The following is a 124,930-nucleotide window of genomic DNA, read 5'->3' on the forward strand; positions in this document are numbered from 1 at the left end:
GTTGTCCTTACTTACCCTTTTATTTGCCTATGACTAAGGCCAGTACCACATAGGAACACCATCAGGGTACACACACAGACAGCCTGCCATTTTGGTGCAATTTAAATCAAAGTTAGTACTGCACTCAAACTATGTGAATGCCTGTAGCACGAGATACTACATTTCTGTTATCTTTGTTCAGCGAGAGGAGCATCTTTGACTACTGAGAACACAGAGCAGCAGGTTTTCCTGATACATTCACATTCAATTCGTTTGTAGGTCACTAATATCTTTCCATTTCATTAGTTACATGAGGCTCATTAAAAACCCAGAACCATACTGTTCACTTCAGAAAGTGTTTATTTAAAAGCTTCATAGCACCATCTTGTTTTTAAAACATCCAAATAAAATGCAGCAATTAAAATGTTGGGGTTGTTTTTCTGTTGAGCATGACACTAACTCCACCTGTGAACATACATATGGTTGTTCTTGCTAATGTAACTGAAAAATAGCGCTCCTGTGCACACAGACACAGCACTGGGCCTTGACATGCGTTATCCAGTCCTAGCTCAGTAACAGAAGAATAAGAACAAGTGAAACTGGAAACCTGAAGGAAACAGTTTTTCCCTCCCCAATTCTGCTGGAAGAGAAAATTTCCTACAGGTAATTTTTAGCAGTTTCAATTCTTACGTCCCCTCCAAAACTTCAGCAAAACTAAAAATGTAAATATATAAAATATTTTGGGCATTCTTTTATGGTACAAGTCAGAGCATGGATAGTTCATTTATAAGTATCAAGGTATTTGTTCTAACAATCATGTAGCTGTTAAATTCTAAAGGGCCTTTTACGGCCCTCTTCTAGGGAAAACACTGCTCAAAGTAATTCTACAGAGTTACTATGCTGATTTTTATTAAAAATTTAAGGTAAAATCCAACTGCCATTGACAGTACTTGTAATACATTTTCATTATGAGTTTTTTTTCCTTCTCCCTTTTTAGTTTTGCGGAGTACCCTGTCTGAGAGCTTTATTCAGCCAAGTCAGTAAAGCGCTATTTCCCAAAGATCCTTAACTTACATTTCAAGAATACGACCACGCTGAGTGCTTGGTCTCATTATCATTTGGCTATGGCTTCCAACCACTGGAATTCTCTATTGCGTCTACTTCTGGTTGACCGTTAAGAGGCAAATATTCTGTAATTCACTTGGCTAAAGCCCCCATAGGGTCCCAAGCTGGCAAAACAATTGGTTCCTGCTGCATCACTGCCAAGATGTCTTCTGGTACATGCTTCTTATCCACCACAACTTCGTACACGTACTCAGAAAACCAGTCATCAGTCATGATCAGGTAACCTGGAGATGAAAATAGTTCATTACAACAGAGAACCATTACCAATACAGTGCAGCAGTCACATATACAGGTTTCACCCATGAACGACGCATTACAAACAGGACCTAGTCATACTCTCTATCTCTCAAGAAAAAAAAAATTACAAATAAGTTAACATGTAGGCTAACTGGATGTTCTTCACATGCACTGAAACACCAAGCAAGAAGCCTGCCAGGAAAAACAAGATCCAGAATATTCATCATTTATGCTTCCTCTTAAAACAGGCATTGAGAATACTCAGGTGAATTACAATGCCTTAAAAACCTTAGTATTTAAGGCAGAACGTAAAATTATCCGAGTCTCTGGCTTTAGAAGTTTTCAGGGTTTTGTTAAGAAAAGGGAAATTTTCCAGGTAAATATCCAAATCTTTTTGGCTGAATAAGAATTTGCTCTTTCAGTTCTTGTAGTAAGAAAAGGAGGCCATCTGCTTTCCTCAAATGTAAAACCACCTAAGAATCACACTTTGGCTGAACCAAATCTTAATTTTCTCCCTTATTGTAATTCTTACCGAGAATTTCAGTGAACAGCCTTTGAACTGTGGGAGTCACATTTAGAGTATCACGGCTTTTAGCAGAAAGCTACCATTGCAAACAAACTATTCAAGGTGAACTGAAAATAAGAGCGGCTGGGAGAAAAAGGATTTTGAAGACAGATGGGAAGGCTTTATGTAATAAAGTTCCTCATGTCCTTACACAGTATCATCACACAATCAAATGAAACAAGAAAACGTCCAAAGAATATGGACAATAAATGCATCTATCTACACCATCTTGTTTCTAAAGCAAGAGATCAGATAATTCCCATAAATTAAAAACCCTATCAACTGTAATCCGAGCTAGAAGCCATTTTGGAAACACTGCCAAAGGGAGCTGCTGTGATTATTCTCTTCAGGATATGAGTTCTTGGGACACACAAAAACCTCTCACTCCCAAGAGCCAACAAGTAATTGCACCCTGAGAGGATAATGAACTCTGCTTCTGACATCCTGTATCTCAGAGCTTGACAGTGCCGATTAGGATCGCAGTGTCTGAACAAGAAGGAAACGTCAAGCAGAACTTCAGAACATGCAAATAAGTAAGGTCGCTCTTTGAGGAGGCCTGTGCCCAGTGTCACAATGAAAGCCATTATCAATTTCTTCATTAAAAGGAGACATACACTGTATAGGCAGCAAGACATATGCTCAGAGCCTGCCTACGGAAACCCTGAGCTCTGCACTCCATCCAAGTAACAAGCAGAAGTGAAAAAAACAGAAAAGTTTATTGCATTTCTGGGCAGGACACACAAAGGAGTTTTACCTCAGGCAATTAATCCACTGCTTCGACGCACACCATTGGTATGTTAAGGCCAGCATACGGACAAGAACTTGGAACAGCATCACCGTGGTGTAACAGAACACAGCACCTGACTACAAAAGCACAGTCCTGCCTCTGTGTGAGGCTGCTCCACATTTCTTCAACTGACCCAAAGAAAAACCTGAACACGCAGCATTTTAAAACTGACAAGCTGCTGGCCAGGGAGAGGTCAGTCGAGGATGGCTGGTCTGGAAGCTATTGCACAACCTCGGATTCGGGCACCTGAAAATAAGGCCCTGGAAAGCTCCCGAAGGACACAGTACAAGCCACTTGGTGCTTGTGCCGTAACTCCTCCACAGGGAGAGCAAATTAACAGAGCCTTGCTGTCACAGTGTGGTTATGGGACAACATACACACACATCTATGAATACAGACATTAAGTGTCTGCACTTAAATCCTTAAAATGTCTTCAGACAGAAGAGTAAGTATGCAACAGTCAGTACAAGAGATTAGAAAAGTCAAAAGGGAGCTGACTTCTAGCTGGAGATGTACCACCAGAAAGTTCTTTTTGCGCCAAAACAAGCAGATGGACCCCTATCAAATGGATGTGATAACGTGATTTAGTGTTCCCCTCTTGCTTGCTTTTAAGAAAAGATACCCCATGGGATAAGCCGGGTTCAAAGTTAGGTAATAATGTACTGTGTTCTCCAGAACAAAAGAGTAATCAGAATAATTAAACTTGCCTGTATGGCTGACAAAGTGCCAGTAAAACACAGAAAGGAAATATTTGACTGGGAAGTGACTTTACCTCAAAAAACAAGCAATGTTTGTCAGCAGCTGTGTTCGCTCCTTGAGGAAAAATAGACAGGATTCCAAGAAACACTTTTACAACAGATACAAATGTAATTACTAAACATTTAGGAGAGGCAATGCTAGGCTGTTCCCAGGGCTTCCCTTTCCCTGGGACAAGCACCACCACAAGAATTCAGTTCTGCCCACTCCGCGGAGTGTATAAGTAACTTCATACCATGGTACCCAAACCAGGAGTCACAGTCCTTCCAGTCCTGCCCCACGCCAGTCTGGGGAAGCAGGCGTTACCTGGCACCTTCGACCGTACGCAGAGCAAAGCAAGAGGGACCCCATGCAAAAAACCCCTTCCATTTCCTACCAACAATGTAATTTGTTTATCTGGGTTTTAATGACTCAAAATTTAGTCTCTGGTGTTTTGTTGCAGGCTGTACCTTTTATCATCCTGTCCAAGAAATAATGGAGTTGGGGCTTACTTGTATCCCCCACACCCCACTGAGCCTCAACTGGGATGTGCCAAGTTTAACATCATTCTTGGCTGCCTCTTCACCGATGTGGATTCTGGTTCTCTGCACTGGACTTATCCAAGCACAGCTTCCCAGTTCCTTAACAAGGCAGATAAGATAAAAAAAAGTCACTGCCAGACAGACTGAGCAGCACAGCAAGAGAGCTAGGACAGACCACAAATCCTCACCCTCCTATACCAGCGAGTACTGGACAATGAAGACTGAAAAAGCAGGGCAGGAGGCAGGGGAGGAGACCCTGCCAAGTTACCTCTTCTAGTGTTTGAGAGAGCACTCTGAAGGCTGTTCCAGCTGCCTTCAGCTCAACAGTGGGTTGTCTGGTCATGCCTAAGAAAAGAGTAGCCTGAAATAAAAAGTCAAGCTTTGTAGTTCTGATGGGATTTTCTGTCAAGGCACTTTTTCAGACAACTCCCTAACCAAAACAAAATATAGACAGTGAAGCAAGACTTTCCAGAGACTGTGGGCTCTACCAGTACAAAACAGATGACAGTGACTCACTCAGAGAAGTTCACATAGATGGCATGCATACAATACAGGCATATAAGGTACGGGCAGGGTTTATTCAAGTCACTCTGGGGTCCTGTTGTATTTCAAAAGAACAACTAGCTTCTCTTAAATGGCTCTAGAAGAACTTATTCTTGAAGAGTGAATCCATATTTGGAAAAGAGATAATGTTAAAGGATAGTAAACTGTTACTGCAAACCATGTAGCAAGTTAGGCTTACAAAGCTGGCAAACAAGTTCACGTAATATTCAAACACAACCAGGTAACAGGGTTAAGTTAGTGTTATTCCTATGTAAAGCCTGAGGCACTACACTTTAATTTCTAGTTGCTGCAGTTATTTTTTGATTTTGGGTTACATGCTCAAAATGAAGAACGCCAAACACACACACAGCTCTCCACACACATCATCACAGCCTCCGCAGCTCCATCAGAGCATTCCCTGACGCTCCAGCCCAGTAACACCAGCACAGAACTGCCGCTGCTCAGTCACAGCTCAACAGGTACAACTTCTACTAGTGGTGTCAGGCTTCAGTCTGCTGCCCTGCGGTTTCAGAGTAATAGCCAATATCCTGAAACTGAGCCCAATCTAACAAAGAACAACTCTGAACCTTGGCCAAGGAGCCTATATGGTTACCACAAAGTTGCTGACAGACACCTATTAACTTCAGAATGTTTGGAGCACGAACCAAAGTCCACGCTGAACAGGCTGAGTAAGGCTCTGCCTTCCTGGAAGCATTCCTCTAACTCTAGTAGCATCTAACATCACAAACCAAGCATCTGGAGTGTCTCAAAACGACATGTTCTGACAATAAGAGCAAAACTAAGCAGGTATTTTTATGTTTTATATTCTCTATTACTCAGAAATGCTTAACAAAATAGTTATTAGTTTGTATCTGGAGACAAGAAAAGTTTTGATGTTATTTTTTTAGTATTGATTTGGCTTCTTTAGTTAACCTACCTTTCCAACACACATTTAACTATTGTCACACTGATGAGTCTTGAAGGCTGAACATCAACATAGTTTCATTTGTGTTGTCAAGACGAAGTATTTTTATTGGAATACTTCGTTGTGAGTGTATACAGCTAAATCAGAACAGGCACTACTGCAAGACCAAGAACATAAATTAAGAAACTGTTCCAAGAATATTCTATGTTTCAGTTAGCTGTTCATGCATAAGATATCAAAAGCTTATTCATAAAGACCACATCCTAAACCGGAGCTTTCCAGAAACAGTCTATTCCCAGAAGAAACCCCCAAACATCCTGGGAAATTTCAGCCATACCAGATCTTGTGAGCACAACATTTGGGATTAATCTGCCACAGAAAAATGTGGTCAGCAATGACTACTGTGTTATGCCCTGGGACACACGGAAGCCTGGGTTGGCACGCTCAGCAGGGAGTTTGTGCCATGGCTGAGCCCGCATCCGGCCCATCCCAGACTGGAACATGACAAGTCATGGAGATCTTGCTCCACTCCACACCTTCAGGAAACCCTGACTGACTGCTGGCCTCAGCAGAGCAAAGCAGAAATGCTCTCAACACCATCAGCCCCGCTCACCTAGGGCCAGGGCAGGTCAGAGCTGGATCCCAGACCAGGCAGAGAAGCCCCCTCCAGTCATTCCCAGGCTGAGCAGGGAAGGCACTAGAAGCAATTTCTGAAGCCACTGCTCAGCTGTGACTCACCACTGTCCACACTGCCATGCCAGGCTGTCACATCCACCCCACTACAGCCCGACAGCGCTTACAAATCCTTTTTCAAGGAACAACAGTGCAGGCTGAGACAGTCATCAACAGGAAAGCAAGTTTATGCAAGAAAACCTGGCATGAGCAGAACTGCATGTTAACAGTGGATTTTGTTGTTGCTAGTGCTTGTCATGCCAGAGGGGAACACTGCAAGGATGCTGCAGGTCATGTTTTTATCATGGCTTCAGAAAGCAACCAGAATTCTCTTTTTTGTTTTTTACATACAGGTGTTGGTACTAGAATAGTTTACATCGCAGCTGTTCACAGTACAAGCTGGAATCAGCCATACCCTCATTTACAAAAATCAGTAAGTAAAAGCTTACAGTGACTGATAAACAGTGCTTTAAAGAGGATATAAACCACTTAGGTTTCACGTATGACTCAGTAAGATTGTTTAAGTAATATCAGCCACAGCCAGCATGAGGTCCCAAAGATGAGACAGCTGAAGTATACAGATTTAAGCTTAGTTCTGTTACCAAAAACTTCAGTACACTTAAAATATCACAGTGAAGTCTATTTCTGCTTTCACACTAGAAGAAAGCACTTCTGTAGCACTTCTTGGAAGCGATCCTATCCTATCCTGCAAAGCACTTCCTATCCATTGTCCCTTTATTAAAGGAGTGGTTTACACGCCTGCTGGAATGCTTGAAGTTTCAGAAGAGAAGTTCTACCATATTTTCAGACTAATACGACCAGATTTCAGACTTGTGCTCTGCAGAAGATTATAAGCAACAAAACAGCAGAGATTCTGCTCTCTCCCTACCACACTTGCCAAACTCCTACAGCTGCTGGGTTTTTTGACACAGACAATAGTTGGCAATTTACTTGTGATCAACATCAAATGGGTATACAATGCTTAGGAAAATAAGCAGCTTTACAGCAATAAACTAATCAAACTTTAAAAAGTTATTTTAAAGTTTATTACTTTAAATACTTCATTACATGAACTGTAGATGCATTTTCTAGAACTCCTTTGATAATCCCTACTATTCCCAACAGGCCCTGCACTCTGTGGTACACTCTACAAATGCTTAGTGTGACCTGACAAGACGCCGCTCAGAGCGGAAGAGAGAAGGTAACCATTATTAGCCAGATTACTTAGAAGTTAGACAGCCTGAATCCATCTGATCTGGTGACAGAAGTCTACTGGTATCTTCCCACTACCTTGCGTACACTAAATAAGCAGTGTGGTTATTAGATTGTGAAAAGCTGTAGTGTAAAGACAATATACCCCCCATAGCATTAAACTATATTCAGAGTTCCGGTTCCAGCCTCCACAGGGGCTTCTGTCAACTGTGTCCTCCTGCCTTTGGGACAAAGATGCCCTGCTTGTCAAGAAGCAGTGTCAGTCACTTATGGCCATCTCCCAAAAAACACAATTGCCTCCACAGTTGAACCTGCAACCACAGTGTCAAGTTTATCCAGTGACATTTCCTGCTTCTCCATTCAATGTTTACATTCAATTTACTCAGATGTAAATCACATTCCAGTGAAGAATGTTTATCTTCCAGGAACACAGTGCCATAACTCGGGGACCCACATGCTGTTTGTGCAGGTCCTGGTGAAGGACACACAGCACATCCCCTCTCCCACTTCCACCTCTTTATTTCCAAACACAAAGTTCAGCTTTCTGTTCCCTCAACTATAAATTACTTTACCTTTATTACCACGATCTTCACCCCAGGAGTTCTCCACTCTCCATTTTTCAAATGCCTCTTCTTGCCCATCCTGTGATAAAACAAGTTGATGGCGATTCAGTAGTGAAGGACCACATGAGTTTACAGCAGCCAACCTGTCCACATCTAAATCCAGCACCAAACCTCAGAGCTCCACTCCCAAAAGTCTACAGGCATTGGCGAGTTTCAGGCAATGTTATCTTGCTAATGGCTGCAGAAATGTAATTTTCTAAAATACTTGTCTACCCGCTTACATAAAATATGAGGAAATGTGGTCAAGAAGAGAGCCTGCAATACATACTTATTTTAACCAGAAAACTTATTAACTGAATTCAAATTTGGACTTAATTGACAGAATTTAAACAGCTTTCCTATCACCTATCAGTGCACAGCGGCCTTCTGAAATGCAGAATGCTCAGCTTGCTTGAGCTAGGAATCAGAGGAAAGGAACAATGACAATGAAGCAACTGTAATAATCTAGAACGGTCTTAGAGCAAGTGCAAACTCTTGAAGAATGTAGCTGCAGGATACAGCTCCAAGTCTGGTGCTTGGAAAGGTACACAAGGCTTCTAACGAGCACGCAGAACATTTCATTTACAGTACTCCAGCGTGCATTGTGGGAAGTCTGGTTCAAATCTACAGAGTACATAGAAGTATTGATAACAGCTTCACAGGCATGCTGTGCCACAGTGAGCTGCTGCTTCCTTCAAGCAGCCTCTCCTGACGAAACAGCAGGTCCCTCGAGGAACCAAAGAATAGTTATTCTTTCACTGCTAGATTTGTTTTTAACTACAAAAAGCTAACCTGCAAAACACACCATAAATCAATTTTTATTATTCAGTGGAATATGTTGCTGTTGTATTGCTTCTATCCTCACTTTAAAAAATATAGGACCTAATATAGTCCTTAAAATGAGACACTCAAGAGCCACCAGACTAAGGATAAGTCAACTCTTGATGTGATCAGACAGAAACTAGGATAAACATGTTTATCTACATTAAGTTTTTAACCAAAAGGTGCATTTAATCCCCATCAATTTTTTTATGTTGTAAATTGTAATAGGATTTTTTTAAATCTTTAAAGCCTTTTTATAAAGTAGGTAAATCTGAAGTATTACGTTTTACAACTCAGTTTATCAAAGCTCCTTTAGATTAAGATAAGGTTTAATATAAGACAACATGTTCAAACAAAAAGTAGAAACAGTCCATTTTAAATGTGGAAAAGCCTCTAAATGCTGAACTTGTTTTCAGATAGTGTCTTTTAAATGATCTTTTGATTTTAGAGATACCATCTATCTTACATCCTTTTCTTTAAAAAAATCAGGTCACATTTGATTACATTTTATGCAACTACACATTTAGGCATGCAAAAGAATGAATTTACAGATGCAGACCATAGACTAGATGCAGACCATAGACTAGAGCTGTCAGTTAAGTGCAGCCAGGAACTGGTTATGAGTACAAACACACACACTTCAGTCACGAATAGATGAAACACCAGAAAAGTATAATTTTAAATATCTAACTGAAAAACAATGAAAATTCTTCAATAGACATTCATGCAATCTGACACACAAAATAAGTGTTATGAGCTCAGAATGCAACAGGAAATTTTATACTGAGTTGTAAAAAGTAACTAAAAAATTCTTGTGACTCAGCAGTCCCATCTCAAGTCCTCAGACTCCAGAGCTCAAGCAAACTTTCAGTCACATGCAAGCTGTTGTTTCTCAAGCCAAGGTCATGTTGGACAGGAAGGGATCACTTCAAAGAAACTTCAATAGTGACAACTTCTGGAAATAAATGGAAAACACCAACACTGCAGATAACCCCAAGTTGTAAATTTTCACATGGTTCTTTTTACTTAATATGCGCTTTGTTTTACTGCCAGGAGCAGATGTAGTTGTGGATTCATCTCAGCCTACTGTCTGCCACAGAGCTATTTTGGACACCATTTTCCTTCCCTAATCATGTGCAGGTCAGAGGGGTCACATGCCAGTGAGCTGCAGAAGCTGAAGACTGTTGCCAAGTGTCTCCTACTGGCATTTTAACAGAAGCAGCTTCATGCTGTAAAATGCAGATTGGACTAACCCACACCGCAGGAGACGGTAGGAAATACTTGCTGTCATACTAGATTTCTTGCTCAGCAAGATACATCAGAATCTGTGTTTAAAAATTAGTTAACGTAGGTTTTCTGGTATCTTAAAAGAGAAGCTGACTTTCTTTCCCCTTTCTCCAATAAAGCTTTGTGGGTAGAAAGAAAAGTCTTTGACTTGTCTAAAACTCTTCACTCCTTGTTAAATATATATAGTTCTGAACACTCAGACACAAACAACACCGGGAGAACAGACAACCAGGCCTGGTGCACCAGGGTGTTGTGGCACACACGCTGAACTCCAGCAGGACAGCTTACACACTGCGAACGAGCCCAGCACACAAACAAGCCACCAGAATACTCAAACACATCCATGCAAGCATCAGAACTTCAGGAGGGAGACTACCTTCTCAGTGACAGCTGTCAGGACCATGGCATGGGTCATCATTGATTCTCCAAACATTAATCGTTCTGCTTTGTTCATGTTCTTGATGGAGACACCGAACACCAGCTCATGATTAAATCTGTTCGAAAGCCAGATCAGCGATATGAACAAGGATGTAGGGAGAATTCTCACAAGTGACCCAGGGAATCAGCAGACTGCGCTGCCCCAGAGCCAGCGCACAGGCATGCAAGTTCAACTATTTTTAGTTTCAGAATAAAAGCAAAAACTGATCCCTTCAGCAATTTCTCTCACCAGATGCTAGACAATTCAAATGAGTAAAAATATTTTAACAACCACTTGTAGTGCATCATTAAAGGATTCAGATCTCAGCTAACAAGTGAAAAAAAAAGTGTGCTGCTGCTGAATTACTTAAATATACTTTTTTGGGGTATATAATCCAAAGTATGTACAAATTAGTTTCTTAAGCAGTTAAGGCATGTTTATGTGCTAGCCAAGCATCCCAAAGGGTATTCTGTTTTGATTTTCTACTTACATATTCATGTCATTAATTCCCAGCTTGCCACAGAAGTGCTTTGCAACATCGCAGCCAAACCACACAGCCTACAAACAGAAGGGAGAGTCACGTCCAGGCCATACCTCAGCAAGTTTTACATTACAACAGCTGCACCATGCCATCCATGCAAAGAAACCAAACAAACCTCGCCATCCTTAATAGAGGCTGCCGCTAATTTTTTCAAGACATCAACAGGCTGGTTGTTATAGAGCGTTTTCCTCCCTCCTACCATGTTGCCCAAGTACTCCACTGTGTACAGCCTATTGTACGGGTTCTGAGGTCGAGGATCGTTCACTAGACAAATCTGCCAAAAACAAAGATGTCCAAGGTAAGGTGCAACTTAACTGAAGTCTGAGAAGTGAATCTAGATGGATTTCAGAGAATTGCTTTTGTCCCAACTAGCTGTCTGTCCCCTTAGCAAACAAGCCACTTGGCTGAAATACAACATTTAAGGTTTTGTTTGTTTTTTGTTTTGTAAGTCCCCCTCATAACTGTGGCATAGCAGCTTTGCATGTTATTCCTGCTCTCTGCTGGCCGTCTTACAGAATTTTATGACTGATTACATCATTACATATTCTATCATTGCAAAATCATCATGGAAGTGCAATGCAAGATCACAACTAATTGCAGGGTAGAGCACAAACAGGAGAATGGGCGCAATAAACACAGGGCCATCTTTGACTTCTGGGAGTGGTACCCATCCCCTCTGGCACGGTTCCAGGGGTGGACAGTGCATGCGCAACAGTGGAAAATAAGTGGCTTAGCAGCTAAACAAAAGGTCTTGGGAAGCTACTGCCTTTCAGCATCCCCAACCTTGTCCTCCATGTTGAAGTAAGGCTTCACGTGCTCATTGTAGAACTGGACTGGTGTCACAGGGCCATGTTTGTGGTAGTTCTTCTCCTTATCCCGGAACTCCCAGCAGAAGGTCTCCGGAGGGCTGCCCAGGCACGTACTCACTATTCTGAATACCTGCCCAGAGAAGGAAATGGCTGTGAACTTGCTGAAACATGCAGGTCTGCCTCTCCTACCACAGCAATGCCACTGATGAATGGATTTCTCCACGAGAACCACCTGGAGAAATGAGATCTTAACGGCCACCTCAGAAGAACATGAATGAACATACACACATGAATTATTTGCATTCAGCTCCAGAAATCTACCTGTTTCAACAGCTCAAAACCAACCTGAAAGGCTGCAGAAAAATCAACAGAATCTCTCCATTCTTACACTCTACCTTCTCAGGCAAACCATCAGGCAAAACAGAAGCTTAAGGTTGAACACGTAAATTCCAAGTTATCCTAGGAATTCAGCAGCCAAAAGCAAAAGCCAACACGCTGCCCAGTCCCATTCCAGTATTTCACAACTAATTCCAAAGCTCCTCCAACAAGATACTTCCCCAGTGCTAGAGCAACTTTATCAAACTGATTCTAGAAAGGCTTAAGCATTCAGCATCACCCGTTCCACCAGGTGGTTTGCCCCATGCAGATCAGAATCAGCCCTCCTAACATGCACACAGCAAAGCATTCTATTCCAGTGTTTCCCCTGTGCTAATCCCTTTTTTTTCCTGTAATGTTCATTTGGATTTCAAAGATGAGCCTTTGCTTCTTTTCAAAAGCCTAGAATAATCTTCTGGTCTGTTTTAATAGATTTAACAATGTCTCAGTTCAGGGTTGAGCTGACAGGCTGTGCAATTTGAGATCCTTGCCTGCTGACTGTGACATCCTTTGCAGCTGACAGCTTTCTATTGATTTTTAGCACAAAAAGCTGACCAGATTTCAAGGCAGCCCAGCTATAAATCAGAATATGAAACCGCACTTAAGAATCACTACGGTACTTTCTCGCAGGACTTATCATAAGATGTGCTAACTCCCAGGCAGTGTAACCAGATAACTGTCTTTAGGGATATTTTGCTGGACCCGACACAGGTACTCTGGGGACAGAGAATTCAATCATACATAAACAGGTTTGAATCTGTTTTACTTCAGGTGACTGGTCTACTGCAGCTCTGGCCATGTCTTGAGCAGGGGACAAGCGTATTCCTTGCAAGGAACCAACAGGTTATTTTGAATAAGAGCAGGGGGAGTCAAATCTCACCTGCGCCTTCTGCACTAGGATCTAACACCTGTGGCTGGTGCCAACTTCCCTAGGCTGTCAGTCTTCACACGTTCCTCTCACTGACTTGCACAGGAGAGGAGACAGAATACCTTTCCCAGAGCAGACTTACTCCTTCTGGAGCCAGTTGAGCTGATTTATATGTATCCCAAGGCTCCGTAAGAACTAGCTTTGTGCTAGTAAGCACTTTGTGCTGATGGCAAGAGGAATGCAATGTTCATGCTAAGTAACACTATTTGGCTGTGCACAAAATACAAATGAAGGTGTTCTTGCTCCAAGCAATTTAAGAAAACAAGTGAAGAGATTAATCATGGGTTGAAACAAGGGTGTGTGTTTAATGTTTTTACTGGAGGAACTCATTTATTTCTCAAATATGTTAAAGAGCAAATGTAAATCCCTAAACTACTATAAATATTTAACTTTGCACAGACTGCACAAAAGGTAGCATTTGCTGTGGATACACCCACATTACCTCAGATAACCCAAAGTGGTGAGAGATGAGGCTATAAAAACAAAATAAGCCAGAAAAACGCCTAGGAGAGCAACAAGCAAGTGGGCTCCAGCCAGAGGAAGGAAAATGGAGACAGAAGTCTCAAGTTAACAGAGGCAGTGGGGCCTGGGAATGGCCTTCCCTGATTGTTTTGCCACCACACCCACCACAGGCCATCTCTATCTCACAAGCTTCCTCTTTCAATAAAGAAAATAAGACAACATATTTAAACTAAAAGGGGACTTATATCACTCTAGCAACAACCAGAACCAAGGTAAGTCAAAGATTCAGCGGCTTCTGCTAAAAAACAATACAAATGAGGAGGTGAAAAGAAGGACACTCCTGGTAAGGAAGAGTCTACAAAGGAGAACAGTAACAGAAAAAAAATTTCAATCACATGCACTGCACTGATTTCAGCTTCTGACCTGCTGTACACTGGTTTGATAAGAAGAATGTTTATACAGTTCTTGAGTGAATATTTAATCTTGTGTTCCAGTACCACCACCCCATTTTAGCTAGAGCACTGCCTCCCAGCATGAGCAAACCAAGATTTGCTATGCAAATAGAACTTCACAGAACAAAACCAAGTTCTGCTTTGCCACGTACAAAAATACTCATAAACACATGAAACAAAAGTGGTCTCAAACCTTTAAAACTGAGTGGTTTTGAAGTATACAAGACTGTGTCATTGCACATTTCAACTACAATGTTTATTGAAAGTAAATCAACTTAAATTGGAAACCACTATTACCACTGCAAGAGGAAATAGCATGTTAACTTCAGAGAATTAAGCACAACCTTTTTACAGAAAAAACTGCAATCAGTTAATGAGCCTTTAATGCTGGTGCCAGGATCCCTTATCAGAGGGCAAGAGGCTCTAAACAAAGATGTTTTGCAGTGAACTGTATGTCATTGCCCTAAAAATAAACATCTCTAGGAAGTCATTGGTGTCTACTGCAAAATCCTCCAAGGGCTTTTGAACACACACACTGGAGGTAAGTTATATTAATCCACTTTTGAACTAAGTGCTTATTGGCAGCATACTGGGATAGGCTCACAGTGCAGAATTACTGTTGATCTTAAGGCGTGTATTACATGAAAGTTTTAGTTTCAATAATATAACTCAAGTAACACAACTCAGGTTTTGGGTTTTTTTTAATCTAACCTTAAAATCAGATAAAAAGAGTGACATGCATCACTCATATTCAGTGTGAACAGATGGAGGACCAGCCACTATGCACGCTGCATACTACAGATGTGGCAATTGATTTGATTGAGTTAATTCACACTGCCAGAAACAGATACTTGCTTCCTTCCTCTGCTGCCCCCCGGTATCGGGCCACAGCTGGATTCAGCCTTGTGTTCAGCTCCCATCTTTTCCAGAACACACAGAACTCCCTTTTGTTGTCCTTTTCTGCTCTCTTGTGGGGAATTTCTGCAATAACACTTGTGCTGTAAGATTTTACATTTAAAGCCATTGCAACGCAATTTTCACCTTGCCTCTTTCCCACTATTTATAAAAGCCTGATCAGCCACTATTTTGATCTCTCTTGAGATATAAAATGCTGCTTTCCTACAGAAAGGGGCAAATGTGTCTATAAAATGTCATAGCTCTGGAACCTATAAACTCCAGACATTTGCCTGGAAGTATTTGAAAAAACTCAGAATGTGATAAGCAACAATCTACTTGAAAAAAATCCACTTGAATACCTCCAAGTGCGCTGCCATACAAAACATTCCTAGTTAGGCAAAAGGCATTTGTTTTGCCTGATCGTGAGAGCTACAGAACAAGAGTAAGAAACCTCATCCATTCTAGCCTCGTGTTCCAAGAAGATTCGTTGTCACACAAGTATGTTTACCTCTTCTATCATAGTGTCCATTGCAGCACAAAGTTCTCCTTTAATTGTTCCACTTTCCACCATATTTCTTAGCCGCAAACAGTATTCTCTCATCTGTTTAAAGAGAAAGTCATTTTATTATAAGAGTATGAAAGGTGCCATCTCATTAGGTTTTAGGACTTTATCTGGTTGTTTCAAGCACCTTTTTACTCTTCGTAAACTGTTTCAAAATGAAAAGAAAATCCCTTTGAGAAGGGTTTATTAGATATTTATTCTTTAAAAAACCAAGATATTGGAATCATTTAAAAGATCCAAAAAAAACCCAGAAATTAACAAATAGCTGCAACTCATTTACTATTTTCCAACCACTGATTTGAAGCTTACAGCCATTAGCTGTTCTTAAGGCCTCTTTTCTCTAGTCCATAACTCAGGCTGCAACATCCACACGCATTGCCACCTCTGTGAGTCACAGAGAACAGACTGTCTCCATGCTGTAAAATGTATTTTGCAATTCTAATGCATAATTGATCTCCTGGCTGATGAAAAGAGCGGAGCACTTCCCCGCTGCGTGCAGAATTGCAGTAAGAAGAGCACGTGCTTCCCATTACTGTCACCATCCATAAAGCCAGGAACAGTGAGTGTGGCTCCCTCAAGACCAGCTGGTTTGCAATGTTCGAGACTGGAATAACATTAACACCATTCATTATGTCTAAGCTCATTTCAACACATATTTTACATTTTTTGTGTGGATTTCCACAGGCAAATTTCCCTGAGCATGTACCATATGAACTGGAAAAAACAAAATCAAAGCCCTCAAAAAATGCTTTGATTGCCTTTTTCTCTAGCTACTTACACTAGCATCTTCCCAGATTAATTCATTTTTGTAGTTCAGGAAGTGAGCTTACACCTTCCCTTAGACAAAGCTGCACACTTCTATACTGCAACCTGATTTTTAAGATTCAGTGTTTTGAAGATACCTTTTTAAAAAACCTCTTCAATCACATTTGGCAGTAATCTCTAGCAACTTTGGCATACTGGTAGATGAAATATCGAGGGGACAGAAAAAAGTCACCTAGACACCAAACGCTAGTTTGCAGAAACAGATTCCATCAGCCACACATCAAGAATTAACTCTTGGGAAATCTGGCAATCAAGAACAATTGCTACCAAAACCACGTAGGGTACTTTCAAGCCACTGAAGTCTGGCAACAGCCAGCTTCTATAAATGCACTTTCCTGCTCTGTGTTTCAAGCTTAACACAAGACTTTGCCAGGACTTTAGGCTGCTTTTTGAATAAAAGCAAGTTAAGTTGCTGAGATGCACTTAGTACTTTGGTCAGTAAAAAGAAATGAAAGTAGGAACACTTGGAGCAGGGGCATTCCCATCCCCTCTCCTTAATTGTATCATCTAAGTCAATTTTACCTTATGATTCAAGATCTCATTCATCCTTCTAGTAGCCTCTGTGGTATGAGACTCTGGGAAGTATTTCTTGGGGACAACACCATACTTCTCTAAAAGAAAGTAAAGCCATAGGTTAACAATTGGTTTCTCCACACAGCAGACACTTATTGCTTCCACCTATACCCACGTAAAAGCTAAATATAGTTGGGGTTTGTGCAGAGATTATAAGAGAAAGTCTCTTATTTAAAGGTTACAAGGATTCAAAGTTTACATCTTAATTTGTGACTGAATCTTGAACTCTGATCTACATTCCACAGGAGTGCCAAAAGGTAGAATCCCTGAACTGCTCAGTACCATTTAATTCAACACTTAAAAGTTCTAAACTAATTAGTGCTTTTTAAGAAGTTCTTTTCACTAGAAAAAAGAAATGATCACCTGAAAATTCAGCTCCTGAAGTATCTTCTAAAGAACCAGGCCTCTTATGAATTATTCCATGTATTTTCTCAAAGGTTAAGTGACTAACTTCCCAGTCTCCTTTCCTCCTTAACATTTATAAAACACCAGCAACTGCTCAGTTGCTTCCTACGTTATGGTACCAATCAAAACACACCACACCAGTCTCTGGATGTAACAGCAGCATCCAAAACCTCCTCTGTCCTGATTAATTAATAATTGGATGGGGAAAAAAGTAACCTCCAGGCTTCAAAGAAACAAATTCCTTTTGTGATTCTAACAACATTATGGGATTGTTGATTTACAAAGGTGTCACGTTGTTTCAAAACACAAATGAAAACAAATGCTAGTGTAATTTAGACATGGAGAAGTATCTCCTTAATCAGTGTAAGGAGGATCCCAGTTAAACTGGGTCTTCACAAGACCAGCATTGCCACATTCCACATCACTTCCCTCTCACTGATCTTCATACCATCTTTCTTCAGGCTGCAACTCCAAGTGGCTTTGCTTCTGCCCTGTAGACACACCCTAGCCTAGCAGTGTTTTTTCCTTACCACGTGCCCTAGAAATTATATACATGGATATAAACAATGTTGAGTTGATGACTGTCGTAAAAGGGAACTGAACCTTTTACTAAATGGAAAGTCTGGGATATCCAATTACTTCTGTTGATCTCCTGAGCTTCTGTCACGAGCAGCAATATGCAAGAGTGAAGATCCTAGACAAGGCTTAAGTGTAATATTTACAATTTGGCATGAAAAAGGTCTTTGATGAAAAAAGGTAGTGACTAATGGTATCATGTTCCTTAGCAAACTTCCAGAACTCAAACTTAATTTCTTCTTCTATTTCATTCCTCATCTCTCAAAACAGCATGCAATCTCATGAAGGGTTCCTAGCGACCAGTTCTCTTACCAATAATGTTAACCAACATATCCCACTGTCCACCATCATTCGTGGGGTTGGAGAGCAGGAATTGTATCAGTCTTCCTTCCACAGGCTCCTTCTTCTGAGCTGTTTCCACAAAGGCGTTTAAAAAGTAGTAACAACGTTCAACCTGGAACAGAAAGACAGGAAAAATAGGTAATGTAAGTGTGACGTTGTGCACTAATTCATTCCTGAGTTTTCAGTTCTTTGGAAATCCTAACTCGATGAAGCTACCTTCTGCTCATCCACTGAAGCCCTTATTTTCCCTCTAACATTCCATGACTTCATCTATAAACTTCTTTCTGTCACAGACCCAATATTTAGGAGCAAGTTCACACAGAGCTTGAGAGTAGGGGAACAGGAAATGTGAAACAGAAGTTATGCAATGAAGCCTGGCCCAAACTAGTACTAGTTTTTCTTGATTTCCCTTAGTGGGGGGAAAAAAGCAGGCAGGCAGCTGGCAGATCAGGAGGTCACAAGCACGACTGAAAGCTGAACAGAAAGTTACGGTCACATTTCCCCTGAGCCTCCTACAACTCCTGAAATACATGTGACACTTGAAAAAAGAATTTTACTATTCCAAAACATTAACATCTTGACAGCTTTCTTCGAGCTGAAAGCACCACTTTGCTCAACCTGCATTTAAAATACATATTTAAAGAACTTCTGAAGTTTCTTCTAATGTACGTTTTCCACCTGCATTGTTATGATGGTCCAGCCTAAAAAAAATTCTGTCCCAATACTAACACCCAATTGCATAAGCCATCCTAGCACAACCCATGACCTGTACCTTATCCCAGAAAAATAGATACGACTGGCTGAATTCAAACTCTTCGATGTTGTATTTCTTCATGAAAGGAAGACGCATCGCATTGAGACAGGAAAAGATCCAACATCTCCCTGGGAGATCAAAGGGACAAGAATTAAACAGGAAAACAGGGAAATGCTGCATGTTTAAAGACTGTTAACTCGAGAGGATGCTGCAGGGATTCAATTGAATCCCTGCAGCATCCTCTCGAGTTAACAGACATAGCAGCCATCATCACATCACCCATTCCCCAAACACCAGAGCCACCGAGGGAGCCCACCCCTCCCCACCAGCACCCGGGGAACCCCTTACCGGAATTTTTCTGGTTGGTGACGGGTTTACCCTCGGCAGGCACGGCATGCTGGAAGACCTGAACCGTGTCCTGCACCACCTGACGCTGCAAGCAAACCTCCAGCGGGTCGTTACACGTCGCCACGTTCTGGGCCAGCAGGAACTGGGGCTCGGACCGCAGCCGGCGGGTGAAGGCTACGGCCTTCTCCGTGCTCAGCCCTGGGGGGGGGGGGGGGGGGGAGGGACGGACGGACGACACGAGGGGCAGCCGTTAGCCCCGCTCCCCCGCTCGGTAACCCCCCCCTCAGCACCCGTTACACCGGTAACCACCCCCCCACTGCTAAGGTAACGGGGTGTTCCCCGACCTATTCCTGAGGTAACGGGGTGTTTCCCGCTCCCCCCCCGGCCCGCCCCAAGGCCCCGTTGCCACGGTAACCGCCCCCCTCCCAACGCACAAGGCCCCTCATGGAAAGCCTCCCCCCAACCCGTTGTCCCGGTAACGACCAGGCCCAGCCCCGCCCCTCACCCCGGGCGTTCATGGCACCGGCGGCGCGAACTCCCGGAACGGAAAAACGCCGCTCGATGGCCGGGCCCAGGCGGAAGCGCCTCTTATAGCCCCGGCACCGGAAGCAGGAAGCGGGGGGCCCCCACACGCAGCGGCCGGGGAGGGAGGGGAGGGGGCTCGGCGCGGGCGGGAGGCGGACGGCGCGCCGCGAGGGACAAGCTTGCGCCGGTTGCGGCCGCGCGGGGGCGCCGCGGGCGGGGGGGTCCGTGCTCCATCCCCTCACGCCCCCGCGGTTCGAGAACGTTCGGCGGCGCCGCCTGAGGCAGCGTGCGGTGGGCGCGGCCTCCCGGCCCTGAGGAGCTGCCGGGCCGCCGCCTTCCCTCAAGGTCCGGTCGGAGCATCCCCCCCGCGGTGTCCCCCACCCCCCAGCTCTGCACTGCACGGGTCTCCCATGCCCAGGAGCGTGAGCTGGCACCAGCAGGGCACGACGGGTGGGCATCAGTCAAGGCTGCGCTGCGGCGGCGTGCCCTCGAGCCACGGCCCCGCTCCTCCCAGCAGAGCCTGTCCGCGTCACGGGCTGGGGTTGATCTACAGCGCGCAGTGTTCGGCGGCGGCGTTGGTAACGTGCCGTCCCGTGGCACCACGAGGCCTGCAGGGCTCGCCGTGACCCCGAGCACGTTGCTGCAGTGGCGCATCGGTGGGGCGGGATGGAGCGGTTTTCCCGCCGTCGCGGTGCTGGAGCGTTCGCGCGGAAACTTCCGCTGCGTGTTACCGAGCGCGGGGGGCTGCCCCGAGCCCTGAGGTCTGCTCTCGGCCAAGGCAGACGGGCGCTGCGACAGCGGCGCGAAGCCTTCCCCTGGCCAGCAGAAGCCGAGACGCCCATAGGATTACTGGGAAGGGGCAGCAAGCTGGGTGGCCACCCCCCCACCACCACCCTGTGGAATGGCGCTGGGGGACAGGGCCAAGAAAGCCGCTGCCAGCTCAACACCTCGCTTTATTTGTACATCAACACCACGACCTGTGGCAACCTGCTATCAATTCCTCCGTGGACTGATAACAACCCACGCGCCCGACGGCACGTGCGCCTTTTAGCAGTAAGCACAGAGGGCAAGATCTGGCTGTTGCTCAGGCAGCCCACCCCCCGCGACGGTGCGCTGCGCAGTAGGTCAGAATGAACAGACGCAAAGAACCACTTCTATTTTGAAAACACCGTATAAACTTGACCCAAAAAAACTTGTTTCAGTGCTTTATCTCATCATCTCCCACAAGGGAACACAGTTCCACCAGTAGAAATGAGGTTTTCTGGGTGTGCACAGGAACCTTGTGGTCTTTACCTGCAGCAAAATGAAAAGAAGAAATGAAAAATCACCTACTAGGGGAAAAAAAACAAGCGAGTTGAGTTCACCCAGGCTGCATTCAGCTCCAGAAAGCTTTTGGCAGGCTGGGGCTACGCCGTTCTGTTTTTTCCCCGCTGCCTCCCCACAGGCGTAGCCAGGACCCTGGGATGGCCAGGCCGAGGGCAGGAGCCGGGCCGTGGCCTGCGTGTGTCCTGCCGTGTTCCCGTGCTCCCCTCTCCGCCAGGGAGGTGGTGTGGGCTCGTGTCAGCCAGCCGGAGCAAGAGCTCAGTAACTCAGCGTGGCTGGGTTTAGCGTGCTGAGCGCTCCTTTGTTTCCCAGGTTCTGCCAAGGCTTAAAGAGGGGGGTTCCTAGGGAAGCTGCATGAATAAGTGATCAAATACTTACAGAGCTGTTTCGCTTGATTTTTTGAAGCACTGAAAATAAAGAAACAATTCTGTTATCTTTTGTATTTCCTGGCTATAGGGATATTTTTCCTAATAGCTTATAAGTGCATAATACCTTCCACCTTAAAATATCTTATATTTTATCTACTGGCAGTTCTAAAGCAAGAGGTTCTCTAACAGGGGAAAGCAACACTACAAATTAGCATAGAAAAGGTTAAAAAAACCCAGGGCATTGCAGCAAAACAGTACTAATTTTTTCCTAAGAAACTAGAGCTTTCCATACCTTAAAAATTATATCTCTTCGAGCCACAATTCCAAAAATTATCGTGACTGCAACCACCACGGCAGCAGCAATAACGGCCTCCTTGGGGAAAACAGGTTCTTTATCTGTCGAGAGAGAGAGAGAGGAGGTTGAATATGTGATAGATTAGTGCAGTCATATAAAACAGAACATTTCACAGAACTGCGGAGAGACGTATTTCTTTTCCCATGGCTGTCACTGCTGATTTGAACTGTTGCTCTCTCTGCTCCCTGCAGACTGTGTGCGTTATTTCCCTGGAAAGAAGGGAGCCAAGCTGTATGTTAGCGAACTGAAGGAAGAACTGAAACGTCCGTCTCTGAAGAAGAAGATCCCCAGGGCACTCCTACGTGTGGAAATAAGGGTGTGCGGCCGTATCGCTGACACAGCGAACGCTGCTTCCCTCCCTGTTCCGAGAGTGCAGAAAGGAAAGGAGCCCGGACAGCGGGTGGGCAATGGGTGCCTGGCGGGTCACCCCACCTAGCGTCACCTGTCTGAGACCCGAGCATCCAGCCCCTGCAACACGTCCCCCTCCCTGCCGTCCACAGGGCTAGAGGCACTTCTGGAGGACAACTTCTCTTGCCTTAAGCAGCTCTTTCGGCATGACAGAATACTATGGTCGGAGCAAGATGCTTCAAGTAAGACCTTTAAGTGCTTTAAACCTCACTTGAATGTCCCCTGTCAGTGTGGGAAGTGGGACAGTGGGATGAGCCTGCCTCGGGTCGCGCTTGCCGAATGCCTTTGCATAGCAGGTGGAGCAGGACAGGCCCTTCCTGGTGCTGCGGTCCCCGGCACGGGTGCAGGGAGAGCTCCTTGCTGTTGCTCTGCCCTCGGAAGTCAACGCGGGGAATTTGCCATGTTCACCTTACACTGCTTAATAGAAATGGGTTGCTATCATTGTAAAAGAGAATGGAGAGTTATTTGTAAAGCTTATTGTTTAGCAGCAGCCTCGTTACCTTCAACTGTCAGGTGGAAATCCTTTCTCCCTTCTCCCGAATCAGATTTCACCACGCAGGTGTAGATCCCGTTGTCAGACTTCTGTACTTTTGTGATAGAGAGCTGAAAGACCTCACTAGTCTGGTACAGGTGGTGCCGATCTTGCTGCAGGGTCAAGGTGTCGTTGTCCTTATACCAAGCTGTTTGGGCTTGAGGGTTGGATTTGGCATTGCAGGACAGAGTGACATCTTTCTCTTGTGCGATTTGGAGGGACTCTTCTCCAGTCAGCTGGGGAGCAACTGTTCACAGTAATGCAGTTCAACAGGTCATTAATCATGCTGCTTGCCACTGCACACAAAATAAGTTCCCTTTACGGATCCCTTGTGTGCCTTGTGCAATGGTGTAACCCCTCACAGTTGTGCAGCCTTTCACGATCCCGGGAATCAGCAGGGCAGTCAACGGCAGAGACGGTCACTCCCGTGACTCCTCTGCCCTGACTTGTATCCTAGGTGGAGGCAGGGGCATATCCAAAACATCTTACTTAAGGGCCCACCCATTCCCTATAAAAGAGGCATTAGATCAGGCCATAAGCATCACCATGGAAAGGGAGTGCCTTATCACATGAGTTATCTCCTTCTAAATGCATTTTTTCTTGGTGAAGACAGCGTACAAGGGTGCAAAACACCCCGCCTTCATCCAGGGCACAGACACCAAGGTGCTCAGGCCACGACTTCATCCCACCCCAGCCATTCTGCACAGATATCCACCACTGCAACTCACACAGGACATCCAGGATCACAGACACCTGGACAGACTCGTTCCGTGCCAGCTTGCACGTGAAGGTGACTCCGTTGTCGGACTCGGTGACTGGGGATATGCAGATGTTACTGACGTTCACGTTGTTCCCATCTTTCAGATCCACTTGCCCATCTTCTCGATACCAGAGCAGCTCCTCAGCCTGGCTGCTGTCCTGTACTAGGCAGGAGAGGGAGACGGAAGGGCCAGACCATGTGCGCAGGGAGAAGTCAGCAGTGTGGTTATTTACAGACAGTTCCAAACCTGCAAAAGGAGGACAATGAGGATACCAAGCATCCCAAGCTGTACCCTTCCCACAAAAGCTGCCCTGCTAGCTTCTCCAAGCCCTCGACCATGGAGGAGGGACTGAGTTTCAGGCTTCAGTCTGACAGCTGTTTTCAGGTGGGACTTTAGTTTTTGAGACAAGAAGCCTCTTCATCACAAAGCTCCCTTCACGGTTCTATAAAATAAGTCAGGTTTTTGCAACTGACTGCAAGAACACCAAAGCCTGACCTGCAATAAGAAAAGGTCTGAAAACCAGCAGTGACCGTGTAACACACGCAGCCGAAGATCATCCACATCCCGCCAGTCTTGCTCACCCTCTTACTGCGAATCACCCTTGCAGCATACCTGTGCCCTCGGGCTTTGTGCCCACGGTTTGATACCCTGGTTTTTGGCTGGAGCTGAATGCACTTGGCAGCGTAAAGCAGTTAATCAGCCCCTCGGCCGTACCCTGAGCAGTCTGAGTCCGGCTGTTGGAGAGTTGCTATTTGTCTGACGTACAAAGGCTGTTGGAGAGTTGCATTTTGTCTAATGTACAAACCTCAGGACATATTAAACGAAGAATCAGTATGGGAAATAAACTTTTGTAACAGGCTGAAACTTGCTACTGTAGCCTGTGTCATAGATTAATGAACTAAAAATACAGCTCAGAATATAAAGGCACTATAGACCTGTGAATTTAAAGAAGTCTGAAGCTCCGTCTCCTCCCTGGTGTTCTCAGGTGGCCTTCACAGCTATCACACTTTTCACTGCTTGGAGCAGGTTTGAAAACGGTGGCCTCATCATCCCTGTGCAGCTGCTGCAATAACGTTGAGAAATGCTGAATCTTCCTTATTCCCTTCTCTGCTACTCTCGGAATCAGAGGCCAGTTTTCAGACAGTCCTCTGGGGATGACCTCCAGAACTTCTGAAAGCTGGGATGCTGGCTGGCACATCACCCCGGGCCAGACAGTTTCGCGTGTCAGCATGATGGGGCTCAGACAAAGCCATGAGGGATTTTCTCCATGGCTTACCTGTGGCTATGCATGCCAAAAAGCAAACGGCAAGGACAGGCACTTCGCAGGGGACTGCCAGGCTGCTTCTCTGCGCCATCTCGGAGGAGCCCAGCTGGCGCCTGTTGGAGAGAGGGTCACAATGTGGCTGCCTCTGCTCGGGGCTCACAGGGGGTTAATTGTCTGCTGCCATCAGACACCCTGGGGAGAGCCTTTACACACAGGGGCAGGGTCGCCAGGGAATAAACTAAGTCGATTTGTCGCAGGAGCTTTTCCAGTGCAGAGCAGAACCAAGCAGGTTTACGTCTCTAATCTCTGTTGCATGAGTTTGGTGTCGCCAACCAGCTGTCAGGGGGACCCGTCGCTGGGACATGTAGCACCGAACTTACCTCGGGAAGAGTCTCCGGGAAGGCTTCTTCTGCTAAGAAATGCACAGCTCTTTCCCCACCTTATTTATGAGGTCTGAATTTTAATATTTTATGGTAGCTCAGTAAGAAGTGAGTCCATAAAATGGGTTCAAGGCCTCGTTCAATTCCTGGATTTCTAAGCTCCCAGAATACTGAAGAAAAGTATTTGCTGGACTCTGCTGTCTGTTTTATGAGTCTTGACGAGGCAATGAGTAACTAATGAGAGAGTTCCTGCATCGTCTCTAAAGATCTTCAGCCAAAAATAATACCTTTTCCCTCTCAGGTTTCTGGTGATCACGACACTATTCCAAGCCAAAGGAAATTTATCCGAGATTATCCTAGAGCAGGAGTAGACTCCGGTTTGCCCCTTCCTGCCCAAAACTCTGTCGCCGCGTCCTCCTTTGACTGGAAAATGAGAAAATGTGCTGATACAGACTTTGAACTGTGTGTTGTCGGAGCAGAGAGCAGAGACACTGTCCTGCTCACCAGTGTGTACCCCCAGGGTGCTCCTGTGGTTAGCGCAGCCCTGGGCACCCCCCCGACGTGGAGCGAGGGTCCCCCCACTGCTGGGACAGCTGTGTGCACTGGCTGCCTCTCTGCTGAGGGCACGACTGAAGTGCTTGGCTACAGGGAAAAAATTTCCGTGTCTGAAATTGCCTGCTTACACTTCAGCAGGGTGAAGGAGACGTGGTTGCAAACAATGGGCTCCTTGCAGCCTCCAGAACGTGTTCTCCCCGCTGTCAGTGTCCCCGCAGGCACAGGGCACGTCACTCATCAGAGACTGTCTCTGCACAGCCATAAAGTGCATTTCATGAGCAGGAGGAGCCTGGGACACGTCCTTGGCATTTTCTTCGCCTGTAGACGCAGTGGCCCAGCTCACCGGCGCAGAGGTGGGCAGCGAGGGCTGGCTGTATGCAGAGAGCGCCCGAGCATACAGCACTCCTTATTTGCGGGGCTGCTGCAAGCACGGGTCACCTCTGAGTGTTTCTTAATATAACTTCTTTTGTGTTCATTGGTTAAAACTAACAGGGAATCATTTTCCATCAAAAAAAAAAATGTAGAAAAGTCTCTTAAAAAGACAGCACTCAGCCTGCCTTCTAGAAAACTGCTGTTTTAGAAATTAGCGCCCAGCCTTTAACTCCCTTTTTACCTTCAAACTCAATTTAAGAAATCTTAAGAAATAAATTTAGCTTCTTCTACCATTCTTAGGAAGTTATATGTCCTGTCCTTGTAGAATTCGGCTAAATCTGGGCTTATGGTCCAGTACAAACCTCAATCAAAATGCTCTTCCTAAGACTAAAGTGATCTTTGTGGTTTGGTATTAAGCTGAGTTGAAATAGAGAAGGCAGCAAAGGAGCGGGCTGGGAAACGGCTCGTGTGCTGCTGCCAAGACGGGAGCCAGAGGCAGGGGAGTGCGGGGGGTCTGCGCTCCCTCTGGTCACGGCGTTGCGGTGATAATCCAGGAGAAGAAGGAACAATTTAGAGTGAGTGAGGATGTAAAGAATGAAAGTATGGAGTTTTGGGGTATTTTTTTAGTCTAGAAATGAGAGTAAGGGAAGAGATTGTGAGACAACAGCTGTTCTGTGGTGAGTTTGTCATGATGCAAGGCACAGCATCAAGTGAGAACTGGGAAAAATTGTGTCCCAGGTTTGCGGCAGGTCCATGTGACGGGCAGCAAGGGGAGCTCTGGTTCGTCGGGGTTACTGGTTTTGAATTGAAGCGATGGCAGCGTCCTGTTTTGCAATGGGCTTGGAGATCTGCTGAAGGAAGAGAGACTAGAAAAGCAAGGTGTTACTTGGCCAGAGGCACTGAAAGGCAGCGTTTTTAAAGTGATAAGAATTTCTTTCGCAATGACTTTTTACACTTTTCTTTTTATACAGGGTGTAATTATCTTGTGGGTTTCTAATTACTGAGGTCTAGAGTTTTGTGGGTTGCGTTATCTACCTTTCCATTACGTTTCAGAGGGATGTAAACCGCATGTTCCAGAATGTAAAGCAGTCACTAATGACTCAGACTGGGAGGAACCCCTTCAGTGAGGCAGATAGTCCCTAACTCTCCACGGCAAAGGATCCAGCCCTCTTGTCTGAGGTGTTTGGATCGGGCACTGTCACGGCGGGGTTAGCAGACCCTGGGCTGGAGCCAGAGTTATCCACCGCACCGGTTCCTGCTTGTCACCCTTACGGCAACACTGGACCGACAAACCCGGAATAAGACTGCTGTTAAACACAACGCTGAACGGCCCCAGAGGGAATTAATTAATAAACACTAGTCTATTCCTGGGTGTAATCCAAGCCTTAGAAACCTGAGAAGAGAAGATTTAGAACATGATAGAGATTGGGCAAAAGTTTTGTTTCCACTGGGTTTCTTAACCGCTGCCTCCAAACCACAGCAGTTTGGGTTCCGCTTCCTGCGGTGCCTGTAGGGGCAGGGGACACGACCCGTAATCTCCTGCATCTTCCCTGCCAGATGAGAACTCAGTTGATGTTCAGCAGCGTTGTGAGGACTGAAGGTTGCTCTTGGAGTCCCAGGCGTAGCAGGATCTGCACACACGTGTGGAAACTGGGGATCGTATCTGTGGGCTGGTTTGTCAGGCAAACAATGCGTGGAACGTGGCTGTAACCCTGCTCCAGAAAACATGCTTCTGCAACGGTGCCTGAGGCTCTGCTCAAAGGCTGCTCCTGTCTTCCTGCTCACTGTGGTTCCTCGCTCCTGATCCCTTTTTAATATGCGGTGCTACATATTTTGCAAAACTTCCATTGTTGGAGAATGACTGTAACACCCAAACCCACTGCCCCCGCTTGCCAGGTATCTGGGCTGGAAAGGGAGGCTGTCAGAGAATGCTGCTCCAACTTACTCAGCACTCCTGTTCCCTCCCACAAAACCTTGCTTTTGCCAAGTATGAAGATTATGGAAATGCCACATGCCCTGATTTCTCAGACTCCCAGCCCATACCCCACAAATTTTCCACAGCTGAGATGGACAGATCTCAAGTATTTTTATCATAATTTTGTTAATAATTCTATTTGTTGGTGGTCCTTACATAAAAGGTCCCACACTATACCATTGAACACAGAGGAATGATAAGTGATTTTTATTCTTGGGAAGGAATAAGAATAGCAAAAAGAGCACTAAACCAATGAATATTTTGAAATAAAAAAAAAATGCTTAGAGAGAGTTAAGCATTCAAATGAAAAGTAGGCGTTAATGAAGAAACAGACCCTGAGATAAATAAAGCAGAAGAGAAGCCTTCAGGAAGGTGAAGCTCCAGCACAAGTGTTAGACACGGATGCCATCTGCTGGATACCCACCCATGGGAGCTGGCAGCCCTGTGTCCGGGAGGGAGGAAAGTCACCTCCTGGGAGCCCTGGAAGCAGGATGAGATCCCTGCCATCACCATGGCAGAAGCTCAAAGACAGTAAACCCTGCAGAAGGATAAAGCAATGCCACGCTCACGGACAGGGCTGCCAACAGCTCTGGGCTCAGAGGAAGAGGAGGACGCCTTTCTGAGATGGTAATTCCCCTCATGCTTTTCATCTCCACTGTGGGACGTCCGCTGCGGAGTCTGTGCTCCCAGTGATGCAACAGGGAAACATATCCTGGGCTTTTACTGATATTGCTATACTCATATTTCTCTTTCAGAAGTGTGAGTAAATTAGGCTTAGAGAACTTCAGTCACTGCTTTTAACAATTGCTCCTGGATCTTCTAAACTCTGCCGCTTTGAAGTGAGTGCAAGAAATGGAACCACGTTCCAGGAAGGCAAGTCTAACCTTCAGTCAAGAGCATCAAGGCACTTGCCAGTGTTTCCTGTGCGGTGAAGAAAGTATTCAGTGACTGTAGAAACTCTGTGCATGAAAGCCCCCCAAAACGGCTGCAGTGCAGCAGGCACAGCTCTCAGTTACCAGCAGTCAGCACTGGTGCCCCTCTTCCCTACCCACTCTGGGTCACATCCAGCACTGGTGGGTCACCAATCTTGGTTTAGAAGACTAAAGATAGTACACTAGTGTGGCTGTTGCTATCCTACTCTGAGAAATATGGTCCCAAATAAAGGGAAATGTGAAAGGAACTTGGCATCAGATTAGCAATACAGGTCCCCTGCAGGAGAGAAAAGTGACTTATCTGTGTTCAATTCCTCTTAAATGTTGGCGCTTGTAGTTTCCCATCTGGGGAGCCCTAGTTAGCAGCTTTCACACCTAGCAGCGCTCAGGGAAATTAATACTATTGGTCTTTGCTTTGCGTCATCCACTCATGAAACTCCATTTTCTACCTGATGGAACCAATTTGCAAGGCAATCTCCTGCCTCAGCCAGGGGCTGAGACCGATACCACCGTAGCAGTGATTACCTGCCAGGTTCCCATGACTTTGTTCTTTTTCTAGACAGAAAATGTGCCTCTGCCACTGATGGGCTGGACTTCAAGGGCGTTTTGTTTCCTCTGGGAAACAAGAATGACTGAGGAGGATGCTAAGGTGGGTGCCTGTTTCTTGCCCGGTTTAGGTGCTCTCTGATGGTCGGTACAGGACATTCCTTAGCAGTATGCCCAGATCTGTCTCTCTCTCAAGGCTGTATCCTGCTGTGGCTGCTCTACAACCTGAACCTCGGATATTTTTGTCTACCTAGGAACTTTCATCACCAGTGGGATTTCTTGGAAGTGCTCTGCTGGAAAACCAAGTGCTGATTTGATCTTGTGAAGTGCTGCCAAACAATATTAGCAGCTTTAACTTCCCTGCTGTGGCGTCATCCGTCATTCCTTCTGCGAGGAACCTGCAAATACTGAACTGCTCCATCTTTCCAGTTCATGGGGAACCATTTGCTGCCAGTCTTTGGGAGGAAACCACACTCCTTCTCTGTGGCTAGAACCACTGCTGAGAGTGTCATAAGGCAAAAGCCACAGCCCCTGAGTAACCACCTTCTCGAGTGCCAGGGCTGCAGCTCTCAGCAAGCACGAACACAGGGCAGAGCTGAGGAGGAGGAGGAGGCTTCTTGAAGGTCGGTCCCTAATCTGCGGACTTGGTCACCCAGGGATCAGGAAGGCGGAGCTCTCTTAGGCTGGCCCAAGGAAATGAGAAAGTTTTGTTGTTACTGGCTGCTGAGAAAATGAGTGGATGACTCATCAGCCTTCTGCCCCACGCTGCTTTTACAATTGGTTTGTTGAAATTCCAGACAACCGGGCTTTTATCAGCTAAAAAGGGAAATGAGCTCAGTTACTCTGTGTAAATCCAGAGCAATTTAATTGTAGACTGAGGACTTAAACCTATGTAAAGGTGATCACTTTTGAGACAGCAGAATTCCCTCTTGACATTCCTTCTCCCTTTCGGTTTAAGAACGTCCTGATGACCCAGGCCTTTTGGCTTTTCCAGTTTAATTAGATCTGGGGCATCTTTTTGATGGATAACCCCTGTTCCCTGCTTGTCCCTCTCCTAATGACAGCACAGCGCAGATGAGCCCCAAGAAAGAGAAGCCAATTTAGTCTCCTTTTCCTTGGGGCCCTTTTGGTGCTGTACCACGCTTGGCTTACACAGAAGTTTGCATCATCTGATCTCTCACGCAAAGGATCACGCAGTGAGATGAGAGAGTCGTACCGCTGACGGTTCCCCTGAAAATCAGCTTTGTGTGCTGGACTCGGAGCTTGTGTCTCCGACAGGAAATGCCAGAGCTGGTGAGCAGATGTGTACGTGAGATACTGCTGAAAAGTTAAACAGGAATCGACAGGAATCTGCTGTCGGAGACGGCCACTTTCAACATTTTGTGGACTGCAACGCATTTTTTGCAGAGTAAGCTATTCTGCTTGTTATTCCTTACCATCTCGCCTGCCTCAAAAAAGGAATTAGCAAGGATCTGAATGGAGGAAACCCCGAAGGACTATCCACAGATCTTCTTGGGCACACAGTTCTGCAGTAGCTCACCGTACAGCAACGCGCAATACGAAACAACAAACGGTGTTAAAACGTCTTTAATCCCCGGACGTGTGGTCTGCGCCGGTAGCGCGGTCAGGGCAGGCCGCATGCGCTTCCCTCCAGGCGGACAGGCACCAGCGGCGGCACTTTGGCCCCTGTGAACCACAGCTTGTCACCGTGCCAAGGCAAAAGGCCACCCCGCTCCTTCCACCTCCAGCCATGTTTGTCTTCAGGTTTCATCTTTTGGAGAGGGTTCTGCTGCAACAGCGCGTCGCGACACCCCTCCGAGGCATGGGGAGGATCGCCGTGTGCTGGTATTTGCCCCCCTGCATGCAGTAACTCGGTCCGGGATTATTATTCATATCTGCTGCACCGGTGAGCGCCGTGGACAGGCTCCGTGGGCCCCTGCCCTGCTCCTGCGGGGGCTTTCGGAGGGGAAATACTGAGCGTGGAAAGCCGACGGCCGCCTGAACGTGGAAAGCCGACGGCTGCTTTCTCCCGAGGGAGGAAGAAGGATCAGCTCTTCGGGGAGTGCAAGTCGGTTCCCACCGCCTCCTCACGCTCCGGGCTCAGCCCCCGCGCCGTGCGCGTCCCTCGGGGGACCGGGGCCGGGCCCGGCCGGGCCGCCGGCAGCGCCGAGGGCACCGCTGGCCCCAGCAGCTGCGCGGCCCGCAGGGGGCGCCGCAGTGCTCCCCGAGGCCCCACCCCATCATGACGCAGCTCTCCCTACCGCCTCTCATTGGTCCCTCGCCGCCTCTCCCTCGCGGATCCCCCCCCCCAGCCGTCGCTCATTGGCAGGAGGCGGAAGGAGCGCCCGCCCGTGGGCGGGGCGGACGCCACCGCCTCCTCCGGTTGCCCGGCGGCTCGGCGGAGCGGCTCGGCCGGGCGTGCGGCGGGGCCATGGCGAGCGCGGCGCGGGGGCCGGGCCGGCGGCGGGGGCTGCTGCTCCCGCTTCTCTGCGCGTTGTTGCTGCTGCTGGGCCCGGGCCGCGCCGCCCACATCAAGAAGGCAGAGGCGGCGGCGGCGGCGCCCGGTGAGGCGCTGCGGTACCTGCACTCGGCCGAGCTGGGCGAGGCGCTGCGGGCGCTGGCAGCCGCGGCCCCCCCGGGCCTGGCGCGGCTCTTCAGCATCGGCGAGTCGGTGGAGGGGCGGCCGCTGTGGGTGCTGCGCCTGACGGCGGGGCTGGGGCCGGAGGAGCGGGCCGGCGAGGGGCCCGGCGGCGCGGCCCTGCCCGGCCGGCCGCAAGTGAAGCTGGTGGGCAACATGCACGGGGACGAGCCGCTGGCGCGGCCGCTGCTGCTCCGCCTGGCCCAGGAGCTGGTGCGGGGCTGGGCGGGCGGCGAGGCGCGCATCGGCCGCCTCCTCAACACCACCGACCTCTACCTGCTGCCCAGCCTCAACCCCGACGGCTTCGAGCGCGCCCGGGAGGGCGACTGCGGCGGCGGGGCGGAGGGCGGCCGGGAGAACAGCCGGGGCCGCGACCTCAACCGCAGCTTCCCCGACCAGTTCGGGGCCGCCGAGCCCGACCTGGAGCCCGTGCCCGAGGTGCGAGCCCTCATCGCCTGGATGCGCCGCAACAAGTGAGTGCGGCCCGGCCCGGCCCCCCCCCCCTCCCGCCGGCTTCCCCTCTCTCCTCGGTGGACCCTCGGCTCCGCTCCCCGGCGGCTTCAGCTCGCTTTCGGCCTTTCCCAGCGCTTCCCAGCAGGGCTGGGGTGGGCGAGGGGGAAGCCATTTCCCACCAGTTTCTCCCCAGCCTGCCTCCTGCGCTGGGCCGGCCCGTTTGGCAGCCGGGGACGGCCCTGCCCCCGGTCACCGGGCCGGCCTTCGTGCTGGCGGCGGGTGCGGGAGAGCGGTTCGGTGGGCGCAGCTTGCCGAGGAGCCGCCGGGCACCCCCGGCCTCTGCGCCCGTCTGCGTGTGTCCCTGCTCTGGAGCCTGCAGCTGGCAACTTCTCTGCTTGCCTGTGGGTCTTGCTCTTGGGACCGATTGATGCTTCACCACGAGCTGTGGGATGCTTGAAATATTTGGGGTTAAGTGTGTAGCTGGTCTGTGTGCAGGCACGCTAACGGAGAGTTGTGTTGAAGAGGGCTTCCCCCCATCTTCGTGTTTCATGGAAAATTCCCTGGATGTAGCAATAATGCTCTGTGCAGCAGCGTTTCCGCCTACAGACCCTGCTCCTGTGGCCCTCTTCCCCATCTGTCCTACCGTCAAGGCACGCAGGACTGAACCTGAAGCGCCCGCGCTGTCCCGTTAGGCGCTCGCCTTCCAAGGGGGTGAATGGTGGCGAGCTGCGGTGCCTGGGGTGGGGCAGCCTGGGAGGAGAGAAGCCCAGCTCCATTCTGGGGCCCTGCGCGGCCCCAGAAAGCGCAGTGGCCAGGCTGGGCACTGTCTCTTCATTTGCTGTGTGTTCTCCTTCAGAGAACAGTGGAAGGTCCAAACCACTAAGGTCAGCGCAACCGACCGTGAGAAGTTGCGTGGAGAATGCCAGGATGCAAAGTCCGGTCAGATACCAGCAACGCACTGAAACAAACTGTGGCCCTCTTCCAAGATGGGGATGGAAAGAGAAATGGAGAGGAGGTGGCTGATGGCCACGGTGCGCTGTAGGGCTGGTGATTGGATCCAGCCATACAGCGAGCGTTCAGCATCGTGCGTTTGCTCAGTTTGAAGGAACAAAATTTGCTTGGACAGCCTTTATTAAAACTTGGTGGTTGGTGGTGGCCATAGGGGTTATTGCTCTAGAGGAATCTCGTGAACCGCACCAAGAATTACTTGTCCTAAGGATCCTTTAGGACAGCTCTGATGCAACAGTTTGCGCCAAAATCCCTCCAGACTTGGTTCAACTCAGAATTAGTTATTACGGGAAATCGTGCACGTCCCTAATATAATTTTGAAAATACCTTGTGCTTTTTATGTTCATGTTTTCAAGTGTTAGAGGTGGGATTTGCATGTAAGCCAAGGTGAAACAGGAAGAACGCGGGGCTTTGTGCATTGCCCTGCCTGGCAGCACCAGTTAATGCTGGTGCAATTGTTAGACTAACGTAACCACTGATAGAAAAATGAATGGGTAAACACAGAGCTGTTTGATTAAAAAAAAAAAAAAGAGATAGTGGGTGTAATGCAATTCGTGTGCACTATTTTAAGCAAGGCAAAGGTGTTGGTTATGTTACCTGTGCTCAGAAACAAAATCTCATTTGTCCAGATGAGAAGGAGAGCTCTTTTTTCCCCTCAATGCTGCGTTTGGTGGGGAGAGGAAGAGCAGAGACAATTACCTCTGGGATTCAATGAGATGCTTATGCTGCCTGTGATCAAATGAAAGTGGGATATAGGGCATGCTGTGCTATATTTTCTGTCTTGGGATTTTAACAGCTCTCTCGCACATCCAGACTTTGCTGATGCAAGTCAGTTGTGTTGTACATCCCAAGCATTGCTCAGACCTTGACGAAGAGCCATGTACATCGCTTTATGCACAGGGCACTGCTTGTCTGTCTCCGAGTTTGAGGACTCTGTCTTAGACTGAAGCAAGAAACTTGTTTCATCTCCAGTAATGCAAGATGTCAGTTTGAGGAGTGAATAAACCATTCCTGAGAGTCGGTTTATTGCAAAAATCTGCTGACTTCCCCACCGCGCTCCCACTTGGACGCTGTGCAGACCTTCTGACAACCCCACTCGCTGTGTGGGAGGCTGGTGTTAATATGAGGGGATACCTCTCCCCGGACAGCCTTGTGTTTTTGTCCAATGGTAGCTGACTCGGTGTCGGACGAGTGCGTTTCTGTTACCGTAGCCTTGGTGTGGCTGCAGCTCCGCAGGTGTTCTCCCTGCCCAGGGCTGATGGAGCAGGGTCTGATCGCTTCCCCTGCCAAAGTAGCGTTGCAGCTGGGCTGCTCGTCCAGTGGGCACGTTTTGCCTCGTTGATCCCAAATAGAATTTGGTGGCCTCTGAGAAGGCGGTTTGGGTGGGAAGGCAGCAGAATATCTGGTAGGGTGGCTGTAGCTGGCTTCCTGTTGAAGTTGTTCCAGTATGACTCTTTCTTCTTTTTCTTCTTCCCAACCCCAGGTTTCTGCTCTCTGGCAATCTTCATGGTGGCTCTGTGGTTGCAAGCTATCCCTACGATGACTCTCCCATGCATAAGCCCACAGGAGTCTACAGTAAATCAGCTGATGACGAAGTGTTCAAATATTTGGCGAAAGCATACGCGTCGCATCACCCCATAATGCGAACTGGCAAGCCCAGTTGCCCTGGTGAGGAGGGAGAGACCTTCCAAGACGGTATCACAAACGGTGCCCAGTGGTACGATGTAGAAGGTAAGCTCTGCTGGTGGATCGCTCCAACTCTGCTATCTCGCCTAACAGAGTGGCTTACAGAAATAGTTTCTTGTTCCCATTGAGAACTGACATCCAAACCAGTGGTGATTATCACAGAGGAAGGGATGGTGGGTGAAGTGATATTTTTAGCTTTGAATGTGTTCTAGCAGCTTGAAATGAAGGGAAGTGGCATCACAGGCACACCAGTAAGTGCTTGGTGAATCACCGCTTGGGAGATGTTCGCAGGGAAGAGATCACAGCAAACTGGAGCGTTCTTCCTGACCCTGTTAGATGCTGGAGAGTTATCCTGCATGTGGGAGGCTTCGTTTGCTAAATGAACTGTCGTTAGGTCTCCACACGGTCACTAAATTTTGATACAGAAAAGAGGAAACTATTGTTAAAGGTATTAAACCAATGCTAGTATTCTGTGAGGTTTTTTTAAGCTCCAAACTTGTAACTTTGTAAATGATTCTAGAATAGCCTGCTGTAAAACTGTGTAAAATGGTTTAAATGCGTGGTCTGAGCTAACCTAGCTGCTCCCGCTGGAAGTGGGGTAGGGAGCTTTTCGATGAACTGCTCTGCTGTTAGACCTGCGCAGATGGCAACAACCAGCACGGCCTGTTCTCATCCACCAGTGCGCTGGAGTCGAGAAGGGACCCAAAATTCAGTCTGCTGGGGCTTCTAGGAGAGCTCCTGTTCCCTCCATTAGGCAGCTGCTTTGGAGGTGATCTGAATATAAGCAAATTACCTCCCGAGTGGGTGCCAGCACTCTGCTTGTGGGGAGGTGGCTGGCCTGGCTCAGACACGGTGGGCTGCTCTGCGTGTGTCGGTTTTGCTGAAAATGGAATTTAAGCAACAGTTTATGTGAGGAGATGGTGTCGTGGAAAAGGCTCTGTGGGCTGGCAGAAAGAGAAATCTTGGCCATGTCATTAGAAGCTACACCACTGCCGTGGCCCCTCGGCACATGTTGTACAACCACAGCCTCGCCAGACAGTGCAGCAACTTCTGTGGTGAGGACGCAACAAAAACCTTGCATAAATGATCCAAAGATGCTTTGCTGCGCCCGGCCTGCTTTGCTTTCCCTCCTGCTAGGGCTAAGGGATGATGACAGGAGTGCTGAGCAAGCAGTGAAACTGGGCATTGTTTATCCTTCAGAGCTCACAGCTTCACAAATTCTAAGACGACAATGTCTTTCCAAAACGTGAGAAGCTGAGTCCTGTCTTAACCCTGCATCCGCCTCGCCTGGGAAGAAGGGAGAGGGCTCCAGTATGGGGCCTGAACACGTCACCTGTGTGCTGGAAGAGGAAGTCTTGATTTCAGCGGTGGCTGATTTCACTGGTCAAATAAGATGTCGTGTTCAAATACGATGGGGTTTTATCTCTTTCTCTAGCAGCTGTCTCCTTCCCTCCGCCCTGCTGAGCACACCAGCCCTGGTGTTTGCTGGCTCAAGGTTCACTCGCTCCGCTGCTGTGAGAAGTCCAGCAGGAGGAAGGTTTGTGTAATCTGGCGAGTTTGCTTACGAGGGAACAGGATATCCTGGATGATCTCGTTCTGCCTTGTTCTGGTGGCAGTTGTTATCGGCAGAGATCTCAGTGGGGAGGTTTGTTAGCTGCAGCTCGGAGGCTTTCTGCCCTTGTAATGGAGCGGGTGGGTGTGCTCTGAAGGGAGGGTGGCTCCAGAGCTTTGCGCCTGTGCTCCCCTGCCCGCAGCGAGCAGCGTTATTCACTGCAGCGTTGGGATGGGAGACACCTGGCCAGCGCTGGGCTCGCTAGTGGCTGCGGCACTGGTGTGCCCGAGCCTTTCGGGCTGCCTTTGCCTTGTCAGCGAGCAGAGCAGAGGTTTCACCTACTTTCCTTTCACAGGAAATGACAAGATGTGAACCAAAGACCCGTTTGCTCTGTGCTGCCATTGCTGTGGTTTATGTTATGTCTGATAGCCTCCAGCTTCCAGCCTCTGCAGAAACAAACCCTGTTTCTGTGACAAGCCCCAATGTCAGGCTCGGTGCTGATGGCTGTAAGCGATTCGCAGGCAGAGATTACGGGGAGGGTGCACCGACACTGGGCTCTCTGAATGGAGCTTGGCAGACCTGTGGGGTTGCTCCCTGAAGTGGTAATTCCCGTCTTGTTGCTGTTGAAGGTGCACACGTGGAGGGTGATGGCAGCCCTTGGAGCACCTCCCAGGCAGAGGAGTTCCTGTAAAGCGTAACCCACAGGAGGTGAGGTCCGGGGAAGCGCATGGATGAACTGGCAGGCACCACAGAGGCCAGTACAGGTCTGTTTTGAGGTGGCGTGAAGTTACTGTGTCCCTGTGGCGTTTTAGGTGTTAACATTTATTTTTAGTGATGGATGAAGAGCAGGCAAAGGGGAGTCAGTTGTATGTAGCGTGTGACAGAAGCAGCAAAACCACCACAGTGGCTATGTTGAGTCATCTGACTCGCTCAGCTCTGTGCCAAGGACTGCTAAGGCTCGTGCGTGGACCAGGAGGCCTTTCCCAGTGATTGCAGAATTTAAATGTGCAGTAAAATGAGGCTGGGGAAATCCCAGTACCAGGCAGGAGGTCCCCGGGCTGGGCTGAGCTCTTGAGATAACCGGAGCACACGGTTCTGTGAGCGGAGCGGGGCACACGCTGGTGGCCTGTGGATCAGGGAGAGGCTGCGGGCTCCAAGTGAACTAAAGCCAGGAAAAATAAAGAAATGAGAACGTAATGTCTCAACAGGTGGAAATTTTCCTGCCACGTTTTATCAAGTGGAATCAAACACACTGGAAAGCCAACCACTGTGGGATTCATTGTCCCGGAGTTACCAGTTCAGGTTTATGCTGGTGCCAGACCTCATTAACTTTCATTAGAGTTTGCAAACAACCTCTTCGGCGTGTCAAACCGAGGTGGCAAGTACAAACCATTGGAGTAATCGTTAAGGTCAAGTGTGCACAAAGATGGCTCTCCGCCAGACGGCTGAATTTGGCTTCTGCATTCCAGCTGCTATAGATAAGCACATCTGTGCCTGGGACGCTTTTTAGAGGCTATCTCTGTCCTACACGCTTTTACTCTTCCTTCTTTTTTAACCTCTTGGGGATTTAACTACTGAGTGGCTGATTCAGATCAAGAAAATAGATACAAATCTGGGCTGCTGTCTGGTCCAAGTGGTGTTTGGAAAGTGGTTATGAAACTATTTAAGTCTTATCTGTGGGAAGAACACGCTTGCCTTTATTTTGTAAAGAGCCAAATTCAGAAGTTGAGTTGAACATGATGTTCAGTAGGGTATTTTGTGGGCAGCCTTGGGAGGTCGTCTTGTTATTTGTTGTCCCTTCCTAGAAGCTGTTTGCCTTGCTGGGTTGGCTCTCTGGTATCCAAATGTTTGAGGCGTTTCTGGTGTCTACTGGAAGGCATTCCGCAGGTTGAAAGCGGATTGAGGTTAATGTCTGCTTTCTGGGTTGTTTTGGCTGTGGTTACTAGCCGCACTGAACTGCCAAACAGCTTTTAGTGCCATCAAACTCAGAGCAATTGAAATGAGTGCTGCCAACAGTGGGTGCTCGTGGCATCACTGTGGTGGCCTCTGTTTCCCAGGCACGGCAGAAGGCAGCTGCACAGCGTGAGCTCTGGGAGAAGTTTTCAGCCATGTCTTTCTGGGATATGCACAGTGAGCTGCCCTTAGGTGAGTGTTTTCATAAAATTCTTACTGCAAATTTTTTTTTCTTTTTGAGAAAAGTGTTGGCTTGGCGATTCAAGGGTCTGATGCCTCTTTTCATATCTAACATGAGCTGCTGGGCAGCGCAGTTGTGGTGCAGCTCTTGGGAAGACTCTGCCCTCCTCTTTGAGAGAGCCCTGGGAAGGCTGGGGGCTGTGCTGCTCTGGGCTGTGCGGTGCAGCTGCCGGAGCCTCAAACCTCACCTCCTCTGAGTTTTAACGACTGCGGACTAATGGACCGAAACGTTCCTCTGCCTGTTTGGTGCTGCTGCTGGTGCTCACCCTACGAGCCAGGCAGTTCTGTCCACAGAGTAAGCAACGTGTGCCACGTATTTAATCATGTCTCTAGCTCGCTTTGTGCCATCTGCTCTCTCTGCAAAGCAGACACGACTGTTTCTCTGCTTTAACTTAGCTGCAGGTTTCTTATCTCTTCATGTCTGCTCCAGCAAGGGTTGGAATTAGGGAGATTTCTGCATAGTGCTGTTTGAAAATAGAGTCCTTCCTGGCTGGCCTGAAAGGCTTGTCCTGGCACGTGGTGTATTTATGGTATCTGGATCCCCGGGCTTGACTCTAGAGAGCTGCATTCTCCTGCCTGCCTGGCGTGGAGCTTGGCAGGGAGCAGAGACATGCTGGTCAGAGGGAGCTCTGCAGCACCTGTGCTGCGAGAGGTCTGGGATCCTTGCCTGAAGGGCAGTCCTGGTGCTCAGGGACTGGGACAGAGCAGGAGAGAGGTTTCTTATGAACATTTGTGTGACCTACGGTTTCCTCGCTGGTAAAATAGGTATGATGCTTCACTGGGAGGCTGAAGCTTTATGTAGAGTCAAAAAGACACCCTGTGATTAACTTGCTGGATCTATTCCAGCATTTTTTATCCCAGGTATTACCCAAAGTGGTACATAGAGAAGAAGCACTATAGTCTGACAGTCCTCTGCCTTGGATTCGGTTTTTCTGCTCTGCTCCTTGAAGGTAGCACTCTGCTAATGGTAGGCTGTGTATAAGTCTCATTTTACACCTCCAGATCTTTTGCTTAGCCAGGAGAGGCTGTGCAGATGGTATATGGAAAAATACATAATTCCATATGCTGCAAAAATAACTGTCCTGCTCTGCAACGGGGCCACGTGAAGGCCAAATATGTGCAGCGGATATAATCCAAATTTTCAAGCGTGCAGTGGACTACTTTCTTGAAGAGACAGCTTTACTGAAATTGATGTAGCAAGCTCTAATTTAGTCTGTTACTCCTCTATTATGGGTGAGCATCTCTCCTAAATTTGCTTGAATGGCAGATGAAGCACTAAATACGCTTCAGAATGGCTCTGGTTTATGTCTAGATGTTTTCAAATGCAGTAGCGTCCTGCTATGGACAGATGGTTATAGGCTGGCAAATCGTTTCGCTCCGCATGGAGGTTACTGGCGAGAGAGCAGCCCGCTGTGGGTTACTTTTCTGAGCCTGGTGACAGGAGCTGAATAGAACTGAGTATGGATCAGATTCGCAGGCCATGTTCCTCTAACCTCTTGAACGGAGTTTGAGAGTTTTAAAGTCCTCCAACACTTTTTGGCCCCTTGTGCTGGACAGAAACTTTTCTGGTTTGATCTCAGCCTGTGCACAAGCTGCCTTGCTCTCCTGGCTGCAAGCGACATTTGATTTGTTACAGTAAAAGCTTCATGTTCCCTTAGCAGCAGGCTCCCAGAAGAATTGAGAGGAACTGGGACGCCTTTGATGTGGTACCGTCCCGCAGATCTTCCCAGGGGCCTGCTCTGCTAAATCCTGCTGGATGCTGTCAGTCCGTCTCTGCATTACCCGAGGGTGGTAGGGCTATTGAATTCAGAGCAGTGGTCCTTGACCTTTTGGGACAGTAAATGCTCACCGCCACCACATTTATTATAAGACTCCTCTGCTTGGTAAAGTGCTACTGATAGCTGTTCCTGGCTGTTCCACAGCCTCTGCAAATGCCAGGTAGTGCATTTGCATCATGGTATTGATCCGTTCTGGCAGGTTAATTGGCCAGCACCATGGAGGGCCCCTCGCCTGTGGAGGAGCTTGTGAATGATTAGGAAACTGCACAGACAAAGCAAGTGAGGTTTATTAGCATAGCACTAATGTAGCACTTTGGTGGGCGAAGCAGAGGATGGGAGTATGAAGTATGTGTTTCTTGCAGATTTGCCTGCTGGGGTCCTGCCGGCTGGTGCCGTGCCATGTGCCACAGGCTGTCTTCTGCTTTCCTTCCTCCTGAAGTCTGCATCTGCCTCCTGCGGGCGAATGTGCGGCAGTTGCGTGGCAGACGGGCTTCTGAGAGCTGCTTTGACTTCCTTGGCTGATGAGGAAGGGGCCCAGTGCCTGTGCCCCTGAGCCCAGCCGGCACTGCTGGGAGCCGCTTGGCCAGTGCTTGGAGGTCTCTGGGCTGAGTGGTCCCAGGCGCTGCTGTGTGGGTTGGGACGGAGCTGTCTGGGCAGCGGTGGCCAGGGCCGTGGCGTGCCAGTCTGTCTGGATTGTGACTGTAATGTTGTGTAACCCAGAAGATGTCATCGGTGTGCACAGAACTTAGCGTGGTGGTTTTCCATACTGGCACAACTGCTGGTGGTGGTGGGAATGATCCTCTCATGTGGCCGTGACATCTGGCTGCAGTCAAGCGATGGGGTTCATCAGGGTGACTCTGAAACCTGTTTCACAGACTTGTGGTGCTTTTGGAATGTCCTGTTTGCCATTGAAGACTCCCGTGACTGTTTAAAGGGCTGAATATTTGCAGTCTTCAGCAGTGTGCTGAAGTCTGAGCTCCAGATCGTGAGTGTTGATACCTGCGGACCTCAGGTCCTGCTGGTACGTGATTCATTCCAGTTTGAGGAACAGGTTTGCTTGCTGCGGGTTGAACGCAAGCTGCAGCAAATGGGGTCAGGACACTTGCTGGAACAAGGTGACCTTTTTGTTTCATAGCAGTACCTGTGGTTTCTCTGAAGGGTGAGAATAGCAAGATGAGCTGAATACTGGGAAACAGCTCTGTGCACTCCAGTTTTCTGGTGCTCGTGGAGGTTTAGCTGGTTTAACACCAAGCTAGCAAGCTGTCCCCAGGTGCTGCAAGATCCATGAATTAATTGAGACTGCTGCCTGGAAGAGGAAATGTGGGAAGAGGCTGGTGACTTGGCTGCAGGGCTTAGGGAAAAGACTGAGTTTCCCAGGTGGACAAATCTGTGTGCCGTTCTCCTCTTGCAGGACCCAACTGCTGTGGGGTCGCAGGAGTCCTCAGCGGTGAGGGAGGTGTCACTGCCCTCCCTGATCAAGAGGAGAGTTTCCTGAAGGTGACTTGCCACAGTTCACTGTGTGCTGTCACCGTATCAGACCTTATCAGAATTTCTGCTAGGGCTGCTCTAAATATCAAGTAAATGGAGGCCTTCAGATAAGGGGTTGGAGGAGAAGAACAGCCTGAGGAAGCAGAGAAAGGGAAGCATTGCTCTCATCTTGTCTAGAGCTTTGCTAAGATTTTTTTGGGAGAGCAGCTGTGTGGTCCTTAAAATTTCCGACATGCAGATTTGAGCTGCAGCCTCCCAGGTTGATAGTCTGATGTGTTCTTTTGTATTGGAGACCTGCAGCTGATTTTGGGTAGGGTAACGTCTCTTGCAGGAAGAACTTCTCAAATCTAAAGGTGGCTTGGAGTGCCTAGCGAAGGACTTGGGAGCAATAATGCTCAAACTCTGGTGTGCCTGCCCTGGCATCCGGGATTTGTAGTGTCTGGAGAATGTCTGCCCAGTGAAACAAACCCGTATGATTTCCAGGTGCTGTGCTGCTGAGTTCAGCTGACAGAGCAGTAAGACCGAAGGGACTGTCACCTTGGAACAGTCTGCGGCTGATTGGACTGTCCCAGTGTGCCCGTCACTGGGAGAAACAGAGCTTGGTCTGCCCCAGCCCAGGCTCTCACCGTGATCTGATCTGACGCTTCTCCTTAGGTTGTTCACTCTGGAGCTAGGGTGGCATCGTGGTGAGACGCCGTGGGGGGCTGACAGATGGGAAAAACTCCGCATCCTGTGGGGAGGTGTCTGTGCATTGCGCTTAGGACATGTCTCTGCCTCATTTTCTCAGGTGGGATGCAGGATTACAACTACGTGTGGGCCAACTGCTTTGAGATCACGTTGGAGCTGTCCTGCTGCAAATACCCGCCGACCTCTGAGCTTCAGCAGGAGTGGGAGAACAACCGGGATGCTCTCCTTACTTTCATTGAGAAGGTAGTGCGGGCTGGGATGGGGCATGGGGCAGCAGCTGTGAAACCTGCGCGTCTGTGGTGGGCTGAGAGCACCGTGTTCAGTTACTCTTGTGGTTTTGTTTGCTGCTTGTGGTAACACAGCTGCTGCAGTTTCTGTGCAGATGTTGGTGGCTGCAAAGCTGCTGTGTGTATCTGTGGTTCTGCCACAGTTCCCACATCCTCCGTGATAGCAGAGCTCCGCTCAGAGGGGCCTTGTGGGGTACAGTGTTAAACTGAGGGACTGATCAGTGCAGTTCTTACTGAATAATGCAGAGTGCCTGCACAGCCTCAGTGCCATGGACCTCCAGGGGTGTTCAAAAGCACCAACACTGCTGAGACCTTGGCTTTCGGAGTCCTCTGCCAGGCTGTCTCCAGATGCCTGTGTATGAGTTGGGTAGGTGACAGTTTAAGGCTGGGAAGGGAGGCAGATGCCTTTTGTCCCTCAGTATGGCTTGTAACCCTGCTACATTTGTATTGTTGTGTGTCCATGTCGATGAATTAGAGGATTTGTTAAGGGAGGACCAGTTCTGAGATCTTGCTGCCTTCTCAGTGCATGCTGAAATTCCCGTCCTTGCCGTGTGGCCAACCACTGTCTGAATCGTGGGGCTTTGGGTGTCTTTGCCTGGCAGCCGTTCTGCTCTGCTGTGTTTGGGGAAGGGCAGGGGGGCATTGCTGGGCGAGAACATGGTTCCCCTGATGTTGCCTGTCTTCAGCCAGGCTCTTGCATTGTTTTCCTCAGGTCCACATTGGAGTGAAAGGCTTTGTCAGGGATGCAGTCACTGGAGCTGGCCTGGAGAACGCGACCATTGTTGTTGCCGGTATTGCTCATAACATCACAGCGGGCAAATTTGGTGATTACCACCGACTACTTGTGCCTGGGACCTACAACGTGACCGCAGTTGTGATGGGGTAATGACTATGTGGCAGCCTGTGTCCACACTGCCAACTTCTCGTGTTGCTTCGCTTATTTTCTTCCCCCAAAGCACATTGTGTATTTAAAGGGCTTGGCTGGAAGCTGCAACAGTAAAGAACTCCAGCTTAGAGCTGCAGCTGTGTTTGTTCACTCCGTGCCCCACTGCAGCGGGGTGCTGTTGGGGGCACAGCATTTCTGTCACCTTTGTTTGATTGCTTGTGTCAATCTGCATCTTACCTTTTGGGCAAATGGAGAAAGTGGAGTAAGGTCACCCAGTAAGAGTTTGTGTTGTCTCTGGCTGGGGGGGAACGCGTAGCTCGCCCCTGGGCTCGCGCTGTGATAGCCTGTGGCTTCTTCCCTGGCGAGTCTGTACACAGGAACTCGTGCCTCTGTGGCACAGCAAGGGCAGCAGCGTGGTTGGGTCTGGTGGCCGGGGGATGAGTCCCTTCAGCTTGGTCATTGGTGAATCTCTCACATAGTCGTTAACGTCGCAGCGCGTTTGGGCTGGGAGGAGTCATCTGGAGTGGTGGAGAGGCTGCGGGTGGTTTTGGCCTCTTCTGAAGAGCCTCCTTGCTGAAGCCAGCTGTTTTTCTCACAGCTACGCACCAGTGACCAGAGAGAACATCGAGGTGAAGGAGGGAGCTGCAACAGAAGTGGATTTCTCCTTGCAGCCAACTGTAATGCCACCAGCTCTTAACGTCACACAGCTCACAGCAACGCCTGCTCCTGTCTCTACCATCACGCCCACCCCCGTGCAGGCAGAGGCCCCAAGCCCAACTTCTCTCCATCAGCCTGTCCAGCCTGTGGACTTCCGCCACCATCACTTCTCAGACATGGAGATCTTTCTGCGGCGGTACGCCAACGAGTACCCCAACATAACGCGACTCTACTCCGTGGGCAAGTCGGTGGAGCTGCGGGAGCTCTACGTAATGGAGATCTCTGACAACCCTGGCGTCCATGAAGCAGGTAAAGTGGGAAATCAATTTAGTGAGGCACTAGTGACAGACCCTTTGCTTTGGGAGACTCTGTGGGCAGAGCAAAAAGGAGCATAGAGCTGGCACCTGTCTGAAGAGAGACTGAGCTGCAGTGTCCTTTCTAAGAAGTCCAGGTGCCGCGGGTGGCACTACCGTGGGTTAAAGATGCGTTGCTGGGGGCATCTACACTGCTCGTGGAGCTCTGGGGACAGAAGGACCAAGGGCCTTCCCTGAAACAATGTTTGTTGGTTTTGGTGTTGTGGAAGCAGAAGGGTAAATTTTAGGTAAATGCCCTCCAGCCCTGCAGAAAGGCCTGAGGGAGCAATGCTTGGGGTGGTGAGATGTCTCCGAGCTTTAATGTAAGTGGGTGTAATTGTTTCTTTGGTGTGGCCATGTGTCTGCAGGTGAGCCGGAGTTCAAGTACATCGGTAACATGCATGGGAATGAAGTTGTGGGGCGAGAGCTTCTCCTCAACCTCATCGAGTACCTCTGCAAGAACTTTGACACAGATCCAGAAGTGACTAACCTGGTCCGGAGCACGCGGATCCACATCATGCCATCCATGAACCCTGATGGCTATGAGAAGTCCCAGGAAGGTATTGCTGTCTGCGTTGAAACACCTATGGGGTTTCTACTTCTGAGAACAAGCCTTTGGGTTCATGGTACCTCTCTGAAAAATCTGGAAGCCTCGCTGGAGCAGAAGTGCTCTCCACACAGGGAGGCTGGGAAGGGGCTTGGTGTGTTCTGTGGGGTGAGTTGGTGGACCCTGCACTGCAGGATATGAGAGGTCGACTGATGGAAGCTGTTGGAGGGAGCTCTTAGCTTCAGCAGTGCTGCATGCTGCCCCTGTTCGGGTCCCCTTATGGTTTGTGGCTATCCCAAGACTTATTTTAAAAAAAGACATTCCTTTGACACAGCTCATACTTGCTGTGCTTGGGTCCATGCTCTTAGTAACGTGTGATGTGGAAGCCAGGCCGTCTGCAGAGCACTTGTCCAAGGATAATACAGACTTTTCTCGTGACGTTGAAATTGGCAAAAACATCCTTCAGGGAAGTCCTTAAAACTGCATGGCTCTTGCAGATTGGCAGAGCAAAGTCTGTCCAGAAGGATTTTCTGGAAGCACAGCTCTGCCTGGGTTTAACAAAGAACTTGTCCGGCTGGTTTGAGAAGGTGAGCTCTGAGGTTTCTGCGGTCGTGGCGTCCGCCTGCTGGGATTGTTCATGGTTCACTGCCTTGCTGCTAGCTGTGGTCTGCCTGGCACTGAGAGCCTGTGCAAACACCTGCAGAAGGGGCCCCCGGACACCTCTGTGCGCAGAGCAGGCCTCTTGCTGGAGGAGAGCCTGTGGGGGTCCTGTCGCTCTGCGGTGTAGGGAGGCAGCACTGTTGTCCTCTCTGCTGTTATCCATTGATAGTTGTAAGCTCTGTAGTAAGAGGATGAAGCCTCTGCACCAAAGTGGGAACTTGCATAGGGTGCAGGCTTGAACATGTGTTTAATTTTCAGGAGACAGAGGAGGTACTGTTGGCAGAAACAACAGCAACAACTACGACCTGAACCGGAACTTCCCAGATCAGTTCTTCCAAGTGGCAGACCCTCCGCAGCCCGAAACTCTCGCTGTCATGACCTGGTTAAAGAATTACCCATTCGTGCTCTCGGCAAACCTGCACGGAGGTATGGCAGCCAAACTGAGCTCCTTCCTCTGCGCTGAGGTTCCAGGGATGGGAGTTTGCAGGGGTATCTGCACAGCATTTTAGGTGTGAACTGAGGAGCTCTTGTAGAGAGCTCTCTGCCCTTGGCATTGCCGTGAAATGATGTGAGCGAAGGCAGCCACGTTCCTGCAACAGGGGTAAGGCTGTTCGCAAGGGGCCTACACAAAGAGTAAATCAACCCTTTTGTTCGTGCTGCTGGAAGATGGATCAGAAGCTGGAAGCAGAGGGTGGCAACCATGTCCCCGAGCACTTTTGCAGGGAGTTGAAGAGGCTACTGGGAGGATCCCAACCACTTCCCTGAGGAGAGCCCGTGGGGAGTACCTAGCACACTGCCCGCGGGGAGCTGGGGGTGGACTCTCTTGTCAGCCGTTGCTCAGCGGCTGGGTCTGGGAACACGGTGTAGTGCTGCGGCTGCTAAAGGCTTCATAGTATTTATAAAGTGAAGGGGACAAGATGTAATCCTGAGGGTTCCCTGCCTTGAGTCACAGCAGCTTTCATAGTTCCGCCAGGCAATTTAATTATCTTTTTGGAGTGATCTAGATGAAGTCTCTGTGTTACAGTTTATTCCCTAGACAGTTTGTCCGCTGGCTTGTAGCTGCGGTAGCTCGCAGGTGGTTGCTTTGTGCTAGCGTGTTTAATTTTGTAGTGGAGAAGTACGGTGTGTGGGTACGAGGGAGCCGGCAGTGCTCCAGCAGCGGTGGTGTCTGGGGTTCCACAGTGCTATTAGTGCAGCCTGCTTAGGGAAAGCTTCAGTAAGCCAAAGATTTTATAATTTGACAGTGCTTGCAATAAACTCCAAAAGGGTGAAAAACTACAGTAGTCAGGCCAAGGGCACCCTGCATGATCTAGGAAATTCCTCCCTTTACTTTCTCTCCTCTGTGAAAGTGATTATTATGAGGTTGTGCTCATCCCTCCTGCATGTAAGAGTCAAACCTTTGATGTGTCGAGGCTTGGGTTCACCTTCCCAGCTGGGTGTGGTCTTATCTCTCCCTATGCTTTTGTTGCCTCTTCTATCCCCTGGGCTTAATGCTTTGTTTAATGCCAAGTCTTGAGAAACAGAAGACTTGGCACTCTTTGGAGAAAAAGAAAAACGTCCCCTATTGGGCTGAGGGATCGTTTGGAAACGTGCAAGTACGAGTCAAAGCTTGTTTCCCCTGCAGGTTCTCTGGTGGTTAATTACCCCTTTGATGACGATGAGCAAGGAATAGCCATATACAGTAAATCCCCAGACGATGCTGTGTTTCAGCAGCTGGCGCTTTCCTACTCCAAGGTAAAGCTCTAACAGGAAAACAGGCGCGTCCTGCTGACTTCACTCCCGATGCTGCCGGGAGCCTCGCGGGCGGCTGGTGGGCGAGGACGCAGGTGCTGCGGGTGCCTGGTGTTGTCAGGCACAGCGGAAGGCTCCTGCGGGAGGCTGTCGTGCCATGAGTGGGTGTCCAGCGTGTTCTGTCTGCAGGCACTGCCGGAGGAGCGCTCTGTGCAGGCACGGGGCCGCACGCGCTGAAGGGTGGTAGAAAATGCCGAAAACACGGGCTGGGAGGAGAGCAAGGGTGTCTGTGGGTTGGGGTGGGTGTGGGTGCAGTCTGTCTGTGCTGCAGCTGTACGTGCATGCCTACGTGCACCTCTCGTTTTGGTAAGCCCAAGTGTGTGACTAATGTTAGAACAGAAGTGCCAGTGGCTGTAGAGTGCAGAGACTCAGCTTCACATGTTGCATCTTGTTTGTAGGAAAACACAAAGATGTATCAGGGAAGCCCTTGTAAGGACATGTACCCCACCGAGTACTTCCCGCATGGCATCACTAATGGAGCTCAGTGGTACAACGTTCCAGGTAAAGTAGACCTTAAATCTCGTGCACTGTTTATCCTCCAAGTCAATGCATGGGCAGATTAAACAATTTAGTCTGATCGGTCACAAACTCTGCGTTGGTCAGCCCAGGTTACTGCAACTCAGATTTTTTTATAACCTCTTAAATAATGTACCCAGATAAAGTTACTCCTGAGGGAAGGAATTTATAGTGTAGTTTTTCTGGCTATTAGCAAAATAGTTTCATAGAATTTTACAGCAGTGTATTAGCATGAAAGGTATTTACAAGAAGGATGGTTACTTGTCTGCTATTTTGGCATCTCTTTGAAGCTTGACTCTCATCCTGTGTAAAAGCCTTCCTTCTTCAGCTATAAAATGCATGCTGTAGTTTGTACTACATCTTTCTCTACTATCTGATTTTTATTTTTTATTTTTTTTCCTTGAGCTGTGATACAATTGCCTTCAGGAGACCTTGTCAAAATTTTTTTTACGTTCCTGTTGTAGGTGGGATGCAGGACTGGAATTACTTACACACAAACTGCTTTGAAGTGACCATTGAGTTGGGCTGTGTGAAATATCCAAAAGCTGAGGAGCTGCCGAAGTACTGGGAGCAGAATCGCCGATCTCTCCTCCAGTTCATGAAACAGGTGAGACACCTTGACCCCGAACAATTGTGTGAGCTGCCTCTGGGGTTTGCATGAGATGTGCCAGAATGAACAGGCTAATCTGTGGGCTGAAGCAACTGGCTTCCCGACCAGACTGGGTACCTGCTCCACAGAAATCACACCCATGAGAACAAGTCTCGACGACTCTTCTCCCCTCCTCACCATACCATACCAAAAATCTGTATGGAAGCAGCAGCCAGGTGATGGAGGTGTGGGTTCTTTATCTACCACTATCTTGGTTTTCCCTAGGCTGGAGTGGCCTTTATGTGCTGTTCCCATCTGAGTCTGGGCTGGTGGTAGTGCTGTGCACCTGGGGCGTGCAAACAAGGGTGTGGAGCAACGAGTGCTGTGGTGGCACCCTGAGCCAAACAATTGCTCATTGTACTCATCAGGTGATCTTTGTCCACGCCAGCTGCTGGCGAGTCTAACCTGAAGCCTTTTGGAACATGCTGCTGCCCTGGGAATGCTGAACCTCATGGGCTGGGAGCTGGTGGACCTGGGTCTGGGTGCTCCCACTGTGGTGTGTGGGGTGGGAAGCAGAGCAGGGGCTGGCACTCAGCAGGGCTCCGGGTCTGTGTTCAGGTTCACCGTGGCGTCCGGGGATTTGTGCTGGATGCCGTGGATGGAAGGGGCATTCTCAACGCCACCATCAGCGTTGCTGACATCAACCACCCGGTGACCACCTACAAGGATGGAGACTACTGGCGCCTCTTGGTCCAGGGGACGTACGAAATCACAGCGTCTGCCCGAGGGTGAGCGAGCCACGGCACAAGGAGCAAACAGCTGCACAACTGACTTCCCAGTCAGGAGCAGTCCCTTCGCCTCTGCCTACAGCAGATGTGGGCATGGGCGTTTCTCTGCCCTCTGGCCTGTGCAGAGTTAGCAATGTGATCGTACCCTGATGTCAATGACGGCTTACCTGGTGTTGGTTGTACTGTCCACATCTTCCCTTGTTTGGAGGTGGTCTGGGGAAGGAGTGGATAACTTAGTGTCTTTAGGGGAAAATCTCTTGCACGCAGCTGCCCACAGAAATGACTTCATCTCTTCAACCGCTGCCAAAACCTTTGGGTTAAAGCAGCCTGACGTCTTGTCCTGCCAGTGTGCCACGTAACCCTGCAATACCTGAGCCAAATGTAGCTCAGCGCCATGTTGGGCCCTGAGCTGCTCCCTGTCCTCCTGCCATTGCCATGTCCCTTTTGAAGTGGCCTTGCTCTTTGTTTTTATGCTTCTCACTTTTGGCTGGGGAGCAGTAGCAGTCCCGTGTGATTGTCTGGTCAGGAAGGGGGGTGGCTTGTGTGCGGGCTTGAGCTGCTGACGTTTCCTTGTGCCTTCTCTTCCCTGGGTAGGTATGATCCAGTCACTAAGACGGTGGAAGTTGGCAGCAAAGGTGGGGTGCAAGTCAACTTCACTCTTTCACGGACAGACACCAAAATGGAGGAGGGGAAGGTGCCAGTCCTGAACACCCCAGACACCAGCGACCCCAACAAGAAGGAGTTTGAGACCCTAATCAAAGACCTGTCTGTTGAGAACGGCCTGGAGCGCTTCCTGCTTACTTCCTCGGGGGATGTCGCTCCTTACCGATACCACCCTTACAAGGACCTCTCCGAGTTCCTCCGAGCCCTCTACCTGAACTACCCGCATATCACAAATCTCACCAGGTGATAGCTCAAAGCAGCAGTGCTCAGCTCCTCCCTAAGCAGCAGCCTGTGGGAGGGAAGTAGTGAAACGATGAACCACGAACACAGTCCCTCCCCTTCCCTACGCTCCCCGAGTTCGAGGGAGCCCCACATGTCAGGGCACGGCGGCAGAGCGCTGGCTGCCAGGACTTGCAGATGCACCCATGTGCTTTTTCCCAAGACATCATTTCACTGACTTAAACCTGGGGTGCAGTTGGTTCCCTGGGGGTGCCTGGGACTGGCGATGTTCCCAGCGTTGATATCCCAGGCTGGTGCAAATGTCTCTGTTCCACACTCTCCATTTCCTCCATTTTCCAAATCCTTTCTGACATCCACCTTGCTAAAGAGTCCCCAGCGAAAGTGATCAAATTTGACTTGCAAATCTCAGATGCCTTTTTTGATTGTCTGCCTTCAGATTTTAATTCAATTGTGCGAGACGTGTTTGAGTTAGCTTGCCCAGAGCCAAGGTCTCTGCCCTCCCGCAGGAGACCAGCTGTCTGCAGTCCTCTGCTTTCTTTTGTGACCTGCAGCGCTTACCCTCTGTCAGCTTTGGAAAGCACAAATCTCTTTGTCCCAGGACCTCATTTGCTTGTTGTTACCAGGCACAACATGCTCATGTGCTGTCCCCGCCGGTGCCAAGGCTGCTTTTCTGATCTGTAGCCTCTATTGTCCGGCCAGTTGCATCAGCCCTGATTGTGTTCCCTGCTTTGCTTGCATTCAGTTTGCTAACTTTATGGCATGACTGTAGCAACAATTTCTGCATTACTGGAAATAGGCCTGCTTTTGTCCTCTAATCTGGGTGCTTTGTAAGTTAGTTTGATGTCCAGATGTGTTGCGCTCCAAAGAAACAAAAATCAAAACCAAACCAACACTGGGAGCGCAGTGTATGACATGTAGAGTGACGTTATAGGCATATAGAGATGTATGGATTATTGGGTGTCTTGTACAGCTGGACCTCCATGCGTTCTTACACAGATGCTTGTGTTCAAACTGATGCTTGTTGTGAATTTGGCTCAGCGCTGCTGCAAATCTTCTCTCATGATGCGCTTGTGTTTCGTGTGCTGCTTGTCTTTGCAGCCTCCTCATGGAGGCTGGCAGCAGTTCCTTTCCACACCGGGATTTCTCCGTAAGGCCGGGCTAGGGGTGCGGCTCTGTTTCTCAGCTGACGCTCTGGCTTCTCATCTCTTGGCAGTTTGGGTCAGAGCGTCGAGTTCCGTCAGATCTGGTCGCTTGAAATCTCCAACAAGCCCAACCAGTCTGAGCCTGAGGAGCCGAAGATCCGCTTTGTTGCTGGTATTCATGGAAACGCTCCCGTTGGTACAGAGCTGCTCCTGGCACTGGCAGAATTCCTCTGCATGAACTACAAGAAGAACGCTGCTGTTACAAAGGTGAGAAGCCAATGCGAGGGACCATCTTGGAGCCCTCCAGTTACATCCTGAGAAGACGGTGCTCACTGGGAGAGACTTGTCTTGTTAACAGGAGCTTGTGGGTTGCAGCGATCCCACGCATAATGGGGAGGTGGTGTGAAATCCACGGGGCCAGTGGGAACCTCTGACTGCTGATAGCAATATAAGCAGCAGTTCCTAGGATGCGACCCAGGCAAATGAAAGATACAGAGAATGAACCCTACTGAATGCACTTTATGTACTGTTTCTCTTTCTTTTGTGCAGCTGATTGACCGAACACGGATTGTGATTGTGCCTTCCCTGAATCCAGACGGACGTGAGATCGCGCAGGAGAGGGGCTGCACATCGAAGATAGGCCAGACTAACGCTCACGGCAGAGACCTGGACACAGACTTCACAAGTAAAGGAAACTAAGCAAAGTGATGTGTAGTGTCCCTGTAGAAATGCAGGCTGCTGTCGAAGCCTGCTCACTGCTCTAGGGTTGGGAGTAGTCATCTGGTTACAGGGTCTGCCTGTAAAGACAGCAGCCGTGGAGCCCAGGCAGCAACAGCTGCTGGGAAGCTTCAAAGCTTGGATCCCCCTCACAGATGGTAATTTGCAGTCCCTTATTTGCAAGGAAAAGATGAAGCAGAGTTCTTCAGGAATAGTTCAGAGGTCAGACAACACCGAATGTATTTTTCCTGTTAATTGATTTCTTTCAACCCAGTGCCCTCTGTTCGTGCTCCCTGGAAACAGTCTCCTTTTTTCATACTTTGCTGGTTTCCACGGAACTGCCTGCTGTATCCATAGCACTGTATCGGTGCTGTGCCCACCCTTCCTGGGGACAAAGTGTGGTCTCTGGCCAGGTTTGTCTGGGATCATCCCAAATACTTTCTTAAGAAAATGTCAGTTCAGTGACATTGAGGAGAGCAAACACACACGAAAAACCGTCTGCATCACAAGAGTAAACAGCTTGGGGAAACAGCGATGTGTCATGTTTGTTTAGCTTCGCAGATGAATTTCCCCCATGGGGAGTGTGGATTAGGTGCTCTACTTGATGTCAGGTGCATCTGCTGAAATCTAACAAATACCTTTTAATATATGCAGCGGGCTTAATTTCAGTCATAAACAATGTTCTTCTGCTGGCCTGTCAAACAGCGGAGGAAACTGTTGTCAGTTCCCTCTTCTATTTGTTGTTCTGCTTTACAGGCAATTACTCCCGGTACTCGGGGACGCGAGAGCCTGAGACCAAAGCCATCATAGAGAGCTTGATATTGAAGCAGGATTTCAGCCTCTCTGTTGCGCTCGATGGAGGATCTCTGCTTGTCACTTACCCGTATGATAAGCCGGCGCAGACAGGTATAACTAACTCCTCTGGGACCTTGCACGCACAGTGACCCTCAGGCTGTCTCTGCAGAAGTTCATGTGACCGCATGGTGTAAGAGCTTTTTGTGCTGGTGGTGTTCTGTAGCCGCCTTTTGTGTTCAGCCCTTTGTATGTGGAGTTGACAGTCTAAAGTAAAGCTATCAAACCTCACAGGATTCAGCTAGAGATCAGAACACTTACCATTTCTGTTCCTGCAACAGTATTTCAACCTTTCCATTGCCAAAGCCAGTATAAACTCAGATTTGATACCACCCCTCAGTGTCAGAGGAAACCTGGAATGCCTCTGAAACAATGTGTGTTGCTGTTTAGTACAGGGTCATGGAGGTAGAATGGGAATCTGCCCCCCCAGTGAATAAGGAGTTGCGCTCTGAAAGTCTCACTTTTCTCTTTGTAGTCGAGAACAAAGAAACACTGAAGCATTTGGCATCTCTGTATGCAAACAATCATCCACTGATGCATTTGGGCCAGCCAGGCTGTCCAAATAAGTCAGGTACGTTTGGTTGAAGCCTTGAACCCCCTGTCAGCTACTGCTAGACGCTGCTAGGAGCAGGTCTGTCTGACGGCTGTGTTCTTGCTCCTGCAGATGAGAATATTCCTGGCGGTGTGATCCGTGGCTCTGAATGGCACAGTCACTTGGGAAGCATGAAGGTACTTCTTCACGGCACAAGGCTTTCCACCTCTGCTAAACCAGCATTAAAAAGCATGTTTGTTCTGATATCTGGGCAAAACTGCCCCACCTCCAGCTGCACTTTGCAAAGCTTTACAAATACCACCTCTCTTGTTGTAACTGTGGTTTTGGTTTTTGCAGGATTTCAGCGTTACGTTTGGTCGTTGTCCTGAGATCACTGTTTATACCAGCTGCTGTTACTTCCCGAGCGCAGGGCAGCTTCCTGGCCTGTGGGCAGACCACAGGAAATCTCTCCTTAGCATGCTCGTGGAGGTGAGCCGCAGTCTGTGGAAGGAAATTCTGGCAACAAGGGCCGAGTGGGGAGAGGAAGAGAGCAGTGTGGAGAGTCTTTGTGTTTTTATTGGTGCTGTGCAATTACAGACAGTCAAAATTTAGTCTGCGTGAGGAATGGAGTGAACAGAGGGAGCAAGTGACCAGGAAATGTGTTGACATGAGAGTTAAACATCTGTGCTGGTTTGCCTTGTGGTGGGCTGAGCAGTCCTTGCAGTATTGTACACTTTTTATTTATTATGAGAGTCGGGGATGGAGAGTGGGCTGTATTTTGAGGGGAGGATTAGATCGTCTTTTAGTCACAAACGTGCCATATCCTTGGATGTGAACATGAAGTGTTTGAAATGCTTTATTTCAGGTTCATAAGGGAGTCCATGGGTTTGTCCAAGACAAGAGTGGCAAGGCAATTTCTAAAGCTACCATCGTTCTTAATGAAGGTTTGAGGGTCTGTACTAAGGAAGGTGGTTATTTCCATGTGCTGTTGGCTCCAGGTTTGCATAACATCAATGCGATAGCCGACGGGTACCAGCAGAAACATGTCAAGGTATGTGGATGTCTGTACTGGAGATTGTCCCCCCGCTCCATGTACTGTCCCCCCTGTTTGAGCTCAGCCTTGTTGGCTGTGTTTAGCTGCTGATTATGTGCCCAGGGTAGCTGATTTCTGCCTTGATAGAATGGATGGAGAAGAATTTCCATGACAGCCGGGTGGTTTTGGGCAGTAGCTTCTCTTTCCGTTGCACTTGTCTTTGGCATCTACCTGGTCCTGCCCTGGTCAGCAAGTGCCTCTCTTGTCTGGACACGTAGGAGAGGTGCAAGCTTTGAGTCTGAGCTCTAATGTCTTTTTCTGCAGGTCTTTGTACGTCATGATGCGCCCAGCTCTGTGCTCATTGTTTTTGACACGGAAAACAGGATATTTGGTCTGCCGAGGGAGCTGGTTGTGACTGTTGCAGGTAAAGTGACACTCTTGATCAAAGCTTTGAGCTTTGCTTTCTGTACTGGTTCATGCTGACAGGGACCCTTCACTGAACTGGAAAAGTAGCCTGCAGACTTAAACCGTCCCCTGCTTTCCCTCCTGAACACGTGCTTGTCCTTGCGAACTGGTCCAACAACCCTTGGGTCTGGTGATGCTGGGCTGGCAGGTGGGAGAGAGGGAGGAAGTAAAGAGCATTGCAGGGGTCTGAAGGGTTCAGAACGGATTTTGGGCTGCCTGGAATGGGGAGAGCCTGTTCGTGCGTAGAGCTGGGACCTAGGAAGTCTAGCTTCTACCCCAAGGTTTCTTTTGAGTGCTGTGGCACCAGGTAAGCGTTAAGAGATTTTTATTATTATTGAGGTGGCAGCTGCTGGGAGGCTTGGAGTTTATACCCAGTGGTCTGCAGAGGAGCTCAGTGATGCTATCCTGGATTGCAAGCACAGAAAATAAAGCTAGTGCAGTGCTGCTCTGGGGCAGCTCTCTCTCATGGCATGTTTCCTGTGGCCGAAGGAGGGAGGAGGAGGGTCACAGGGAAGTGAGGAAAGTGATTGTGACTGTAGAAGGGAAGAGAGATGGTGGCAAGCCTAGGAGCCTCTGGGCTGGGGGAACATGGTGTTAACTTGAATGTCTTCTCTCTGCAGGTGCAAGTATGTCTGCTCTGGTCCTCACCGCCTGTATCATCTGGTGTGTCTGCTCAATAAAGTCCAACAGACACAAGGATGGCTTCCACCGCCTCCGGCAGCACCACGACGATTACGAGGACGAAATCCGCATGATGTCCACTGGCTCAAAGAAGTCCCTCCTGAGCCATGAATTCCAGGATGAAACAGACACTGAAGAAGAAACATTGTACTCCAGCAAGCACTGACACCTCCGGGGCAGGAAAGGGGTTCCCATGGACCAGAGCCGGTGGGGGGGGGGGGCACGGTCCCCAGGGTTCAGTTGTGAAACATTAGCTTGCAGGATGTGTCCTCCAGAGGTGCGGGTGGCATCTCCCAACTTCCCCCTGCTGTTTGCTCTGTTCCTATGTGCGTGCAAATCAGTGGGTCTTGGGAGGCTCTGTTCAGGCTAAGGACATGGCTTGTTACATTTTTGGGTCAAGATCTGGAGGTTCACATGATGTTGTTTGAAAGGCAACTTACGAGGGTGGCCAGCAGAGTTCCTAGCACTTCCCCAGCATCTCAACACAGTGAGCAGATGGTGGGAAAGTGCCCCAAAACCTGCATGGGGTCATAGTTACAACACTCCAAAGCAGTTTCTCTACCTGTTTTGATTTCCACTCTGTACTTGGGGGAAGCCAGATCCTTCACTTGGCTGCTCTGCAGAACGTGGAGTCCTCGGAAGAAGACTGTACTTGGTTCTCAGCCGCTCCCTTGGAGCTTTTCCCCGCCATGAGATGCTGTGGCCTGCTGTGATCTGCAGTGGCTGTGGAGCGCCTCAGTGTGTTGTTAGTTCCAGACAGTGACTTGGTGTCCTGAAAGCTGCGGGAGATGACATCCATTCTTGGTGTGAGCTGGAGAAAGGAGCGTATGTCAGAGCTGTGGTGAATTCTGACAAAGTTCATTACTTGCCAGCTCTGCAGTGCTGCTGTTCTGACTTCTGGGGAAGAAAGAAACTTTATCCTCATCACCCCTGGTTGTGGCTTGTTTGTGGAGCAGACTTGGCCTTTGGGGTCTCATGTTAGCGTTATAACAGCGCAGTGTCTGGAAAAGCAACTGGAGTTTGTTCTCGGCAAATGGACAGACTGATTGTGGTGGATACTGTAGAAAAGCAGTCACTTACTGCCTCCACCTGATCGGTTTTGCTCAAGTCCGTCACTGTTCAGGAGTAAACAGTGAAATCTGGCCACTGCTTTGTATTTGAGCATTACTGGAGCAGCAGGGAGAGGTCATGGGAGTATCCATGGCCCAACTTGAGTCTTAAGTTTTGAAGATAAACTGCATCGTTTGCCATTGTCCACCTAATACTATTTACTGATCAGAGCACTTTGGAAACACCCTCTCATCAAGCTCTGCTGATGGTAGGCATCAGATTAGCCTGCTGGCTTGGTTCTCGTCTGCTACTACAGCATCCCTGAAGTACGTAGCAAGGGCTCCACCTGCTTGTATGTCTGCAGTTGTGTCCGCTGCTGCGGGGGCCCGGGTGCAGCGCGGGAGGAAGGGCTGGACGGCTGTGCTGAAAGAGAAGGGAAAAGCAACCACATTCTGGTTTGTAGCACTTGGCAGGAAGGTGGGGAGAGGAGCCGCAGCGTGCGTCCACAAGGCACGTTAGATTTGTGGGGAATGGAGGGGATGCCCAGAAGGGAAGAATGGCTGAAACATTTGATTTCTAAATCCTTTATTGCATCTCTGATGTTCCTGTGCTCTCTGGGCAGAAGGCTGGGGTTAGAATAGGCACTTATTTTCTTGCTGCCCTCTTTTGTTTGTGGGTTGTTTTTTTTTTTTTTAATTCTTGCCCCATGGACCTGAGCTCTGGGGTGCAGGAGCCTGGTGCAGCACCATCTTAGGCATCTAGTTTGCCCTGAGCTAATCTGTTCTCCAGCAGCCTGGGGAGGTCTAGTGAAAAACTAGTGCAACCTGCATGTGTCATCTGTGGGGATGGGTTTGTCTGCACCCAAATGTGCTTTGGGGTCTGTTCTGCAGGGCTCCAACCTGGTCTTCTCTGGGGGAATGGCACAGCAGGTTCCCTGTTGAAGGCTGTTGGCCCATAGCACCTGGGGAAGGAGCTGCTCCTCGCCTCGGCCTGCGGTAGCTGCTTTTCCAGAGCCACGTGCCTGTGGCCGTGCTGCCATGCTGGTCCTCTCGGCAGCTGCGTGCTGATTTTGTGCAGCTCTCTGGAGGCACAAGGATAACCCTTAGGCACAAGTACACCTTCTTCCCTCTTCCAAGGGGGAGTTCTGTCACAAGAAGTACATGATAAGATCTGGCTGGGGAGGTGTGCTGGGAACAGGGAGGTGAGGCTGAGCATTCCCCGGGCTCCTGTCCCGCATCGCTGGGGTGTGACAGAGCTGCTCTTCTTCCCTCCATTCTGCGGGATCCATGAACATCCCTGTCTGTGCCCAGCTCCTCATGCTGAGCAGGGGATGAGGTCTGGTCCTGGGCCATGACCCTTCTCCATGTGTAATGGGCTGCAGCACAGAATAGCATTAACCATTTTCCTCCTTCTGTGGGGTTTAACAAGAGGTGCAGCTGGAGTTTTGCATTAAAGTTGAGTTTGCAAATGGCTCTTGGGGCTCTGTTTGGGCTTTGTGTGCTCTGGCAGCAGGTAACGGACTGAGCTGGCCTTGCTTTGTCCCACTAGCAATAAGTCTTGTTAGGAACTGGCCCTTTCCCTCCGAGAGCGCGTTTTGCAGGTAGCTTGGCATAGAGGTGGATTTCTAAGCTGAGTGGATTCGTGATGTTTTGCAAAGTGTGAGACTTTTGGCCGCAGCAGGACCAGGTGGGGGGCCTGGCTCTGCGCTCGGAGCTGCAGCAGGCTGGGGCTGCTTGGTGCTGGTGTGAGGAAGGCAGGAGTGGCCTCCCGTCGCTGTCAGTCCGTCTGTCTGTCCGTCCATCCGCAGGCACGCCCGTGATGGTTCTGGCGAGGAGCTGGTCCTCTGCAGGTGCTTGTCCCTGGAGTGTGTCGGTCCGTGCACTGTGCCTTCAAATGTACATTTTTAAAAGGGACTTGAATCGCCTTCTCCTGGAAGCGGGACAAGGCGGCGTGAGGCGAGGCCTGGCTCTCCCCGCAGCCGGGCCCTCTTTTTTACCTGTATACTGAGATCCAGTAACCTGTATAAAACTATTTTGATGTCCACCTGGGTTGTCTCGTTCTTCCTACCACGGGTAGAGGGGGCTCGGGGCTGCCGGGATGACGCCGGGGCCGGGGCCAGGGCCGGGGCTGGGGTCTGTGCTCAGCGCTGCACCATGTTCGCTGAGGTGAGGCGCCGCCCAGCCGCTGGGGGGCGCTGCGGCCGGAGGTCCGCCCATCCCGTCGGGCGCCGCGCTTCCAGGAAGACTCTCTGGCCCGCTCTTCTCGGTGGCGCGGTCTCGCCGGGCGGCGGTTGACGTTGGACAACAAAGATGGCGGCGGGGAGCAGCAACTACTGGGAAGGCGAGTAGGGCCTGAGGGCGGCGGGGACGGGGCGGCTGCGCGCCGCGGGGCTCTCCTGGGGCGCGGCCCGGCCCGGGGCACGGCGGAACCGCTGCTGAGTCCCCTCTGCCCGCCAGAGGCTCCGGTGGCCCCGTCGGCCCCTCAGCCATGAGGCGTCGGTGCCCGGCTGAGCACCGGGGCCCGCGGTGAGGGGGGCGGCAGCCCGCGCCGGACCCTCCCGGTCGTGGGGGACAGGGCCTGCGGGGGTTCAGCCGTGAAGACACCCTGTTTCTCTGAGCCCCCCCCCCCCCCCTTGTCGGTCCCCCCTGCTCTGTGGGGTTCCCCTCTGTGGGGCTGCCGAGCGGGCAGGCCAGCTCCGCTTGAGAGCACCTCGGGCAAACGCGTCCCGTCCCCTTCCACCCCTGCGGGTTTGTGACTGCTCGGCCGCCCTGTGCAGATCTCAGGAAGCAGGCGAGGCAGCTGGAGAACGAGCTGGACCTGAAGCTGGTCTCCTTCAGCAAGCTCTGCACCAGCTACAGCGGCACCCGAGACGGAAGGCGCGACAGGTATAGGTACTAGCCCATTTCTTTATGTTTTAAATGCGGCTTGTGGTACTTAGTTTATTTTTATAATGTGCTGAACGCCGGTTCCACCTGTGGCGTTTATGTTTAGCTTCTTAGAAGCTCATTTCAGCGCTTCTTGGTGCTGGCATTGGTCTTGATACAATACTGAGCGGTATTGGCACGGGAGTCAGAAAGGAGCGTGGGCTGCAGTGGTGCATGGTGACAGCATACGTTTCACTAGGGGAAGCTGAATTTAAACTTCAGTTTGTAACTGTGTGGGGTTAGTGTGTGAACTAATGATAGGACTTGTTAATGCTTGCTACATCGGCTTATTTTCCAGGTTTTTTTGTATTAAACTAGCAGGAGGTTTTCAGGGACTTCAATCTTAGGGGAATGTAGCCTTGCACCTCCCAGGTGGGCTGCTGTGGTATTTGTAATCCCTGCTCTACTGATAAGGGAAGCGCTGAGCAGCTGTGATGGGTCGCAGGTTGGGCTGGGGATTAGCCCCTTCAGGAGGGGCAGCTGATCTGTTCTGGCTTTCTCCTAAGGTGAGTAATAATAGTGATAGCTATATATATGTTTTTATCTGTATATGAACCAGACACATAAATACATGTGTATATGTATGAATAGTTTCTGTTTGCTTTAGTCAAATTCATGTCTGATTGAAGAATTAGTATGATAAAACTTTTCAAGTCTTTCTAGCTTGTGGGCCGGAGTTCAGGTCTGCAGTTCCACAGCCCTTTTATCAACTTATCTGTTCCTCTGCACAACCCTTAAAAACTGCCATTCTTTGCTTATTAACTGTGGGTCTCAACACTGTGTATCAATTGTGAGTGTGACTACTGTGTGTATGTGTGTGGATATTTTTATCTATTAGTTTAATTTGATTATTGAATCAATTTTGAACCTTTCCATGAATTTCTGGTTCTGGAAGCCTGAGAGAACCTCAAGAATGATCAAGTTATTGTTGAATCAGAGTCCTAGTCTCTGTCTTGTTTCTAGCTCTTGTGCTGTTTCTTGCCATGTAATCTAATTGTTTTAGTTATTTTTGCTGTCCTGTGCAAAACTTGCTTCTCTTACTCTAGTTATGGTGGCTTACCAAAGCAAAACATAGTCTCTGAAAGGTGTTAGCAGTTGTACTTCTGCAGATTTCTGTACCCTGCATTGTGCTTCTGTTCTGTTGCTTAGATATGACTTCTCATTGTGGTTTTAGTTTATCTTAAAAAGCACGGGGAAGGTGTGCTGTATGAAACTGTAATTGTGATGAATTGTGTGGTTGGTATTGCTCTGTAGAACTTTGATGGCTTAATAGGTCAGTGGGTTGTCTTAGTACTGTGTTATTAAGGTGTAGGTATGTAGCTGGTGTAACAACGTGCTGATAGTGCAGTGCTCCCTCCTGCCAATAAATAAATAAATCAAGCTTAAAAGCTGGGGAGAGAAGGGCATTAGTGCTAGATACGTGCTGGTAGTAGACAAGTGTTTGATGTCAGGCGTGTTTTTCAAGGAGAGTTTATGTTTCCCCTGAGTGATACTGTGGCATTAGTTTAGATAAGAGTTAGAGGCATGTACGATAAGAAAAAGGAATTTATCTGAGCTTAATTAATTTCTGTAGGAAACCTGGGTAGTAGAGCTTGCCAACACCTGGCACTAGTGTTTCCTTGTTTCTTGTGTTCATGAAAAGATGATGTACTTTCAGTAACTGCTCCTCCTCTTTTTCCTTAGCTCTGACACAACTCCTCTCTTAAATGGATCGAGCCAGGACAGAATGTTTGAGACCATGGCTGTGGAGATTGAACAACTTCTGGGAAAGGTAACTGAAGTTACTATGGTTTAACTTCAGCATTTAGGAAATATTGCAGTATAGGTTTCTGTGATGAACGTTAGGAAATTCTGGTGTGGGTGGTAGAGAAGTGTTGCCAAAGGTGTGCATCTGTTGTTAGAGCTAGCTCCTTCATCTTATGCATTGTGACTTTCTTATGAGAATAAGCCGTTTGATGGTTTTGGGATTCTTTCTTCTTCCTCTAGCTTACTGGAATAAATGACAAAATGGCAGAATACACAAACAGCGCAGGAGTCCCGTCCCTGAATGCTGCGCTGATGCATACGTTACAGCGTCATAGGGACATATTGCAGGTAACAAAAATGCATGTCCTTCTTGCTTTTATTTGTTTCTCTGTTTGGAATAATGATTAGCAGCGCTGATGTCACTGTGTGCTTGAATGTCTTACCAGAACATTTAAATGCCAGCAATCCCAGCTCACTTCTCCTCTCTCTGGGCTGCCCAGTCAGTGAACTCTGAGTTGAAAAAACAGCATTTTTCGATGTCATATTGGTGACTAGCACGTAGCTAAGAAAGAACAGTAAAGTATGCCATCTTATGTAGGTGCCTTCTATATAGCAAAAGGGGAAGGGTACTGTAATGGATCATCCTGTCTGTGCGGTCTGTCGCACAGCAGGGTGACTGGGAACATCACATTTAAGATAAGAAAATATGAGTGCAAAACCATCTTAACTGCTAAAGGGAGTTGAAGGAAACGTGGTGGCTAAAGCTACTGATTAGTGTAGTAAATCAATCATGTTTCAAACTGGTGATTTTTTTCATGGCATGGTAATGTTAAAAATGCATGTTTTATTATTTATTGGCTGGTTATATACAGTTTGATTCTGTTTTGTGCCTGTGCAATACACAATGTAAAAAGCATAGTGTTTGGAAAAGCGATAGCATTTATACGAAAAATAGTGCTGAATGTTTACAATGGTTTGGTGGACACCAGTTGCCAGTTAAATTGGTTTTCTAGAAGTATTAGCTGCTTGAAGTGTTTTCAGATGTAAAACTGCAAATTGAACATTTGAAAAAAAAAAAAAAAGAATTTTTCTTCAGTGTTCAGAAAATACTTTTTTTCGTCTATTTAACAATATAAACAGTCTTCACTGCACCAAATAAATAGGTTTTACTAGGGCTTCTGATTCAACCAGTAATGGGAAATTCCAACACAAAATGATAATTCATCAGAAAGGTGTAGATGTATGAAATTGGGACAAGGAATTACAGTGGATGTCCCTCTGTGACCGTAGCTGTAGCAAGTTAGCAAATGCTGCAAGAGCAGTGAGTTTTGAGAGTACTTTGCTTTAACTTCAAAGTGGTTTTGATGTTAATTTAATAAGTTTGTCTCACATTATGTGTTAGACAATTATTTAAAAGATGGTTGGATCTTACTGGAGTATATTGTTTTGTTAAATTGATCTCATGATCCTCACTTGGGAGTAATTCTTTCATTACAGGATTATACGCACGAATTCCACAAAACCAAAGCGAACTTCTTGGCAATACGAGAGAGGGAGAATCTGTTGGGATCAGTACGAAAAGATATTGAGTAAGTTGTATTGTGTGTTATGGCAACGGCACAACAGGACTGTCCTTGGAAGGAGAAGGCAGCAACCCTCCTGTAGGAGAATACTGGGCACAGCGTATTCATCTGTGCTCTGAACAAAGCAGTCACCTGAACTGACGACTTCTGTTAAGGTTGTGAGAAGATTCTGGTTTGGTTTGGGTTTTTTTTAACTGAAAAGGAATTCATGTTTTTGAAGTAAAGCTATTAAGCTATGCCAAATCACATTAAAAATGTCTGGAACTTTTCTGTTTGGTCACTTCAGAGGTACAAAGCATAGGTAAATCAGTTAATATTATCTAATGAAAAGCCTCTGGAAAAAATGTTTTTCAGTTCTTTCGATTTTTTACATTTTAGATCATATAAAAGTGGGTCTGGCGTGAATAACAGAAGAACAGAACTATTCCTGAAGGAACACGAACACCTTCGAAAGTAGGTGTTACTTGCTTTTTACTTCTATTTGCAGCGTCCAGCTTCTTGGGGGGATGAAGACTCTTAATTTCAAGTGTGTGTGAAAGCTTTGTCCTTTGATGGATATTGTCCACAATGAATGCATTGCACCATGTGTTCTGTGACAGTACTGCTACTTACGCAGCTGGATAAACATTTATTGCTCGTGCTGGCTGTGAAATGCAGGTAGTAGGTAGTAATCATGCTAGTTTTCAGTGATTTCGACTTTAGGATCTTGTCAGCATTAAGCGATGTTTATACATTGTCTGCATTGGGCTTTCACAAGTCACTGGTGACGTAGACTTCATGCTTGGCCTCCTCTCTTAGGGAAGCACATGCCTGTATAGTATACTGACTGAGATGAGGGTTAGAAAAGAAAACAGAAAGTCCCAATGATTGAGCTGTTCTTTTTCTTCTCCTTTATTTGTCAGTGTTAGGCAGAGAAGAACTTTTTTTTTTCTTGTCTCTACTGAATGCGTACAAAAGGTGATGGAAGAAACTAATTCCAAAATTACCTTTGCACTCCAATATTTGCAAATTGACTGTAGTTTATTGGCCAAGATGACAAGCGAAATAGAAAGCACTTTCGTTTTATTCTTGTTGCAGAGAGGGTGTGATTATGAGTAGTTGCTTTGTGTGTTCCCCATTCAGCAAAAGCAGCACACTCCAACAGACGAACGCTGGAAGCTTCCTATTTTCTAGATAGTCAAGAGATAGCACTGATCTTAATGCCTCGGTGTTCTCGACTGTAGTCATGCTAAACTTCAGTCTTACACAAGAGGGCAGGCTTTCATTTTAAAAAAATAAATAAATTTAAAATTACCTGTGGCCTTCTCAAATGTGCTTTCTTAAAAATAACTTCAACTTCTAACTAGGACTGCACAAAAAGCTTTTACAGGAAATTAAAACCAAGTTTTTTGACTGTGGCTTACCACAACTTTATCCTCAATTAATGTCTTTAAAACTTAGACTCTAATAGATTTAAAGCTTGAATTATGACTTTTCTTAGGTCAGATTTATTATTAGACATGCATGATCAGGATATGTAAGTTTCCAGGAAAAAAAAAACAACAGTCTTAATATTGTGGAGGTGAATGTTCTCTGAAACGTTGTACTGTGAAGAATCAGTGTCAGTTAATCTGAGTAAACCTGATTCTTTCTAGAAGTTGTGTTTGGGGCTTTTTGGGTTGCTTTGTTTTTTTTATTGGAGGGGTAGTGAATGCTTCTATACGTTTGGCATTTTGTTGAAGAAAGCTACAAATTAAATATTTCTGGAGTTGTAAAATACGCTTCTAAGAAAATGACATTTCTCTGAGCGCACTATGTTTAAAAGCTTGGAACAATTAAGGGAGGAAAAACTTAAAACATTTTGTAGACGTTATCTGGCAGATGTCTTCAGAATTTGAGCCTAGCATTCGTTGAGGCGTTGAGTACTTTGAACTCTTTAAAAATGCTAAACTCTCCAGTGTGTTTTTAGGATAAAAATGCATGAAAAATATAATTCAATGAGGCAATTTCAGAAACAGTTAAACCATCTTCTAGGTCATTGTTTGGAAGTGTCAAGACTTAAAAAAAAACCAAAACACAACATTGAGAAAAAGGACACAAGAAAAAAGTGTGAGTTGGGGATCTTTAGGAAAACAGGGCCAAAACTTATGGTGGAATGCTGCTGCAGGGTGGAGATAATTGTGAGGTGTATGAACAAATCCGATGTAGAAGTAGGAGACAACCTTGGCAAGAAGTCAGAGCTTGCAAGATGTTCAAAACTTTCAAACTGAGAATCGGTAAGCTCAGAAATAGATGCTGGCAGAGGAAATTATTAAAGAGTTTCAACATATTTGTCTTCAGAGAAAGCAATTAATGAGCTATTAATGCCAAAAAGCTGGAAAAGCTAGCAAAAGGTCCCGAGAAATCACCAGGAGCTGGCAAATTGCACCAAACCTGCTCCTAGGATAAGCTGACAAGCTCTGTGGGAGTCTTGATGCTGAGTATTTGCAGTGCATTAAATCATGGTGCTAGACTAATTGATAGAACTACGGGATGAATATATATGCATTGTCACAAGGACACAACAGTAAAAATTCCAATGTATTTTTAGTGAAGTTTTGAAACCTATGAAAAGAGCTTGAAGATCAGAGATGGGAACATAAACTTTGCAAGTGCATTATTATATGCTGCAAAGTAGTGAAATAATTCGGAATGATGTATCAAATATTGGAGCGTTCACTTGGTCTTGACCCTGCTTAATTTATGATATTAAGTACTTTAACCTATTACATATTTATTCCGTGATCTGATAATGGAGAATGTATGAGCTATTACCCCACTGCAGAGTACCAGACTCATCTGTCAGCCGCCTTCTTGATGCACTACCATGTGAGGCAGGCTAAGCGGAAACTGGAGTTTACTCTTGGCGGCGTTTTCCGTGAATCCTCTTTAAAAAGCATGCTGGCAGCCCTGGGCGGTGCTGTTTGTGGTGCTGTCTCACTTGGGAGTAAGAGAAGGAGAGCCAGAAAGCTCTTTTCGGGGAGGGACTTTGGGGAGACCTCTGCTTTCTGCCCAGATCTGCCTTTTTATTTTTCTGTCACATTTTGAACATCATCTCTTTCTGGAAGGACTGAGAATGAAGGAGAATCTGGCTGTCTTAGTTTTACATACGTAGGTAATTGTAAAAAAGGAGGGAAGATGATAAAAATCTGTGAGTACAAAGTTTTGATGAATAAAAGGATCCAAGGTATATTAAGCACCAAGGGAATTACAACAATTACATACCAAGGGAAGCTGTGCAAACCCTTGGTATGCCTGTAGTACATAAAACTGCTATCCATGCAGCCGTGAGGATTGTGCATCCATTTGGATTCCCATTCCCCGCGTGGGGCTGGCTGCTGTGTCAGTGCCGCTGGCACAGGGGCGTTGGGTGCTTTCACGTGAGGATCGTGGTGCTGCTGGGGCAGCCCTCGGGCTGGGGGCACACAGGGCTCTGCGCTGCCGCACCCCGGTGCTGGGAGGGTGAGAGAAAGCGTATTGTGTTCTCTCTGCGACTGAAAGCTTCACGGCTGGTTCAAATCATTTTATAAATCAGCTGATTCTGAGTTTTATTGGGAAGGAAGATTTGTCTAGAAATGTTATTGTCTGTAGGCGGGAGGCATAAAGTTTCCAAGACTCTGTTTGCTACTTAACTTCTATACAGATAATTTAAGGATAGTTTTACCTAGCTCTGGAGAGAAAAGCAGTAATGACTAGATTTTTTGATAAAAATTTTAACACCTGTTAATTCAAATGAGGCTGGAAGACAGGTCTTGTCGAATATTGATGCCCTGTTAATATTTTTACCTAATGCCTCAGATATTTTGGTGTGTCAGATGTTTAAATAAAGACCAAATCTAGCGTGGTCATGTTTGCAGTTTATTTTTTTAATGCTTGTTTTCCTGGGTCTGTGCCATTCAGTAAAGGTGTTTTTCTCATCTTTTCTGTTTGTATGCTTTTGACCAGAGAAGTAAACAAGTCATCCTTTTTCTTCTAATACTGTTTTCCATCTAAAGAAAATACTCTTGATGAATAGATCTAGCTTAGCATTTTAAAAACTGCTCTGGAAAGTGCTGCTTCAGAGGAAAGAGTCCTGTCAACATAGTGTTTGCCCTGAGAAATTCTGCACTTATTGATGAGTTACAGCCCAAGTCAGCAAAGAAGGGACTAATGTGTTTGATTAAATTTTCAATATTGCCTGTGTATGCGAGTGAAAATTTCCCTTGTGTTAGTACTTGCACTGTATGTGCATGATACTTTATCAGCTGATACTGACAGATTTGTATAACAATTGATGAAGGCTTCCGTGGTTTAGATAGGAATTACAGATTTTTTTTTTTACCATAATGAATTCCTTGTAAAACTGGATGAAAACTAGACCACTCAGTGGTCGCCAGCATTTGCTGTAGTAGGCTTGTTCTGTCATTGTAGGGGCTCTGTATTTGCTTTTTTACTCAGCTCCAGTGCTCAAAAATTAGGCATTTGTCCTTTTCCAAAAGAAGTGACTGGTGGTGAAGCAGGTGCCTGTGCTGGTGCAGACACCATGAGCTGTGTTTTGAATTGTTGTCAGATGACTGCAGGTTTCTGGTGGGTATTCTATGCAAGCTATCAGTCTATCCAGTAAAAAATGTCTGAGTTTGGGTAGAGTATGAACTGTAAATGATGCAGGTAGACGAGGTGAACCTGCTCAAAGTGTTCAGGCTAGCTAGGGTCGTAAACCCTCCTGTGTGTTTTAATGTTTAGCACTGGGAACAGAGAGGGTAGGGGTGCCAGAGTAGGTGGGTGAGAAACTTTGAAGGAAAAAAGGAGGAGAGCAAAGAAATCAGAGGGATGCGTTCTGCGTGTGAAAGGAGGAATAAGAGAAGTGAGCAGAAGAAATAACGGGAATCTGCAGTGGTTGTGTAATGGTGCTATTAATAATACATACCTGATTCGTGGAGATGATTAGGATAAATTAATGTTTGTGCAGTACTTCATATATGTGAAGTACTCTGACGTACTAAATATTGTTATTACTACTATTATTGCATTTCATTTTTCAGCAGAACTATTTCAAATTTCCTGTTGTTGTTTGGGCAGAAATGGCCACATGCAGCAGAGAATAATCACCAGGAAACTGCATTCAAACTTTGTTCAAAATACAGTCCAGATCTTAATAGGAGTGACTTGTTGATGGTTTTTCCTCTAAAAATTGGCGTTGCTTGTGAATTTTCAGTTCAGTACTGATTTGCGTGGAGAAGTGAGCTTAATGAGATGCTGAGACACCGTTACAGGGGTTTTGATTCTAGTTATGTTGATCTTTTGGGAAAAAGCTACTGGTTTTCTACCTTTATTTGATTTCCTTTTCTTTGTTATCCCTGTTCTCTGCTCCGCACACCCTCATTTCCATTCGTTGTGCTGTTGCTGCTCAGGTTCCTATGGATTTCAGTGGCCCTTTGGTATTGGATTAAAACCAGAGAACTGCTGTCCTCTCCCCTTCCATCCCCTCCCTCACCTCCAGGTGTAGGGGGAGGACACGCAGATGCCTGGGCAGTGACTGCTCCGGCTGACACATGGTTTGCCACTGCATCCCCTGCATCTTCTCTTGGGAAGAAAGAGACTGTAGGAAAGGCAGCTAATTCACCAATTCCTTTTTCCTACCCCAGGTGGTTGGGGAAGGAGCAAGGAGGGAGGAGTGTGATGAGCTTCTTCCCTTGGTGTCTGCTGGCTGCCTGCTCTGCAGCCTTGGAACTGCTGAGCTCCACTTTAGTCAGGCCTAAGAACGTTGTTGTGGTTTTTTTTAATTGCAAAATTTGCCTCTAAATTAAATTTTATTTTTGTTCATGTCAGAGCAGAATGTGGTGTTCTCGTCGCTCCATTCTCTTAATTTTAATACAGATTTTAACTGAAGCAGCACTTGCTAATGAATCATTTTCTTTGCTTTATAGCAGTTATGAAAAAACAAACCAGAGCTGCTATGAAAGGACAATCCTTGCTATCCATGGCCTTGGTTTGGATTGTTTGCCAAGAAGCACCAAATATGGTGTGGTTTGGCTGCAGACTTGCCGTGCGGTAGTAACGGAGGGCTGCAGCGCTTTGCCTGTTGAACTGGAAGGTACAGTGCAAGGAGAGATAGAGGAATCTGGGTTAAAACGTTCCTCTGCTGACCAGTAATTGCATGAACTCTGGCAATGGTGCGCTGCTGTTTTGCCAAATGCAGATACATACTGTTGACTTGTTTTCTTTATTTCTGGAACAGGGAAGTTTGGAAAACTATGGCATTAAAAGTGTGTGTTCACGCCTCAGCCATCCAGTCAGAGTGACTGTGGTAATTACCTTACTGACTGATTTACCACTGGATATCCGTAACATGGACTTTTTGGGTAGGGCTGTGTGCTCTGTCTGAGCAGCAGAACAAATAAAATGGTTTTTGAGGAAGGGATTTGAACAAAGGAGGATTTTTGGTATTGCAAAAGCTCACTTAAAGATGCGCAATGCCTTGTACTGTAATCCTGTTTCACACTATGATTCTGGTTTTTCTTTCTGCGCTGTCTCCTGTTGCTGCAGAGTTTTCTTGATTAGAGTTATGCATCAGTGTTTCCTTCCTTTAGCGTTACCTCTTCATGGAACCTGATGGGTTCTGTTTCCAAGCCTGCTGGCAGAACCTCTGTCTCTTGAAGATTCATGGCAGAATGACACAAGGCCAGTTCTTAAGCGGCTGGATGGCTTCCCCTGTAACAGTCCCAGACCGAATGTGAGACTTGGGCATATCACATGCTTAACTATAACACCAGACTGAGCACAACTTATATATTTCTATTCTATATCTATTTTCTATTTTAATAGTAAATATTCCTCAGTGAGCGAGACAGTTCATGTCTTCTGGAGAAAAGAAACTTCACTGCTTATTATGTGACTGTAATTATATGACTATGAGCAAGTTACTGAAGTAGTTTAATGAGAATTTGGGGAGGTTCAAAGCTTGCAGGCAATGAAGGAAGATGCTCTCCCGGGTATCGTTATTATTTATAAATAACTTAGTAAAAGAACGTGAAAATCAGCCAAGCACTTCAGGATTTAAAAGAGGTTTTCCCTCTAAAAATAGCTTGAGCTTCATTAGAGTAAAATCAACTAGTGCTTTTCATCTTCCTGTGCTGTATTTAGGACTTAAAAAAACAAACGTACCCCAAAACAATAAATCAGAGATTATATTCCTCTCACAAGGTTTATTTGCGTGCTTTCCTTATAGTTGAATTACTTTAAAAAATACTGTAATCAATAATTTCTCTTACATTGACTTGTGATATTTTTATACTTCAGTATGTCTAAAATGAATGATATGGGGGGATGGGGACGGGGGCACAACAAAACCCAAACAAAAAAACCCCAACAAACCCACCACAGACATGCACAAAACCCAGTTTGCGGACTTCCTTTGTAACTTCCACTACAAAACTGAAGTGTCCAGGTGACAAAGGATGCAGTCACACGTGTGTCAGCATTAACGCCTCAAACTCATTGTTTGCTTCTCACCTGCAGAAAACGTGAAGTTTCATGCATGAACTTCCATGTACCCCCAGGAAAGAGGCTACAGAAACTATCCTTTTTGAATGTCTCAGAAACTACAGAGCAAACCTCCTTAACACAGGGTGAAAGATTACCCGAACAGATCATGGAAAAAGGGTGGTTGGGACTAAACTCTGCTCTGGTTCTTGGTTCTGGGCTTTGTCTTTGAAACAACACTATGCCCTTGATTTGGGCGAGGGAGGGATATAAAACCACGCTTCAAACTTCAGAGCTCTGTGTTTGCTTCTGAAGTTTCTTTCTCATTTCAGAAATAAACAAGTCAGCGATGCATGTTTTATTTGTTTTTAGCTTTCCTTTCAACACTGTTGCTAAAGTAGGACAGCTTCCCCCCCCCCTCCCCAAGGTCTGTATTGAAATTAGGACTTTGACAAGTACTGAAATCCTTCGTACATGGGTTGGTGCTGAAAAATAGGTGCATCTTTTGAACAGAATCAACAATTGCAGAATTTTGTAGAATTTCTCATGTGGAATCTGAGAATGACCCATTGTTCTAATGCAGCATGTCAGTTTTTCTGTCAGCGTGGCTGTGTACTTCCGTTTTCTTTAAGGCCAGATGTGCTTGCTCATTATTTGCTATTGGAACCTCCAGTAAAAAGAAACTGTTGAATTTCATTCGATGTGTGCGGATACGTTAGATAGTGATTATTTCCATTTTCTCAAATACAGAGTGTACCTCTGGAAAGCTATCCTATTACTGTATAAAAGTCATTCCTGAGTTTATTTAATTTGAACCTCTGTACTGATGCATCAGAATGAGGTGCTCATCGTTCTTGGCTGCTGTATGGTAGGCTCGGCAGATATCTTAGTGTGTTGCTGTACCAGTGGTTTGATAAAAGGCATCGACTCCCATCTGGTGAGGATACTTTCTATGAAATCCATGCTGGTAAGCAGACCTACATCCAAATTCCCACTAAAGCGTGCTTGTTTTAGCCTGATAATACAATTTTGCTTAGAACCTTTGAAGGACCTTCGTTTTGTTGTCAAGTGGAAGATGCAGAGTGCTTTCCTCTCACTTGAGAGGCTTGTTTATATAGAGTGTAGTCGCCCTTTGGAAGAATGCTGCTTATTCAGTCTTGGATAAAAAGACAAGAGTAAGAATGCTGTGAAATTGGGTCAGAAGAAAAATGTTGCGATCTTCACCCATTGATGAATTACATCCTGAATTTGGATTGTAGATGGTTGAAATGTAGTGTGCGCTTTAGATTTTGAACACTGGTGTTCGTTATATTGTGTAGTTAACTATGCAATTTTCAGAATCATTTTCTGAAACTTAATAAAGAGGCAGGTAGATAGTAGTAACATTAGGTACTTCAGCCAAGTCCTGGATGAAAGCCAGATATCTTTCTACATCTACCAGACAAACCCTCAAAACCACAGCAGGTGAAAATGCAGTTAGGAAGCAGAATACATTTCTTTCAACGTTTATCTTTTAGGGTTTTATACTAAATTAAAATTGGGTGTCATCCTAGGGATAACTCTCACTTCATTTCTGTGTTAACTTCACTGAAAATTAGATATTAATTACAAGGTTGTTTATATGATGGGGCTCTTCTGGAAGACGTTCCACCTTGTGTTCTCTTTTCTTGGTTACTTACGAGTATGTGAGTAGTAGAACAACTTTTCTAGCTTTGTCTAGCTTTAGTCAAAAACCACTGACCTAGAAAAATGGTACAGTCTTTTTTGTTACAGTACAAATTATAAACAGTGTGTGTTTCTTGTAATTTGTGCATCTGTCTTTCTTGTCTGTGTGCCCAATAAATCAGTAATGACAGGTTATCTTGGTAGAGCTCATTTTCTTGTCAGATCAGTGTTGGGTATCGAAGGCTGTTTCTACTTGTACATGTGTGCAAGTGTTGCTTGGTTTTGACGGTTTTTCCCTGTAGTTAAAGGTGTGATCTGAATTACATGTTTTAAACCAGGGGCAATATTGAAAACGGCCCTCCCACCGAACGCTAGTTCTGCATACAGCATGTAAAATTTGAGGAAATGCCGATATAGTCCATTAGTAAGTTACTGGAATTGTTCTGACAGTTGTGGTTACCGATAATGACTTACAGTAAGGCCTGCCCCTCTCAGTTCATTTAACTTTGTTCCTATGGGTAATATGGAGCAATTATATGGGAGGGTCAATCTATCCAGGAACTTTCACAACCATGAATCGAGAGCCTCTGGAAACCTCATTATGTGGCTGGTGGTGCCATCCCGGCAGTGGGTTTGGGCTTACTGCTGGGCAACCAGCTGCTGCGCTGCATTTAGGCGAGAGGAGCCGCTTTCATTTTAAGTTTTTAACTGCGTTCTTTGGGTAAACTGTATACTGCAGACTATTGAGAAGGCTCTTATTTCCTTATAGATTAGCTTTAAAGGAAGAAGGATTGCTGTTGCTCGCCCTCTTGGGACTTTCAACCATCAGGCACTCTCCCCAGTAGCCTTGCTGTGTGCCAAAGAGCTTTCTTGGCTAACTCCTCTTTTTGCAGAAACATTTCTTTCACTCTGTTCATAATTCCCAGACAAGTCCATGGAGTTTGGTGGAAATGCAAACTGTGCCCTTTGGAAATCTGGGAGAAACAGCCTGTTGGTGTTTTCAGACTTGTGAAGGTGGATCCTTGGGTTCAGGGACCTCCCTGGCAAAGGGAGAGCATCCCTTGGTATTTGCTTGCATCCATTAAGTTGTTCTTTAAACTGAGTTAGAGCAACTAATCTTTTTATTGGTTGCCACGCATATGTAGACATGTTTACAGGCGTTAGACAGCTGCAAAGAAAGGGCTTACATTAGCTGATCTGAAGTCCAAATTGCTGGAACTGATGAATGGTTGAGAGATATTTACTTAGTGATACAGCTAGGAGTCCAATTTTTAGTGAATTTTGTGTCATAGGCTTGCAGGATGGAGAGAGGTTTCCCCAACAAGAAGTTTACATTCCTGGAAATCCTTTGGCAGGTTTTTCCCTATGGCGAAAAGCGTGCCTCTTGCATGTTTCGTCTCATATACAAGGTACACGTGAACCATCTGGAAAGAAATTCAGCACCAGATAACGTTGGTTAACTCCTACCTGGAGCGATGGATGATGTTCCAGTGCCTTTCATTCTAGATTTAACACATCGCTTGCATTGATTAAAAGCAACCTGCTGTTGTGCTTTTTTTCTTTTCCAATTTTCAACTATTCCTCATTCTTATTGAAAGTGATTACCGAGTGTCAGGCTCCCCAGGACAATGATCTGCAGAAATAAGCTTGCTTACGTGTTTAGAGTTTGTAGGTGTGATGTTGTTAACGTATTGTTCCTTTGGAGCAGATCTATACATTGACTTAATGTTCACGTTTGTGCTGGGTTTTATGTTGGATTGTTGCAGGCTCGTATTTAATTTTGCCTACTGCAACAGAAAGCGTGAAAACATTGTATCTCCTTAGCATCCAGATTTATGCTTTAATTAACATGCAAAGGGAACCCACCAAAGATAGCAATTTGCGTTGGTATTTGAACCTTTCCCTGCTTTCAGAATGGTTTCTGTGGGCAAACTATCCATCCCTGAAAATGCCCATTTTACCTCATGTCTCTGGTTTTTGGCCGGCTAGCTCTTCCCGTGCTGGAACTGTAGACTGTGTGCTTCATAGTCAGACACACTCCTCTTCCGCCCTGTGCTGCCGCATGCTGTGCCTTCAGAGCAGGTGAGGCTTCTGCTCTGCCATAAAAGCACAGGAGCGGATTTAGTGTTGTATGCACATTCCTCTGTTACAAATTTTCTCTCTTTGGGTGTTGTATACCCTAGGTGTGTTTGTCTCACCATGCTCTTGTGCTGGGTCTCGGTCACTGAGTAGGTTTTTACACTGGTTTTTGTCTTCATTAGCAACTGTGGGAGACTGTCCGAACTAGCTAAGCAGCTCCGGGGCAGTTCACTCTTTCTTTGACACTGAATTGAGCCAAGCTTGAGATGAGTCTTGTAAAATCTGGAATATCTTGTTATCACAGGAAAAAAAATGTGTTCTGCTTTACATTCTTCTAGGTAAGTTTTTAAAGAGCTTGATGATCTTCAGAATTTTTTGGATTAGAAGGTACATTGATGACAAGCAGAAAAAATGAGTTGGAGCTGGGGTGTTTTTGTGTGCGCACAGTGTTTCTTTCACTTGTGAGTTAGGAATGATTATTATGATGGAAATAACTGACTGTATAAGTCTGATTTGCTTCATTATAATCTGTATATTGTATTAGAATGTCAAGTATATTTTGTAATATTTCCATTCCTGGAAGCTCCACATTGCCTGGTGATCCAGGACTGTGAAAATATGGAAGATGTAGTGCAGGCATTTGGACAGCTGAGACTAGGGATTAATCCTGCAGTTAGAGAAAGAACAAAGTAAAATTATTATTTCTGTAATTACTTTTTATGAAAGGAAGAAAATAGTTATCAAGTGCTATATTAGTTTGATCCACAGAGGTTTTCTCTAATCCTTTTAAATTATTTTTTGTGGTAGTATTGCCCTTAATTTTATCTGAAGGGTTTAAAGTGCATTGTGAAATGAGTTATGTGCAGAGGAGTCTTGCTGCTGTATCTTGTTTCTCTGGCAAGTGCTTCTATCGGGTATCTAGCTAGTAAGTCAGCAGCAAAATCTATGGCTATGGGAGAAGCCCAGTCCTCACCTAGGTAATCATCTATATTACTGAATTTTAACTACTGGCATAGAGATTTGCTTTAAAAAACCCAAAGAAGATAAAATGCTTTCTTTAGTTGTAAAAGCTTGATGTGATGGGCAGGCTTCTTTTCTATTCTAGAGGCGTATTTCACTTAATTTTTCCTTTGGATTAATTTACCTGTCTGCATATTAAAATGACAAACTGCGCAATCTTTTCTGAAGACAGCAGTTGCACAGAGGCATGATTATTTCATATGCATGACTGCTACTGCTGGGTTTGTGCCATTTATTACAGTGGGTGATTGCCTCAGCATCTTTCAATGTTTCTTTTGTATAGTATTTTTAAATGGCTTGGTCAAAGTGCCATCTGTCTCGACAGGTGAAAATGCATAGCTTATTGAAACAGATGGCAAATCAGATTAATATTGCCCAGAACCGTCATTTGCTTGCTTCGATATTTGTAAGGTAATGTCCACTGGATTTGTTGGTTTTGCTTGGAAAGCAGAACAAAGTCAAGAGATTTTTTTTTTTAAGAATCTCTTCTTGTAGTGTTTTGAACGTGTAATTTAAGCAAAATTACCTCTTTCAATGTTGTTCCTTTTTATTCTGTCAGACAGTGGAAATTACCATTTTTCATAATTGCGAGAACAACTTCTGTTTGTGTAAAATAGGTTGTTAATAGTCAGAGATCTGCAAACTTCCCTTGGGCCCTCTTATACTGCGTGTTCCTCATCTTGCTTAAACCTGACTGCTCTTTTTATGGTTATGAACTGTAAAATGATGAAACAACTGCTTGCTTCTGTTTGGGTGTCATTGCAAGTGAACACTGCAGTCGCTGTTTCCCAAGAACTTTCAAAGACTTCGGGAGGTGCTGTACAAGGGCGTGTTAATTGCCTTTAGAAAAGCCCCTAGCATCTGCTGAAAGGGGACTTTTGCAGGAAGTACTGAACTTAACAGAACTCAGAGGGATTCTGATGCGCAGATTTTGACCATAAAATGTTCCTGCTCACACTGCCTTTACCAAAATTTCAGTGAATGTCATTGCCATCTTCTGCTGGAGTTTGTTCACCTGTTGGAGGCTCGCAGGTAGAGACATTTTTGGAAATCCTCTCAGGGCCATTAGAAGATGATGCTTCTTGGGGTGAGAAGAACATACTAGAAGTTGTGTTTAGTAAATCTGTATGCTTCCAGCTATCTATTTAAGACTATAAAAGTTAGTGGAGTCTGCCCTTACGTATACGTCAGTCATTCTGAAGAAAATTCATATGCATCTCATCCTTTTAAATAGTTGAGATGAGCTCCCCGGAAGTTGAGAACGTTGATCTTGTGACTTCAGATGCCTTGGGTTGGCGTTTGCATGTGGTGTCCGTGTTTGTTGGTATTGAGAACTGGTTGTTACTGGGTTTATACATTTTTATCAACTTCTGCCTGTCATCATTTTACAGGTAGCTGTGTTTCCGGGGTTTATTTTTATATGTGTGTGAGCATACATACATACATAAAAAAATAATGCAGTATAGTGTAATTGAATCTGAAGCTTTTAAATACTTTTTGTGTTTATGTCTCTGATTTAGTAATAAAACTGCTGAACTACAGCTTTCTCTAACATAAAAAGTAGTTAGTGTCTCTGCTGCAGATGGGCAAGCCTAATTTTTTGTACTCTGAAAACCTTGGAAAACACCCTAGTTCACTTAAGGTCTCCGAATGTCTTCAACTTGCTTGTTGTCTTCAGTTCATCAGCATGAAAATACTGTAATTTTATCAGTTAAATGGACAAAGAGCTGGTAACGCTGCTACTGATTTTTACAGGGTAGAATCTTTTTTAATAGGACTGTTCTCGCAGTGTTTTATTCCATGGAATTTTTAGAAGTCTGACTTGTTTCCAGCTAGGCTTCTGCCATCTTTTTGTTGTTAATAAATTTTTAAAAATAAAAAACCACAACAAAACCCAGAACTTTTTTTTTATAAGCTGCATTCTTGTGCACCATTCTTGCTTTTCAGACAGTTTTCTGATGGTTTTGCAGTTTATTCTGATTAGGCACTGCCCACATAATACACTTGTCTGTTAGAGACTACCTACGTATGAAAGGCACATTCGCAGCTGAATTTTGTATCTTTGAGAATCAGCGATTACAGAAATCCTTAATGCATCGCTTTTCTCTTCTGCTTGCCTTGGGGGCATTATCAGATGCTGCGAGACTTGAGACTGCTTACCTCGCGTTGTGTGCCTGACGATGGTGTATTACTTCTCTGTGCCAGTGGTGATAAATGCCATGCGGTGAATGCAAGTGGTTTTATTTGATTAAACCAATGTACTTGCGACTGACGTGAATCTTTGGAGTGTGGCTTTGTTTTGGGAGCAGAAAGCAGTGTTCCAGTGTCTTCAGTGTTCACTGCCCCAGTTGAGTCCCTCTCAACTTAAAATTGGGCATAATATTTTTAGTGCTCTGTGTGCCGTCTCCATATTTCAAGCCATGGACTCGACTGAAATAGCAACCTTCATGTTTTCACTCCTCTTCACAGACAAATAAGGACATTCTGTTAGCATCTCCCACCCCCCGAGCGGTCCACACACATGTGCTGCACAACGTGCTCCTGCGCCGTGCCTCCAGCTGGAGGTGGGGGGGGATCTCCAGAATTTCTGTGGGTAGAAGAAAAGTTCCAAATCTGGTGACTCCAGCTGAGTCAGAGGCAGAACTGTGCTGTGCCGGTGGCTGTTGATACCTTCCCTTCCTGAGGTGGGAAAACACTTGGGACGAGGAGGATGGAGATGAAGACAGTCATGCCCTTTCAGGGTCTTTTAATCCTTGTAGTTTGGTGGCAATAAATTCTGCTTTAATACTGGAAGCAATATCCAGCACAACATAAAACTTCCTTTTGTCAGATTGATTTCCTTTTTAAACTGCAAACTCACATTTTTTGGTTTATTCTGCAAGAGTTTGTGTAAATCTGTGGGGGAAACGGAGCAATTGCAGGGACGCATCATTGTTCTGCAACATGGGAAGCAGGGATGCAGTCACCTATTGTCTGTCAGTGTTACATTTCAGATATTGATTGCTTTTAACAAGATACATTTTTCTGGGATTTCATAATTGACTGTAGAACAGTGATTAAAAACCTGTCTATGACAAGTTGAGTTCAGAAAAAGAGAAATTGCTCATATCTTCTGAGAATCTTGTTTGTCATCTTAATCTCGCACATCCGTTTGAAAATGAAATGTTCTCTCTGTGGTGCTGTATTTTAGGCCATCCTTTTCCCAGCGATACTACACAGAAACTCGATTAATGTGTGGCAACGAGGGGGAAGGGGCACGTATTATCAAGGTCTTTCTCTTACAGATGGCGTGTATTCTGTTTCCTATAAGCATCGCTTAATTCTCATCCAACTGGTATTACTATAGAAAGAACCTGCCTTGTTAACCAGCATAAAACAGTGTTTGGTAAATCAGCTTTGAAGCAATATTTTGAGATGTTATTACCTGGAACAAAGCCTCAGCTTTTATTTTTAATTGCTTTTTTTTGAGAGGGTGGGTAGGAATGGCCAGGATTAAAGAGAAAAAAGAAATTGGTACTTCCTTCTCTAATACTGCTTTCCAAACTGTGCTGGGCTCCTGGTACACATCGGGCTCAGACAACATTAATTAGCCATGAATCATGGACCCCATTCCCCTTTTTCTGTCTTCTCAATATTTTATGCGTTCTGAGCATCTGCTCTTGCATACAGTTAGGAAATGCTGCTCCAGAGGACACTACGTGCATCTTTTCCAACGACTCTTGTGTATACCAAATCTATGCAGTAGCAAAAAGCGACAACATCCTGCAGTAAGACATTCTAAGGGCAAATTTGTTAGGGATTATATTATGGAGATCTTTGATTTACTAATCTAAAATGGTACATAGTGCTTTTTCCTTTTTTAACTTTTATTTTTTTTGTTTTTGGCTTTCAGCTCAGATCGACTGATAGAAGAAACAATAAGGTAGGAATGGACTTACTAATTTTCATTCTTTTCTGTACAATCAGTGTTTGGGTTGAATTGTGTCCAAAGATAGCAGTCGCTTGGTTTATACAATAGCTGCAGTGTTTACAACTCATAGGCAGTATTACAAGAAAACAGTGGTGGGTTCACACCCCCCGCCCCTTAATATTGATGCAATGGTGTTGCTTAAATATTTTATTCATCCTAGTTCAGAAAATTCAAGTTTCTGTTCAAAGGTGAGTAGCCCCTACGAGAACAAAGGGAATGAGAGCAGAGGGAATCTCAGGTTGAGCTGCTGAGGCCTGTTTCTTCTCGGTGACACTCTTGTACAATATGATTTTCTGCAATCCTTCAATGTATTCAGCACCCTGGGATGCGGCTGATACACATAAGGGCTTTTACTGCAAGGGCTTGAGAGGTTGTTGCTGTTGTATCTTTTGGGTTTTTACGTGGCTCAGATACTTGAGTGATACCTTCTCTAACTGATCTAGAAATTTTAGAACTGTAGCGTCATAAATTACTTTTATCATCTGTGTCCTTCCCAATCTTCCATTGAACTCTGGGATTTTTGCAAACCGATAATTCAGAGTGCACGACTTAATGGTTTTAAATTTTAGATTATTGCTTAAAAAAAAAAAGGGGAAGATAGATATGCTTTCAGATAATGCATGTACTGGCATAAGTGATCAAGAAGAGTAATTAGAGGTGCAGCAAGGCTCTATGTCCATTAAGGGCTGGCTAGCTTAAGTACATACAGAGGGTTCAGTCTAATTAACATGGTGGAAGAATGTGTTAAACCACATTAATATGCAGTGATGAACCAGAAGTGGTCAGTGTAATGGTGTCTGAAAATGTGAATATAATCTCACCACAGCCTCATAAAGATATTTGCCAAACTTAGCACATTTATTGTGAATATTTGTTTTACTTTGGGTTCTAGGGCGTTCTTGATTAAAAATCCTCTCTTTGTTGCCATGCTTGTAGCCCTGCTTTTCCGTCTCATAAAAATGCTCAACATTTGTTGGATCTCTTATTTGCTGCTGCTCCAGTAACTAGAGCATTAAACAGCGTATGGTGATTTATTAAGCTTAATATCCTGCAAAGTGACTTGTATCCTTTGAGCTCTTTGCCTACCTTCTTGATTATGTGTCGTCAGAAGCTGAGTGTGAATGTATGTGTGAGAAGTGAACCTCTGTGTTGATTTACATGTGCAAGGGAACGTAGACATGGCAAACTGGAGCTCAGACCAGGGCAGCTACCTGAATATTCACCCAGGTTCCTCCATCCGTTCCGAGCCTACTCGGCAGCTCCCTGATGCCATCAGTAGGGGTCCTGGCGGGTGCAAAACTGCTTAGAGTTTTATTTGCGTGAGCTGCAGTCCCGTAGTTGGCTACAAGTCGTCTGTCTGCACAGTGACTCTTCCCATGCAGTAGTCCCTACCGTGCGGCTTGGGTCAGAGCTCCTTGCTGCTGTTTACAGAAAGCATTCCTTCTGTTAATAAATTGACTTTGATTTTTTTTTAAGAGGCTGGCTTTCAGCACTCCTTGTTGCACCGTTTGTTATCTGTAGTAAATGAACTTCTTGTTGTAGTTGTTGCCAAAAACATTCTACATTTCTTTTTGTAGAAGAGGAGCTTGTTTAGTAACTACATTGAGCAGGAAATGTAATTTAATTTATAGTGTCTTCATTCAATTCCAACTGTGTTGAAACCAGGGTGAATTTTTTGTTTGACTCTCTCTCTTGTCATCCCCAGTAACTGCAAGTATTCAGGTGTGATGTTAGCTGGTGGGAAACCCTGCTGCATTTTAAATGATTTTACCAGATAGAAATTTACCCCACTTCTGATTATCAATTGCTTTATCTATAGTAAACCAAGTAAAAGAGGGAATTGTGCAGGGGAAGCTGTCTGAATGCAGATTCCTTGAGTGAAGTGAGATGTAATTAGCTTATCCTGGCTACTAGTAATGCTCTGTCTTCAAGGTTTGCATCTGCTATGGTTCGTTACTCATTATTTGGGTGTAATTTAGGAATTTAAGAAAGCAGATTTTATTTTTTTAAGGGTTGTTATTAAGCAGTGATTCCAAACACTAGAAGGCATTTTTCTGTGTGTGCAGAAGCTTTTGCTGACAAGCCGCGTACCGGTGACCCCATTGCCGGAGACTCAGCAGTCAGCACTAATCGTAAAGGCCTTGCTCTGGCTTTGGGTAGAGCAGAGACCAAAGAAGTGCGGAGCCTGACTCTGCCTGCACGTGGCTTCTCCACGGGAGCAAGCATACGTGCAAGAGAATTTATGGGCACCTGGGCTGAAATGATTTAGTAACTGAAGTGATGAGTAGGGCTGTCATGCCAGATGTTTTGTTAATACTAAACTTTTTAATCAATTTTTAAATGAATTATGTGACATAGGTTCTTACTGCAGCCTATTTCTTTCCAGAAAGGAGTGGGATGTGATACTTTGTACTGCAGTTCTTTTGGAACAGCATTCGCTTCTCTTGGCCAGATTTAAATATAAGCATAGATTTTGCTTAATATGTTTGGTGTTCTCAGGTTTTCATTTTCAAACATGATCATTTCTCCAAAATAGCAAATGATGTATTTCTTGTTTTCCAACAACTTATATTTTTAGGTTGGCTCAGTTTGAATTTTTTTGTAGTTTTTCATGTAGAGTGTGACAAGTTCTTACGATTTTCTTGTAATACTGCTTCTGAGGCAGGCTGATTCCTCCATGTTTGTACATTAACAGATTGGACTACTCCACTTCCACTCTGAAGCCAGACCAAAACCATAGATTTAATTAAAAAAAAAAATCCTTATATATTTGGGGTATTTCTTTAGGTTAATAATTAAGGTTCAAAAGAAGGGAGAAATTCACTTGCATTGAATCTTGACTTTACAGAATGGAAAGGCATGAATTCGGTTTTTCAGTCACAGCTCTTTTCAGAAGAGCTTTGCCAGAGTGTCTAGGCAAAATCACTTGCATTTCTGGGAAATGGTCCTTTTGTTTTCATCTTGGGCTTCATCAAAGGGCACAATAATCTTTAAAGTAATTTGAAAGATTGTGTGTGTGTACATATGCATATATATACACACACACGTATATAGATATGAATATATACATACATATGTATACACAAAGAATAAGTGATATAAGCAGAATTGTTGCCAATTTAAAACTAGAGGTTGCATTTCTATGCAGAGTCACAGAGTCCATTCCCTTAATCATAGACGTTGTCATGAATTTAAATGAGCAAGTATGATTCATGGAGTACAAGATGAAGCAGAAGCTTCAGTAATACATGAATTATTTCATTTTTAAAAACATGTCTTGTTCCTTTCGAGTTTTGTTTTAGTTCCTCATCAGTGTAGCTTTGACTGAGCTGTCTCAATGGGTGAAGCAAGGAGTTGGCTTTTTGGTACGTTTCGCTTGGTAACACACTGTGTGTATGTGACTTCTGTGTGGGGTGAGAACACCCGACAGCTTCAACATTGGTCTGGGTGAAACCACTTTGCTTCCAAGTCAAGCAGCATTAAAAGTGTATCTCTGTATTGTAGACTAGTTTGACCGTGATCATGGCTGGAAGCGTCTATTACTCTGTCCTTTTTTCATGCCAGTGAAAACTGCAAGGTGTGTACAAGTATCAGTTGTTTTACTTTTGCAGAGAATTCTAGGTGCTTGTGTACCCACAGCAGCGCTGAACATTCAAGGACAGACTTGAAATGTAAGTGAAATTTTGGGAAAATATGGCTGCAAGGACAGGAATTTGAGCTACTCCTGCTGATCTGTGGCAGAGACGAGTGGGCTCTTTGTGGCTGTGACCTCGGGCTTACCTAGAAGAGATTTCTCCAGCAGGGCAGCAATCTTTAATGTTGTACTTCAGCAGTGCTTTAGTATTAAATATAGAGAGCAGAATGCCATCTGGTTTTAGAAACTTGATTTACACCCAACTCTAGTAGTTCAAGCCAGTGCAGCGTCAAGAATAGTTCATGCTGGTTTCCAAAGGAACCGTTAAATCAGGGTCATCCTGATTCCAGTAAGAAGCGGTTAATCTTTTATCGTAAATGTTGTGTAGAATTCTCAAAACGTACAAAAAAGGTATTCTTGATCTGGAGAGATGACAGTGTCGAGTAACTAAATGGGGCCAATATTGTGAATGGGAAGAATATGATTAATTTTTTTAAAAATGCATTTGTCAGTGGAGAAATGGCAACAGTAAGACAATGAGCATATGTTAGGGATGGGAATGAAACCAAATCTGTCTAAGGAAGGATATGAGGAGGCTGCAATACTGAAGACTGTGCAAGACCAATCAGTGGACAGGTTCCCAGGAGCTGTGTGTTTTCTGGTAGTGCTTAAATTCAGTAGTCTCATTTACAGATATAAAGCTGAGGTAAACCAGCTCATGTTTTGAGTAATCAAATTATATGTGAAGAACAGTGCTTTTCACTTGGATTTTGGCTTGTTAATGGTAGCTCGAATCCAGTTAAACTCTTGTTCATGGATATCACAATTACATTTCATTACTAGACCATATTATATTAAAAATGGTAGTCACTACAATTACTTTTTTTCTTCAGAGCTCTTTAGTAAAACCTAGCCCATTGAGCTGATTTTTTCATAATACGGGGTAAAAGAAATTAAGAAGGTTCCAATCTTGTAATCTGTAAATTTAAACAGTTCTTTTTTTATGTGAAATGGACAGTTCCGCTCCTCAGATGTTAAAGTAGGAACTTTGTGTTCTGTGATAATCTGTAATCATTATTTCCAGAGGCATTTTGGGGATGTCTCAGGAACACTTTATATCCTGGCAGTCATCTTGTGTTTTCACTTCTGTAAATTAATGGATGTCTTAATGAGTCATTGGATGCATCTCATGAAAACATGTGGCTTAATTCAGGAGTGCTTTGAGAAATGCTGTATTAAAACTTCATCTGGACAATTATCAGGTCAGTGTGGGTGTGTAAGATACGATGCTGCAGGTTCCGGAGCAAGCTTGCCTGTGTACAGCTAGGAAATCTTTGTGTTTTCCTAAGTTGGTTCCTAGTAATTCAATATTTCCCAAGTGCTCTTCTCAATAGCGAATGTATTGTTTCTGCAAGCTTGTTGCTTTTTACTTTAGAAAGATAAAATACCTGTATGCTGAGTTGTAAAAATATATAATCTGTCAAATGTTGTATCTTCTCACATGTTATATGATTTGGTGTATTTACTGGTCTAATTTTGCAGCCCCTTTTTCAGCCCTTAATGTCACTGCTTTTTCTATAGTGGTACACAGCTGTTCATTCTCTGTTCAGAATGTCTGTTAGCACCTGCTCTTAGATGCTTTTCTTTGTATGCTCGTGCACTGTTGGGATAGGCAATGATGTGATTCTTTATTTCTCCTCCCTTCTAATTTTAACTTTCTTTTCTTGTAATTTTAGCCCTGAAAAGGCTGTCGTGTGTAACCCAATAAATCAGTTGCATTTGTGGGTTAGATGAGTTGGTACATCCACAGGACCAAGCACACGCGGTGTGCCGAGTGGCCGCACTGCACAAGCGAAGAGGAGAAGCTTTGTAGACTTTCATCTGTTCTTTTGGCAAAACCAAAGAGAGTTGGTTGATGGGTTCTGGCAACTCCATTATGAACCCCAAGGAGGCACTGCAAGCCCTGTTGCTTCCAGTTAGCCATGAGTTTCATTTTCACTTTGTGCTGATTTGGCACTTCTAAAGTATCAAAGGAAAAATGCTTGAAGGTTTTTAAGGTTTTTCTTAGTTCTGCCCATAAACTTGCCTTTTTTTTTTTTTTAATCTGATACTTCAAAACTTAGTATTAAAATGTTAAATCTGATCTTATAGAGCTGCTGACTGAAAATGTCAGGGTTGTGCCTACATGTAATCAAACTGTTTATATTCTCCTTATGACCGATAAACTCTCAAGTTTCCTAATGTATGTCCAAGTTTACCAGAACACTAATATAACCTTAAAATAATATATTGATCTGCTCTGTCAAGGCATGTTGTTCTATTTAAAAGGAATCGCTGTACAGAGCTTTTGAAAGAGTCTGTTCTGTGACCTGCAAGTTATGAGGGCCGTAGGCTGGCCCTTCTGTCACCTGTGTCTCGCCTGTGTCTCGCCTGTGTCTGTGTGATGATCTTCCCTTGCTTTCCAAGGTGTTCTGCTACTGCTAAAAACAAAATCATACTGCATATAACACTCGGGCTTTGGCTTGGTGACCTCTCAGTTTATGTGCAAAGCCAGAGCTGGAAAAGGCAGCCTCCACCTGAAGAGGTGGTAGCAGATTTTTTCCTTTTTTCTTTCTTTTTTTTTTTTCCTTAAAGTTTGCCTGAGACCTGATGGGAAGGCTGAAGATACTGTATCAAGGGCTACTTGAGATGGAGTAGGCTGATACAATGGAAGGGAGCCCAAAGGAACTGGCTGCTCAAAAAATGCTTTAGGGCTCATTGATCCAGGCTGTTTTCTTCTTGAAGATGTTTGTGAACTGTGATGCTGACCTGTCACTGCAAGTCTTGAAGGACACTTGGTAGGCTTGGCTCTGTGGGTTTTTGCCAGCTATTCTTGTGGTACTGGCTGTAGTGTCCTAGCAGGAAAGGCAGTGGCATATTGTATAATCCAGAGCTGCTCATTCAAGTGTTGTTTTGCTCAGAGAGAAACTTGAAATAAAGTGTGTGAAATGCTCTTTGTTATAAAAATGTCAGAAATGCCAGTTCTATGTTTTAATAAGTTTACAAACTAATTTTTGTGTGCGACTTTTCGTACCAGATTTACCTGGAAGGATACACTAAGGTGGATACAAGTCCTTTTTTTATCAGCTTCCAGTACTAAAATGCCAGGTCAACCTAAGTACTTTAGTACTAATATCAGGACAAATCATGTTTGAACATTTTGACGGTTACAGAAAGATAAGCCCAAAGCCTTGAAACCCGGCTGGATTCAGTGCAGAGCAGTGCTTGAGGACCAGATGTACTGAGCAAGTGCATTCGGAGAGTTCAGTAGTAAATATTAAGGCTTTGCGTCAAATGCAATGTCCAGTTCACCCTGCAGAGCTGGAGATTAATGTTGGGCTTGCACTGTGTGTTTCAGTGCTTTGTACCTGGCTCCCTCCTCAGAAATAATGCTCGTGTTAGCTGGGATTTTTGTATCGTGTTTGTATACAGACACAGAGTGGGAGAAAGCATAAAGTGCTCTGGAAAATGTAAATGTCCGTAGTGGGTAAAGAAGTGTTTTACATTTTCCTATGTGTTTGTTCTCCTCTGGCTTTAGACCCCGTTTCTCAGGTTTATATCTGTTGTGTTGTATTGTTCCACTTAACTTTTATTCTTCCACAACAATGTCCCTCCATATTTAAGGCTCACAAACTTGTCCAAGAACTGGTTTTAATTGTTGTTATTCATGTACATATAGTCCACAGCAATATAGGTGTCATTTTCTGAGTTACTATCCAGCCGTGTTGTATTTATGTCCTACTTTGTTTATTTTTTGAATGCATCCCAGCCAAGGAGAGCAGTATTTGTCATACTGTTCCTTCTTAAGCATCTCCAGAGCCTAAACTTTTATATACTGTTTCTTTAGATGTAAATGGGTCTGTGCAGTTTGTCTTGACAGAGCTATTGCATTCAGGGTAGCTACATGAAATGTTACCTGGGGCTACAAGTAGTAGCCTGCCCTTTCATTTTCCATCCTATGACTCTTTGTTTTACAAGCTGAAGAGAACCTTAAGGTAGAGAAAAATCTTTGTCAGCTGAGTGGGCATCGCTCTTCCAGGAGATATTCTAGCCATGGTTACCATCCGTGGTAAAGCTGTGGCTCGAAGGAGTGTGGGGACCCAGACGGAGGCCCCATGCAAGAACGCGGGTGTCCAGGTCTCTGGCTGCAGGGAGTGCCTGAGCCTGGCGCTTGTACCGGAGGACAGCAGAGACAACGGCTGTGTTCGGTGCGAGCAGGTGAATGACCTGCTCAGCCTGGTGGCAGAGCTGAAGGAGGAAGTGGAGAGGCTGAGGAGCATCCGGGAGTGTGAGAGGGAGATCGACTGGTGGAGCCGCACCCTGCCCTCCCTGAGGCAGCGGCAGCAGGAGGCGGCTCCACAGAAAGCAGAGAACCCCCATCCCTCTTGCCACCGAGCAGAAAGAGGGGGCCTAAGAGATGGGGGGGAATGGAAACAGGTCCCTGCTCGGGGGGGCAAGCGAATTTCCCCCCAGCCTCCCTCACCTGCTCAGTTGCCCTTAAGCAACAGGTATGGGGCTCTGGAATGTGAGGGACTGGCCACAGAGGATGTGGGTGAAGGTGAGGCTCCATCCAGGGGGTTGCCTAGAACGAGTCAGACAGCCCCACGTATTACAACTGCCTCAACTAAGAAAAAAAGGAGGGTCATTGTCATAGGTGATTCCCTTCTGAGGGGAACAGAGGGCCCGATCTGCCGACCGGACCCATCCCACAGGGAAGTCTGCTGCGTCCCTGGGGCCCGGGTTAGGGATGTTGCGAAGAAACTCCCTGGTCTGGTGCGGCCTTCTGATTACTACCCCCTCTTGGTAATGCAGGTTGGCGGAGACGAGGTAGCAGAAAGAAGTGCCAAGGCCATCAAAAGGGACTTCAGGGCACTGGGGCGACTGGTTGAGGGATCAGGGGCGCAGGTGGTGTTTTCCTCCATCCCATCAGTGGCAGGGGACAGCACTGAAAGGGGCAGGAAAACTCACCTGGTTAACAGGTGGCTCAGGGACTGGTGCCATCGGTCAAATTTTGGCTTTTTTGATCATGGGGAGGTATACACAGCACCGGGCCTGCTGGCAACAAGTGGAGTTCAGCTATCACAAAGGGGGAAAAGAATTCTTGGCCACGAGCTGGCGGGGCTCATTGAGAGGGCTTTAAACTAGGTTTGAAGGGGGAAGGGGATATTGCCCAGCTCACTAGGGATGAGCCTAGGCTTAGAGTGCCAAGGCCAGGGGTGAGATTGACAGCCCAGCTCAAGTGTGTTTACACCAATGCACGTAGTATGGCCAATAAACAGGAGGAGCTGGAAGCCATTATACAGCAGGACGGCTACGACTTGGTCGCCATCACAGAAACGTGGTGGGACAACTCGCATGACTGGCATGCTGTCATAGATGGCTACAGACTCTTTAGGAAAGACAGACCAACAAGGAGAGGTGGGGGAGTTGCTCTATATGTGAGGCAGCAACTGGAATGCATGGAGCTTGGCCTGGGGGCAAGTGAAGAAGGAGTTGAAAGCTTGTGGGTTAGAATTAAGGGACAGGCTCACACGGGTGACATTACGGTGGGTGTATACTACAGGCCACCCAACCAGGAGGAGGAGGTTGATGAAGCCTTCTACAGGCAGCTGCAAGCAGCCTCACAGTCACAGGCTCTGGTTCTCATGGGGGACTTCAACCACCCTGACATCAGCTGGGAAGACCATACAGCTAGGCAGGTGCAATCCAGGAGGTTCCTACAGAGCATCGATGATAACTTTCTGATGCAAGTGGTGGAGGAACCAACAAGGAAAGGCGCGCTGCTGGACCTTGTGTTAACAAACAAGGAGGGACTGGTGGAGGACGTGAAGGTTGGAGGTAGACTCAGCTGCAGTGACCATGAAATGGTCGAGTTCAGGATCCTGCGTGGAGGAAGCAGGGCGATAAGCAGGATCAAAACCCTGGACCTCAGGAGGGCTGACTTTGGCCTCTTCAAGGAGCTACTGGGAGGAATCCCGTGGGCCAGGGCTCTCGAAGGCAGGGGGGTCCATGAGTGCTGGTCGCTTTTTAAATAACACTTCTTCCATGCACAGGAGCAATGCATCCCCCTGAGAAAGAAATTTAGCAAAGGAGGAAGGAGACCTGCATGGTTAAACAAGGAGCTTCTAGCGGAGATCAGGCAGAAGAGAAAGGTGCATGGCATGTGGAAAGAGGGACAGGCCACTTGGGAAGAGTACAGAAACGTAGTGAGAGCATGCAGGGATGCGACGAGGAAGGCCAAGGCTCACCTGGAATTGAAGCTGGCAAGGGATGTCAAAAACAACAAGAAGGGCTTCTTCAACTACATCAGCAGCAAAAGGAAGGCTAGGGACAATGTGGGGCCGCTGCTGAATGAGGCGGGTGTCCTGGTGACGGAGGATGCGGAGAAGGCAGAGCTACTGAATGCCTTCTTTGCTTCAGTCTTCAGTGCTAAGACTGGCCCTCAGGAATCCCAGGCCCCGGAGGTAAGAGAGGAAGCCTACAGAGAGGACGACTTTCCCTTGGTCGAGGAGGACTGTGTGAGGGATCGCTTAAGCGATCTGGATGTCCACAAATCCATGGGCCCCGATGGAATGCACCCACGAGTGCTGAGGGAGCTGGCGGATGTCATTGCTGAGCCACTCTCCATCATCTTTGAGAGGTCCTGGAGGACTGGAGAGGTGCCCGAGGACTGGAGAAAGGCCAATGTCACTCCAATCTTCAAAAAGGGCAAGAAGGAGGACCCAGGGAACTACAGGCCGGTCAGCCTCACCTCCATCCCGGGAAAGGTGATGGAGCAGCTTATCCTGGAGGCCATCATGAAGCAAGTGGAAGAAAAGAAGGTTATCAGGAGTAGTCAGCATGGATTCACCAAGGGGAAATCATGCCTGACCAATCTGATAGCTTTCTACGATGACATGACTGGCTGGGTAGACGAAGGGAGAGCTGTGGATGTTATCTACCTTGACTTCAGCAAGGCTTTCGACACAGTCTCCCATGATATCCTCCTGGGGAAGCTGAGGAAGTGTGGGCTGGATGAGTGGTCAGTGAAGTGGATAGAGAACTGGCTGAATGGCAGAACTCAGAGGGTTGTCATCAGCGGCGCTGAGTCTAGTTGGAGGCTGGTGACAAGTGGTGTCCCTCAGGGGTCAGTACTGGGCCCAGTCTTGTTTAACTTCTTCATCAACGACCTGGATGAAGAGTTAGAATGTACCCTCAGCAAGTTTGCTGACGACACCAAACTGGGAGGTGTGGTAGATACACCAGAAGGCTGTGCTGCCATTCAGCGTGACCTGGATAGGCTGGAGAGCTGGGCAGAGAGGAACCTGATGAGGTTCAACAAGGGCAAGTGCAGGGTCCTGCACCTGGGGAGGAACAACCTCATGCACCAGTACAGGCTTGGGGTGGACCTGCTGGAGAGCAGCTCTGCGGAGAGGGACCTGGGTGTCCTGGTGGACGACAGGTTAACTATGAGCCAGCAGTGTGCCCTGGCTGCCAAGAAGGCCAATGGGATCCTGGGGTGCATCAAGAAGAGTGTGGCCAGCAGGACAAGGGAGGTTCTCCTTCCCCTCTACACTGCCCTGGTGAGGCCTCATCTGGAGTACTGTGTCCAGTTCTGGGCTCCCCAGTTCAAGAAGGATGAAGAGCTACTGGAGAGAGTCCAGCGAAGGGCTACAAGGATGGTGAGGGGACTGGAGCATCTCCCCTACGAGGAGAGGTTGAGGGAACTGGGCTTGTTCAGCCTGAAGAAGAGAAGGCTGCGAGGGGACCTTATAAATGCCTACAAATATCTGAAGGGTGGGTGTCAGGAGGATGGGGCCAAGCTCTTTTCAGTGGTGCCCAGTGACAGGACAAGGGGCAATGGGCACAAACTGAGGCACAGGAAGTTCCGTCTGAACATGAGGAGGAACTTCTTCCCTCTGAGGGTGACGGAGCACTGGAACAGGCTGCCCAGGGAGGTTGTGGAGTCTCCTTCTCTGGAGATATTCAAGACCCGCCTGGACAAGGTCCTGTGCAACCTGCTGTAGGTGACCCTGCTTCGGCGGGGGGGTTGGACTAGATGACCCACAGAGGTCCCTTCCAACCCCTACTATTCTGTGATTCTGTGATTCTGAGTAGTTCTTCAAAATCTTCATTTCAGTGTCTTATTTTTAAGAGAATAGTTGCTTTTTTCCAACTTCCAGAATGTATTAAATTTGAAATCAGAAATTCTGTTCTATATTAACCTGTATTGTGTTCTTATATTTCGATAAAGTACATACAGCTGCACCATGTATTAGTAAAGAAACAGTGCGTGAAAACTTCTGTACCCATGGATGATATTCTTAATCAGGACCAAAGTTCAAAAATGTATTTTATCTGTGCTGTGTTGAGAGCATCATTTGATATGATTTCATTACGCACCAGCTCCCTCACCTCCAGCTTATGGAAGACAGTCAGGTTGGGCCTGCTGGGAAGAGACTTATGCAGGAGAATCCAAGCTTTGCTCACGTATCTGAAGTCCGAGGACAGTATTAATCTGGAGTCAAAGCAAGCAGCTCCCAACACTTCGTTGTGTTTAAGTGTCTTCAGAGACCTGGTGACTGTGTGTCCCAGCTCGGTTGTCCAGAAACCTTCTGTGTGAAGCTCCACGAGCTGTGTTGGGTCTCGGATAGCACTTCTGTCTCCTCTCAACCAGCACATTCGCTTTGTAAATTGATTTTTAATTGTGAGTCAGCTCTTACTTGCTTAATACTTCTGTAGCCATCATAGCCTGATGGCAGACAGGAAATTTCATATGCTCTCTAGAGTGAAAGCAAGTATGGGGCTTCTGCGATTAAACAAACTTCTAAATTTGAAACTGAAACCAGAAGAGTACCTTTAGGTTTGCTTGTAATGTAGTAGCATTTTCTGTTGGGGCTGGGGGAGATATGCCAAAACGCTGCCTGTTTCAAGAAATCACAGTGGTTTCAATTTTTAATGGCTTACATAAAAAGAGAAATCATTGAAGTGTAAAGGATAGAGATTAGTGGAAAAAATGTGGTTTCATTCATATTGCTTCACCTCATTCATTGTTCTCTAAAGAAGCGTTGCCTGCTTGCTTTCCTCTTGTTTTAGCTGTAGATTATTCTTAGCACCAACAACTTGATCCACTCTCTTTCTTTCTCCAGCATTGCCATGGCAACGAAAGAAAATATGACTTCGCAGAGAGGGATGTTGAAGTCAATACAAAGCAAGATGAATACCTTGGCTAGTATCCTTTCCTAAAAATTTGCGCTGCCAGTGCAGAAGAAGAGGTATAGTACAATTTTTCACTCTGTCATTTGGGGATCAAAACGCTTTGCGATGTCAGTGGCTGTATAACCTGTAGTGGTATTGTCATTAGTGAGAAACAGACTGTTTTTTTTTTACCAGTCTCACTTGATGATCTGACTGAAGCATCTTAATGATGAGTGTGGTGAATAGTTGGTTGTACTCAAATTGGAATACTGCATATAAATCAGTGTAGCTTAATTTTCAGTTCGAGATCTGCAGCAGCGTTTCATGGCCTTCCCTGCTATAGGTTTTCGTAGAAGTATAATTTCATTTTACTTCTTGCTTGTTGCATTCAAGACTGTCCAGAGCTGAAGCTTGGCATACATTGTTATGGTTTACAGCTAAGAATATTCACACCTGAGTATCCTCTCATCTGTCACAGTCTTGTAGATGTTAAGATTTTGGTTTGTTGATATCTCTTCATATTCTGTGCCCATGGTTAAAGAATGTGCCAGACTGTAGTCATGCATGTTGGTCATTTTCCCCCTTACTCCTTCCTTTCTGTCGTAAGGGCCCAAAGAACAACATTAGCATCATTTGATTAGACAGAGTACATCCTGAAGAGATGTATCTTGGTAAGCCATAAATTTTATTACAGTTCTTAGGAACTGGCAAGACCAAAAAAAAATTCAATAAGCTTTGGCCTTAAAAGATTCTTGGTTCCAAAGACATGAGGCTCTGAAGCTTATTATCTTTTTGGCAATTGTATTTTGTACGTTAAAAGACAGCTTTACATCTTTATGATTTTGCAGTAGGAGGAGTTTTTCCTTATGTGCTATACTTGAACAGAGCGTAGTCATGCAACGCGCATGGTGTGCTCAGTGAAATGCCTTTGGTTGCTCCCTTCACCAGTAACAGAATTTCATTAATTACATTCCATAGAAGTTTTGTATAGCTGTCCCATTTTTTTTTCATTCTAATTTAAACACAACTATTAAAAGTAACTAATCCTCACATATTTGAGATTAAAGTATATGAAATGCTGGTAATTTAGGTGAACAAGTACTGAATTCTGTCTAAACGTGAACCCCAAGCTGTTCTGTTCTCTCATTTCTCTGCGTGTGTGTTATTCGTGGAGTTGTAACCCTGCTAACTATCCAGCAGGTTTTTGTACTGCATCTGCTTTCTCCAGATGGGCGTAGCTCTGCATTTCTTGCAGTATTGGGATTTCCACGTACAGGCTTTGGGGCTTGTTAGCGAAGACGCAATTTGCTGATATGACCTTGACTCACACTCCTTAAAGATCGGTTTCCAGCAGTTAACAGCCTGATTCAAAGGATCAACCTTCGGAAACGACGAGATTCCCTCATCTTGGGTGGCATTATCGGCGTCTGTACCATCTTACTGCTCCTATATGCTTTTCATTGATGGATGTTCCCCCATGGACTGTGCTAAACTCATCACCACCATCCCTCCCCACCAGTCAAAGAAAAGTGAGGGGGGGAAGCGACAGACTTCAAACAGCCTGCTCGTCAGGGCTGGGAGTGTCAGCATGATGTCTAGAGCTTACGATGGTAGACTGCGACACTGGTTTTGGGCTGAAGCTGCAGTGTTTCTCCTTCCCTGTCGTACATCTTCCTTTGGTTAAATTTTGTGGGATTTGTTTGTCTTTAATTCCCTTTCTCACTGCAAGGTAAGTAAATATGGGACGCTTACCAGAACTGGTAGAACAGTTTCTGTGCTCAGCATCGCTGGGGACGTCTGTTGTTGGCTGGTAAGTGGAAAAAGATTGCTGCGCTTGCCTTGGGTGGAAACAGCAGGAAGCCTGGTTCCGCTGTAGGCCAAGCCCAGTACTGAACACTTTTGCCCTGTGAGAAGAATATTGCAGCTTTAAGCCGTCAGGTTGCTTTACTACTAAATACATGTTCTGTCGTTCTTTTTAACTCATGGTTGAGATACTAGTTATTTCTGCATAATTTGTGCTGTGAAAACTGTGCTTCACATGAATTCCTCAAAGAGAAAAAGAAAGAAGATTGTTCAGTTTACTTTTTGCACAGAATATGAATAAACTGCCCTCTGAGGAAGATTTGTAAGGTTTCTTGTGGCTTTAAAGGGACTAACAAGTCCCCGTTTGCAAAAAGGGAGCGCAGTGGCCTAGCAGCTGTTTACTGTAGTGTTCAGTCATCTGAAAAGTGACCAAACAGGAGTTCACCTAAAAGTAGTCTTTTGGGTGTAAATACTTTGATTTTGGCTGGCATCGTAAAGGTCTTTATAAAGACATGATAAGCAGTTTAAAAAGTCTATATTGTAAGTTAGATAAAGTTATTCTAATAGCATTAATATTTTTACACTGTAAGTAGGAGATAATCTAAACTGTCAGTTGGAAATGAAAATGATGGTGGTTATACCCGAGGCAGATATATCAGTGTGGAGAATTTTTGGACATAACTCCTTATAGTAAAAAGTTGAATGTATGAATAGTGGAACAAGTATTATTTACCATTATCGGGGGGGGGGGGGAGAGTTTTTTGTCCAGACATGCACCATAAATCCTGTTGTGTTTGTGTCTCTCACCAAAGCTGGTGTCAGGAATGGCTTTGATACTGCACATTCACAAATTACCAATTTTTCTGCTCTTTCAATAGCTCTTTTCCATCTGTCATATCGTCACCCAATAAATACCAACTGAAGCACTGAAATATCTTTCTAAGAACTTGGTTAACTCTCTTCACAATCAATTTGCAGTGTTCCTAACAGATTTCACATATGCCATTACCCACAAGGATCAAAGAGACTCCAGGTTCTCCTCTGGAGCAGAGTCTCGTGGGACGGACGCAATTTTTTACTGCTTTTTATAGTGTCTGTGAAGGACTGGTTGGAGGGAGCAGAGACTTGTGCCTGTGCAGTGTGCAAAACCACACTGTTGTGCCCGAAGTGTTTGTGTGGATTTGAAAGCCTACTGGCAGACTAATAACTTTGTGCTTAAAAAGTTGACAAAGACTTCTAATCAGTCATCTTGCCATTGGGATCAGAAAGCATTTGGAATTAATCCGTGTAAAACTGTGGGGCTTGTATTTTAAATAAAGGGTGATTATTTGGTTGATTTGGGAACATTCCTGGTTTGAAATGCAGTGTTTATTAAAGGGGGTTAATGAAACACCTTGATGGATAAAGGATGTTTATTAATGAATCTGCGTGTTGGGAGATCGAACCTCTTGTCCCTGATGCTTTTTTTTGATTCCACCGTCACACTAAGGGACCCTGATCAGCAGTCGTGCTTCTCTTTAGGATTTGTAGGATTTGGTTGCTATATAGTTGGCAATATAAGAGCTGCAGTACCGTAAATAAATTCATTTATTTAATCTTACCACAAGTCTTTTTACTGGACTTAATTGATTATTTGGTGCATATATTTAATCTTATTGTGTGAAAAAGCTGCTATGGAAAATATGTAGATGATAATAAATATGTAAACATAATTGATTTTTCATGTTATGAAAATGTTATGGAGGAACTGATATATTTTATTATAAAATAACGGAAATATGCTGAATTATCTCTGATAAAGCTTTACTGGAAATTGTTTCAGTGTTGGCAGCCCCTCCATGGTTTTTATTTGTGTTGGTTTTGAGACAGTTTTGTGTTGAACAATACATTTAATTAACCTTGTAGTTTCCCTTTCATCATCTTGTTGTAGTCCTCTGGCAGTGTGAGCAGGCGTTGTGCTCTGCGCTCTGACGCGGTGTGCTTGGATCTAGCCAGGGGAAAGGCTTGTGGATTCCCCGGAACGTCTCTAACAGCACAGACCTGTAGTTAGGGCAGGGGACCGTAAAGGAAAGCGGTGAATTGTAGTGTTTCATCTCAAACCCCAAAATACAGGTTTGTGTGTCTCCTGTTGCTAAATATGTTCTCTTGAGTTTTTCATTCTGCGTGGTTCCCCTTGCTCTAAGGAAAAAAAAATGTGGTTAAAGGATTCTCATTTCTGCAATTCCTGGCAAAGCTGCAGTTTCATAACTCCACCAAACAGAATTGCGCGAAGAAAATTATCGCTAAGCCATTGAAATGAAGTGAGAAAATCCACAATATTTCTACAGGGCACATGTCCCCCACAGACACTCTTTTTAAATTTCTACTTTGTTCTTGCTAATATGCAAGCACTGATGTTGAACCTTTCCAACAACCCCTTAGCTCGGCGCTAGAACGCCAGAGATTGTGTTGAGAAGTTTTGATGCCATGCTTCACACGGACGCAAATATTTTTATCCTTCCTTTTTAGACAGTTTTTTTACATGTTTACCTGATCTTCGAGTGCCGGTTGCTAGCGCAGAAGAATGGCGTCGGGGCGGCACCCGGCACTGCGTGTCCCGTCGGTGGCGAGGGCCGGCCCTGCGGCTCGGGGACCAAGCAGTGCCCTGCCTCTGGGCGTGGGGCAGCCTGCCCTGCCTCGGGAGGCACAGCGCTTTTTGTTAACCAGTGTTGGTTTCAGGAGCTTTTGGGTGTCCAAGCAGGGTGTAAATTGCTGCGGATTCCCTATACTGACGAATTGACTAGAATTTTTCACCTGTGGTTTTAGAAGTCCTTTCTTTTGGACAGTCTTAAGATTGCTGTGAGAAGGAGGAGTCAGTTCCCTGCTGGAGGTTGAAAACAAAAGAGCAGAAGTAGATTTTTAGGCGATGTGAAAGTTTCAAATAAATTTGTTGGCAGCTTGTGCTCCGGGGCTGCCTCCTCTGAGGAGGCACATTCCTGAAGCTTCCCCAAAACTGCCACAGAGGTAGGAGAGTCTGGTCCACCACTTCTGATCGTGTAACTCATTTAGTCGGGATTATTTTACCTCCCTAAATTTGACAGCTTGTCTCTCCCAAGATCACTTGATGCATAACCTTTTCCTATTTTTCCTCCCCGCTCCCCCCCCCCCCCAAGCTTTCATTTGAAACGGGAAGGAGAGGTAACGGCTGTATCGCTTCTGGAGGAGGAAGCAATGCTGAAACTCCTGCTAACAGTGCTGGGTGATGCCATCCTCCGGAACAGCGGTGCTGCTAGCAATGTGCAGGACGGGGGGCTGCAGGGAAGGGCGTAGCGAGACAGAACTGAGCCATACCCTAGGTGACGGCTGCGAGTCCTCTTGGTGCCCCGTATCTCTCCTGTGGGCTGGATGTCTGAAACCAGCGGTGATGCTTTCAGTTCTGAATACACAAGCGGTTGTTGGTCTGTCTACTACTGGGTGAGGAAAGCAGTTTAAATAAACACTCAAGATGAAAACTAAAACCCTTTCTCACAAAATATCCCAATCTGGACCCTCGTAAATGAGTTTCTGATTGCACTTTCTGATATTTTGCTTTTCATACAGCTTCTTGAAATTTATTTTATTGTAGCTGTAATTATTTTTGTTCACACCTATTGTGCATTCTCTGTATGTATTTAAAAAAAAAAAAGCTTTGATATGTAATTTAATAATAAATTAGAATTCTAAGCAAGGTGCTTGGTTCTTTCCCCATGACAATCTTTGCCTACCTAAACTTTGAGGAGGATGCAGAGAAGATTCATCTCTCTGCTTTGGGATTGTCGCTGAACGCGTGTATGAGTTTGTTCTCCATTTTTGTCCCAAATACCAGATGTGGTGGAGCATTTCCTGACCCGAAGTGCTCGGTTTGGTGGGATGTGTTCCTCCTGCCTGCGTGCGCAGACCCAGACTCCCCTTCTCCGCTTCTGCATTGGAGGGGTCTCAATATAGCTGTGAGTTTTTCTTGCTGTTCTGTGACCGATGGAACAAGGATGGCTCTCTTCAGAGGTAAGCTTTAAAAAGTTTTCTATATATCCATGGTATAAAACATTAAATTCTCAAAGGCACGCCGAAACTCACAGCAACTGACTTTGGTTTGAAGAGCCTTGTGAGCATAAGGTGCCTCCCCCCCTCTTTAAAACACCTCTCAGTAGTTTGGTAGCTTTTTGTTTTCCCCCCTTCTGCAATCACAAACACCAAGAACCCATAATACTTTGAACATGGTACAAGCAATCGTAAAAACTCCATGAACTTCTGCCGTACCCCATAGTTTTCTAGCCGTGCTGTGGTCTGGGCCACCTCCAGCCTCGGGTGTTCAAACCAGGCAGCATGGTGCCCGAAGGCCCCGTCTCTGTCTGGTGTTTCTGGACCTGGTGCTCACTCTTTCAATGCCACTCAAATTTATTTTCTCAAAGGAGCGTGTCTGCCTGGCATTGTGATACCTGTCTGTCTGCGTAAGGCTCGGAGCGAAGAGGTAATTCTCGTCATTTCGGAGCTGTCGTGCTGTGTCTGTAATGTTGCTTTAGAGATAGATTTCTGTGTCCTTAATGTGCCTGCTAAATACTCAGGAATGACCATATGCTTTCCCCAGGGAAGGCTTTGACTATGTCTCAAGCTGTAGAGAAGAAACTTCAAAAACTGTTTCGAAAATGGAAAGGCAATTCTGGCTTGAGATACTGGGAAGTGCAGTTAGTTTTTCCAGTTTGCAGTGCTGGTAATAAGTGGTGCATAAAATTCCATCTTCGTTTGGATTAGAAAATAAATTATTAATGGGGCTGAATCCTTTTTTCCAACTCCCTGTACAGTCAATAATTTATAGTGGCACAGGCGTAAGATACGTATTTTTAACCATCCGCCTCCCAGAATACCGTTGTTCCTATTGAAAACTGCTGGCCTTCCTGCCAGCCGCGGGCGCAGTGGGCGTTCCTGCATTATGGATGAGCCGCGCTCCGCTCCAGCGGTCCCGGTGCGATTCCGCCAGCAGATTTCCTGCTGAAAGGGAGCCGAGCACTCCGCTGGAAATTCATACGGAGAGACAGGAGCGTCTTTGTTTTCTCTCTTTCACTGAGCGTGGGAGATGTACTGCTGTGTGGACTTGATTTTTTAAATGTTATAATAGAAAATCCTGATGTTTACAGTAGGTATTTACGTTCTCTGAAGGCCAGCCCTTTACCCAAACCAGGGGTATTCGGGTACGAAAGCTGTGCTGCCAGGGCTCGTGCCTTCACGCCTGGGATGTGCTCGTTAACCGCTCGGGTGCTGCCTTCGTCGTCCCCCTCCTTTGCAAGCTGTTGCAGACCATCATGAGCCTGTGTGCCTGTGCTCATCCCTTGCTTAATCTTTCCGTGCCGTCGCAGCCCTCCTTGCGCTTTGTTCTTGATGGGACCCGGAGGCTTGGCTAACCCAGTTTTGGTAGCGCTGCTGGTGAAGCAGGAGACGTCTGGCCGTAATCAAAGTCCATCTGCCTTTGGAACAGGATTTGCAGCGTTCTCATTGTGGGTTATTTTCTGGTTGTCTGGGCTATCAGGCCCTGCGAGTCCTCTGTCGGTCAGTGGTGTGATTTGGAAAGGTCTGCTGCCATCGTGTCCGTTGAGGTCTTATATCTTGTGTTGCTTTACCTGCGCTCGCTGCGCTGCCCGGCATGTTCTCCTCCCTTGCTGCCTGGGTGTTTGGCTTCAACTAGACGTTTCAAACACACAGACTTATTTTTGGTCTCATAATTTTAATTTCTTTTAAAAAATCTGTCCGTTGAAGCCCAGAGAGGCTGTCCCAGGGTCACTTGAAGTTCAGTGATGAACACCACACCTAGAGCTCCAGCTGCGAGATCACTGGTAACTGCTTTGGTACCTGAGCCCAGCGTGCTCCTCCACCAGTGCTGTGAACAGGTAGGCTTTCGCCCTTCAGATGTTTTGTTTTCTTATCTTCCTTGCCCATACCCGTCTGTCTGCTGCAAGGTTCTTAGAACCGGGGACAATATTCTTCATGTGTTGTCTTGCTGGAGGTGCGCTGAAAAGAACGAGCAGCTCCTCGCTGCGGGTTGCAAAGTCCCACCGAGCTGCTTGCTGTGTAGTGGAAACTTTCTTCAGAGGTTTGCTGGTAGGTGTGCCTGCGTGTGCCAGCTGCTGCGGATCCGTCTGACTTCAGGCTTGTGCTGAGCTGGCTTCTTTTGGGGTGAAATGCTGCTGAAACGTCAGGTTTTTCAGGGAACCTTAAGACTCTGCAGGATGCTCAGGAATATTGCAGCTGTAAAGCCGTGAGTAGCTGTGAAAGTGCTGATCAGGTGTCCCTGGCAGGGCCAGCTCTTCACGCACAAACGATCATTTTTTACGTTAGCCAGTAACGGGACCACGTGAGGACCTTGTCACCGCTGGAGACTGTGGGCTCCTGTGTGGCGGTGCCGAGCAAGGGGGCGATCCCGTGGGCGTCCCCCGCCTTGCAGCACAGAGGAGAGGCTGAGCCGGCGCTGGGGCTCCCGCAGCCTCGCTCCTCCACGCCGGAGAAACACCCCAGCAGAGAGGCCGAGCGCAGAAGGGGGCATACGTGGATATTTCCCTACTGTGCTATAAATGGAGTTCCCTCTAGGTCAGGCATGTATCACCAGTGCTAAATTTACTTTAAAATATTACTGAGGTGGGGAGGTTTGTGAGTCAGGTCTATAAAAGCATGCACTGCTTATGTAAAGAAATATAGCTTAGCAAGAGGCGGGAGGGCTCTCAGCCGTTGCTGCTCTCTGGGTGCCCTCTCGCCGTAGCTGGGTCTGAGCTGCGCCGCTGGGTTCTGGCCGTACCTTACGGCGGGGTTGGGGGATCTGCTGGCCAGCTCTGCCGGAGTTTCCATATGTTTCAGGAAATGTAAATAATTTTCAAGCCTACACTCTGGCTTAGATGAAGGCTTTTAAAAAAAAAACACAGCAAAACCACAAAAAAAAAAAACCACCCCACCAAACACTTGGGGACCTGAGACCAAATAATTGGAAGAAAATACTTTAGAATCTGCAGCCTATAATTAAACATTTCCAAGAGGCAGCGAGATACAGTGAGCTGGGCAGGAGGCGGCATTTTGCTGGGGAGACTTCCCCTCTTTGCTTTGTTTCACGCTCTGTGCTATTAAAGCAAACAACTTCGCAAGCTTCAGAAGCGTTCGGCAGCTCTCGAGCAAGAATAGCATCCAACATTGCAGCCAAGCTGGAAGCAATGAAGGCCATCAGCCTTTTTTTTGTTTAGCACGTAAACTAGGTAGCTTAGCTCATGGAGAAATCCCCATTACTTGATTTTAGGTGTTCTAGAGGTTGCAGGATGGGAGCTTTCCTCTTCTGAAGAATCCAGCAGTAGCCACTGAAAAGGAAAGGTCCTAATTCAGAGCAGTGCCTTGGTCTGCTGGTGCGGCTCAGACCTACCGGTGCAAGCCAGGCTCTCCTCTTTCAGCTGTACAAATCCCAGCCACCGGTCCTCCGACGGAGTTTGCCGGACATGTCTTGATTAAAAAAATGAGTTTGAGACGTGATAGAAACCGCTAACTTGTGCCATGTGGGATCAGCTAGACCCCTGAATAAACGGCTGGCCGTGCGGTGTGGGAGCCGTGGCTGTGTTGCTCTGACTGCATTTGCAGGAGAGCGGTGACGGGTCTGGACTGGAGGCAGCGTCCAGAGCCGTGCTGCAGAAAAAGTCTTCATCTGTAGAGGGGAAGGCTTGTTCCGGGTGGGAAAAGGGGAAGATGGAGGCTTTCGGCACCCTCACAAAGTCAAACTCAGCTTTTCTCTGCTTTTTTTTTTACTGGAGCCTACAGGGAGCGTGTTCGGTGAACTACTTCAAACTTCGCAGGAGATGTCCACCACACATCCTAATTTCATCTTTTTTTTCCTCTCTAGAGCTAATAACTTCTTCTGTGAGTAGGGAGAAGTTTGGGGTGCAGCCTACTCTCTTTTTGGCCCAGCGCTGAGCTCCAAGCCCCTCGCGTCCCTGCAGACCGGAGCGAGCCGTACCAGAGCCAGGCGCGTCTGCGTGCTGCTCGTCACCCGGTCTCGCTGCTGCGCTTCTGCAGCCTGGAGCTCTCCCGGTGCGACACTGCGGGGCTGCGGCCTCTGTGGCTGCAGCAGCCCAGGCTCCGGCGCCTCGCAGACCGCTTGCCGAGAGGCTGGACATGGCTGTGAGGGTGCCCAAGGAAACCCCTCGCTGCGCGCTCGTTCCTTCAGCAGCAGCCGGTGTTAGGAAGGAGAGGGAAGATGGAAACATTTTTCCCTCTGCTTTTAATTCGTAGCTCCCATCTGAAGCGAAGTCGTGGAAACCAGCTGAGGAACCAGTGACCAACTTTTTGCGCTTTGCTTGAACCCCAAACCTCAAGCAAATTCATTAGTGAGGACAGATATGGAGAGGTGAGTGGAGAGTCTGTAGTGTTTAGGAGAAAACATACGCAACGCGGAAACTGGATGTGAACCTCTTGCTGCTCCTTTGCGAATCTATTATACATGAGCCCATCAGAGCAGCATATTAATAAAACAGGAGGCTAAAGCACTTGGCACTCCCATCTCTTTAGCAAAACACCAGAGGAGAGGCCGTCAGCTTCGGCCTTTGAAGTCTGGAACCCGCATCTGCCCAGCGGCTGCGGTGACGCGGGCGGGATGCTCCCAGAGGACTCTCGCCACTGAAGGGAAATCTCTCCGTGGTGTGGGCGTTTTTGTGAGAGTAAAATCCTCCTCCTCCAGGGCAAAGCCGTTGTTCCTTCCTGCGCAGCCCTCTTGCCTCTGAATTCTTAAAGCAATCCAGGAAGAAGGGCAAAGATGGCTTCACGCAACCTCAGACATCATGTGCCGAGATGCAAATCGCATCTGTTCCTCCAAAGCTCTCCCCACCAGGACCACTCTGTCCTGGTCTTTTGCTGTGCACGGGTACCACCAACCACAACCCCAAGTCCCTTTGCTTTGCTGAATGGTGGGGAGTTACAATGAATTTTCTAAACACCTACATTTCGTTTCTCTGTCAGGTCAAGTAACAGTGGCTCTTTGGGCCTTCCCTGTAATCGCACTCGTGTTGCCAAGGGCCCTGGTGCCTCCTGCGCTTCTGGGTGAGCAGAGGAAGCAGGGGGATGCTGCCGCTGAATAATGCGGGCTCCGTACCATGCCTAACCTCAGCGCAGAATGGGAGTGGCTGTGGCGTGCTGCAAGTTTGGACCTGCGTGGCTGTGGCTCTTAAAGAGGTTCGAGCAGCTGATGTCCTAGCCCTTGAACGTGGAGCTAAACATCAAGAACACTGATGTAGCTGGTGTTATGAGTGGGGGTAAGAACCAGCAGGTCTAGTTAGATTTTCAGTTTTCAAAGCAATGGGGAATCAACACGCTGAAGAAATACGGAGAATTTGTTGGAAATCTGTTCGCAAGTCACAGAGCCGGGCAGGGGGTGGGTCGTGTGGCCTAAGAGAAGGTGTGGGAGAAACGAGATGGCTGAGCTTGTTGGTGGTGTGTTCAAGGCTGCAGAGCAGCTCTGTCTCCCTGGGAGTCGTTTGGGCAGTGATGTACCAGTGCTGCGCTGCCTGAACCACAGGAAACCTCAGGGGCAGCTCCAGTACCGAGACAAGCTCCAGCTTACAGGGGCTGGGCGTTGTGTTGTGGCCAGCGGCGGGTCTAGAAGAACCAGTTACAGGTCCTTTGATCATTTTCTGAGATGCACATGAGGGTAACAGATCTGTTTTCCATGAGTTTGTTGACATTTAATCTGCATTTTTTCTGGCGTTGAGTACCTGGGAGGTTTTCCTATTTATTTCTTTTTTTCCCTCCAGAAAAAAAACCCTACAGTTTGCATCTTTGAGAAGGGGAAAGAGGTCTGTATCATAGCACTGCCCGTGAAAACGACAGGCAGACCAAAGCTTTACTGTGTCACATCACTGACGAAGGGATTTGGGTTTGGACCACAGGGGTGGTCTGGAACGGTCTGTTCACCCTGGTGCCTCGCCAGCACGGGCACAACCATTTCCTAAATGTGACCACAGCACACAACCCCTGAATCGGTTTCCTTGCAGCGTTTGCTGCAGAGTTATTACCCAGTGGGCTCCGTCGGGCGAGAGGGAGCGGAGCCCTGGGCCCACTGGGCTGCTGCGGCAGTGCCGGTGGCTCAGCGCTCTGTGATGCCTCCGGCCGTTCCGGTGGGGAGCGACCTGCCTCTGCCTTGGAGGGAACCTCATCGCAGGACGCGCTCCGGGCAGGGCCGCTGAGTACGTCCGCTGCTGAATCACGCTGCCGGCTGCCGACATTGCAGAGAATTTGCATCTCTCTTTTTCCATCATAGACATGGGTGAAAGTGTTGTGTCTGATACCAAGGCAACGCTCCGAGGCCGTAAAACCTCATTTTTGATCTCCGCTGCTGGTGGTGGCCCCTGCCTCCCACGTGCATGGTTTGTGCGTGCCGCTTTGCTGGGAGAGGGAAGGCGTCGTCCTCGGGAAGCTGCGGGACTCCGTTACCTCCGGTAAGTCCTGCCCAGAGCTGAAGCCTGGACAGCTGGAGCATATTCTGCAGAGCAGAGAGCTGTGTAAGGCAACTAATTCGTCTCAGGCTTGGCAAGTCTGGTCTCCAAGCTGAGCTGGGCTGGAAGCTACGTTGCCGTTCATTCCCGGAGGATGCCAGAGACGTGCAGCCAGAGGAGGGTGTTGGATTCAGCTGAAGGAGGTGGTTGTGCAACTCATCTTCAGTACAGACCAGTGGCCTTGGCTGGCTGGTGTGCCGTTACAGAGAAATGAACTCTGGTAGAGGCTCCAGGTGTGTGTTATACACGGTCAACACCCTTCCGGTCTGGCTGGGAAAGCTCCTCTGGGGGAAAAGACTAAAGCCAATGGTTTTGGTAATGGCTAAATTTTCAAGCCTTGACTTGAGAAATGTTAAAAAGGACTTGCTTCCTGGAGCTGCTTGCATTTAGGCTTTTTGAGTAGAGATCAAATATTGCTGTGCATTCTTGAAATCTATGGTTTTGATCAGTAATTGTTTTTTGAGCAGATTTGGAATTTGTTCTTTTGGACTTGGTTGTTCACCGTGCTATTGACCTGCAGCGGCAGGGCCAGCGATGAGAAGCAGTTCCCAGTGACTTCTGCCCATCCCACCCTCGCATGCTGCAAGCCAGGAGGATTTCTCCTCTTTCCCAGGGCAGGGAACAGCCAGCTGGAGACCTCCTGCAATGGCTGTGCTTCCCGAGGAGCTCGGTGCCGCTGGACTCTGCAGCACAAGGCTGATCTGTCTGAGCCTTTCTCTGCACTGACTTGTGCTGGTTTCTTCTGCCTTTTGCTTCTATGTACTATTTACAACCCACTGCACCCAACGTACCAGCTGATCTACTTGTTCTTGGAGCGTGAAGCAATAGTTAAATGAGTAGTTTGGATTTTTTTGTCTCATTTAGACAGAAGAAACAAGTTCAGCTTTGACCATGCATGTTACATTTTAATTTTTTTCTCATGCCAAGAAATACAAAGAAAGTATATAAGATATACCATATCATCCTGCAGAAGAAGAAACATCTATCAGCAAAGAGAAGCGCCCAGCTGCAATTCCTGATGTGGTCATGCTGTGTGAGAAACACGGCTCTTCCCGTTTGGCTTCGAAGCAGGAGGAGCCAGGGCATGGATGGTGGTGATGGCAGTGGGGGGGACAGACCCTGCACTTCCACACGAAGGATTGTGTCCTGGGCACCATCTGACAAGGGCATCTGCTCCCAAGTGGTACCAGGGTTGCCTTGGTGAACGCTGCACACATTCCCTTTCTGATGTTTCTTATCTTGGATGGGTATTTATAGGTTTGAATTTTGCTACCTACTGGTGTCAGCAAATGCTTTACAAATATTCCCACGTTGAAAAGGCTGCTTCCCCCACCCCCCCAAACCCCTTGGCTTGTGCCCAAGCATGGGAGTCTTCAGTCCAAACCTAATTGTCCTTGCCAAAATTAAAGGATGTATGCTGAAAGAAAATCGACCTTAAATCTGAAATTATTTCAGCTTGACTGTGCAGCCCTGGTTGTGGTTCTGTGAGAAGTAACAAAGTGATAGGGCAAGGTTGGGGGTATTGGGGAAAAAGAAAGTAAGTCGCTGGAGCAGCCCAGCGGGTGCATTCTGCAGCCTCTCCCTGGCCGCAGACCGAACGGAGAAGGAACGCTCGTTTTATCTAAAGGCAGGATCTGCTCCCCTTGCCTACATGGAGAAGTTGCCTCGGGAAGCTCGGCTGCTGCAGCGGTGCCTGCTTGGGTCCACAGCCAGCCCGGGTCAGAGCCTGAGAGGAGCTGGTTCGCTGCCCCTCGATAACCCCTTTTGGGGTAAGCCCAGCGATGGCATCTCATTGCCACCCAGACCTGTCCCAGATTAAAGGAAAGGCAGAGGGTGGGAGGGGAGAGCCGGTGAGACTCGCGCATTGCTCTGGGGGTAGAAATGCTGAGGGCAAAGTGTGTTGAACTGGCGAAGATGGGGAGAAAGGGGTAAACTGGAGCAGAGTGAAAAACCGACCAGAAAAAGCAAACCTGTCATTAACACAGCAAACTTTTAAATGAACTCTTCTGTCACTTTCTTTCTTCCCTTTGTGCTCGAACCCCTTTGGGCTCCTCTGCAGGCACCCGGGCGGGTGCCAGCCAGCCTGTTGCTGTGACCAGCCGACTGGTGCTACACCTTTTCTGACCATCGATCATCGCGTCCTACAAGAAGGTGAGATGAAACCAAGCTAGCTCGCCTGCTCGGCAGCAGCAAATTCCTTGTTCAGCTTAAGCCTTCAATCTGGCATTGGTGCACCCAGCAAGGGCTCTTCTGTGCCGCTCCCCCCAAACCCCGGGGAGAAGAGCCCAGGGACTCCAGTGCCGGAGAGGTGCCATCAGCCACGCGCTCTGCTCAGAGGCTCTTTCCCAAGCAGTGCAAACCGTGTATTTATATCCCACCAGGACCTCACACTTGTCGATCGTAACTCCTACTTCAGCTTACATTTAGAGACGTTTCCCACCTTCTCCATCTCTTCAGCAAGCTCTCCTCCTACCAGCTCAACTCCGCTGTCAGGTAAGGCTGGATTGCCACCCCATCGCTTGGATCTCTCGCCTCTCCCTCACCAGGGGGTAGAAGTTGGTCAGACCCTGGGGATTTTGTGACTGTTCTAGTTGCGAGCACATAGAAAACCTGGTCCTGACGCGCTTAGAGGAGGCTGCAGCAGGTGGCAACGAGCTGTGACATAAGTAACAGGGTTTGTTTGTGGGGATGGGGCGGGAAAGTCTTTTTGTGACACACAGTTTTTGTGATCACCCTCCTGCACGCTAAAAAAAAGTTAAGGAGAAGAGCAGTTGTGCCTGGATATGGAAAAAAAAGACGCTTGCACTTAGGTAAATGCTAAATCAGCAAAAAATCACGAGGGATGCTGTTGTTCCCCAGATGTAGACCAAAGGAGGAAACTTGAGTGCTGGTGGCCTCAGGATGAAGTTCTGCCATGATTTAGCCCCACATAACGCAATCGCAGGTGAGGTGTACGTCAAAGGTTGGGGACTCAGCAACTCTTCCTTCGCAAATACAAGCTAATGCTCCCAAAAGAGCCAACGGGGCAGCTGAGCTGCCATAAAACCACGTGGAAAGCAAGGATCTCACGGCAAAATCTTTGCAAAATATCAGGCTGCAAAACTTATGGGGAAGCTGGGGGAGAGCAGGGAGAAGGGACTTTCCCGGTAACCCTGGGGAGTTTGTTACTACAGCACTGGAGAGCCAGGTTGCAAGGAGAGATGGTATTTTGTCAGGAGTGACTGCAGAGGTTTTCCTCTGGATTTCAACGCAGGATAAGAACCAAAAAGCTGTATTCAAGAGTGCAGAGCAGGGCAGCTGTATCGAATCAGAAAGAAGAGTAAAAATCAAAGGAATTTAAGGGTCTTAGTTTTTCTTTTTTGTTACACTTCATACTGAGATGAACAGCAGTCACCTGAGCAGCCCAATGATACAGGCTGAGAGGGGGCACAAGCCATGTTTGGATGCATGCAACAAATCATCACCGCGGGGCTTTTTTGGGAAAACTTCTGCCTTCTCCTGCTTTCGGATGAATTCTGGTACCTCTGCTGCCCTGTGCTTCACCAACCTGGGGCTTCTCCCGGCAGGGACCATTGCAGCTCCCTAGCAAAGCCCCCTCGGCCCTACGGCTGCAGGTATCCCAGTCCATTTTGAAGTGTGGTGTGTGTTTTCCTAGATCCCTTGGGAAAAATCAGACTCGGAGGAAATCTGTATTCATACATGGTGCTGTTAAGGAGGAGAAAGAAAAACAGGTTTCTTTTTGGAGCTGTGCGGTGCGTGTGACTCTGAGCAACTTTGCCACCCGTGCAATTAGAGCCGAGTAACGCTAACCCACCTCGTGGGGGGGGTGAGGTTTAATCCTTTGAATGTGGTGAAGCACTTGAGATGAAAGGCTTTATGTAATGATAAAAGAGCATTTACATTCTTACTTAATAAATACTTGGCGCCCTCAAGTACTATAACTCATTGCAGCAGCTTTCCCTGCATGTCGGCTCTCTCTGCCCCAGGAGGAGCTTGCTCAGCTCTTCCAATCAGCTGAAGTTGGGCAGCTCAGAGAGCAAAGGCAGACGACGCGCAGACAAGCAGCGCTGCCCTTACCTATCTCAGAAAAAACCATCCATGTTTCCCAGCGAGCAGCTTTCGGGTTCAAGCGCTGAAGAAGGAAACATCTGGGGGATTTGATGGGATTTCATCAACCAGAAGTTGAGAGTTTGAGTCGCCAAGGGAGGGTTTCGGATGAGCTCAGGGAGATGATGTCTGGTGCCAAGGGGCACCCTGGCAGTGGCTGCGGGTGGGAGCTCACACCCAGCAGCGCTCAGCGGCCCCTGTCCGCTGAAGCTTACGGAAAATGAATTGCAAAAGAAAGGTTGCAAATTCGGTCCATTTTAGAAACCAATAGTTTGTAATAAAGCTCAGGCAAAGGGGTAGATGGGAATGGAGCCCAAGAAAGTGCCGGAGTGATGTGCTGTTGCTGTGAGTCCCTGGAACCCCTTTTGATGGAGCGAAAAATGCTAACAGCGTGTCTAGGGGATTTGGCTTTGTTACCCTCTGGATTCCAATAACATCCAAGCAAAATAAAACACGTTAAAGAGGAGCCATCAAACTGGTGATGAGGATTTTCACAGCGATGCTCATGGCCTTGCACGTTAGGTACTGCAGAGTAACTACAGCGTGGATGTACAGTGCACCCCTACCCTGTGCTAACCCCACATGCGCGAGTGCCCACTCCCATGCTCCGGAGAAGTTCGTGCCAAGCAGTTACCATGTCGTGAAGTTTCTTGTGGCGTGCAGTAGATTCTCCATGTAGACAAGCCCTCAGAAGCATTAGATTTGGTCTAAGATTTGGGATTTTTTTTCGGGAGATTGACGGTAAGGAGCAGAAGTGCTCTGAAGCACCGTATTTCTCAGTGCAGCCCGTATTTCTCAGTCCCAGGCTGCCAGCTGGAGACAACGGAAAGGCTGGGGAGTGCAGCTCTTGGCCATGTACTTGTGCCCGCAAAGTTTTGCTAAAAGAGAGAGGCTCAGCTAATACGGAGCCAATGGATATGGCCAGAAGCCATCTACAAAGCCTGAATAAAATAACAGGCGATGAAACTTTGCATAGTCTGGGTGGCCAAATAAAGGACCAGCCCCAGTAACAACCCGCGGCAAGGACAGGGTGAAGGGGAAGAAGGAGGGATGGGGCTGGATGGAGGCTCGAGGGAGCGTGTTGGGATCGGATCCCACGGGAAACAGCCGAAGAGCCGCGCAATATGGAAGACGTGGCAGGGCGCGGAGTACGTATAGGCAGTTCGGAAGGAGAAAAGTCTATTCTTTTCTTGTGTTATATATAAAACATTAAAAAATAATACTACTCGTGGATCTGACCCCAGCCAGCTCTGGGGATGCTGGAGATTTTCAGAGATGCAGAAGAGCGTGTGAGGGGTGCAGGGACAGGAATGGGATCTTAAACTCCTCCATGCCTCTGAAAATCTCCTGGAAGGCCCTACGCTGGAGCCCAGAAGGATCGGGGAGACGAGCACTGACAGCGGCGGGGGTTGGATCACGCTGAAGCTTTTCTGTGATGGACATGAAGTGACAGAAATGTGTAAGTGGGTAGAACGGGCTCTCCGTGCCTTGGTACTGCTGCTACAGATGAACCAGGCTCTTTTCTCAGCGCCATGAGTATTAACCTCACTTTGGGTGCACAGAGAGAGAAATGTGTGGGTTCACAGACAAAACAGTTTTTCCTTCCATTAAAAACCCCACCATGGGATGCGGGTGAGGAGGAGCCCGGCGTTCTCATGCAGCAACATCCTGCTCTGCCAGCTCTGAGAGCTGCCCTAAGTGATAAAAGAGCTCATAGGAACAGACATGGAGAACATTCCCAAAGGCATGCAAATGGTCATTGTCTCTTTTTTTTTTTTTTCATCAAAAATACAAAAGCACCCACCACGTCCTCCAGCTTTTGCAGCTGCGTTTCGATCGGAGCAGAGCCGTGGTCCTGCTGCAGCTCTGCTCTCCCTCCTCCGTGGAACAGCTCTCAGCTCCTGATGGCAGTTTGAGCTTTGTGGTTTTGTTTTGTTTTTGTAGAGACAGAGAATTTGACGATTTAAAAACCAATGACCTCCCAAAAATTCAGTGACTTGTGCCAAAATTCTTAGGAGGTCTCCTCAAAAAGTCCTGTTCTCGTCTTAAATTTTTCTTTTAAAATAAGCTTCGTTCTTGAAACTCTCTCCTCCTCTTGTACTTTAGTTGTCTCCCCACTCCGTGAGTTTTGCTGGAGGGGAATGAGGTAGTGGATTTCCCCCTTCTCCTCTCCGCTCGGCATCCAATGGTCATTCCCATTCCTTCTTGCGATGTTTTTTATCCCATCACTTGTACAAACTCATTTCCAAGAGGCGGTGAAGTAGAAGCATGCGTTCTTTCAGTCGGCGCTCCAGAGCAGGCTGTCTAGGGCTGCCCACCTACACTGTGACAATTTTTTGTTGCAAGGCTGAAAGTAAAAACCCCAAAAGGAAAGTTGTCTTCCTCCTCTTCAAGGTATTTGCATGCTAAAACGTCTTCTAGGAAACTGTAAAATAAAGAGAGTTGTAGGGCAGCTTCCAGTAGTCACAGGTGTTTCCCTTACACTCTTGGTTTGGGCTTTGAGTGTTTCTGAGGTTCCTGCTTGCCTGAGCTGTGCTGCCATCGATCATGCTGGTTTTGACAGGTGGGTTTGTGATTGGGAGGTTCCCCAAACATTTTGGGATTGCATTTCTGGGCAGGTTGATTTGTGTCCCTTCAGTTTTTACCCCACTACACTCTTCTAAACCCACCACAGCCTTTGCCAGGGCAAGACCTTTCACCAGAGGGACCTTGTATGGTCACCACTGCACTACGGGACAGCACAGGGAGGACTTTCTGTTCCGATCGTTTGAACAGTGAGTGTTGCTCCTGCAAGGAGCCCATTTTCTAAGGTGTTTTGCATGCGTGTGTGCAGCTGGTGATGGTCAAACTGGCCTGGACCGTATGGGTGCTTAGTGCCCTGCCACTGCAGCTGGGGTGGGAATGGAGCCCCACCTGCCCTAGGATGCTGGTGGACGGTGGTCAGGCGTGTCCTGTAAACTGGGCTGGAGACGGGAGCTCTGTGAGGTTCCTGCTCTAGCTGGGCTGGGGAAAAGAGAAGGAGATGTTACCTCTGACGCTGAGTGAAATGTAGAGCACGATGATGATGGTCCCCAGGATGATGGAGACGATGCTGAGCAGCCTGGCCATGCGGCCGAGTCGCCGGGCTCCGTCCATGTCCCCTTGCTGCCCGCTGTTCCTCGACTGCAGGGAAACACAGAAAGAGGAGCTTGAGAACGGCCGCAGCCCTGGGGTGACTGGCTGTAGTCCCCAAAACGGGAGCTGCTGTGTCAGCGGAGGCTGGATTGGCCATCCTGGGCTCTCACAGGATGACACGCGAGTCCCCTCTGCTTTCGCAGCCAGTGGTCCTGCTAAACAGCCGTGCCCGGAGCAGCCCGTCTGGGATGCTGTTCTGCTCACCCTGGGCACGAGCAGGACTGGCTCGAGTCTGTATTTTATCAGAGTGACTAAGAAATAGCCCCAGCGTGGGGCAGGAGGCACAGCGCAGCCCCCTCCAGCAGCAGCCCCTCTCTGACTCTTTCATGGAAAACCCTGAAATTCTTGACTTTGGTCCCCAGAGCAGCAGGGACTGTGCAGGGGACTGCATCTCCCAGGGGTACCGCTTCCCTTCTAGAGCCTATGTTCAAGGAAAAGCATCCTGCCTCCATCATCTTCTGCAAATTTATTTATGTATTGAGAAATTATTCCGAGTTTAACTATGACCGACCTACCAATAAAAAAAAAGCAGCGTGTGGCCTCTTTGCTGGCTGTTGGAGCTGAATGTTTGTGCGAGAGGAAAGGGCTTTGATAAAGTGGGCAGCAACTGCTGGCTTTCGTCTTGCGATGGGATGTGCTTTGGTGGCTCTGCATCACCCTGAATTTCTGCATCGCCTTAGGTGTGTTGTGCTCGCCGTCTCTGTTTTTACACGCAGCCTTCCTACAGTTAATTCCTGCTCTTGTGTGTGCTGTAGGGAGGGAAGGAATAGTCCATATAGCTTCTCTAGTCTGCCTCTAGTTTCACTGTGATTTCCCCTGCTGCTCTATTGATTTCTTCGAGCAGCTCAGTGAAAGCTTTCCTCTGCTCCGTGACTGAAAGAAAGGGCTCCCTGGCCACGGGCTGAGGAACAGGATGGGGGAAGGCACTGTCAGGTGCCTGGAAATTATGGTGTGTGGACTCATTAAGGGATGAAGAGAGATCCCCAAGAGCTGGAGCTAGATCAGCTTGCACTGATCTTTGGTGGGCATTGGCGTTGTAACGGGAGGCTCTCAGCTGGGATAAATTGTGGCAGTCCTTATCTTTGGGAACAAGTGGCAACCCAGGGTGGATGGACAACACATCTTGGAGGTTTCCTTGGAAACCTTGCTTTTCACTGCTCAGTCTGGGCTGGCCACCCATGGGCTCAGCAGAGATCCAGACCCTGGAGGCATCTCCAGAGGGTTTAGTGAAGCTTCCCTGGGGTCTGTCCAGCAGTGCTGCTGAGGCCACAGCTGCAAGTGGCTGGGTGGGCTGAGCAGGATTTGGGCTTGCACCCAAAGGGGAAAGGCGTGAGACTGGATGAGCATGGGCTCACCAACGCCTTGCCTGGTGCCTGATGGGGCAGTGAAGGCGATGCTGTGGCCTCACTCCTCCGAGCTTCAGTGCCAGCTCTCTTACTGCTCGCTGGACAAGAGAAGCCTCCACCTGTGCTGACAACACACAGCAACCTGAAGACCAAGCACAGCTCGTCAGAAAAGTTATAATGCACAGATGCATTGTAAACTTTCAGAGTAGGTGATTAAATAAGAACCCAATCTTGTTTCTTGCTCTTGTAATTAGCAGTCATTTGGTTCCTAAGTGAAAAATACTGAAAGTCAGAGTTCCTGGTGAGGGAGACGCATTACTGCTGCGAGAAGAGCCCAGAGTGGTCCCCAGTCTGCCGGTGTGAGTGTGCTGGGCTTCCTGCGCTTGGCTGCGGGAGCACCTAGCACTTAGCCGAAGGGCAGCTGTGCAGTACCACGGCGAGGTTCTTATGGTGAAATTACTCACCGTGCGTCAGCATTCGCTGCGTGTGCAGTGGAGAGGCTGCAGCCCCTCCATCAGCAAAACAGGAGCTCCCTGCTCGGGAAGAGGCAGACGGTCTGCCGCTAGCTTGGCTCTCCGGACCGAAAAGCCTTCCTGAATTCATGCAGAGCCCTTCTGCCTCCTGTGAAACCCATCGGGGAGGGCTTTTGGAAGGAGGGAAATTGGATAAGGAGTTTTAAGGTCCATCGGTAACATTTTCACCTGGCTGGGAAGGCTTGGAGTGGGGGGAAAGGGAAGCAAGCCAGGCTGGGGGGAGGAGGGAGCCCGGCACACGGGTCTGTCACCCTGACCCGGTGCAGGAGTCAGGCAAAACTCCCCTCGACCTCACTGGGGATGGGGTTTGGTAGATACTTTAGTTGCCTTGAAGCAGTTACTCTTTCTTTAGGGGTGCTTTTAAGTAACGTTTTTACTTGGGTTAAAGGCTTCTTTCACTGCCCTGTCCATCTCCAGCCATGCTGCTAAAACTGGGGAAGCTCCGAGTTAAAAAAATAAATATGCTAGTTAAAAAGAGTTAAAGGTGGAAGTGTATTTAAAAAATCCCACCTTCCTTTCAAAAAAAGTGTATCTCAGAAATAACAACCGTGGTGGAAAGGGTCCCCTGTCAAATGTGGGGTTTTTTTAAAAAAAGGAAAATTGAGAGTCAGGCAGCCCAGCACAGCTCCAGCACTAACCGTGAAACATCACTGAGGATTCAAATGAGCACACGCTTCGTCTTACGACCCAATTTCCCACTCCTCCTGCTTTAAGACCGCTACCCTCTTGGCGGCACCATGGCCGGAGGGTCCCCAGCCCCAGCCCGGCTGCGTGCTGGCTGCTGCTCCGTGGTGCTCGGGGAGGTAAAATGCGGCTTTGGAGGTTTCCATGTACTCGTCTTAGTCTGTATCACCACGTAAATAACGTAGCGGAGCCCCAACCAGGCGGCTGCTTCCGCTGCATCCCTGCAAAAGTCCCACTCCGCTCACATGCCCCCCTGCATAACGTCCCCACTGCTGACACCAAGAGAGAGCTCGAGACCTTGTTTTCTATGGTCTGGACAGCACGTTGGACAGACAATATCCAAAATATCGATGAGATGCAGCCAAGAGCCTGCTGTCATCACAGAACAGGAGGTGACAAAGACGAAGCCTCATGGGCTGGTGGCGAGAGACGGGGAGGACGCAGTAGCCCAGGGACTGACGGGATCCCTGCCCTGCTCACTGACAGCTTCCAGCATTTGGGAGTTTTTTTTAAAGCTCTGATTTTTCTAACAAGTGTAATATTTTTGCAGGGCGTGGGTTAGATTGCGGTGAAATATGCAGTTTTAGCTGTCTCCTAAGGAAAATATATAGGCTTAGGCACTGATATATTTCTCACTACAGCGTCTGGAAGTGTTTACTGCTCATTTATCCTGAACAATTCTGAAAAATACATCAGCACTGGCACGGGGTGTTTAGCAAGCATTTGTTACTGTGCATCTATTATTCACTGGTGTGGAACGGTTTGATGATAACTCTCTAGTATCACTAATCCTGTGTTTTGCTTTCCCCATAAAAACATGAACATCTTGTTTATTAATTGAGGCTCGCCGAGGCAGAATATCTGAGCGGGGCTTGAGGGCTGCGGGGGAGCGAGTGGCTCTGCGTGCGCCGAGGGACTCCGTGTCACAGCAAACGAGTCTCAGCAGACGGGGAGGACCCTGGAAGCGGGGCTTGAACAGCAGCACCCGTGGGGCCAGGTAAGTCTGGGTGATTCGAGAGAGTTACTCATCTTACCTGTTTTCAAACTGTTTTCTGTTCATGTTACAGTTCAGAAGAGCTTTTTTTCCCCTGATAGATCACCTAAGTTGTCTTGTTGCAAATGAAGGCAATTACTTTTCTGTGCTAGTCCCAGGGACAGAGAAGACAAATTGTCACCTCCTCTCCCCCGCAGTCTTTCCCAATTTATGAACCGGCTTTGGACGCACGCTGCTGCCTTCCACCAGAATAAATCATTAATCCTCGACACTTGCGTTTTGTTGGAGAAAACACTCTGAGAGGTAGAAGTCAACACCAGACTGAGATGACTGTGCCATTTAAAATGAGTGAGGATAGTCTGCGTTCTCCCACACCTTTCGGGAATGACAGCCCTCCTTTTGGACACCAAGTGCTGTGCAGAATTGCCCTTGGCATTACTTTATGCTGGTTCTGGCTGGATTTACCTTTCTTTTTCACTTCATTTGTTTGGAGTTTTGTGCACTGGTGAGTGACCCCCTCTGCATCTTCCCCTGATGTGACTGCACTTTGGTAGGAAGGGGAAGGGATTTGGTGACAGCGAAGCAGGTGGTGTGGGTGGGTGTGGGTGTGGTGCCCTGCCCTGCCCTGCCCTGCACTCCTCTGGGATGGTCCCACGGGGCTGGGCTGCCCTGTGTCCATCAGCCCCGCTCTCCACTCGGGGAGGGACCCAAACCCCTCAGTGCAGCCAGGTCCTCGCTTGGTCAAGAAAATGCATCCAAGGGTCAGTGCAGGAGCCTCCAGGAAGCTCATTTTCCTGAGCCCAGCATTATCAGGAACAGGCTGGGGGCTAGAGCAGATTTTTTTTCCCCACCTCTGGCCGTAGGCCCTGCTGGGATCTGAGAGCAGCTTTTGAAAAATGATTTATGAGACGCTAAACCCAAAAGCCTTCATTTGCTTTCCTTTCTGGTTGCTGCTTATTACTCAGAAAAAAAGCTTTCATGTGCAAAAAGCATTGACTTAGGAAAGAAAAATACAATTGCAGAGCTAAAGGAATGTCAGCACATTGTGGAAAGGCCCCCCCTGCCCCCCCCAGGTGCTGGGAGTTGCAAGAACCTGGCTCCTGCTCAGATTTGTGCGTGATCAGGCACTCCTGGGTTTTATTCTGTGGAGAGACCTAAGCCTGTGGGACCCTCGGGGGCGTCACTGGGAACTAAATTTCTCCCTGGGGTAAGCAGGTGACACATCAGCTGGTGCTCCAAGAGCTGTTTCTGCTGGCAAGATGACCCAGCCAGATGTTTCGTGGCTCCCCAGGGTCAGCACAGAGCAAGGATCACTCCTCGTCCCGCTCCGCTGGTGCCGTGCAGGGGTCCCTGGCGGGCAAGTTGTGGGGGGGGGTGGAGGAGGTGATGATCAAGGCATGGCCAAGACTAGAAAGGTCAGTGATAAATTAGGTGTCGCGTGGGACAGGGAGTGCAGGGACGACTGTGAAGGGGTCAGAGGATGCGCACTGGTTGCTAATGTGCTGTGTGTGCTAGAAACCTTGTCCTGGAGGACAAGCTTGTCCCAGTGCGCCATCTGCCTTGGTGGCCCCAGAGGGATGAGGAAGGGGATGCCCGGCCCCAGCCCTGGGTGGGCTCTGGTCAATGCTGTCAAGGGCCTTGGAAGCAGAGGACGGCCAGATAATCTCATTGCCTTGTTGGTCCTGCCTCCCTTTGGGATCGACACAGTAAATACGCACCGGTACCTCGCTGTCTAGCGGTATGAACTGGCTCCTGCTCTTTTTTCACTGCTTACTCTTCTACTCCATGGGCCTTATGTGGCCCAAGGCACACCCCCACCGCACTGGAGGCTCGAACGCCTCCGAGGCAGAGTGTGAGAATCTATTTTGCATGAACGCTAATGTGGTTGGAAAATCCCCGTGAGAGCCCTTGTTTATTACCATGGATATGCAATACCCAGCTGCTTTCTCTCTCATTGCAGTGCAAAGCCAAACCAGGCTGGCTGGCTTCCCCGTATGCTGCCTAGACAGGCTCCGCCACACCACTGGACTACGCAGATGACAGCTGGCCCTGGCAGAAATACGATGATTCCTCCTCAAAATGGAAACTGGTCTCTCTAGGGGGCTTTCTGTGGCCACTGCCGCTGCCCTTCTTCAAGTTGTTGGTGTTTTTTGGGGGGAAGTGCCGGTTGCAGGTGCCCCTTGGTGAATTTCTGTGTGAGAAGCAGGTAATTGCTTAACCTGAGCTGATTTTGAAAGAGAAGATTTGCCTCCATCTCGAATCGACAGCATAAAAGGTGCCCGGGGGGGCTGTAGGGTTGTCCTGAGGGGTAAGGGGGTTGCAGGGCTGTGCCGACCAAGCCGGGAGCCCTCCAGAGCGGCTCGCCGAGCATCCCGCAGCTCTGCCCTGGCTACTCCCGCATCCCACCCCAAAATCCCGCGCCGCCCTTCTTCCCCCCCCCCCCTCCCCGCCTCCCGCAAGCTGTCCCGGTCCCCACCGGCTCAGAGACCCCCACCACCCCCCTCCTCCACCCGTCTCCCTTCCCCGATGGGCTCCCGGCTGAGCTGCGGGAGCTGTGCGGGCTCCTCCCGCCGGTGCAGCACCGCGGACAGCTCCGGGGCGGGGTGGTGCGGGAAGCCGGTGGCGGGGGGGGCGGGGGGGGGATGCCGGGCGGGTCCCCGCACTCACCATAATGGAGAAGACGAGGGCCACCACGTTGATGGGCCAGACGGGGCAGAAGCAGGAGAAGATGGCGAGCACCAGGTAGTCCCGCGGGCGGCCCTGCTCCGCCGCCGCCGTGCTGGTGGCCGTGGAGGAGGCTCTGCCCAGGCTGAGCCGGGACGGCGAGAGCGGGGCCGCTTCCAGGTGCCCGACCGACACCGACTTGTAGGCGAGCCCGTGCCCGTTGCGCTCCGCCTCGCCGGCCAGCGCGGCCGTGAAGGATTTGGAACCTCGGAGGCCCTTCTCCTCCCGGCTTTCGGTAGCCGCCAGCAGTTTCTCGGTCTCCTGGAAACGGGTGGGCAAGGCCGTGCCCGACCCCGGAGCGGAGCCCGAACCCCCCGGCGCGGAGCCGCCGCTCGCCATGGCCCGGCGCGGAGCGGGCTCCCGGCTCTGCCCGCCGCTCTGCGCCCCGGGCCCGCCGCCCCCGGGAGGCCGTGCCGGAGGAGGGGCCAGCCCGGCTCGGCCCCCGGGGCAGGCTCGGGGCCGCGGACCGCCCCCGGGGTGTCCCCCTGCCCCCCGGCCGCGCCCAGATCCGGGGATGCGGTTGGGAAAGCCGGGGGTGCCCCCCCGCCCTACCGATCTCCCCCACTCCCCCGCCCTTCCCGGAGACCCCCCCGGGCTCCGCTGCAGCCGTGCGTGAGAGCCCGGCCCCGACCGAGCTCGGTTGGTGCCGGCGGGGCATCCCGGGGGAGCGGGGGGGTGGAAAGCCGGGTGCCCCCGCGTCCCTTTCCCCAGGGAAGGGGGGGGACGTCGGCACAGACCCGTCCCTGGGCGGTGGGGGGGGACCCCGGGGGTACCCCGGCCCCAGCCGCCTCTGGGTGGGGAAGCATCCTGCCCAGGCGCGGGGTGCGAGGAGACCCTGGGTGCTCTGCGCTGAGCCCGCTCTGCCCTCCCCACGAGTGGGTGGGTGTCCCTGCAGACGGGGCGGCTGGGGATGGGGTACCCCATCAGTGGGGGGTTCTGTGTCCGTACGTAGGACCCGCACAGGAGAGAGGGTGCTGTGGCAGGGGTGGGTCGCATCCTGCAAAGCAAAGAACAGCATCCTTGGGAGCAGGGGGGGCTGTGAGTGGCAGGAGAGAGGACTGAGAAAACCCGCAGAGCCTGGAGGCCTGGCAAAGGGGGAGGTTTCCCATCCATTCTGTGTTCTGCTCCAGTCCCAGATTTGTCAGGGATTTCCCAGGCGGTGAATGGGATCTGCGGGGCACACCCAGCACCGTACGCCTCTCCCAGAGGTGCCCGAGGAGCCTGCTGCTGGCTGGGGCCTGCTCCCCCACGCCCAGCCCTGCCCAGACCCTGCCAGGCTGCTGCTCCCCCACCTGCCCCCCTCCACCCCCCCACCCCGGGATTTACCCCATCCCACAGCCTCCGGGCCGAATCAGGACCCATGTTCTGTACATTGGGACCCAAGAGCAGTGGGGTGACCCTGCCTCGGCGGGGTCTCATGGGGTTACGTCCCCCGCCCAGCTCCTGTCGCTCTCTGGCCATCTGCTTCCAGCTTTACAGACCACCAAAGCTGGGGGGGGGAACATGGAGGTGCAAATTTGGGTGGAGGTGGAGGGGGGGTTTTGTCTGGGTTAGGGCTGGGTTTTGCTTGAGCCTGCTTTGAATGGGTGTTGCCAGGGTCTCGCTCCCCGGGTGATGGATGCTGCCGAGGCAGAGCAGGGCTGTGCGCTGCTCCCGGGGAGAGCCAGAGCGGGGGAAACAACGCAGAGTAGGGATGCTGTTGGGAAAAGCAGGATTCCTTCAGCTCACATCGCTGCAGGCCTTCTCCTGGCGGGGGGAACATCTGCTAGAGGTTGAAGCCAAGATACCTCACACCCTCAGCGCTTCAAAGAGGCTCCGTTGCTGAGCGGAGAGCTCTCTCTCCTGGCTGCTGCTGGCTTTCCTCCGCGCGTTGCTCAGCTGCCTTGTCCCACCCGGGGATGAAGGGAGGAGGAGGAGGAGACCCTGGGGAGGGACTGGCACCCCGGAGCAGAGGGCTGAGGTGGTTGTTCCAGCGTGTGCCCCCCCCGCCCGGGCAGGGAAAGGGCTCAGACTGCCCTTGGCGTGCTGGCAGCCAGCACTGGGGCTCGGCTGGGAGCACTGGGGAGGGAGTGGAATGGCTGGAGGAGCTCTGCCGGGGCTCAGCGCCGCGAGAACCACGCAGCGCGATTCACCCTGTCCAAAAATCTGCTGGTTGTCATGCGAGCGGCAGTAAAACTCTGCCTGACTCCTGCAGCAATTCCAGTTTGCTGAGCCTCGGGCAGGAGGGAGCCCTCCCAGCCAGCCCGAGCTCTCCAAGCCAGAGGGAAGAGGCCGAAGGGGCCTTTTTAGTAAAATTCCCCCCTTCCTCCCTGCCGCTGGGACCGGCCGGGAGCGCGCTGTCGGCCTGTCCCACCAGAGCCCCTTCGCCGCAATCAGGAGGAAACCACAAACGGATGGGTGGGTTTTATGCAAGCCGACATCTGCCTCCCCTCCCGGCCCAGCCTCGCAAATCTGCCGGGTGCAAACGTCTGCACCGATGAGCTCGGCTTCAGCAGTCCCAGGGCACCAACCTTTCCCCCCTTCTGCTCCGCTCCTTCAGCGGCGGCAGCCAGAGCCACCAGCCGGCCCAAGGGCTTTAGCGTGATCCCCACGGCCCATCTGTCCACCCCACACTTATTAACAGCCAGCACCCCGCTGCTGGGTTTTTAAGTCGTGTTTTCTCACACAGCAAGCAAGAGAGAATAAATAACAGTGACAACCGACAACAGTGAGACCTTCCAACAAGAAACACAGAGCTGGCACTTCCAGAGGACTTTCCGCCTTCCCCAGTTGTCCCGCAGAGCGGAGACCCACAGCTGGGCAGCACTGGGATCCCATACGGCGCGTCGGGGGCTCACGGCTCTCGCAAGCATCGCAGCTGAGCTCTACATCCCGCGGCCCTTCTCTGTCACGCACCGGCCCCGTCCTGCTCCCCCCGCGGATGCGTTACCTTCCCGGCACCCTCTCGCTGCCCCAGCCCTGCACGTCAGTGGATGGGGAGGCACTGCTGGTGTCCCCAGCTCTGGCAATAGCCCAGCGGCCAGGGGACCGCCCCGGGCAGGGGGTCTCGCAGGCTGCCCGTGTATCTCTGCTGGCCTCGGAGCCCGGGGTGGTGGGTCCCGATGGAGCAGTAGGCAGGGCTGGGCACGGAGCGCTCCTCCTTTGGGCTCTCGTAGCGATGAAGCTGCCTCTCGGGGGAAAACCCAGCGTAGAGATGGGATGGAGGGCAGCGCTGCAAGCCAGCAGCGCCTGCGGCGCCGGGCTCCCAGGGGAGCTGGGGGTGGGCAGCCTTCGCCCCCGGGTCCCGGGCAGTGACCCCGGCCCGGCTGCGGCACTCGGAGTGGGCGCAGGGCCAGCAGCACCCGGCGCCGTGCAGGGACAGGGACAGAGCCGTGATCCTGTTGATGGCTCGCCGCAGGGTAGCGATTTTGGAAAGCCTTTTGCCGCCGAGGTCGTGTTTGAGGGCCAGCCGCAGGGCGTTGAAGGCTTGGTTGTAGTCCAGGATCCTCTTGCGCTCTCTGACGTTGGCAGCCATCCTCCTGGCCTTGGAGCGCACCGGCCGGCTCCTCTTGCTCACCTTCGTCCCTTCGGTGTCCCCCAGGAAGGTGGGTGCTTCCATCTCCCGGGGGACCCACAGACCCTGCCCGTAGCACGCCTGCGGTGCGGCCCCCGCTTCCAGCTCCTCTTCCGAGCTGTCGGGCTCGGGCGCTGTGCCTGTCCCCGTGGCTGCTCCGGACATGGCCGCGGCGAGGGGGAGCGGGAAGACGTGCTGCTGTGGTCCTGCCTCCCGCGAGGCGTGGGAGACACTCCTGCAGGGACACGCAGCCGCCTCTAAAAACCCCACCGGCGGGGCTCGTCACGTGGCTGCCCCCGACCCTCCTCACCTGCCTGCAGGTGTGCTGCCCTGCCCGGGGGCACAGGGCCAGCCCTGCCCGGCCTCTGCTCCCCACCATGCTCCCGAGCACGGTGCCAGCCCGGAGCGCGCAGCATGGGTGCTGCGGTGCCCACAGCCTGCGGTGGGATGCCCACAGGTCCCGGGGGAAGGACCAAGCACGCGTTGTGGTCTTTGCTTTAAGTCTTTGCTAAGAGTTTGGTTACTGTGGGGGTTCGCTGTGCTGCTCTGCCCTCTGCTCTGCCAGGCGGGCTGGCAGCTCAGCCTGGGCCAGGTCATCGCTGGGTTTCACACAGCGTGATAGGGCAGAGCACTGTGGGCATCACCGCCCCGGCACGGGGCTCGGGCTCTGCTCCCCACGCTCACTGACACCGCAGCATTTCTGTCATTTTTCCCAGCTAGGGGAAACCGAGGCACGGCGTGAGGAGGGTGCTGAGAGCAGCGAGTCTTGTGCCCGAGTGCAAGAGAAGAAAAAACGATTCCTGGCCCAGGAACAGGGCTGGAGCACAGAGCTGCCTTGGAGACGGTGCCTTGGGGCTGCTCCATGCAGGAGCAGGATCCGTGGGCACGGAGGTAGGGGGGTGCCTGGGCAGGAGCAGCCCCGGGAGCCGGCGGAGGAATGTGGGGGGCTTGGCACGCCTCTGCCCTGCGGAGCAGGAAGCAGGAATGTGGCAGGGGGGATTGGGGCAGGTGATAAAAGAGCTAAAGTGCTACCTGCCTCCAGAGCCTTCCTGTCCCTTCCCAGCAGCGGGGAGCCCCGGGGCAGAGCTGTCTGGGCTGGCGCTGCCGGGCCTGCCCGGCATTTACTCTGGGGAAGACGATGCTGAAAGCAGGTCCTTGTTCTCCACATCCCCAAGCCGGTGGGACGGAGGGGCTTTGCAGGTGTGGTGGGTCTGGAGGCTGTGGGGAGGGACAGGTCCTCATCCTCCCAGCAGCATGAGGCTGCCACGTGTGTTTGCCCATCAATCCATTAACGAGCAGTCGCTAAATGCCTTCCTGTGCGAGGGGTAACATTTTGAAAAACGGCCCAGGAGTTGGTCTGACAAATTGTTGGGGTGTCTGGTGCAAAAGCAGAGCCCAGCAGGAGAATGTACCCCCCTTCATCCATCCCTTCCTATCTGATTGTCCTGGCTCATGTTTGATCAATAGCCACAATTAGCGGGGGCTATTTGTCTATTGCCCTTCTCCTCTCTTGGGCTCTTTGAAGTCGGAGCTAATTTAGGTGCCTCTGCTTCAGGAACCCAATAAATCAGGAGTTGGGGCCTCGGGGAGAGGGGAGGACCAGGCAGCAGCACTTCAAAGGGAGGTGAAGCTTGCAAATCTTTTTGAGCACTCACCTGCGCTCGCTATGGCCCTCTTGTTCTCCCCAGCAGCCTTCTGGCCGCCCAGTCTTGCTCTGCCCAGGAGCGGGTGCTCCCCTGGCCGCTGACTTACACAGCGAGCTCGGCTCGGGTGCGACGGGCTCTTCGGGATGCTTGACTGCCAGCAGGACGTGCATGATGGGCTCGCTTAGAGAGACGCCTGCCCAGAACCCAGCTGAGCAGGGCGGATCCCTGTCGTGGGGATGTTTTTGCTCAGGTGGGAGGTTGGGAGGTGCTGCACGGGGCAGATGCGGAGGTGGCTGAGCTGGGCACAGCGCTGTGTCCCAACCGCGGTGATGCTTGGGCAGCGAGAGGGGCAGAGAGCAGGCAGCAGCCCCAAGGTGCCCACCCAGCAGGGCAGAACCCACCGCCCCCATCCTGCCCACAGCCCCCGGGAGCGCTGCCGGGGGTTCCCAGCATCTCGGCTCTGGGCAGCCCCGGTCCTGCAGGGATCCAGCCCCAGCTCTCGGAAGCGGGCAAGGCCAGACCATAAATCACGGGTCACTGGATGCCACCGGCCGCCTGTAATTAGTGCATCCTGCTGGGCCGTCCCCACCTCGTCCTGGACGCTTCCTATCTAGGTGCCCATTACAGGGTGGGAGGCCAGCAGGAACGCCCACCCTGGCCCTGCTCCCTCAGCCCCCGCTGATTTATCACTGCGCGCTGGAGAGATTTATGGGCTGAGACCGGGAGCCAGAAACGTGTTGTAAGGCTCTGCCGGGCCTGTCTGCCTGACAGATGATGAAAGAGCTGTAATTATCCGTCGCCATGCATAAATCAGGCCACTCATGCCTCCTCCACTCCTCCCCCCCAGCCTCCATGAAGGGGTTCAGCCCCCGGGGATACCCCAGCATGTGTCCCACCAGACCTGGGCCACTGCTGAGCGTCAGGCACCTGCCCACCCTGGGCAGCGTCGTCGCAGCTCTCGGGGGGTCCCACAGCCCAGAGGCGCGCTTTGGGCATCTT

General features: G+C 48.2%; 6 protein-coding genes across 7 annotated transcripts; 2 read left to right on the forward strand and 4 right to left on the reverse strand.

Annotated features, from left to right (window-relative positions):
* Positions 1–321: 321 nt before the first annotated feature.
* Positions 322–19,914, reverse strand: BLMH (bleomycin hydrolase). The gene is made up of 12 exons (XM_075440370.1): positions 19,806–19,914; positions 19,301–19,498; positions 18,971–19,080; positions 18,169–18,310; positions 16,825–16,913; positions 15,424–15,516; positions 11,776–11,931; positions 11,108–11,266; positions 10,942–11,009; positions 10,410–10,527; positions 7,895–7,964; positions 322–1,328 (listed from the first exon to the last, which is right to left on the reverse strand). The coding sequence occupies exons 1-12, from the start codon at positions 19,816–19,818 to the stop codon at positions 1,177–1,179; spliced, it is 1,368 nt and encodes a 455-aa protein (XP_075296485.1). The 5' UTR covers positions 19,819–19,914; the 3' UTR covers positions 322–1,176.
* Positions 19,915–21,522: 1,608 nt separating this feature from the next.
* Positions 21,523–24,927, reverse strand: TMIGD1 (transmembrane and immunoglobulin domain containing 1). The gene is made up of 5 exons (XM_009932049.1): positions 24,849–24,927; positions 23,540–23,818; positions 22,780–23,058; positions 21,809–21,912; positions 21,523–21,555 (listed from the first exon to the last, which is right to left on the reverse strand). The coding sequence occupies exons 1-5, from the start codon at positions 24,925–24,927 to the stop codon at positions 21,523–21,525; spliced, it is 774 nt and encodes a 257-aa protein (XP_009930351.1).
* Positions 24,928–32,026: 7,099 nt separating this feature from the next.
* Positions 32,027–59,565, forward strand: CPD (carboxypeptidase D). The gene is made up of 21 exons (XM_075440087.1): positions 32,027–32,707; positions 35,179–35,426; positions 43,180–43,322; positions 44,079–44,248; positions 44,851–45,218; positions 45,631–45,822; positions 46,728–46,895; positions 48,094–48,203; positions 48,659–48,761; positions 49,241–49,383; positions 49,984–50,153; positions 50,748–51,059; positions 52,270–52,465; positions 52,748–52,883; positions 53,672–53,821; positions 54,243–54,338; positions 54,432–54,496; positions 54,657–54,788; positions 55,165–55,350; positions 55,657–55,756; positions 56,418–59,565. Exons 1-21 carry the CDS (start codon positions 32,028–32,030, stop codon positions 56,642–56,644), a joined length of 4,095 nt encoding a protein of 1,364 aa, XP_075296202.1. The 5' UTR covers position 32,027; the 3' UTR covers positions 56,645–59,565.
* A 217-nt stretch (positions 59,566–59,782) lies between these two features.
* Positions 59,783–96,463, forward strand: GOSR1 (golgi SNAP receptor complex member 1). 2 transcript variants are annotated; one of them, XM_075440361.1, is made up of 9 exons: positions 59,783–59,868; positions 60,305–60,419; positions 62,136–62,223; positions 62,439–62,546; positions 63,696–63,787; positions 64,160–64,234; positions 79,917–79,946; positions 92,796–92,878; positions 94,184–96,463. In XM_075440361.1, exons 1-9 carry the CDS (start codon positions 59,838–59,840, stop codon positions 94,306–94,308), a joined length of 747 nt encoding a protein of 248 aa, XP_075296476.1. In that variant the 5' UTR covers positions 59,783–59,837; the 3' UTR covers positions 94,309–96,463. The 2 variants fall into 2 exon arrangements, with proteins under 2 accessions (XP_075296476.1, XP_075296477.1); XM_075440362.1 differs by having other exon boundaries at positions 60,305–60,413.
* Positions 96,464–106,054: 9,591 nt separating this feature from the next.
* LOC104327163 (trafficking regulator of GLUT4 1) lies at positions 106,055–119,143 on the reverse strand. The gene is made up of 3 exons (XM_075440395.1): positions 118,676–119,143; positions 112,307–112,439; positions 106,055–111,702 (listed from the first exon to the last, which is right to left on the reverse strand). The coding sequence occupies exons 1-3, from the start codon at positions 119,069–119,071 to the stop codon at positions 111,695–111,697; spliced, it is 537 nt and encodes a 178-aa protein (XP_075296510.1). The 5' UTR covers positions 119,072–119,143; the 3' UTR covers positions 106,055–111,694.
* A 2,554-nt stretch (positions 119,144–121,697) lies between these two features.
* Positions 121,698–122,450, reverse strand: BHLHA9 (basic helix-loop-helix family member a9). The gene has a single exon (XM_075440559.1). The coding sequence runs from the start codon at positions 122,448–122,450 to the stop codon at positions 121,698–121,700; it is 753 nt and encodes a 250-aa protein (XP_075296674.1).
* Between the last annotated feature and the right edge of the window lie 2,480 nt (positions 122,451–124,930).

This window comes from Opisthocomus hoazin, chromosome 20 (genome assembly GCF_030867145.1).
Source record: "Opisthocomus hoazin isolate bOpiHoa1 chromosome 20, bOpiHoa1.hap1, whole genome shotgun sequence".
Taxonomy (NCBI): Eukaryota; Metazoa; Chordata; class Aves; order Opisthocomiformes; family Opisthocomidae; genus Opisthocomus; species Opisthocomus hoazin.

Excerpts from the sequence above, each read along its gene's own strand:
- BHLHA9 (XM_075440559.1), bottom strand. The coding sequence starts at position 122,450 with ATGTCCGGAGCAGCCACGGGGACAGGCACAGCGCCCGAGCCCGACAGC.
- GOSR1 (XM_075440361.1), top strand. The coding sequence starts at position 59,838 with ATGGCGGCGGGGAGCAGCAACTACTGGGAAG. Across the intron at positions 59,869-60,304 it reads GAGCAGCAACTACTGGGAAG|ATCTCAGGAAGCAGGCGAGG; the intron begins GCGAGTAGGGCC and ends CGCCCTGTGCAG. Across the intron at positions 63,788-64,159 it reads TCAGTACGAAAAGATATTGA|ATCATATAAAAGTGGGTCTG; the intron begins GTAAGTTGTATT and ends TTTACATTTTAG.
- CPD (XM_075440087.1), top strand. The coding sequence starts at position 32,028 with ATGGCGAGCGCGGCGCGGGGGCCGGGCCGGCGGCGGGGGCTGCTGCTC. Across the intron at positions 52,884-53,671 it reads CCTGGACACAGACTTCACAA|GCAATTACTCCCGGTACTCG; the intron begins GTAAAGGAAACT and ends TCTGCTTTACAG. Across the intron at positions 54,339-54,431 it reads AGGCTGTCCAAATAAGTCAG|ATGAGAATATTCCTGGCGGT; the intron begins GTACGTTTGGTT and ends TTGCTCCTGCAG.
- LOC104327163 (XM_075440395.1), bottom strand. The coding sequence starts at position 119,071 with ATGGCGAGCGGCGGCTCCGCGCCGGGGGGTTCGGGCTCCGCTCCGGGG. Across the intron at positions 112,440-118,675 it reads CCCTCGTCTTCTCCATTATG|TCGAGGAACAGCGGGCAGCA; the intron begins GTGAGTGCGGGG and ends GTTTCCCTGCAG.
- BLMH (XM_075440370.1), bottom strand. Across the intron at positions 18,311-18,970 it reads ATCTATTTTTCTGGGATAAG|GTTGAACGTTGTTACTACTT; the intron begins GTACAGGTCATG and ends TTTCTGTTCCAG. Across the intron at positions 15,517-16,824 it reads ATGAGATCTTGAATCATAAG|ATGAGAGAATACTGTTTGCG; the intron begins GTAAAATTGACT and ends CTCTTTAAACAG.
- TMIGD1 (XM_009932049.1), bottom strand. The coding sequence starts at position 24,927 with ATGGCGCAGAGAAGCAGCCTGGCAGTCCCCTGCGAAGTGCCTGTCCTT. Across the intron at positions 23,819-24,848 it reads TTTGGCATGCATAGCCACAG|GTTTGGAACTGTCTGTAAAT; the intron begins GTAAGCCATGGA and ends CTCCTTTTGCAG. Across the intron at positions 21,556-21,808 it reads GAAGAGATATAATTTTTAAG|TGCTTCAAAAAATCAAGCGA; the intron begins GTATGGAAAGCT and ends CTTTATTTTCAG.